Source organism: Ranitomeya imitator, chromosome 8 (genome assembly GCF_032444005.1).
Source record: "Ranitomeya imitator isolate aRanImi1 chromosome 8, aRanImi1.pri, whole genome shotgun sequence".
NCBI classification, from domain to species: Eukaryota; Metazoa; Chordata; class Amphibia; order Anura; family Dendrobatidae; genus Ranitomeya; species Ranitomeya imitator.
In genome coordinates, this window is record NC_091289.1 from 49,218,374 (window position 1) to 49,362,552 (window position 144,179).

The following is a 144,179-nucleotide window of genomic DNA, read 5'->3' on the forward strand; positions in this document are numbered from 1 at the left end:
TTACACAGGTTCCCTATAAATTACATATCACCAGGTTTCTGCCATCACATCTGAAAACAGCATAATATAGAGACGGCAATTCCAGTGATGTGTCACTTACTGGGCTGCTTGCTGTAGTTGTGATCAAATCACTAGAGAACTAGTAAACTTAGGGTCATGCAGTCCAACCACTGATTGGCAGTTTCTGCCTATGCACAGCATCATTGGTGTGGATGGGCTTATACAGGTATCAGCATTAGGCCGGTTTCACACGTCCGTGGCTCCGGTACGTGAGGTGACAGTTTCCTCATGTACCGGAGACACTGACTCATGTAGACACATTAAAATCAATGTGTCTCTGCACATGTCAGCGTGTTTTCACGGACCGTGTGTCCGTTTGAAAAACACGGAGACATGTCAGTGTTTATGGGAGCGCACATATCACATGGACCCATTAAAGTCAATGGGTCTGTGTAAAACACGTACCGCACACGGATGCAGTCCGTGTGCCGTGCAGGAGACAGCGCTACAGTAAGCGCTGTCCCCCCAGCTTGTGGTGCTGAAGCCCCATTCATTTCTTCCCTCCAGCAGCGTTCGCTGGAGCGAAGGAATGAAAAATCTTTTTTTTTTTGCGGTGTAAATAAAGTTCCCTGTAACCAACCCCCTCCCACCCCCTGTGCGCCCGCCCGCTGGAAAGAAAATACTCACCCGGCTCCCTCTCAGCGTCGCAGCTCTTCCTGTATGAGCGGTCACGTGGTGCCGCTTATTACAGTGATGAATATGCGGCTCCACCTCCCATAGGGGTGGAGCCGCAAAATTATCACTGTAATGTGCGGCACCACGTGACCGCTCATACAGGACAAGCAGCGACGCTGAGAAGATGCGCCGAGGGAGCTGGGTAAGTATTTTAATGCCAGCGGGCGGGCGCACGGGGGTTGGGAGGGGGGAGATTACCGGGAACTTTATTTTAAAACAAAAAAACAAAACAAAAAAAACAATGATTTTTCATTCCTTCTCTCCAGCGAACGTTGCTGGGAAGAAGGAATGAATTCTGGATTCAGCACCCAAAGCAGGGGACAGCGCTTAACTGTAGCGCTGTCTCCTGCCCGGTGCGTGTGGTACCCAGTCAGCACACGGCTGCCGCATGTGTGCCACACTGATGTGCCACGTGAGCACACAGACATGGATAATTCCGGTACCGATTTTTCCAGTACCAGAATTATCTGGACGTGTGGGACAGGCCTTAGAGAACTGCTAGAGCTACAGCAGAGAAAACACTGATTTTTTTTAATCAAAACTGCAGCATGCAGCCCAGTAAGTGACACATCGCTGGAATCAGGGTTTCTGCCCCTATATCATGCTGCTCCCAGATGGGAGTAACAAAAACCAGCTCACAGATTTCACCGTATTATAATCAAAATGTCTGATAATGCTTTGTGCAGCCCTCTTAAAAACCTTCCTGTATAGCCGATGTGTCTGACGTGACCTCGCAATCAATGCTCCATAACAGTGAAAGATTTCTCAGATCCCCAACATCAAGGGATTCATACACTGATTATTATAAGCCAAAGCTACAGTGGAACAAGCCAAAAATATAATATTTCGGGTGGGGGCTTCCAGGAAAAGATCAGACATAAGGTGTTTCACCATCTGTGCTGTTGTGAACGTCGTGCTCGACTATAGGAGTCTAGCAGCTACTCTCTACCTATGGAAAACACATGCACTCTCCGTCAAATCGTGCGTGCATGTGTAAGGCAGACCGGAGAGATAACATGGCCAAACAAGTGACAACTAGTCAATAGGGAACTTGTCGGGTACCCGAGGCCTCAGAGACCGGCCCCAATACCATGAATCCAGCTTCCAGCAGTGTCTCTGGCACCCGAGACAATAGTTATTACTGGGAAAATAAACTTTTAATTCACGTGCAAACGAATCTGGCGAGTCGTAAGAGAACAATTAACCTTTACACGCTGCTCCTGGCCAGGAAGGAAAGACACTGCACACATGCAGGAGGCATCAGGGGCCTTATACGACACCTTTTAAAAGGGACTGGTCATGAATACAAATGTGATTTTATATCAATATATATTTAGATTTTTATATATTTTTTCAATTCCGATATATATTAGAAAAAAAAAATAAAAGTTTGGAAAAGTTATAAAAATAATATTACCTTTTAATGCTACATTTTCATATTTTCCACACTAGAGGGAGCAGCTGTACACATTTGCCCCCCAAAATTAAAAAAAACCCAGTAGTAATACTAACTAGCTTTATATTTGCTGCTGAGGTGGGCAGTAACCTCTCCCCTTCTGGGTGGTTAGTAAAGGGGGGAGGGTAACGCTTGGAATCACAGTGTAGAACCATTTTTTTTTGGGGGGGTGACGGCACTGTGATAAGTGTGTGTATGGGGCACCCTTACCCCCTTTTGACTCATTTTCTCCCTTCAGTAGAACAATAAGCCGCCAATCATAACCAAGCTTTGCTTTTGATGAACCAGAAGGCACAGTGTAAACCCGCTTTCTGCTCTGTGGCAGCCCGGTATTATAAAATGTTGTCGTGAGGACACGATGGGGCAGATCTACTAAGCTACATGTGCCAGCATTCTGGTTTAATTGGCACCACATTAAAAAGTTGCAAATGTTGAACCAGGCGCTATGTGTATTAAATATACTTATCGAGAGGTTGTGGTTATGAAAAAGTGTCATAGGAAAAGGGTGTAGTCTAAATTTATATTCTCTTAAAGGGAATCTGTCAGCAGGTTTTTGTTAGGTAATCTGAGTGCAGCATAATGTAGGGGCCGAGACTCTGATTCCAGCAGTGTGTCACTGACTGGGTTGGGTGTTGCCGTTTCAATACAAAATCAGCAGTAGATCATTACCCTGACACGTGCAGGGTAGTCCACCTCCATCCCCACCACAGATTGTATAGTGACAGAAAGCTGCCATTCAGGGGTTTGGGCGAGGATATACACAGCTCAGCATTCAGAGATCTGCAGCAGAGAAAACGGATTCTATAATAACGGCTGCACTCAGTAAACTAAGTGGCACATCGCTGAAATCAGGGTCTGTCCCTACATCACTGCTGTCAGATTACATAGCTAAACCTGCTGACAAATTCACTTAAAAAAAAAAAAATTGTGCCACAACCTCGTGTAGACTTAGTGAACCAAAGTCAGTAAACTAATAAGATAAATGGAGTAAACTTTGGTGCAACTTTAGTTCTTGTCTAACAGAGCGAGACAGAGGCATTTCTCGTGGCTGTTTGACAGCAGCGTCACATGCAGGGATTTCCTGTTTATTAGCCAATCCCTGCTTGTGTTGCTGCTGTCAAACAGCAGCGAGAAATGCAGCCGCGGGGACTGGAACATAGTGTTAGAGCACGCCGAAGATGCTCGGATAACACCTCAGCCGAGCACATTCGCTCATCACTAATTCTGACAAGTCTGGTGCAATTTATAGACGGTCTCATCTAAGTTTGCACCCTCTAAATGTTTGACAACTTTTGTAAATCAGCCCCAGAGTGATCTGCTCACAGCCCATGTGAAACCTGAAGCTTTAAATGCTCACACACAACACAGGGATAAAATAAGTAACGGCTACATTCACCCTCTCAAATTGTTCCAATGCATCTAAACATCATAATTACTGTCGTCTATTTCCAGCTTTCCTGCAGACTTCTCTCCAGGGTACACGTCAATGCTGTGGACTCTGATCCTGCAGTTGTCCTATTGCCATTTATACACTGCTCAAAAAAATAAAGGGAACACCTTAAACAACAGAATATAACTCCAAGTTAATCAATCTTCTGTAAAATCCACTTAGTAAGCAACACTGTTGGACAATCAATTTCACATGCTGTTGTGCAAATGGAATAGACAAGAGATGGAAATTATTGGCAATTATCAAGACACACTCAATAAAGGAATGGTTCTGCAGGTGGGGACCACAGACCACATCTCAGTGCCAATGCTTTCTGGCTGATGTTTTGGTCACTTCTGAATGTTGGTTGTGGTAGCATGAGACGGACTCTACAACCCACACAAGTGGCTCAGGTAGTGCAGCTCATCCAGGATGGCACATCAATGCGAGCTGTGGCAAGGTTTGCTGTGTTTGTCAGCGTAGTGTCCAGAGGCTGGAGGCGCTACTAGGAGACGTGGAGGGGGCTGTAGGAGGGCAACAACCCAGCAGCGGGACCACTACCTCAGCATTTGTACAAGGAGGAACAGAAGGAGCACTGCCAGAGCCCTGCAAAATGACCTCCAGCAGGCCACAAATGTGCATGTGTCTGCACAAACGGTTAGAAACTGACTCCATGAGGATGGTCTGAGTGCCCGGCGTTCACAGATGGGGTTGTGCTCACAGCCCAACACTGTGCAGGACGCTTGGCATTTGCCACAGAAACCAGGATTGGCAAATTCGCCACTGGCGCCCTGTGCTCTTCACAGATGAAAGCAGGTTCACACTGAACAAGTGACAGAGTCTGGAGACGCCGTGGAGAGTGATCTGCTGCCTGCAACATCCTTCAGCATGACCGGTTTGGCAGTGGGCCAGTAATGGTGTGGGGTGGCACAGCCCTCCATGTGCTCGCCAGAGGTAGCCTGACTGCCATTAGGTACCGAGATGAGATTCTCAGACCCCTTGTGAGACCATATGCTGGTGCGGTTGACCCTGGGTTCCTCCTAATGCAGGACAATGCCAGACCTCATGTGGCTGGAGTGTCAGCAGTTCCTGCAAGATGAAGGCACTGAAGCTATGGACTGGCCCGCCCGTTCCCCAGACCTGAATCCGATAGAACACATCTGGGACATCATGTCTCGCACCAACGTCACGTTGCACCACAGACTGTCCAGGAGTAGTGATGAGCGAATATACTCATTACTCGAGATTTCTCGAGCATGCTCGGGGATCCTCTGAGTATTTTTTAGTGCTCGGAGATTTAAGTTTTCCTTGCCGCAGCTGAATGATTTACATCTGTTAGCCAACATAAGTACATGTGGGGATTCCCTAGCAACCAGGTAACGAGTATATTCGCGCATCACTATCCAGGAGTTGTCGGAAGCTTTAGTCCAGGTCTGGGAGGAGATCCTTCAGGAGACTATCCGTTGCCTCATCAGGAGCATGCCCAGGCATTGTAGTGAGGTCATACAGGCACGTGGAGGCCACACACACTACTGAGCATCATTTCCTTGTCTTGATGCATTTCCACTGAAGTTGGATCAGCCTGTAACTTCATTTTCCACATTAATTTTGAGCATCATTCCAACTCCAGACCTCCGTGGGATATTAGTTGTGATTTACGTTGATAATTTTTAGGTTTTATTGTTCTCAACACATTCCACAATGTAATTAATAAAGATTTACAACTGGAATATTTCATTCAGTGATATCTAGGATGTGGGATGATAGTGTTCCCTTTATTTTTTGGAGCAGTGTATATCCCTCCTATTTCATCTTTGCTTGCTAAACATTTTTATTAAGAATCATAAAGGACAGCGAGGAGGAAGCATGACTGCAGGATCTGACTACACAGGGTGTATGAAGTCTGTTACCATGGAGACAGGAAGTCCTGCATAGGGGAAGTCAATATTTAAAAATTTATTTTTTTGTTTGCACTAAAGCAATAGAACAAATTTCTGCAAGTGTGTGTATATAGCCAATAAAAATATATAGATTTTTTACATTTTAAAACATACCATATGTTTAAGTATAGATCGTCTGTTAGCTCTTTAATAATGTATGTACAATGCAATATTTTATATTAAATTCTCTTTACTGAATATATGGATTTAGGACAAACTCTTTGGGGCAGATTCAAAGATTTTACATCAGATTCTCACTCGTTTGGATCAGTGCCGCAAAAACAGGCGACGCAGGGGAAGATCCAGGGCATGGCCAGGCCTGCCTGTTAGTCCAGTGCAAAAAGTGCCTGCTTTTTGTGTGGCAGAAATGTTATTCCAGTCCCTGACTGAAGTAGCACTTCTGGCCCGGCGCATGTCACGCAAAAGATGCGCCAAATTCATCACATGGCGTGCATGTCTCAATTAATTTGATGCCTTGTAGTCCAAAAAGACCGGCACAGCACGAGCAGCATGTGCAACGCCAATCCTGATGAAATCGGCCCCACTGCGATTATGTTCCACTTTGAGCTAAAAAAAAAAAGCATATGGAAAAAAAATAGAAATCCCTGCCTTCACCCCCCCTTTATGCAAAGACGGTGGTAAATCATCTTAGAGATCAGTACTGTACATATTGCACATTGCTTGCAAGCCCCAGTGCCCTGATCCAGCAGCTGTAGAGTTAAGCCATCTTATTTTACAAGCAAAATCATAAAAATACAAAATAGATAAAAGACAAACTCACAGAAGGAGGAGAACCAAGATAACAAAAAAAAACAAAAAAACATTTGCACACGAATCATCTGCATCAGTGCAGGAGCGTATGGACGGAGACTGGCGGCGACCATTTCTGGGGTGAAATAACCATGTACCTTGAGCAGAACCCGGCACCAATGCCCTCTATAGGCAGGGACCCTGGGCTTAATGTGGAATGATCTGTATTTTCCAGTGATGCAATACAAAAAAAATGCATTTTAAAAGTTGAACATTTTCTTGGATAGAAACAAATAAGAAAAACAACCAATAAAAATCACTTTCCCAAAGCCGGATCCATGCTCCTTATTAAAATACTTCTCAATATCTAGGGCTTTACAGTGCAGTTATAACATAGAAGGACGTCATGTTTCCCGGCAGAGGGGATCTCCCAACGTGAATTAGAAAAGGAATACTTTTATAACCAAACCACGTGATAATACTAAGCAACCCTGCTCCTATGAAAGGCTTATGATACATTGTGATACTTGCCAGTCCAAATAAAAATAACGACTGGTTAGAATAATTATGTTCTACTCCGAGATATCAAATTAACATTTTAACAATATTTATGGAAGAAACCACTAAGTTGTGTACATCCAAACTGCCCACAGCATGAGGTCCATGTTCCCTACGTTTTTTTTTTTGCACACTATTACCTTGTTTATTCCATTGAATGCAGCAAAATCAATGTTCCCGTAAACGCCACTAAATGCTTTCCACAGCCTTCATATCTCATTAAAAGAGTTTGCCCTCTGGTGGCTAAATTCCAGTACTGCACAAGTGATAGAACAAAAGCATCTGCCCTCTGGTGGCTGAATCGCAGTACTGCAATAGTGATAGAACATGCAGAGATTGCTTGTGCTTTCAGTGTTTAACCTGAATGTGGTAAGGAGGCATAGCTGCCATGATTACAAAAAAAAAAGGAGGAAAATGCATTGAAATGGCAAAAAAAAAAACAGAGAAAAATCTGAAATCATCAGTACGTTCCCAACATAAAAACGGAGTGTTTAAACCCAAATATATCGATTACAGTATTTGATACTTTTTGAAACCATTTATACCACCCAAACACTAAAGAACGTGTCTGCAGTTCCACTGGTAAAAAGAGACACCATGATTATAGCTGCTAAATGTCCGTCTTAACCCCATCAGCGGCACTGGAAGATACTGCATTAAGAAATGGTGGCTACGGGGTCCCCCCTCCGGCTAAAGATGATTCGGCACAGTCTGCAGAGCGGCTTCACTGGAGCGATCGACGTCAACGTTCTGGAAGAGAGAAGAAACGGTAATGACATAAGTACATAGTTCACAGGAAGAGGAATCAGCTTGTGCGCCCGTGGCCAGCATCTGGTGGACAATACTATACTGTTCTGTGCATACAAGCAGTGTTTCTCGCAGGGCTATCCCACCCCCCGGCCGTGCTACCCCTCTATACCATACATCCATACATAGAGAGCACATGTACCGCAGACGGTCAGCGAGATTTCACATGGATTTGCAGTAATTAGAAGTTAATTGGCTGCAGATTTGATTTGGAGATTAATTAGGACACCCCACCATCTACAGTCGCACGGCCGTGGGGGTCTTCACGTTACATAATTTGACTTCAAATTAAAATACAAATGAGCGAAATTAACCATGGATTTGGGATTAATTCAGGCAGCAGTAATAAAAACGAGTAAAGGCACCATTACTGGGTCCACGGTGGTCGGGCACAGTTATCAGGGCAGCCTCAGATGGCCGGGATATATCTACGTTCTAAGGAGCAGAATATCAGAAAGTCATGAGGCAGAGTTCGAAACAAATGGTTTTAAAGATTATATATTCTGGAAACAAAATGGGAAAGTAGGTAGAAATTACAAATATATTTAGTTCTGGAGTCCTGATTAATTACTACTGTCACAACAAAATAAAAAACAAAAACAGGAAAATCTTAAAAAAAAAGTTCAGCAGCCACGATCATCAGGGTATTACCCAGCTACTTGGGCTTTGCCAATATGTACTTTGTGCTCAGTGCGGCACATACAACGCCAGCACTCAGTGGAGCACATACACACACACACACAATGCCAGTGCTCAGTGGAACACACACACACACACACACACACACAATGCCAGTGCTCAGTGGAACACACACACACACACACACACACACACAATACCAGTGCTCAGTGGAACACACACACACACACACACACACACACACAGCCAGCACTCAGTGGGGCACACACAATGCCAGCGCACACATACACACTACCAGCGCTCAGTGGAGCACACACAATGCCAGCGCTCAGTGGAACACACACACAATGCCAGCACTCAGTGCGGCACTCACACAATGCCAGCGCTCAGTGCGGCACTCACACAATGCCAGCGCTCAGTGCAGCACTCACACAATGCCAGCGCTCAGTGGAACACACACACAATGCCAGCACTCAGTGCGGCACTCACACAATGCCAGCGCTCAGTGCGGCACTCACACAATGCCAGCGCTCAGTGCAGCACTCACACAATGCCAGCGCTCAGTGGAACACACACACAATGCCAGCACTCAGTGCGGCACTCACACAATGCCAGCGCTCAGTGCGGCACTCACACAATGCCAGCGCTCAGTGCAGCACTCACACAATGCCAGCGCTCAGTGGAGCACACACAATGCCAGCGCTCAGTGGAACACACACACACACACACACACACACACACACAATACCAGCGCTCAGTGGAACACACACACACACACACACACACACACAATGCCAGCGCTCAGTGCAGCACTCACACAATGCCAGCGCTCAGTGCAGCTCTCACACAATGCCAGCGCTCAGTGTGGCACCTGTTGGCAGAGATGTAATGTAGGAGGTGGAGTGATCGCACAGGGAGACTGTTAGATTAAAAACGAAATAATGCCTGAAACAATATCCTGCCATCTAGCTAGATATTTTTTTTGACAGTTTCATTACGAGGCAGACATTCAGAGAGTGGCTTACCTCGGGTTTATCCCTGTGAGTGTTTACTGCTTCCACATTTAGACTGATCGTTTCCACTTTACAACCTATAGAGGACACCAAAAAAAAATAAAAAATCAGCAAATGTAAATAGGTCACATATAGCTGTATGATACACTTAACCCCTTAGTGACAGAGCCAATTTGGTACATGACCGGGCCAATTTTTGCAATTCTGACCACTGTCACTTTATGAGGTTATAACTCTGGAACGCTTCAACGGATCCCGCTGATTCTGAGACTGTTTTTTCGTGACATATTGTACTTCATGTTAGTGGTAACATTTCTTCGATATTACTTGCGATTATTTATGAAAAAAACGGAAATATGGCGAAAATTTTTAAAATTTTGCAATTTTCAAACTTTGTATTTTTATGCCCTTAAATCAGAGAGATATGTCACGAAAAATAGTTAATAAGTAACATTTCCCACATGTCTACTTTACATCAGCACAATTTTGGAAACAAAATTTTTTTTTGTTAGGGAGTTATAAGGGTTAAAAGTTGACCAGCAATTTCTCATTTTTACAACACCATTTTTTTTTTAGGGACCACATCACATTTGAAGTCATTTTGAGCGGTCTATATGATAGAAAATAACGAAGTGTGACACCATTCTAAAAACTACACCCCTCAAGGTGCTCAAAACCACATTCAAGAAGTTTATTAACCCTTTACGTGCTTCACAGGAACTGAAACAATGTGGAAGGAAAAAATGAACATTTAACTTTTTTTTGCAAACATCTTAATTCAGAACCATTTTTTTTTATTTTCACATGTGTAAAAACAGAAATGTAACCATAAATTTTGTTATGCAATTTCTCCTGAATACGCCAATACCCCATATGTGGGGGTAAACCACTGTTTGGGCGCACCGCAGAACTTAGAAGTGAAGGAGCGCCGTTTGACTTTTTCAATGCAGAATTGGCTGGAATTGAGATCGGACGCCATGTCACGTTTAGAGAGCCCCTGATGTGCCTAAACAGTGGAAACCCCCCACAAGTGACACCATTTTGGAAACTAGACCCCTTAAGGAACTTATCTAGATGTGTGGTGAGCACTTTGAACCCCCAAGTGCTTCACAGAAGTTTATAACGTAGAGCCGTGAAAATAAAAAATCGCTTTTGTTTACACAAAAATGACCTTTTCGCCCACAAATTCTTATTTTCACAAGGGTAACAGGAGAAATTAGACCACAAAAGTTGTTGTGCGATTTCTCCTGAGTATGTCGATACCCAATATGTGGGGGTAAACCACTGTTTGGGCGCACCGCAGAGCTTGGAAGAGAAAGAGTGCCGTTTTACTTTTTCAATGTAGAATTGGCTGGAATTGAGATCGGACGCCATGTCGCGTTTGGAGAGCCCCTGATGTGCCTAAACAGTAGAAACCCCCAAGTGACACCATTTTGGAAACTAGACCCCCCATGGAACTTATCTAGATGTGTGGTGAGAACCTTGAATGCCCAAGTGCTTCACAGAAGTTTATAATGCAGAGCCGTGAAAATAAAAAATATTTTTTTTTCCACAGAAAAGATTTTTTAGCCCCCAAGTTTTTATTTTCACAAGGGTAACAGGAGAAATTGGACTGCAATAGTTATTGTCCAATTTATCCCGAGTACGCTGATGCGCCATATGTGGGGGTAAACCACTGTTTGGGCGCACGGCAGAGCTCGGAAGGGAAGGAGCGCCTTTTTGGAATGCAGACTTTGATAGAATGGTCTGTGGGCATTATGTTGCGATTGCAGAGCCCCTGATGTACCTAAACTGTAGTAACCCCCCACAAGTGACCCCATTTTGGAAACTAGACCCCCCAAGGAACTTATCTAGATGTGTGGTGAGAACTTTGAATGCCCAAGTGCTTCACAGAAGTTTAGAATGCAGAGTCGTGAAAATAAAAAAAAATTTTTTTTTCTACAAAAAAAAGATATTGTAGCCCCCAAGTTTTTATTTTCACAAGGGTAACAAGAGAAATTGGACCCCAGAAGTTGTTGTCCAATTTATCCCGAGTACGCTGATGCCCCATATGTGGGGGTAACCCACTGTTTGGGCGCACGGCAGAGCTCAGAAGAGAGGGACCATTTGACTTTTTGAGCGCAAAATTGGCTGTCGTGTTTGGAGACCCCCTGATGTACCTAAACAGTGGAAACCCCCCAATTCTAGCTCCAACCCTAACCCCAACACACCCCTAACCCTAATCCCAACCTGATCCATAATCCTAATCACTAACCCTAACCATAATCACAACCCTTACCCCAAAACAACCCTAATGTCAACCCTAACCATAACCCTAATCAAAACCCTAAATCCAACACACCCCTAATCCTAATCTCAACCCTAACCTCAAACCTAACCCTAATCCCAATACACCCCTAATCACAACCCTAACCTTTACCCTAATCCCAAACCTAACCCTAATCCCAAGCGTAACCCTAATGCCAACCCTAACCCTAATACCAACCCTAATCCAAACCCTAACCCTAATCCCAGCTCTAACCCTAACTTTAGCCCCAACCCTAGCCCTAACTTTAGCCCCAACCCTAACCCTAAGGCTACTTTCACACTTGCGTCGTTTGGCATTCCGTCGCAATCCGTCGTTTTGGACAAGAAACGGATCCTGCAAATGTGCCCGCAGGATGCGTTTTTTGCCCATAGACTTGTATTGCCGACGGATCGTGACGGATGGCCACACGTCGCGTCCGTCGTGCACTGGATCAGTTGTGTTTTGGCGGACCGTCGGCACAAAAAAACGTTCAATGAAACGTTTTTTTGTACGTCGCATCCGCCATTTCTGACCGCGCATGCGTGGCCGTAACTCCGCCCCCTCCTCCCAAGGACATAGATTGGGCAGCGGATGCTTTGAAAAACTACAGCTGCTGCCCACGTTGTGCACAATTTTCACAATGTGCGTCGGTATGTCGGGCCGACGCATTGCGACGGCTCCGTACCGACGTAAGTGTGAAAGAAGCCTAACCCTAAATTTAGCCCCAACCCCAACCCTAAATTTAGCCCCAACCCTAACCCTAAATTTAGCCCCAACCCTAGCCCTAACCCTAGCCCTTCCCCTAACCCTACCCCTAATTTTAGCCCCAACTGCTGTTCTCCTGCCGGCCGGCAGATGGAGACAGATGGCGGGCGCACTGGGCATGCGCCCGCCATTTTCTTCTGCCGGCGGCCAGAAGGAGCAGCAAGAGGATCCAGGGACCTAGGTGAGTATGCTAGGGTCCCCGAATCCCCCTATTTCTCTGTCCTCTGATGTGCGATCACATCAGAGGACAGAGAATTACACTTTACTTTTTTTTTTTTGCGGTCGCCGGTAAACAGTTAATTACCGGCGATCGCAAAACAGGGGTCGGTAATACCGACCCCGATCATGCTCTTTGGGGTCTCGGCTACCTCCGGCAGCCGAGACCCCAAAGATTCTCCCGGTGCCGGCCGGCCATTTTGAAGATGGCGGCGCCCACTGGGAGACACGAGGAGCATCGGGGGAGCTAGGTGAGTATTGGGGGGCCACCTGGGACCCCTTTTCTCTGTCCTCCGATGTGCGATCACATCGGAGGACAGAGAAATTAAAAAGAGATCGCGTTTTTTTTTGGGTTTTTTTGCGATCGCCGGTAAACGGTTAATTACCGGCGATCGCAAATGCGGGGAGGGTTAAAACCCCCCCCCCCCCGAATCATGTTCTCTGGGGTCTCGGCTACCCCCGGCAGCCGAGACCCCGGAGAAAATCGGCCTCTGGGGGGCGCTATGTACTTTTTCCACAGCGCCGTTAATTAACGGCGCTGTGGTTTAAGTACCCTTAGCGGCCGCCGTTAAAAGGCGTATCGGCGGTCGCTAAGGGGTCGCTAAGGGGTTAAAGTGGGACGTCATTTACTGAAAACCCATCTTCCCTGCCTGCAATTTGTAAAAAATGTTAAAAAACAATAAAAAAAACCACTCTACTCACCCTTCCCAGGTCCAATGCCAGGTCTCCATGCTGCTCCTGATTGCCGCACTGAGGCAGTTTAGAGCAGTGGCGGAGACTCAGAGCTAGACCAGGGATGGTACACAAAGCTTAAGGCTATGTGCACACCTTGCGGATTTCCTGCGGATCCGCAGCGTTTTTTTTCCACGCAGAAATGCTGCAGATTCGCAAGTTATTTACAGTACAATGTAAATCAAAGGGAAAAAAAAAACGCTGTGCTGATGGGGCAGAAAATTCCGCACGGAAAACGCTGCAGATTAAAAGGAGCATGTCATTTATTTGTGCGGATCTGCAGCGTTTTTGTACCCATTCCATTATAGAAATCTGCAGGGGTAAAAACGCATGAAATCCGCACAAAATCTGCATAAAAAAAACCAAATCAAATCCGCACCTGCGTTTTCTGCCAAGAGAGGCAGAATCTGCACAAAAAAATTCCAGAGGCAAATCCGCAATGTGTGCACATAGCCTTATTTTTTATTGGGAGATTATTTATTTATTTTTTAAACTAAAACTTATCTGCACCTGGGGGTTTCTGGAACTGAAAACCCCTTTAAAGTTCTAGCATTGTGTACCATGCTGCATGAAATACAGAGCGCTGTAACAAGACACCAGAAATGTTGCCAGAAGTGCGGTGAATAAAGGGATGTGCAGATTGTTCTTCTGTAGGAGAACTATGTCAGACATCATCTTCATGCAAAACCGCCTGCACCTCCTCTTCAGAAGGATCACAGACGTTGCACCTCACAACCCAAAAATATTGGGGTGGAGGACCGTTTAACCCCTTGAAAAAAAAAAAGGGCATTTATTAAGCAGATTTCACACTCACGCTCAGTCCCAGTATGAACCACAATGCCTAAGGCCCCTTTCACACATCAGTTTTTTGCTATCAGTCACAATCCGTCGAATTTTGAAAAAAACGGATCCGGCGACTGATGCCACCGAATCAGTTTTTTTCTCATAGGCTTGTATTTGCAACGGATGGCCTCACATTTCGTCCGTCGTTCGCCGGATTCGTAGAAAATGGTTTGTCCGGCAGCTGGAAACAAGGGACAAAGTAACGTTTTTTGTGTACGCCGAAAAAACGAACAGCGGCGGATCTGTTGCTTGCTAGAATGGAAGCCTATGGCGCCGTATCCGTCAAATGACGGAATCCGGCGACTGATTCAGTTTTTTTTTTGTAACTGGGCATGCTCCGATCAAATTAGCCAGATCCGCTGGTCGGAAACGTCGCATCAGTTTTTCACAATCTGCCAACGGATTGTGACTGAAGGCAAAAAAACGATGTGTGAGAGGGGCCTAAACCAGTCGTTGGGGTCTCCAGACCGGAACTGAACGGCCTGACTGCCGATCTGGACATCGTGGTCCGTAAGCAGATCGTGAATGTCTGACTTGTGAAACCTGCCAAAGAGATGAACATAAGAGGGACGAATACAAAAGCAAGAAACTGGAAGACCAGGGTGTCTTCAGGACGACATCCATGCACCTTATTGGATGAACAGCCTTTGACAGTCCCTGCTAGGACCAAACACTGCTGAGGACCTCCGCTCCCATGATTTCTCCATAGTCCCTCCATTCAGCGTATTAGGAGAAAATCAGTGAGCAGGATGATCAAAAATACAAAGCAATAAGTATATAATACTTATAAAATGATAAATTGGCCAATGCACGAGAGCCCACCAGCCACAGCAAGGCGTAGCTTTCTTTGATGGAACCCTAAAGCTAATATTTATCAAACTTGCCTCTCCCGAGCTATAATTAATGCTGGATCCTACTTGGCCTTTATAGCCAAGGCTAACAAGGCCCAGCAATAATTAACAATAGCCTTAGGCTGATGGGAGGAGGAGCGCTCAGTGAGAAAAGGAGACCGTCACCGCCTCCAATAGTAAACTACAAAAAAAACTTCACCCTTGCTTAATTCTGTTCGGAGGTACTAGTCATTTTTTTGGTTTTCATGGTAGACATAAATTGGCCAATTTATGCGCTCGGTACCTTCATTTTTCTAAGTATATTGTATAATTGCAGTTCAGATTCCATATATTCAGTGTTTGCAGACATCTTGGCGCTTACACAGGCTGCTGCATTCTCTGGTTAGTATATTATGCAGTCACACTTGCTTTATTCTGTTCGGAGGTACTAGTCATTTTTTTGGTTTTCATGGCAGACATAAATTGGCCAATTTATGCGCTCGGTACCTTCATTTTTCTAAGTATATTGTATAATACCAGTTCTGCAGTTCAGATTCCATATAGTCAGTGTTTGCAGACATCTTGGCGCTTACACAGGCTGCTGCATTCTCTGGTTGGTATATTATGCAGTCACACTTGCTTTATTCTGTTCGGAGGTGCTGGCCTTTTTTTTTTTTTCTTTTCCCCTGGATGATCAAAAAGTCTAGAAAGACTTAAGAAACTGATGTCTTACCGTAAGCTATGGGCGTCAGCTTCAGGACGGAGTGAAGGGGGCACTTGAGGTAAGGCAGCCGATCTGGAAAAGTAATTTAACAACCAGTAGTGTTATAGAAGGAAAAATCCCTAGAAAGAAAGTATGGAATCTTGACAAATTGAATCAGATATTTTTCCCTATAAGCTAGCAAGAATGCAGACGTTTCTACAAAAGTGACGAAAGTGCAAGGCGACAACTCCAATGAGACATTAGGAGCCAACTAGTGATGGGGGGTAAATACTTATGCACTACACTGGTTATAATAAAAAATATGAAAGAAATGTGAGAATACGATCCAATATCTTGCAAAAACTTTCCATTAATCAATGGTACTAGGGCTGCAATCCCATGTCTACTTTACTAGTTATCGTAAGCCAAACCTCAAACTCCTCAATTTCCATGACTCCGACTCCACGACTGACTGATGTACAGGTTCTCCGCCATGACCAGCTGAGTGTATTCAGAATAAATGTGCCGCTCGGCGTCCGGTCCTCACCTGCAGTCTTGTCCAAGAAGTAGGCCAGCAGGCAGCGCATGACGGCTTGGTGGCAGATCACCAGCACGTTCTCCTGCCGCTCCAGCTCCATGATGACCGGTTCCAGCCGTTGCACCAAGTCCTCGTAGGACTGAAAAGCAGATATCACTCCGTTACACAATATAATGTGGGCAGATGGCATCGACGGGAGAGTAACTGGACGCAGACCAAATTATAACACTTTAAAAGGGAATCCGTTTTTCCCAGCCAATCTAAGAGCTGCATGATGTAGGGGCAGAGGTGCAGGAATGTGCAGCTCACTGGGCTGCTGGCTGGAGTCTTGATAAAAATCAGTGTTATCAGCAGGAGATTATCACTACAGGACTAGTAAACCTGCCGCCATGTAATCCTCCATATTCATAATCTCTGTATATCCCCGCCCCGAAAACTGACGATTTTCCATGCGCTCATATAAGCCTGGCCTTACCCCTAACAGGCCATGTAGATTTTCCACAGCTCAATTTGCTAATTTTTCAACTATACTCTGAGCTGCTACCAGCCGCCCATTACAAGGTGCACCCACTGGTCTCCCAGCAGGCACCGGCCATCGTACAGCCATTAATCAGGTCAGAAAGGCAGCTAATGCCTGGTGAGAAAACAACCAGCAGCTGTCACTGCGTCCTGATTACCCTAAACAGGTTTTACATCCAAAAGACAAGAAAAAAAAGGCTTCCTCTGCAATTCTGAACTATGAAGGGCATAAATAGAAGTAATAAAGACTCTACCGCCCATGTCATGGCTTATAAAGTCTGGGGTTACCATTTGTATGGTTTAAACCCATCTCCAAGATCCTATCCCAATATATAGTAGGTGTTATAGTAATAATAATATTAGCAAATCCATCCAATTAGAAGTGTAGTATAGTTTTTCTGATTGACTGTCGCTTTCCTCATGAGCAGGCCAATAGGTATCCATGGCTACGACCACAGATATAGTGATAGCTAGTTGCTAGAGGTCATAACCATGGACACCCAAGGTCCTGCAATGCCTGTACACGAGGAAAGAGACCTAGCAAATCAGAAAAACTATACTACACTTCTAATTGGAGGAATTTGCTAATATTATTATTATTACTACACCTACTACATATGGGGATAGAACATTTAAAGTTCTCTGGGACGGCTCCAATAAGATATAGCTGTGCATTTCCAAACCACCGAGCCTTCATCATTACTATACCTTTCCTACATTCTTTCTTAGGACGCTAATGGCATATCCACGGGGGTCTGACATGATTGTGGGGTGGAGGGGGGCTAACCAACCGTGTCTGGCTGTATACTCTAGTAGAAGTGACTGGAGACAGCTGCACAAATGACAGACCACCTCAGCATTTAATCTCTGCCCGGATCTCGTAACCACCTCACCAGGTGGGCTGGGGACCCCCCATTTTCTACAATGGTTTGGGTCACATAGTTTTTAAGATATGTCCTTCATAGAAATATCACTCTAAGGGGTGCAGAGGCGGCACACGTGCAGGGGGCGGCACACGTGCAGGGGGCGGCACACGTGCAGGGGGCGGCACACGTGCTAATGGCTTTCTCCAAGGTGCAACCAGGTCAAAACTCAAGTATTCTGCAAGAGGATATTGTTGGGATTTGGGGATATTTACCAGATGAGCACTGATGTTTTGGAAGGCATACCTTATAAACGCAAATATACAAATGCAGAGAGTCCCCTAGAATATGGTATCCCGGTAACTGGAGACCACCACATTCGCATTATGATCTAGTTCCAGATATTTAACCCCTTCAGAGCTACTAACCTCTCCTTTTGGATAACGGTATCTGTATTTATCTTGGTCTCGCAGGGCAAACTCCAGAGGATACGATTCCTGAATTTCTTCGTAACGCATCTCTTCACACACGCCCTAGGAGAAATACAACAGGCCAGTTAGATCCACAAGTCAATGGCACGTGAAGCCCATAACTTCTGATGTACGTTTATGTCATAGGTGGCTAAGGAAAGTGTAGAGTCGGCTCAGGAGTTGAGCCTGCACCTTAAGAGGCAGATGGCGGCCGTGTTACATAGCCGGCATCTGCCTGTAACTATATTAATTGGGGCTAGCTCGGACTGCTGTAGTCTGAGCTATTTAAATGCAGTTGTCAGTCTCTGACCGCATTATTTTAAGGACGTCAGTAATGGAAAACACATGGGCTCCCATTGACTCCTATGATGTGATCAAGGAGCAAAAGATAGGTTAGCATGGTCTCTAGGTCTGCTCAAGGCAGAAACTGCCATCTTGGTCCTCCTGTGAAGCTCAGCTATAGGATGGACGTCTTTGCAATTTCACTCCATATACTGCAATACGGTCATACTGCAGTATACAGAACTAGCAAACAATTACAGGTTCAAGAACCCTAGGAGGGCTAAAGGAAGATTAAAAAAAAAAAGAAAATGTTTAAAATTACCCCCCATGAAATAAACATATTTTGACAGTTTGAAAGTCAACTAACAAAATATACATTTAAAAGGGCAAGTTAAACTCCTGCAAAAAAAAAATAGCCAGAATTTGTCACCACACTTATTATTATTATTATTATTAGTACTATTCAGAATATGGCAACAAACAAAAATTATTATTTGTGTTTACAAATTTACTTCTTCAAAAATCACTAAACTAAGATTTAAAATAAATAAATTGGAAACGTTTGCTATGGCCTTAATTGAATTTTACTGGACAATTATTTATAAAACCGTAAAAGGCCATAAAAACAAAACCCAAAAAAACAAATGTCATAATTGCATTTTACTTTCCCCCCTAAGCCCTTGCAATTCCCCCATCCCCCTTATTTCTCAGTATTTTGTATGGTAAAATGAATAGCATCATTTAAAACTACAACTTGACCGGCAAAAAAAAAAAAAAAAAAAAAAAAAAATGATGGCAACAGAAATAAAAATTTTTTTTTTAGAACATGAGAATGGGGGTTGGGGGAGGATCACAATCAAAAAAGATTCCTGGGCCTTTAAGGGGTTAAATGCGGCATTTCAACAATATCGGGATGATTATCATACACCGCTGTATTCCTGGTATTGTACGCTCTTTCCTTTGCCAAAAACAGAATCAGCTTCCTGCTAAAGAAGAAAGGTTAACCGTTTCATTGGGGCAATATCCCTCCTTCCCTCTACGGACTGCTGTGAACCGAGGGGCATGGACAGTGTGGAGTTATGACCCAGGATATTTTCGGGATCAATGAAGGATCTCGGTGTTGGACCTCACTCAACAATCGTGTTTATTTATTGATGAAGGCCAAGGCCCTTTGAGACGAATGGAGGTCTTTTCATTTTGGAGAAGATCCTGGTTTGGCTTTACATCGTGCATCATGAGACAAGGTTATTTAAAGGGCCAATATGGACTTCTAGGATTGTTTTCCCCAATAGGTGGTGCGAGGTACCCAGTTATCTTCCTCTTTGAAGAGGCTAGTTACTTGGACTCACAAGGGTATTGTATTGGTACTATGGACATCAAGTAGTATACGGAAAGTTTGTGGATACAGCTCACCCCACACAATATATGTGATGTCCAATATGGTTCCCAGGCAATCCAGTCCACTGTGCACAAATAAGGAGTGTGAGGTATCAAGTAACTTTGTTCAAAGTGTTGATAAAAGGGTTTTCGATTCAGGTCAGAGAATTAAAAACAAATAAAAATCTCTTTGAACTTCATTAAATGGTGAACATAGAAAAATATCCAACGCGTTTCGCATCTGGCTGGCTTTTGATCGATGAGACTCAGCTAAACTCAAAACGCAATAGATCGTAACATGTGAATATTAAACTGTTGCACTTCAAGTCTGACTTATCTACTATATAATCCTTTAATTCCGTCTGTCTGTCACAGAAATACCGCGTCGCTGATTGGTCGCGCCAGCCGTCCGCGACCAATCAGCGATATTGGTGTGGAATTTAACCCCCGCTCACAGCGCGACGTAGTTCAGTCACATTTACTGAACAAGATCTGTCAGTCACAGTGCCACGTAGTTCAGTCACGTTTACTGAACAAGTTCTGTCAGTCACAGTGCCACGTAGTTCAGTCACGTTTACTGAACAAGTTCTGTCAGTCACAGTGCCACGTAGTTCAGTCACGTTTACTGAACAAGTTCTGTCAGTCACAGTGCCACGTAGTTCAGTCACGTTTACTGAACAAGTTCTGTCAGTCACAGTGCCACGTAGTTCAGTCACGTTTACTGAACAAGTTCTGTCAGTCACAGTGCCACGTAGTTCAGTCACGTTTACTGAACAAGTTCTGTCAGTCACAGTGCCACGTAGTTCAGTCACGTTTACTGAACAAGTTCTGTCAGTCACAGTGCCACGTAGTTCAGTCACGTTTACTGAACAAGTTCTGTCAGTCACAGTGCCACGTAGTTCAGTCACGTTTACTGAACAAGTTCTGTCAGTCACAGTGCCACGTAGTTCAGTCACGTTTACTGAACAAGTTCTGTCAGTCACAGTGCCACGTAGTTCAGTCACGTTTACTGAACAAGTTCTGTCAGTCACAGTGCCACGTAGTTCAGTCACGTTTACTGAACAAGTTCTGTCAGTCACAGTGCCACGTAGTTCAGTCACGTTTACTGAACAAGTTCTGTCAGTCACAGTGCCACGTAGTTCAGTGACGTTTACTGAACAAGTTCTGTCAGTCACAGTGCCACGTAGTTCAGTCACGTTTACTGAACAAGTTCTGTCAGTCACAGTGCCACGTAGTTCAGTCACGTTTACTTCATAAATAAACTACATACATATTCTAGAATACCCGATGCGATAGAATCGGGCCACCATCCAGTTGATTAATAGTTAGCCAGACTTGAAGCGCGACAGTTTTCTATGCCCTTGTTACAATTTTAATGAAGCTCACAATAAAGATTTGCTGTGCAGGATTGAAAAACCATCATCACCATGGCCATCAAGGCAATGTCTGTACAAAGTTTTCCGACATGGATTTTGTAGCGAATCCACATCAAAACACCGGCCTGAAATCGGTATCCTGAGTGCCATAGCCAGACGTTGCCCTCACGTGTGCCTTGTGAGTGATGCCCAGTGGTGGGACACTTACAGCATCGATCTCATTCAGGGTCTTCCACTGCTCGTACGGGACGTCCAGGGCTTCCGCCGTCTGAATCGTCCTCTTCATCTGACTCGTCCACACTTTCAGATCATGGATGTTTTGTTCATGGATGTACTCTGCCAAGCACTTGGCAAACTAGGATTAAATAGTAAAAATGTAAAATCAGAGGAGCGTCTTTATGTAAAGTTGTACGCCACATTACAGACAGAGTTCGGGGCAGAACGTTTTCAGATTGGCGGTCAGTAAGGGCGAGTTACCACCTAGAGGCCATTGCCCAGACACAGGATTTTAAGGGCTGAGCAGTTTTGCAAGTGATGTGTGAATAAAACCAAAATATGATCGGATGAGAAAAAAATGCTTTGTTGTGACCTGACAACTGAAACCGAACAGGTAAAGCATTAGCACCTGCTGCCCCACCCTTCCTTTATCGGCCAGATTTTCCCGTGACCCATTAGTCATCCAAAAGAATTCTACATCATGCGCCAGCAACCCGAATGGAGACAAAACAGCGGCACAGAAAAGGAGACCCTCCGCACGGAGAAGACCACCCTACATATGGCAGAGTATTACATTAATCAGTAAGAAAATGTATGAAGTCAGAGGGGAGTATAGCCACCAGTGGGGGGCAGCCACCTCAGCCTCACTTACAGTGCGGCCCACCCGGACTATGTGATCCCCACTATGCAGGAACCGTCACACCACAAAACGGCAGGCAGACATTGCATTTTAGGCAGCAGCATTGGCACCATAAATTTTAGTAAGGGGGATTTGTGCACTGTTACTACTTTTTTTTTGGAGGGGTGCAAGTGGAACTCTGTGCATTTTTAGTATTTTCAGAGCCCTCTGAGGGCAGGATTGATTTTTGAGAGTACGAGAATCATTGATCATTAAATTGGCACTTAAGAGGGCACTCGGAGTATTGGTAGTTTTTTGGCACTTATTTACTAGAGGGGGCTTCTCAATTTCAGAAACTCCCTTTCCCATTGTTGCGGTTTCCTTATCCTCTTTCAGTCGGGTGCAGAGTCTCACGAATCCCGGTACCGGTTATTGTCTCCAGCGCTGTTTTGACAGTCAGTGCACCGGCTCAGCTTAAGTTGACAGCATAAGCCGCAGAAGACGCAATGTCAGTGCCGCAGACACCGGGAGCATCAGCAGAGACTCAGTGCTGGACCCTGGGGCAATCATTACTTTTTATAGGGGCAGCAGGATGGGAGAGAGAGTTTGGAATAGGTAAGGAGGGGTATAGAAATGTAATAACTCAAACACGTTGCAAACTCTGGAGATAGGTCCTGGCTGGAGAAGTTGTCATGTCGGTCTGGGCCAGATGGAAAAAGACGGTGAATGTGAATGACTCCATCAAAAAGAATATCAGCTGTAAGTTACTACATACAACTATTGTAATCTTATACAATCAAACCGGACAGGTATCCATCACTACATGGTGGTAATGTCGGGCTTGGTCATTACATAGTATTATTTCTATTAAGACAACTAAACACACTAAAATTTTGGGGGCCCACTGATAAGTTTTGCCCACAGCCCTGACTAGTCCGGCTCCGTACTTGGCTATGTTAAGCTGTAAGGCTGCGACCACCTGGAATTTCCAGATTGCTGCCATGATCTCTCCTGTTGGTACTTCTACTAGATTCCGTGGAACAGTTAGGAATCTGCTGTTTTCAAGAAGCCAGATCTAACATTTTTTATTAGGCTCCAATAGCCAAACTGCAAATTTGTAGGATTGTGTTAATACAAAAAAAAAAAAAAAAAGGGTCTGCCTACATAAAGAGGGCAGCGCAGAGCCTCACTAAAATGGGAATATGTCTACATCATCTACTTTGGGGCAAGTTCCACCTTGAGCAATGCCGCAATGAAGAAATGTTCCCAAGCACAGTGTTACAACCGGGTGAGGATGTTACGGCAGATTAGTCGTCCGGTTGCACAGCCGCGCTTATGTAATGCATGCAGTTTCATCATTGCTCAATTAGCAATTCTATCCCTTGTCTACCAGCATTTATAACACAATCACTTCCTTCTCTATAGTACGTGCCATACTTATGTGCCTGTCTTCCTGGAACATATGTCAGTAATGTTCCTCTTTTATCATGGTTCTGAGAAGCATCAAATCTCTATACAAAATTATTCATCCAGAGAGTTCATATTATGGGGTAGGTCCCAATGGGGACACTATTTAAATGCATGTATTTAGGGGCGAAAAGAAAAAGAAAATAACTACACGGACCATTCAGTTTTTACAGTCTTTGTTTCCCAGCACATTCAACTTCTAAAATAGTCTGATCATATATTAGCTGGGAGGTGTTGTCAGACCCCCGGCAATAAGGAGGTTGTACACTAGCCTATGGACAGGGAAGAACTTCCAAACTGGGTACAATCCCTTTATGATCAAGCACAATATCAGCACACACTGAAAAGGAGAAAGTAACTGTTAAAAGGCTATGCCCAGCTTTATAAAAAGCAAAAAAAATAAAAAAAAAAATTGTACAGTAGGTGCATTATCACTAGGAATGGCGGTGATCTACAGTAATTAAATTAAGACATACGGCTGGAGCCAAAAAACGGTTTGTGATTTTTGAAAACTCCTCGATAAAAACATTTATTTTAATTACCGTATCATCACCATTCCTAGCGGCAGCACACCTACTATATAATTTTCCAATCTCTACAGTTGAATTGGATTAGACCTCGGATGGGTTTGGTGCTGCGCCTCACTTCTCACCGCTGCGTGCAAAACTGCACATCAAAGGGTTACTGGCCACATCAGCACAACATAATCTTCATAACAAGGGTATCATCAGTACAAGCACTTTTGCAATTTACGGCTTCTTAAAATTTTTAGCCATTTGAGATAGTAACACGTTTCATTTGTTAACGCCTGGTTACCTAGGAGACCGACCGCCGCTGCTAGCCAGCATAGAAAAAGGGCTGCAATGAAGCTGTCCAGGATCATTGGGGCTTCGCATTAGATTCCAATCCGAGGCAGCTTCAGCACAGTGCTTACAAGCTAGGTGGTCGGTCTCCAAGGCAACGAGCTGTAAACAAAACAAAAATAAAGGGACAATATCCCCCAAAAAATAGCTGAAAATTTTAACAAACAGTAAATTGCAAGCGTGCTTGTTTTTACAATATCCACCTATGAATATGGGAATAATCATTTAAATTAAAAACAGCTTCTTAAAAGAGGGCCTTGATCGGTTTTTTTTATTCATTCATCATCCTAGAATTTAGAAGAGCTTTCAACACAAACCCCATAAGCACGTGGCTCAGTTGGATACTTAAGGTGTTTTCTATCCCCATGAATGACAATGATCACCTAAGCACAGGAGAGGTTATAAGGGTCTGATTGCTGGGGGTCCCACTGCTGGAACCAGCAAAATTGCTTAAAACAAACAACCCAAAAAGTCCACTTAACTAAATAGCAAAGCCACTAGAGACTCAAGGTCTACAAAAAATTCAATTTCCAACAGCAGAAAAAAGGCAGCAACACTTACCTGCCCAGATCTTGGAACAAATGCACTACAGGGTGCAGCCAGCCCATAAAGCTAGATGTTAGCAACACAGGTGCAAAATACCGAATCAACAGCCACTCTCCACATACCCACTCCTGGAGGGGGTGACTGCCCAGTATACAATTGCACAATAAAGGTCCACATAGGGCGTTGTTCACACAATGGTACTGCATAGTGTCTGGTTCACAGCCTATTAGTCACGCCCCTACTTTTCGATTAGGCGGGCTGGCCAGTACACCCTCAATGCATCCCAGTGCGAACACCCCTCATGCGAGACCAAACGTGTTTGGGCTCGGCTGCACCCCAAAAATTATAGTGCAAAAAATATTCAAAAATAGTGAGGTATTGGTTGATATTTTGGCCAAAATACGCAAGCTCGTAACCCGCGCCAAGGGTCCCCACGCTTACGAGTCCTACACTAAACTAAATAGCAAAGCCACTAGAGACTCAAGGTCTACGGTCTGTGTGAACAACGCCCTATGTGGACCTTTATTGTGCAATTGTATACTGGGCAGTCACCCCCTCCAAGAGTGGGTATGTGGAGAGTGGCTGTTGATTCGGTATTTTGCACCTGTGTTGCCAACATCTTGCTTTATGGGCTGGCTGCACCCTGTAGTGCATTTGTTCTAAGATCTGGGCAGGTAAGTGCTGCCTTTTTTCTGCTGTTGGAAACCAAAAAGTCCACTTAGCATATCTTATTATTGTAACCCAGCACCGTCCCACAAGTTCTAACCATGAGACCCCCTTTAAGCACAATTCGTGTTTTTGATCTGCCCAAATAATGGGACATTACTGACATTTAACGCCATCCCCTATCCTGTAATAAACGCTGGGAATAACTATTTGCCGATACTCCATGGTGTAACTTGTTAGAAGCCCCCTGCAACTATCCTCCCTCCCCCCGTCACAAGGGCTATACTCTTTAGCCCTATAGTTTGGCAGAGCATCTGTCATTTTAGTTCATTATTGTTTGTTAATTTCCACCATAACTGCAGAAACTCTTACATTGTCCAGCCTTGTATATTGTGTTTAGATACACACATCAGAAATCCACTACTTTTAGGTACAGGTGGATTTTCTAGCTTGCCTTGGCTATACGCGACCTTTGCAGTCGGTGCACATTGCTCCATTACACAGGGTTAATCCAACAACCTTGGCCGACAGCCATTGACTTCCACCTTGCAAAACAAACTGTACTATCTCCCTAAGGAGGAGAAATCTCAATGTGGCCGGTCCTGCAGACATTCATAACCATCATATTTACCTGTACCAGGCGCCCTTTGCTCAGGACCATAAAACTGGACCCTCCGAGGACCGTATAACAGCTGGCTGAGATAATGTACTGTATACTGCAATTAACAGCAGATCAGCCAAGATACAGAACTGTCAGTGACCAGCACACATCTCTGATGCATTTACTCTTCAGCAATCATCTTTATTTTTTATCTTCTCAAAATCAAACATACTAAAAAACTTTCCTAATTCTAATGCGACCAGCGCAAAACTGTCAGATCGCTAGGATTATGGGACTGTGCCGCTAGTAAACCGCAGGCCCACTTTCTCTTGTCAGCCCTTTTTGCCCTGGTCCTAAAAAGATTTAGATGGGTGTAAAATAAACTGAGTAATTCCTTACCGGATCAATGCAACTGCCACCATTATTTAGGTTTCCTAAAGACATCTCTCCATTGTCCTACACCCTGACACCATTAAAGGGGCTTTCCATAAAAGCACTGTACCCAGGCTGCAGCTTTCTTAATTTATTTATTAACAACTGTGGTTTACTCCCCCTCTCCAGGTCCAGCATTGAGTCTCCGCTGCTTACACTGTACGTTATGGTCTGCAGTGCTGACATCTCATCGCTGCAGCCAAAAATTGAGCTCAACAATTGTGCTCAACTTCATGGCATGAGCGCTACTGGCTGTAATGCTGTGGACAGGTCGTCAACAAGAGAGACCGGCAGGGGACATCGGAAGCTGGGGCAATGAAGCACCAGGAATTGGTATGGGGAGTATTACAGGACACCATTTCACGTCACCTCCTTCCCTCGGCGAGACAGGCCAGAGTCCCCTCCAATACGTCCGTTGACATTCAGTTCGCTCTCCCCGTGCCGGCACATATAGATGGATCGTGGGGTCACATGAATATTCATGAGGTAGTAGACAATCCGGCTCTGGATATGATCCAAGACACGATTAACTAAATATCTGCGGCCAACGTCCATAATTTTAATGTAGGACAGCTCCCTGCAAAAAAAAAAAAAAAAAAAAAAAATTAACTCGTTATTTCATAAAAGGTCACAATTTACAATGCTGTGCAGAGATTTCCCATTTATGACAGCGTGTGATCAGTCAGTGCCCTGTAGATACAGACTATAGGAGCCTATGTACTGCCGGCAGGGCCTGCAGAGAATCAGAAAGGGGATACATGCTGTATATTAGGGGATGTCTCCCATTTGTGCATAGTACATTAATATTTTGGATTGCTCTCCTATACATCTCTGGTGAAAGCAGTGGGAAGTGTAATTCCGTATTTACACCCCAATACATTGGGCTCCATCTACAGAAGGGCATGCTCTATAACATTGCCTTTTTAATGAATCTATCCCAACAATTTGCGTTTCATAACCCTAAGTATCTATGTAATGAAGGTGCATTATTATACTTAGCGATAGCAGTCTTCATTTGTGTCCAGGGTCATTCAGGTCCTGTTCTGAGTTAAGTGACTTAAAGGGAACCTGTCACCCCCCCCCCCCCCCCAGGCGGTTTTAACTAAAAGAGCCACCTTTGCAGCACTAAAGCTTTAGTCACACTAAACGACTTACCAACGATCACCACCAGCGATACGACCTGGCCGTGATCGTTGGCAAGTCGTTGTGTGGTCGCTGGGGAGCTGTCACACAGACAGCTCTCTCCAGCGACCAACGATCCGGGGAACGACTTCGGCATCGTTGAAACGGTCTTCAACGATGCCGAAGTCCCCCTGCAGCACCCGGGTAAACATCGGGTTACTAAGTGCAGGGCCGCGCTTAGTAACCCGATATTTACCCTGGTTACCATTGTAAAAGTAAAAAAAAAAACAAAACACTACATACTCACATTCTGATGTCTGTCACGTCCCCAGCCGGCGTCCACGGGGTTAAAACTGCTTTCAGCAAGAGCGCTGCTAATGCACGCGCTGCTGCCGAGAGTTTCCCTGCACTGACTGTCAGCGCCGGCAGTAACAGCGGTGACGTCACCGCTGTGCTCTGCTTTACGGCCGGCGCTGACACATTAGCAGCGCTCCTGCCGAAAGCAATTTTAACCCTGTGGACGCCGGGGGACGTGACAGACATCAGAATGTGAGTATGTACGCTCTGCTTTACGGCCGGCGCTTACACAGTGCAGGGAAGGTGACTGCGAGGGACACGACAGACACCGGAATGTAAGTATGCAGTGTTTGTTTTTTTTTTTAACTTTTACAATGGTAACCAGGGTAAATATCGGGTTACTAAGCGCGGCCCTGCGCTTAGTAACCCGATGTTTACCCTGGTTACCAGTGAACACATCGCTGGATCGGCGTCACACACGCCGATCCAGCGATGACAGCGGGTGATCAGCGACCAAAAAATGGTCCTGATCATTCCCCAACGATCAACGATCTCCCAGCAGGGGCCTGATCGTTGGTCGCTGTCACACATAACGAGATAGTTAGTGGGATCGTTGCTACGTCACCAAAAGCGTGACGTTGCAACGATATCGTTAACGATATCGTTATGTGTGACTCCAGCTTAATGCTGCATTATGTCAAGGTGGCTCTTTTAGTTAGGGTCCCTGCCAACGCTGAACTATTCGTTTTTAGAATTTGCCTTTCCTACCTGTAGTTTGTCAGGGGGCATGTCTTTTCCCCCCTACGCAGGGCTGCGCTTAGTAACCCGATATTTACCCTGGTTACCATTGTAAAAGTTAAAAAAAAAAACAGTACATACTCACATTCTGATGTCTGTCACAACCCCCGGTGTCCACAGGGTTAAAACTGCTTTCGGCAAGAGCGCTGCACTTAGTAACCCGATGTTTACCCTGGTTACCCGGGGACTTCAGCATCGTAGAAGACAGTTTCAACGATGCCGAAGTTGTTTCCCTGATCGTTGGTCGCTGGAGAGAGCTGTCTGTGTGACAGCTCCCCAGCGACCACACAACGACTTACCAACGATCACGGCCAGGTCGTATCGCTGGTCGTGATCGTTGGTAAGTCGTTTAGTGTGAAGGTACCTTAAGACATTGGCAGAGCTTTGAGTTTGTAGGACACGGTTTACTTTGACCAACCAAGGTGTGAAATTGAACAATGCCTGACCAACTCGAGGGCTGACCGATATTTACTTTACATATATGCCTAATTTAACTAAACTGTACTAATCCTAACTCCCATATTCTCAGGTGAGGGAGACCAAAACATTATGGTTTAAACTGGGGGGGGGGGAGGGAAGAGAATCTAAAAAAATAAATGTGTTTCGCATCCTGCTCTCAGTTCTTTTGGCGGCACTAAGCACAGCGATACCTGATACCTGCGTTTTTTGCTGCGTTTTTGCACTTACTCATTGCTTTCGATGCAAAAACGCTGAAAGAGACATGCTGCAATTTTCCAATTCAGCCAGGAAAAAAAAAACGGTGTGCATGAGATTGCTGAAATCTCAGCTTTTGCTGGTACTGTAGAACGCAGCTTTTAATTAGTGAAAACAAAAAGTGTGACCATAAACAGTTTGTTGTGGAAAAGTAATAGGTTTACGTAGAATTGACATACTTGTCATAGTTCTCATCCAGCGGCTGATAGGAATTCTTGTAGCACTCTATCCTCTTCATGAAATCATCCGTGGCCTCCTCGTTGGTGCAGTTCAAATAGTCCGGGCTGCCCAACTTCACTTGCTAAATTGCAAAGGAAATACAGACAGTGACTCAAAAGGTTTATCAAGTAACAGCACAGCAGAAAATGATCATAAACCATAAAAAAGCAAAAAAAAAAAAAACCCAATTCAAGGTGTATGTGGCCTTTAAAATTTCAATGCCCAATCCTTTGGTTCCCCTGAGAGAGAAGCCGCCCTAGAGATGTCTCGCAGCCACTTCCTCTACTTGTCCATGCAAGACAAATGCATGCTCAGGCAAACCAAGCATGCATGGGTATATGTGGGAGGTCGAGAGAGGGAGATCAAGAGATCGAGAGGGAGATCGAGAGTGAGAGATCTTCCGGACATGCTCAGAGTGAAAAAACGTGATACGTCGCTGGATTCCAGTGTGTGACGGTCAGCGAGAGATCCTGCGTCCATAGGCTTCCATTATAGCCGACGACGGACAGATCACGATCCGTCGCTAAGCGATTTTCCAACGTGCAGAAAAAACGTTTTCTGCCCGACAGACCGATATTTTCCGATGGATCCAGTGCACGGCGGATGAAACGGATGGCCATCCGTCGCTAATACAAGTCTATGGGAAAAAACAGGATCCTGCAGAAAAATTTGCAGGATCCTGTTTTTTCAAAACTTGACCGATTTCGACGGGACAGAAAAGACGGAAGTGTGAAAGAGGCCTAAGCTGCCATATGATTATTATGACGCTCGCACATTTGCATGCTCAATAGTGGTCAGCAGCTATCTTGGCACAGGGATCTTTAATGTTCTAGTGATTTGTGTTTATACTTTTTATCAAAAGCGACATATTGATTGAAATAATATATTGTACACAGGAGGGTACTATGTATATATAATCGACTGCCACCTACGCAGGGTAATGCACCTCCATCTTTTATAGTACATTGTCTGACAATTTTGATATATCCCTTCTCCCCCTCACCAGTTAATTCATATTTTAATATTAAAATGTATATTTTGTATATTAATTCTGACTAGTGTATCATCCTTTCTTTTGCTTATTCTTATATTCACATGATGCAGCTTTTTTGTACTGCTGATTTTTAACAAACCATATTGATAAGATAATTGAAGCTTTGAGAGTTTATCGTGATTGTTTTGTGCAATTACTGAATATGTTAAACATATTTTAATATGATCGAGTAGTGCATGATGGATGAATTGGAAGGTCCGGCTTACCACAATGTTTTCAGCTATAACTTCTGGATCCACGCACACAGATTCCACAAAGAAAGTCTTCGGGTGCACATGAAATGAGAAATAAATTATAAGACGTGGGTATTTTCCTGCAGATTTCTAATGCGAACACCTGTCTGTACTACTGGATTAAAAGTACATAATATATATCTATACAAATGGAACTTATAGGGGTCCAGGGCTGGCATTGGTTCTCATTCAGCACCGCCATCTGGCTAATACAATCTCCATGGACAAGCCACGTCCATTCTAATAGCTGTGATAATCGGGACTACAAAAGGAATTGTTTCGCTGCTGCAAACGGAAAACGGATACATTTTTCAATGGTTTGATGAAAGAGTTGATTAGGAGTAAAGCGAAGTGCAGGGAAAGACAAAGCAAACCAGTTAGATAAAGTTTCTGTAGGCACCGAGCAGGGACAATAAGCACACGTAGTAATCGAGCCATCTGGTCATGGGGTTAACGTGTAGGTTTAGCTTTATATGAAGATATAGATGTGAGGTCATTACTAAGACATCGCCTTACACTTTACCCCCATAGACATTAGACGGCTGTTGGCTACATGACACTTCAGCTGATTGTTCGGTTGGTAGCCATCTTGGCCATCTCTCCCATACACAGAAGCGCTTGTTCGGCCACGTGCTCTAATTAGAGAGCTGCCAATCCGAAACCATAGATGTGCCATCCACATTCTCTCGCAACAATCAGTTGGAAGGCATACAATAGAGTGTTGGTCAAACCCTTCGATATCAAGGATGCGGCCAACATTAGTCTAAGGTGCATTGGGTGGGGGGCTTTACTGTACGGCTTGGGGTTGTCCCACAAACAGACGTTTATTCACCCATCAATGATAAATGTCCCACAGTTGGGAGACTAAACGGAGGGTCTGGAGTCCCTTGTTCCTCCTCTTTGCACTTCCTTGCTGCTCTAATGTATGTCTATATGGCCACACATAAAAACAGCTGTAGACCTATTCTTCTGGCAGACAGCCATCTCTTCTGATTACCCGCATTCACAGTAGCATGTTTTCCATGGGAAAAAAAAAAAAAGAATATCAGAAACCTCTGGCAGCTACGTAAAGTCCCTCGAAACAAAAAGATCAGCCTTTGAAATGCCAACAGTCAGATCCTTGATGGCCAAGACATCTGTTGGGCAAGACCATCGAAAGTAGAAAGTGAATCGAAGCACTCTAAGGACTTCCAGGAACCAGGTCGTCCCAATGTCTAAGGACGCCACTAAGGATACTTTCACACTAGCGTTGTTTGCTGTACATCGCAATGCGTCGTTTTGGAGAAAAAAATGCGTCCTGCAAACGTGATTGCAGGATGCGTTTTTTCTCCATAGACCTGCATTAGCGACGCATTGCGACGCATGGCCACATGACGAATGCGTCGTGTTTTCGCGGACCGTCGGCACAAAAAAACGTTGCATGTAACTTTTTTTTTTGTGCGTCGTGTCCGCCATTTCCGACCGCGCATGCGCGGCCAGAACTCCGCTCCCTCCTCCCCGGACCTTACAATGGGGCAGCGGATGCGCTGTAAAACTGCATCCGCTGCCCCCGTTTATTTTTTTCGCAGTTTGCGTCGGGCCGACGCACGGCGACGGCCCCGTACCGACGCTAGTGTGTGAAAGTAGCCTTAGATAAATTAATCATCAGTAGAACAGTAGTCTTTATGAAGCACGCTTGGTTAAGACTGGTATTGTCGAAACAGTGGACTGTTTTTGGCAGAATAAAAAAAAAATTTTTTTGCTTCACTCAAGTTTGGATGCTGTCCTATTCTACTGATGATCTGTTGGGCAAGAGTCAAAAAGGATGGTCAGCTGATCCCATCGATAATCGACAGGTACAAGGATTTTCTCTAATGTGTATTGGGACTAAGTCAGGTAGATTCGGAATGCAGATCTGAAAAAACATAGGTTTACTGCAATTCACAGAAAATGGCAGGATCAAATCTTATCAGCTGTTACATTGTACAGGAAATTCCGATTCTGCTGTTGTGCCCAAGACGTTCATGTTGTATGACACTTAACAAAAGCGCTTACTTTGAAGCCGTGCTGATCAGCAAATTTAAGGATCGTTTCCCGTCGCTCCCGAGTTGTGTTTGTCGCATCAAAAACCTGCAGGGGGTGGGAAAACAAAATTACAAGCTTTAAGCGTAAGTTTATAGTTTGTTATAAGTAATTAACCATTTCCATGCGTCGCTGTCAGTATCAATGATTAACAGTGGAATGCCAACAGGATCATTGTCATTTAAAAGGGTTTTCCACTATTCGGACAACCCCTTCATATGAAGGCTGGAACCCTCTTCACTCACATCACTTAACTGCCTTCTTCTCATCTTTACATTAAATATCATTTAAAGTTATAAACCTAAAGAAAAAAGAAAACTCGTAAAGGTTAGTTACTGCCATGGCGTGCATAGATACTTACGGCTACATGTCCACCTTCGTCTGCCAGATATTTCTTCACATCGTTTAAAGCCAGTAAGGCACATTGTCTGTAGAGAAGTAGAGGAAAGTAATAATAATGAAATGTGCATATACACACGAAGACCTGCATATAAAATAGTGAGTGTATTGTCAACAGACGGGGCAGACTTGGTAAGTAGAGGGTCCCAGAGTGAGGACAGAGGCGGCTTTGTCTGTAATCTGGGTCACAGCACAGGGGGGGCTCGAGGCTTCGGGAGAAGACATTTCTGGCATCTTCTGGCTTAAGGTCCAGCAACTTCGTACAAAGCAAAGTCGTGCATCAATAACATGAATGCGGCACCAGTGAGTAGTATAGCAAACACTTAGCGTCCCCCCCTAGTGGAGTTACAGTGTACAGCCTCTGTGTCCCCTAATGACACGAACGAGAAATCATCTCATTAGTCTCTCCAAGTCCGAACGTACTGGATTATAGGATCTAATCTGTAGCTGATGACCATGACAGCAAAAGATCCAGAAACCGGACTGTGTGAGCCGTGCTCCTGCCACTGATCAGTCGGATAGAATATGGAAATCACTCATGGGGCACCAAGTAACCCGCACTAAACAGTAATCTATATCATGGAGCATTAACGGGTTAAATACGCTGCACTGAGCATTAGCACAACGCCATGAGCATTCAGCTAATTGCACCTAAAGTGGTGGAAATTTTGATGAATCACACAGGGGAGATTAGCCGTGCCTCACCGCAGCTACAATTTCGGAGAAGCTGGCTGGGACTGGTGTGAATACAGCAAAAGTCGCTAAGTTTTTGTGCAAAAATGTTGAGAAGTTTGAAGGCGATTTCTGCCAGAATTCTCACAAACAACTTCATAAAATTAATTTTAATCCTAAATGTCACAATCTACTTATATTCTAATATACTTTCATTGAGCATTCCCCATCCCTCCCTCACACCACCACCTAACTGCTTTACTTTTTACAATACGTCCTATTTGATGGGACTTTGAGAATCCCAGTGCATGCTGGGATACTGAAACGTGTTGTCATCAGTGAAGTCCATTGCAAGGACTGGGCTAGTCCCTGTTCTACTGAGCATGCGTCAGTTGTCAATTCTAACGTATGCTCACTATGCACTGTGCAATATTCTTACTAGTACATAGTGACAGTGCGCTCCCTCACCGGTTCTGAAGAGAAGTGATGTCACTCACGGGGAGAGGGATTGGTCTCTGCTCGCTCTCTCTTCACAATGTGCATTGACAGTGCGCTGCTTTGCTGGCGAGTCACTTCTGATAAGACCCGGTGAGGGGGTGCACTGTCACTGTGCATATTGCAGAGACAAGGTCCTACATCGGAATCGACAACCAATGCATGCTCGGAAGAGCAGGGTCTAGCCCAGCTCCTGAAACGAGGGTCACTGATGACACTTCATTACAGGGTGGGGACAGAAGCTGCAACAGTGACTGCAGCCTCTACCCCCTGATGACGACTCATTTGAGTAATGCAGAATGCATTTCGGATTCTGAAATGAAGCATCAAACAGGACATGTATATATTTTACTATTTGAGTACAGAAGGAATGACAGGGACTTTTTCATTAAGGTATACTGCATCATTAAACAGACATTCAAACCACCCCTTTTATGTTTTTACTATATGAACAATTAAGCTTTTACTATATGATTATGTTGTTTAAAAAAAAAAAATGCACTCACTTCCGCATTTTCTGGCCTTCTTCATTATCTGGAAGGAAAAACTCAAATGACCTGAAAGACTTGACAAGATCCCTGCGGTACTGCCCGACATTAAACTCTGCAACAGAAAAGGGTGGAAAAAAAACAAAAGCAGCAATTACCAAACAAACACTCATTTAATACATGAAAAATAATGGGCCCTATATATAAACCCATATGCAAAAAACCCAATGAACGGCCCTTGGTCAGGGGTCAGAGGCCACGCCAGCAAGGTCCTAGTATTAAGTAGACGAGCCGTGGGTCACATGCAGTCATAGCAGGAAGGTCGACTATGAAAATGGCCGCTATTGACCCACTTATGAAAGCCCTATGGGGGTCCGGCACTGGACAGCTGCTCTCCTATATGGTGGATATCGCTGGCTGGATGCGGTCTGACTTTGCCCCAGGTCAGTGCAGGGCTGGACTCACTTATTGCAAGTCAGCATAGATGCAAACTCAACGAGGAGCAAAAAAACAAACTGCAAAGTAATGAAAGAAGGAGAACAGTAGTCAGGACCCTCGAGAAACAAAAACGGAGCTGTCGATAGCAATCAATCTTGGCCCAGAAGCCCCAGGGCACACAGCCTCCTGCACGCTCATAACATTCCTCAGGACAGCAGGCTCTTCAAAAACCAATTTAGTGAAGCAAAGAAAATAGCAAGTTGCTGACAAATGGGAAGTCAGGCTCTCCAAACTGCCTTCGTATTATATTAACTGGTTTATTGGCCTTAACATGAAAGCTCTTCCTGTGCACCACGTTATTTAGGGGCTTTACGAACGTTCGTTAGGCTAATTCAATCTCTCCCGACATGATGAACATGCACCCTCAGGCGAGCGTGCACGTGTTCTGTACGAGGAATAGTAATGGAGCAGGCGTTTGTTCACAAAATGACCCAATCTCTTTCAGGCATCAAACTGGGAAGAATTGGGAGCCCCTCGTTAAACGGTAGATGGTCAGCCACCATTACTGTGTACGGGGACTTCATTCACGCTCACATTAGACACTTACCTTTGGTTGGAACTCCGATCCAGTTGAGATAGCGAGTCAATTTCTTGGAGATATAAGTCTTGCCTCGGGCAGGGAGACCCACCATAACAATAAGAGTAGGGCAATTGGTCATGCATACTGAAAAAAATAAAAAATAAAAATCAATCAGATGTAAAAATGATATTTTAGTCAAAAAAACAAGTTGTATTGGAAGGAGCCATTGAAAGCCACATATGTTAGGCTATGGGCGCGCACAGTTTTTTGGAGCATAAACGCAAAGTTTTCGAGGAGTTGAAATTTGGAGGGCTTCCACTTAGTTTCTACTCCAAAATCTCCTAGAAAAAAAAAGTGTACACAAAGCCTTACATGACAATGGGATATTCCAAACAGCCATGTTTCCTCCATAAACATCTGCCAAGTGAGTAAGCATGGTGGGCATCAGGCCAGAAGGAGCTGCCCCCTATTCACAAGAGTCAGATGTCACTAAGCGAGACCGCCTTCATTCAATCTTGCCAGTATAGATGCAATTGGGTGTCATCTTGAGTGGTTTTTCCACTAAGGAAAACTGCATTGAACACCATATGATGAGGGCAATGGTGGTAACTGACAGGTAAGGGCCTTGGTGCTGCAATTCATGGTCGGCCCAATGAGAATTCAACCAACATCTAATGGGTGCATGGCCCAGCATTCATGTGTATTCCATATGGGGGAGACACTACCGCTGTCAGACTCCTCTATCTCCTGAGGACAAGAGGATCGGTCATTGGAATATCACCCACCAGAGTCAGGAGGCCCCATACACAGCAGATGGTCCTCAAGTCAGGACAAGGTTCATCTCATGCGTACGTTGGTCTTCAGAGCGGTGACCAGCAATTCTGCCAAGAGAACAAGTGTCTGCTCCTTGCCAGCAGTTTGTGGTCCTAGGAGCACCCCAAAATCTCTAGAAGGGGGCTGGTGATTAAAAAACACTCAATGTTGTCCTGTAGACCTTTTAGGGTCTCCATCAAAACCCACTGATACTGATGAAATAGGCCGACAGTCTAATGTGCATGGGGCCCCCTTGATAGATGATGTCAAGGGGGAGAAGGATCCTGGAATATCCTCTGTCAGGATATTACAGCAGCGCTCCTGTGTATGGAGGTGCCAGGAGAAATACCGCAGCTGGTGACCAAACCATCATCCAGCCGACAGCTATCCATCGGGCATGGGGGGGATTTAGACTAGAGACTAAAGCAGCAATTTAGGAGATGACAGACCACCTACGATCACGTAACAGCCCATGCATCTGCCTCAGGTCTGCAGGAACAGTAAGACAAGTTTACATGGCCTGAGGAAGTGTCACTGAACACAACTGTAAGGCCGGGGGTCCCACTAGTATTACATCGGATGCAAGATGCTAATGACACTCTGCTGCGAGGGTGATCAGCATCTCCTCTGCTGCCGGCGGGAATAGCACTGCATTCGGGTGACATCCGAGTGCAGTGACATGTTTCACACGCACCCATAGACTTGTATGGGTTCCGCATTCAGCAGGCAGTTGCCGCGTGCTGTGTTTTTTTCCTGTGTAATCAGAGCAGGAAAAAAAAATTGTCTATATGTATTTAAAAAAAAAAAAAAAAAAAAACACCCGAGAACAGAAACATAGGATTAAATTTGTACGAATGCAATCTCATTCGGCTGATTTAATCGCAAGTGGGAGCGAGGCCAAATAGCAAAAAAGTGTGAGAATTATTTACAGTAGAGCAAAAGTTTGGACACACTTCTCAATTAAATATTTTTCTGTATTTTCATGACTATGAAAATTGTACATTCACACTGAAGGCATCAAAACTATGAAGTAACACATGTGGAATTATATGCTTAACAAAAAAGTGTGAAACAACTGAAATTATGTCTTATATTCTAGGTTCTTCAAAGTAGCCACCTTTTGCTTTGATGACTGCTTTGCACACTCTTCAGTTCTCATGCTTCGCACTGACAAGGGCCAACAGCCCGAAACACCGTGTCTGCGAATTGAGATACTGATTTGGCTTTTATCCTAAGTCATATTGCATGACTTGTTAAGGGGTTGATTGTGACTTGTAGGATTGCTACTTCCAACAGGGCGCTATAGAGTTTAAGTCCTCTTTTACTCAGAAGAGACAATTTGCATATTGCACACTCTTGGCATTCTCTTGATGAGCTTCAAGAGGTAGTCACCAGGAATGGTTTTCACTTCACAGGTGTGTCCTGTCAGGTTTAATAAGTGGGATTTCTTGCCTTATAAATGGGGTTGGGACCATCAGTTGTGTTGAGCAGAAGTCTGGTGGATACACAGCTGATAGTCCTACTGAATAGACTGTTAGAATTTGTATTATGGCAAGAAAAAAGCTGCTAAGTAAAGAAAAATGAGTGGCCATCATTACTTTAAGAAATGAAGGTCAGTCAGTCTGAAAAATTGGGAAAACTTTGAAACAGTGTCCCCAAGTGCAGTGGCAAAAACCATCAAGCACTACAAAGAAACTGGCTCACATGAGGACCGCCCCAGGAAAGAAAGACCAAGAGTCACCTCTGCTTCTGAGGATAAGTTTATCCGAGTCACCAGCCTCAGAAATCGCAGGTTATCAGCAGCTCAGATTAGAGACCAGGTCAATGCCACACAGAGCTCTAGCAGCAGACACATCTCTACAACAACTGTTAAGAGGAGACTTTGTGCAGCAGGCCTTCATGGTAAAATAGCTGCTAGGAAACCACTGCTAAGGACAGGCAACAAGCAGAAGAGACTTGTTTGGGCTAAAGAACACAAGGAATGGACATTAGACCAGTGGAAAACTGTGCTTTGGTTTGATGAGTCCAAATTTGAGATCTTTGGTTCCAACCACCGTGTCTTTGTGCGACGCAGAAAAGGTGAATGAATGGACTCTACATGCCTGGTTCCCACCATGAAGCATGGAGGAGGACGTGTGATGGTGTGGGGGTGCTTTGCTGGTGACACTGTTGGGGATTTATTTAAAATTGAAGGCATACTGAACCAGCATGGCTACCACAGCATCTTGCAGCGGCATGCTATTCCATCCGGTTTGCGTTTAGTTGGACCATCATTTATTTTTCAACAGGACAATGACCCCAAACACACCTCCAGGCTGTTTAAGGGCTATTTGACCAAGAAGGAGAGTGATAGGGAGCTACCCCAGATGACCTGGCCTCCACAGTCACCAGACCTGAACCCAATCGAGATGGTTTGGGGTGAGCTGGACCGCAGAGTGAAGGCAAAAGGGCCAACAAGTGCTAAGCATCTCTGGGAACTCCTTCAAGATTGTTGGAAGACCATTCCCAGTAACTACCTCTTGAAGCTCATCAAGAGAATGCCAAGAGTGTGCAAAGCAGTCATCAAAGCAAAAGGTGGCTACTTTGAAGAACCTAGAATATAAGACATAATTTCAGTTGTTTCACACTTTTTTGTTAAGTATATAATTCCACGTGTGTTAATTCATAGTTTTGATGCCTTCAGTGTGAATGTACAATTTTCATAGTCATGAAAATACAGAAAAATCTTTAAAAGAGAAGGTGTGTCCAAACTTTTGATCTGTACTGTATAGCAAAAAAAAAAAAAAAAAAAAGCCATCAGATCTCTGCCTCCTTATTGCAACATTATGTCACAATGTATCTCGCAAGCAAACCGCCATCACAGGTAGCGGGGGCATCCTGGCGGACGGGGTTCATTCTGAGGGGGAGGGCCAGATGTAGCGCTCGGTGATACCTGTGTTACTGGACACGATGCCAATACCCCCATTATCTCCCCGGACCCCGGTATAACCCCGCTGATCAGTAATGCCGCCCTATGACCGCACAGGGGCAGCTTCTGGGGGCCACACTCAGCCCCTCGGGGCAGCGATGACGGATGAAGTTCTGCTGCTCGGCTACAAAGTTGCGGACGCATTTTAGTGGAGGGCCTGGGATGTGACTGCGGAGCCGGAGCTGCTGCGTCACCAGAGATGCCGGCACAGGTGATGGGGAGACAGGGGGTTAATAGCGGTCCGCAGGTGACACGTGGGCAGCAGCAGGGTCTGTGCCGGGCGCTGTGCCCCTCTGCAGCGCCATCACATGGAGCCCGCACTGCAGCGCTGCCCGGGACTGCGCCGCTTACCTCTCCTCTGCGCGGTGTGCTGCACGGGACGGCCATTGTTATACGGCACCCAGATCTTCTTCAGAGGGTTCTGTGTGAGCTCCCGGGGACAGTCCGCCATGTCTGCCGGTACCGGCACCGCGCAGGAGTCAGCAGCGCCGAGCCGGACATACAGATCCTGATCAGTGAGCTGACCGGCGCCCCGCCCACAGCTACCGCAGAGTCTCATGGACGGGCGCACCTCCCACTACTGTCTGCCGTAACTCTCCTAGAAGACGCGCACAATCCTCATCCCTTCTCATTGTCATATCAGAGCAGCTAAGAGCAGCTACATGCTGTCCATCATGAAAAAAAAAAAAAAGCTACAGTAAATTATTAGATAAAAAAAACTCGCATATAAATTTTATGTCATATGGTATAGAGGATTACTGTAAAGAAATGCCATGCAGACCCCCATTTATAGTATGAGCAGAGTGCACCCAACCAATGTAAGCCCCAATGGGTGCACAAGCACTGCCCAATACAGGTCCTTCTCAAAAAATTAGCATATAGTGTTAAATTTCATTATTTACCATAATGTAATGATTACAATTAAACTTTCATATATTATAGATTCATTATCCACCAACTGAAATTTGTCAGGTCTTTTATTGTTTTAATACTGATGATTTTGGCATACAACTCCTGATAACCCAAAAAACCTGTCTCAATAAATTAGCATATCAAGAAAAGGTTCTCTAAACGACCTATTACCCTAATCTTCTGAATCAACTAATTAACTCTAAACACATGCAAAAGATACCTGAGGCTTTTATAAACTCCCTGCCTGGTTCATTACTCAAAACCCCCATCATGGGTAAGACTAGCGACCTGACAGATGTCAAGAAGGCCATCATTGACACCCTCAAGCAAGAGGGTAAGACCCAGAAAGAAATTTCTCAACAAATAGGCTGTTCCCAGAGTGCTGTATCAAGGCACCTCAATGGTAAGTCTGTTGGAAGGAAACAATGTGGCAGAAAACGCTGTACAACGAGAAGAGGAGACCGGACCCTGAGGAAGATTGTGGAGAAGGACCGATTCCAGACCTTGGGGAACCTGAGGAAGCAGTGGACTGAGTCTGGTGTGGAAACATCCAGAGCCACCGTGCACAGGCGTGTGCAGGAAATGGGCTACAGGTGCCGCATTCCCCAGGTAAAGCCACTTTTGAGCTACAGAGAAGCAGCACTGGACTGTTGCTAAGTGGTCCCAAGTACTTTTTTCTGATGAAAGCAAATTTTGCATGTCATTCGGAAATCAAGGTGCCAGAGTCTGGAGGAAGACTGGGGAGAAGGAAATGCCAAAATGCCTGAAGTCCAGTGTCAAGTACCCACAGTCAGTGATGGTGTGGGGTGCCATGTCAGCTGCTGGTGTTGGTCCACTGTGTTTCATCAAGGGCAGGGTCAATGCAGCTAGCTATCAGGAGATTTTGGAGCACTTCATGCTTCCATCGGCTGAAATGCTTTATGGAGATGAAGATTTCATTTTTCAGCACGACCTGGCACCTGCTCACAGTGCCAAAACCACTGGTAAATGGTTTACTGACCATGGTATTACTGTGCTCAATTGGCCTGCCAACTCTCCTGACCTGAACCCCATAGAGAATCTGTGGGATATTGTGAAGAGAAAGTTGAGAGACGCAAGACCCAACACTCTGGATGAGCTTAAGGCCGCTATTGAAGCATCCTGGGCCTCCATAACATCTCAGCAGTGTCACAGGCTGATTGCCTCCATGCCACGCCGCATTGAAGCAGTCATTTCTGCCAAAGGATTCCCGACCAAGTATTGAGTGCATAACTGAACATTATTATTTGTTGTTTTTTTTGTTTGTTATTAAAAAACACTTTTATTTGATTGGATGGGTGAAATATGCTAATTTATTGAGACAGGTTTTTTGGGTTATCAGGAGTTGTATGCCAAAATCATCAGTATTAAAACAATAAAAGACCTGACAAATTTCAGTTGGTGGATAATGAATCTATAATATATGAAAGTTTAATTGTAATCATTACATTATGGTAAATAATGAAATTTAACACTATATGCTAATTTTTTGAGAAGGACCTGTATAAGCCCCTCTGGGTGCACAAGCACTGCCCATTATAAGCCCCTCTGGGTGCACAAGCACTGCCCATTATAAGCCCCTCTGGGTGCACAAGCACTGCCCAATATAAGCCCCTCTGGGTGCACAAGCACTGCCCAATATAAACCCCTCTGGGTGCACAAGCACTGCCCATTATAAACCCCTCTGGGTGCACAAGCACTGCCCAATATAAGCTTCTCTGGGTGCACAAGCACTGCCCAATATAAGCCCCTCTGAGTGCACAAGCACTGCCCAATATAAGCCCCAATGGGTACACAAGCACTGCTCAATATAAGCCCCTCTGGGTGCACAAGCACTGCCCAATATAAGCCCCTCTGAGTGCACAAGCACTGCCCAATATAAGCCCCAATGGGTACACAAGCACTGCTCAATATAATCCGCTCTTGGTGCACAAACACTGCCCAATATAAGCCCCTCTGGGTGCACAAACACTGCCCAATATAAGCTTCTCTGGGTGCACAAGCACTGCCCAATATAAGCCCCAATGGGTACACAAGCACTGCCCAATATAAGCCCCTCTGGGTGCACAAGCACTGCCCAATATAAGCCCCTCTGGGTGCACAAACACTGCCCAATATAAGCCCCTCTGGGTGCACAAGCACTGCCCAATATAATCCGTTCTTGGTGCACAAACACTGCCCAATATAAGCCCCCTTGGGTGCACAAGCACTGCCCAATATAAGCCCCTCTGGGTGCACAAGCACTGCCCAATATAATCCCCTCTTGGTGCACAAACACTGCCCAATATAAGCCCCTCTGGGTGCACAAGCACTGCCCAATATAATCCCCTCTTGGTACACAAACACTGCCCAATATAATCCCCTCTGGGTGCACAAGCACTGCCCAATATAAGCCCCTCTGGGTGCACAAGCACTGCCCAATATAAGCCCCTCTGGGTGCACAAGCACTGCCCAATATAAGCCCCAATGGGTACACAAGCACTGCACAGGAGACCTCTGGACAATCAGGACAGTAGGCCATGATGCTTCTAGTGCAGCAACAATAGCGCCATCTGCAGTGAGACCCTCACATCCACCAGCTCTGTGGGACCACAAAATTAAATTATGAATTAAAAAAAAAAATCTGCAATATTGTCTTTTCATATTACGTTCTTTATTTTTTTGGAAAGTAATCTTGCAATTTTCACATTGGCCACTAGGGATTTTTTGGACCTATACTTCCTGTCCTTTCAAGAAAGGTTTTCAGCACACTCTTATCATCAGAGGCATGATTACAATGACAGGTGACATCTCTATATCCAGCTGATAACACAGGATCCACCAACAGGCGATGTTACAGCCCACCTCCTCCCATCACAGGCTCATTAGATGCTTCAATACAAAACATAGGCTCCAAGTCAGTCTAGTGCTGCTAATGTACATGTGTTATTTCCTAAAACAACTGAAAGTATTTGGTGAAGACATTTCTGTGTTTGCAGTAAAAACACAGCATTAAATTTGCTCGTTTTTATGCATTTTTTCCCCCACTAGAAAAGGTGAAACATGCTGCAGAAACACTGCAGGAATTAACATGCTGCAGAACTGAAATCTGCAGGTAAAAAAATAAGCAACGTTTGCATGAGACTTCCAGAATCCTATTTACTTTGCGGGTACAAGGAAATCCTTTAATTTTTGTGGCAAAACTGCACGAAAAAAAAAAATTGGACAAAAACGCAGAAAATACTGAGTTTGTGCATATACCCTAGGCTATATTCACACGCTGTGTTTTTGCTGCATTTTTTTTTAATTAAAAATTAAAAGCTGTGTTTTACAGTACCAGCAAAGTCTATGAGATTTCAGAAGTCTCATGCACATACATTGTTGTTTTCTTCTTGTCTGAATTGGAAAACTGCAGCATGTCACTACTCGCAGTGTTTTTGCAGCATTTTTTCACCCCATAGAAAGCAATATGTGCAAAAAAGCTGCAAAAATGCAGATATCAGGTTTTGCTAAGTTTTAGACTCTAAAAAAGCCCCAGTGGGCAGCATGAGAAAGAAGTGAAAGATCTTGAAAACAACAGTTCAACTCAAGCCAGTCTTACTGAATTGGGGCATTAATGCCCAGCACTATGATCCAGGTTTGGACATTTTGTGCCGACAGACATTATTTAAGATACTTGGGGTGCAGTCAGGCAGCCGTATAAATCAGACCGAGATTGGATCGCAATGCTCGGACTGGCCGGCAGCTCTCATGCCCCGAGCGTGACAGATTCATGTATTTCTATGCAGCTGTCATGCTCAGGTGAGGAGAGCCGCCGGCCAGTCCAACCATTGCGATCCAATCTCCATCTGATTTATATGGCTGCCAGACTGTGCCCTGAGGCCATATTCACACATTCAGTAAGGCCGGGATCACACATGCGAGAAATACGTCCGAGTGTCGCATGGTAATACCTAGCATTGCCGCTGTCTCTCTGGAGCGGAGAGTGAGGCTGCATAGCAATACATGCAACCTCACGCTCCGCTCCAGAGACAGCGGCAATGCCGGGTATTACCATGCGACACTCGGACGTATTTCTCGCAAGTGTGATCCCGGCCTAATTGGAGAGGTTTTTACCTCAGTATGTGTTAAGGTACCGTCACACTAAGCGACGCTGCAGCGATACCGACAACGATCCGGATCGCTGCAGCGTCGCTGTTTGGTCGCTGGAGAGCTGTCACACAGACCGCTCTCCAGCGACCAACGATGCCGGTAACCAGGGTAAACATCGGGTTACTAAGCACAGGGCCGCGCTTAGTAACCCGATGTTTACCCTGGTTACCAGCGAAGACATCGCTGAATCGGTGTCACACACGCCGATTCAGCGATGTCAGCGGGAAGTCCAGCGACGAAATAAAGTCCTGGCCTTTCTTCCCCGACCAGCGACATCACAGCAGGGGCCTGATCGCTGCTGCCTGTCACACTGGACGATATCGCTAGCGAGGACGCTGCAACGTCACGGATCGCTAGCGATATCGTCTAGTGTGACGGTACCTTAAGCTAAAACCAGTAGTGGGTGATAAATACAGAAGTGGTGACGTGTTTCTACTATACTTTTCCTTGGACTGTTCCACTCCTGGTTTTTGCTTCCAAATTCTGAGGTAAAAAATTCACCAAATACTCAACGTGTCCACGTGGCCTTAGTTTCTGCAAGCAACATGGTGACCAGAAGCGGAAAAAAAAAAATCAGCTCGTAAACTATAAAAGAAATTGGCTTGTAAACTATGAGGAAAAGTACATTTACGTGATCGAAACCACATCAGGAAAGAAAAGGTTTTTTTTTTTTTTACATTATAAAGCAAATTCCAAGATGGATGCTACACCAAAATCTATGCCCATATGGAATCCATTTGTTTGCTTTTTTCACACCAATTGAAATCTGAAAAAATGATGAGCCTAGCGCAAAGGGCAGGTTCACACAAGCGCATACAAAATCGTTCAGAACTTCATCCAGAAAAGTGGGCGATTTGTTTCTCACCTGTCATCCGTATACTATCTGTTTTTTTACAGCAGTTTTTCATCATTTAAAGTTTCCCATGTTACAGAACTGCAGTGTATCCGTAAAAGTGGGATGTTATACTGTGGCTCCGTGGCATCCAGCTTTTTTGGCGCATCCATAGACTTAAATGAGTGAGATTCATCCGGTTTACAGAAGAAACTAAAGCATGCTGACATTTTTTTCACACACAAAATAATTGCCCCATTGAATCACATTGTCAGAATGCTGTCCGTTTTTTCCAAAGACCAAATATACGGTCGTGTGAACGAGCCCTAAGGGTATGTGCAAACGTTGCGGATTTTGCTGCGGATCCGCAGCAGTTTTGACGCTGCAGATTCGCAGCTGTTTTCCTTGAGTTTACAGTACCATGTAAACCTATGGAAAACAACATCCGCAGTGCACATGCTGCGGGAAAAAACGCGCAGAAACGCTGTGTTGTTTATTCTGCAGCATGTCAATTCTTTGTATGGATTCCGCAGCGGTTTACACCTGCTCCATAATAGGAATCCTGCGGATTTACCAAAATCAGTCCGGAAAAATCCGCAGGACATTCCGCAACGTGTGCACGTAGCCTTAGGCTGCCGTCACACTAGCAGTATGTGGTCAGTATTTTACATCAGTATTTGTAAGCCAAAACCAGGAGTGGGTGATAAATACAGAAGTGGTGTATATGTTTCTATTATACTTTTCCTCTATTTGTTCCACTCCTGGTTTTGGCTTACAAATACTGATGCAAAATACTGACCAAATACTGCTAGTGTGACGGCAGCCTGAGGCCTGTCCCACACGTCCAGATAATTCCGATACCGGAAAAATCGTTACCGGAGTTATCCGTGTCCGTGTGTTCACGTGGCACATCAGTGTGGCACATGTGCGGCAGCCGTGTGCCGACTGGATACCACACGCACCATGCAGGAGACAGCGCTAGAGTTAAGCGCTGTCCCCTGCTTTGGGTGCTGAATCCAGAATTCATTCCTTCTTCCCAGCAGAGTTCGCTGGAGAGAAGGAATGAAAAATCTTTTTATTTTTTTAATTTTTTTTGTTTTTTTGTTGTTAAAATAAAGTTCCCGGTAATTTATCCCCCTCCCACCCCCTGTGCGCCCGCCCGCTGGCATTAAAATACTTACCCAGCTCCCTCGAAGCTTCCTCTCAGCGTCGCAGCACTTCCTGTATGAGCGGTCACGTGGTGCCGCACATTACAGTGATGAATATGCGGCTCCACCCCTATGGGAGGTGGAGCCGCATATTCATCACTGTAATTAGCGGCACCACGTGACCACTCATACAGGAAGAGCTGCGACGCTGAGAGGATGGAAGCATCGTGGGAGCTGGGTAAGTATTTTAATGCCAGCGGGCGGGTGCACAGGGGGAGGGAGGGGGGAGATTACCGGGAACTTTATTTTAACAAAAAAAAAAAGATTTTTCATTCCTTCTCTCCAGCGAACGCTGCTGGAGAGAAGAAATGAATGGGGCTTCAGCACCACAAGCTGAAGGGACAGCGCTTACTGTAGCGCTGTTTCCTGCACGGCACACGGACAGCATCCGTGTGCGGTACGTGTTTTACACGGACCCATTGACTTTAATGGGTCCGTGCGATCCCACAAACACTGACAAGTCTCCGTGTTTTTCAAACGGACACACGGTCCATGAAAACACGCTGACATGTGCAGAGACACATTGATTTTAAAGTGTCTACGTGAGTCAGTGTCTCCGCTACGTGAGAAAACAGTCACCTCATGTACCGGGGCCACTGGCGTGTGAAACCGGCCTTAATGTGATTTTTTGCAACACAGACTTTTAGCCTGTTTGGGAATAATGTTCATTAAAATAGCAACATTGATTAACATTGCTCCTTCTGTGTGGGAGCCATTTTGCAAACGGGTACAATTAATGTGCACATGTAAGCTTAGCCTTACGGGGGGGAAGTCACGCACTCCATCATTTCCAGGCACATTATTTTTTTGCATCGAGGATTATGGTACAGAGACCCTGTCAGAGGCTCATATTCTTAGTGTGAGGGCAGCCACATGGGGCCGTGGTACATCCTTGCAATATATCAAACATGATTTTTTTTTTTTCAAATATAAAAAAAAGACAAACAGTCTTTATCTATCGGATGACTCAATTATGACTTATGACCCATATTACAACTGTCAGGAATGTAAATTGCTTCAACCTTTGTCAACCGTTTAGCAACATGGCTGATACTGCTGGACTCATATCCATCTACATATACTGCTGCCAGACCAAGCCAAAGGTCCAGGGTTACACGTGGCCACAGCGGCTGTGGCACTGTCACTACAAACCATTTTCTTAATTCATTAATATTTCTTAGCACTAAAGTGGGAACTTTACCCAGTTCAAGACTGGGCCCACTTTCTCAAGCCTCCCCCCATTTCTGACCAGCCACTTTTTTTTTCCATGCGTGTGGTTTAAAGAGCTATAAACGGTTTGTTTTTCCTGTCTTTTTCTGTGATGCACAGGGCTTCAAATTTATGTCACCGTTATATTCTTCACTCCTATCTTTGCTGATATCTGACAATATCCATGAGAAAATAAAGGAAATAGGTGTCCCCCCCTCCCCCATTTTTTCAGGCAAGAAGGGACCATTAAAATACATTTAAAAATATTTTTCCCATCCTGTAACAATTTTATTTATATATCAAACAGGTTTTTACAGGGGCGGGGTTAATAACAGCAATTTGGATTAAGAACAGCCTTTTTATTTATTGATACATTTCATGATAATGTGTGCAAAAACTGTAAAGCACTGCGGAGTATGTTGGCGCTATATAGGTATGTGCACACGTAGAATGGTCCACTGCGGATTTTTCCGCAGCGGATTTGATAAATCTGCAGGGCAAAAACACTGCGTTTTTCCTGCGGATTTATTGCGGTTTTTATGCGGATTCCACTGCGGTTTTACACCTGCGGTTTTCTATTATGGAGCAGGTGTAAAACCGCTGCGGATTCCGCACAAAGAATTGACATGCTGCGGAATGTAAACCGCTGCGTTTCTGCGCATTTTTTTTCCGCAGCATGGGTACAGCGTTTTCGGTTTCCCATAGGTTTACATTGTAATGTAAACTCATGGGAAACTGCTGCGGACCCGCAGCTGCGGATACGCTGCGTATCCGCAGCAAAATCCGCATCGTGTGCACATAGCCTATAAGGATTATTATTATTATTATTATTATGTATTAATTTTACATTTATTTTACACACTGTGCTTCCATGAGGTTATACAAGTCATTTGGAGGGGGCATTTCAATAGTTTTATTTTCATCTTAAGTTACCTTGAAACTGAGGATTGTAAATTATGCTTAAAAGATACAACTCCGCCCTTCACCTCCCCAAACAAACCTACCGTACTTCAACACCCTCATCAGTTCACTGTCCAATAATTCTAAAAGACTCTGACATTTTTCATTCCCTCCCCAATCAAACAGTACAGGCCTCCACCATCAACCTCAACGCTGGTGATTTGGCCATTTCAAAGAAGAAGAAAAAATTGACCATATGTGACAGGAAATTTACTCCCAATCCCCTAATGTTATGCATCCTCATCCCTCCCACATTTCGTCTATCTCACTCTCTGTCTTAACCAGTCACGGAAGACGTGATCCGGCTCCTTGCATCTTCTCACCCTACTAATTTCACCAGTGACCCTATTCCCTCACATCTCTTCCAGCCCCTTTCCCCAGCGAAAACCACTCTCCTAACTAAAATATTTAATCTCTCCCTCTTATCTGGTATCTTTCCTTCCTCATTTAAACACGCCAGCATACATCCATTACTTAAAAAAAACAAACAACCCTCTACCAGAACTGCGCTGCTAACTATAGACCCGTCTTTAATCTCCCCTTCATCTCTAAACTCCTGGAACGCTTGAGCCACTCCCATTTATTCCACTATCTCTCATATCACTCTCCTCTACAATCCAGGTTCCGCTCTTTAACCTGTACTGAAACTGCCCTCACTAATGATCTACTAACAACTAAATGTAATGGTCACTACTCCCTGCTGATTCTCCCGGCTCTCTCTGCAGCATTGGACACTGGATATCAGCTCCTCCTCACTATGCTCCGCTCCATCGGTCTCAAGGATACCGTTCTCTCCTGGTTCTCCTCCGCTCTCTCTGACCGCTCCTTCACTGTATCTTTTGCTGGCTCCTCTTCCCCTTACTGTAGGGGTTCCTCAAGGATTAGGCCTAGGCCCCCTCCTCTTCTCCTTATATACTGCCCCTATTGGACAAATAATCAGTGGATTTGGTTTCCAGTACCATCTTTATGCGGATGACATCCAAATATACACATCCTCTGACATTAACCCTGCATTACTACAAAACACCAGTGATTGTCTTTCCGCTGTCTCTAACATTAAGTCCTCCCTCTATCTAAAACCGAACCCCTTGTGTTTCCTCCCTCCACTAACCTACCTATGCCCGATATTGCCATTTCCTAGAACATCACTGCAGATTAGGCCAGTCTCACACGTCCAGATAATTCCGGTACTGGAAAAATCGGTACCGGAATTATCCGTGTCCGTGTGCTTACCGTGAACATCAGTGTGGCACACGTGCAGCAGCCGTGTGCCAACTGGGTACCACACGGACCGTGCAGGAGACAACGCTACAAGTAAGCGCTGTCCCCTGCATCTGGTGCTGGAGCCGCCATTCATATCTTCTTTCCAGCAGCGTTCGCTGGAGAGAAGATATGAAAAATCCTTTTTTTTTTTTTTTCGTGTTTAAAATAAAGATCCCTGTACCCACCCCCGTCCCACCCCCTGTGCACCCGGCCGCTGTTACTAAAATACTCACCCGGCTCCCTCGAGGCGTCCTCTCCGCGCCGCACCTTCTCCTGTATGAGCGGTCACGTGGTGCCTCCCATTACAGTCATGAATATGCGGCTCCACCCCTATGGGAGGTGGAGCCGCATATTCATGACTGTAATCGGCGACACCACGTGACAGCTCATACAGGAGAAGCTGGCGCAGAGAGGACGCTGCGAGGGAGCCGGGTGAGTATTTTATTAACAGCGGGGGGGGGGGGGGGGGGGGCGGGGGCGCACAAGGGGGTGGGAGGGGACAGGGATCTTTATTTTAAACACAAAAAAAAAAAAAAGGATTTTTCATATCTTCTCTCCAGCGAACGCTGCTGGAAAGAAGATATGAATGGCGGCTTCAGCACCACATGGTGGGGACAGCGCTTACTGTAGCGCTGTCTCCTGCACGGCACACGGACTGCACACGGACAGCGTCCGTTGACTTTAATGGGTCCGTGTAATCCGTGCGCTCCCACGAACACTTACATGTCTCCGTGTTTTGCACACGGACACACGGTCCGTGAAAACACGCTGACATGTGCAGAGACACATTGATTTCAATGTGTCTACGTGACTCAGTGTCTCCGGTACATGAGGAAACTGTCACCTCACGTACCGGAGCCACCGACGTGTGAAACCGGCCTTAGAAGTAGGACCATCAGGATTTTTGAAAGTCTATGTATGGTCCAGAAGTGATTAAGGCTACATTCACACACTATGGTCGTGTTGTGGCTTTTAACCACAGCAAACTCTATGACACTGTGTTCTTTTTATGGCTTCCCTGCAAAATCATGTTGCAGGGAATTAGCGGTTTCTCCTACAAGAACGCCCGGCCAGATGTTTTTTCAGGTAAAACAGCTATTTCCAGTATTTCCATGGGCTGGCATGGTTAAAAACCGTAGTATGACCACAACCTAAACAGGCCATCCATCCCTATGGAAGTGTTTGGTAAACCTTGCTGAGTGCCAAATTCTAAAGGGCTTGTTATTATTATTATTTATTGTTATAGCGCCATTTATTCCATGGTGCTTTACATGTGAGGAGGGGTATACATAATGAAAACAAGTACAATAATCTTAAACAATACAAGTCATAACTGGTACAGGAGGAGAGAGGACCCTGCCCGCGAGGGCTCACAATCTACAAGGGATGGGTGCGGATACAGTAGGTGAGGATAGAGCTGGTCATGCAGCGGTTTGGTCGATCGGTGGTTACTGCAGGTTGTAGGTTGTTCACACGCTGTGTTTTTTCAAGGCTGTAAAATTCTGCACTTTGCAGTACGAGCAAAGTGAATGAGATTTCTGAAATCTCCTGCACATGATACTTATTTATTCCTTGCGGATTTGAACCATAAAAAGGTTTTTTGCAGCATATAAATTCTTTCAGTGTTTTTCACCCATTCAAAAAAAAAAAAATTAAAAAAAGAGAAAGTAAAAATGCGGAAAAAAATGTACATAAAACCGCGTTAAAAAAAAGTATGCATTTTACGCAGCATTTCCCGACAATAGTTTGGTTTTTGGTGGCGAAAAAATGTGATTTGTATACTTTTGGCCACTTCCAGACTAGACGTGTCTAGCCTCACTCAATACACTTGCATTGAGGGAGGCCGCGCACATCTAGTTGGCACATAACCACAATGTCTGCAGACTTATAGCCAACCATAGACTATAGATAGTCAATGGTTCAGCCGATTGTTCGGCCATGTATCGCTCTTGGCTTTCACATACTGAAGAGCGCTCGCTCAGCCTGTGTTCTCCGTGAGAAAGTTGCTGCCAGACTACTTTGGCAGCCGCTTATTTCCAGGAAGAATAAAAGGATCAACAGTCAGAAATCAAGCATGTCGGATCCAGTGTCTGTCATCAAAGCCTACCGATGTCAGATTGGGTTTGGTAGACGTTAGCGGGGCTGTAGTTGGTGCTCCCCAACAATACGGAGTGACCAGATTTGACCATATCAGGGCCATTTTAAGGGTATGTGCACACAATGTCTTTTTTATGCAGATTCTTCCTGGAATCAGAATCAAAAAGTGGTAAAAACACCACAAAAAAACATGAACATAATAAACAGCAATGCCAAAACAACTTGCTATGCACATGTTCCATCTTTTTTTAGCTTCTCTTAACTGCTTAATGCATTGAATGCTATGAATAGCTTTTCACTATTCATAGTTCCAATCAAATAAATAACACACAGTGTACCCATAGTTGGTTAAAAAATCCGTCACATCATATTTCAATGTAGAAAAAATACATAAATTAATAAAACTAGGAAATAGTCAACCACCAGGGTGCCCTGTGCCCGATTGCAGTGAAAACCACTGCACAAGAGATGCCAAAGACAATGCAATGCCACACGGACCAAAAGAAGGAAAATTATACAAGGCGTAGGAATATTAAAATATGGCTTTATTGAAAGAAATGCCAGTGATTGCATAATCAAAAAGGAATATTTAAAAACAAACAATTCCGCACAACAACAGGATTTCAGGGCTGTATATATTTTCCAGCAATGTGACCGCCACAATACCAGGATTTTAATAAAAAGCTATACAAAAAGCAATATAAAGTGCAAAAGATAAAGAGGAACCAAATGGTACAAAATTATCTATGTATATAAAATATATATATTAATGTGCAAATCTACCCATATGGCGATATAAAGTGAATTAGTGTTTAAAAGGCTGATTAAAATAGCACACATAAAGTGCACATGGAAATATAAATAGAGAATATTGCACAAGTATAACCAAAAAAATAACCCAATATATAAAAAGGGGGGTGTAAACCCTATAAGATAAACCGCAAATACGTATATAAAGTGCAAATGGTGAGGAAACTTGCCACAGGGTAAAAAAAGTGGTAATGTGCCAAAAACCTGGCCAAAAACATCTAAAAATAAGGTGCACACTTGCAGACCGCTACCACAAGGTTTAGAAGTGATGGCGTCTGCCCAGATTTGTATAGATAGATGTGCAATTGTACAGCAGGAATTATAAGATTTTGCATATACCTGGAGGGGGCTCGATCCTGTGCCAGCGCGTACCCGACGCGCGTTTCGGAAATATCCTTCGACCCCCTGGTGGCCTCGACCAATCAGAGACGCGGGATCTATGTTCTTTATGACATCATCGTCGCTGTGCCCGTTGCTGATTGGTCGAGGCCTGGCGGCCTCGACCATTCAGAGACGCGGGATTTCTACGTCGATGCTGTGCCGGCATCTGTCTTTCTGTCTGTCTGTCGGCCTCGACCAATCAGAGAGCTGGGATTTCCAGGACAGACAGACAGACAGAAAGACAGACAGACAGACGGAAAAACCCTTAGACAATTATATATATATGGATATATATATTTTATATATATATATAGATAATTTTGTACCATTTGGTTCCTCTTTTTCTTTTGCACTTTATATTGCTTTTTGTATAGCTTTTTATTAAAATCCTGGTATTGTGGCGGTCACATTGCTGAAAAATATATACAGCCCTGAAATCCTGTTGTTGTGCGGAATTGTTTATGTTTTTAAATATTCCTTTTTGATTATGTAATCACTGGCATTTCTTTCAATAAAGCCATATTTTAATATTCCTACGCCTTGTATAATTTTCCTTCTTTTGGTCCGTGTGGCATTGCATTGTCTTTGGTATAGTTCCAATCATAAATCATAAATTAAAAAAAAAAATTACTGAATTCCTTTTTTAGGCCTCGATGATGATTTTTTTTTCTTTTTTTTTCACTTATCATTTTTTATGCTTTTATAGAAGCCTATGGGAAACAAACAAACACGAAACAACTTCATACTTAGAGAAAGTTGCATCTGTAAAAAAAGACATGAAAAATGCCATAAAAACGAGCGCTGTTTGTAGAGTTTCAATTTCCCCTGCTGACTTCAAGCTAATCTGTCCGCAGAGTAATATCATTCCCTCCATGAAAGTTTTCTGCTATAAACAAAGTTGCAAAACTTGTCGAATGGAGTACAAAAAAAGTTTAATAACTACTCAAACACCATAGGACAAGTTCACAATCACTTGCAGCACTGAACTTGTATTTTGTTGGCTGCAGACGGCTCAAAGTTGGTTAAATTAAGGAGGAGTGTGCCACTTCATGAATATAGCACGTTACTTCAATGGGCTTTATGTTTATGTTTAAGGCTGGTGCATGAAACAGTCCCCAAAATTGCCTCCTAAATTATCCCCCCCCCCCCCCCCCCCATATAGAAGAATCTGAACCCTTGTGTTGCATTAGGAAGCCAGTGCTAGGCTAGTAACCCGCTGCGAGTGACCACCATTATGGCAATAGACCTTGAGAATGCGCTGATGTTTTGTCCTGAAGATCAAAGACCAAACACTCCATCAGATTATTATTTCATCCCCCTTACCCCAAGATCATCTGCACCAGTTTGGATGTTTTTTTTAAATTCTTTCATAAAAAAAAAAAAAATTATAGAATCCCTTAAAATAATCCCAATTTATGGTGGAAAATATTACAATGAAACATTTACATGACCATGGTGCGGAGTATGTAATGTAATTTTAGCATCTGTAAAATAACTTTTGGGTAAAAATCACTTAGAGGTTTGTGATATACTATTATATACAAGTGGTGTTCTGGCACCACCAAGTGGTCATTTTAAGGTAGTGCAAGAAAGTAGCTGGAGCAGGTTCCAACCAGTCTTACACCACTGAAGGTCACCATCACTGCCTTCCCTCTATTCCGTATTTATGGATGCATTTCATACATCAAAAACAAAAATCTCTGCTCTTCTCCACTGCTTGTACATATAAAAAGGGAGCCATCACCTCCAATAACATAGTTACCGCCATAGAAAGGAATGCCCCCCCAAAAAATGGCACGATGAAATGCGTCATCTGCTGCGTCCGTGCATGTCCATAAGATTAAGAATTAGGTGATGTTCTCAAGCGCAAAATCGCTGCTGTGTTTTTTTGGATGCTTTTTTTCAGGCTCCCTATAAAAGCCTATAAGGAAAAACGCACCAAAAATGCGATTTAAAAGGCACAAGTGCAGAAGTTTTCATGAATTCACATCCTCTAGGCTTGAGCTCTTAAACACAGTGACCCTGATTCATCGTTTCCATTGCACTTGATCTTCTTGACCCATATTTGTTTCACCCCAGTTCATTATTTTATTTGCACCATTTTTCAAGTCTATTTTATATGTGTTTGCCTGTTCGTTTTTTCGGGCCCGGGTGTCAGCTGACTATCAGAGTTAACATCCGGCACTATGTGCCAGGAACGGTCATGGACCACTCCTGGCACATTGACCCCCGGCACACTACGATCAAACATGATCACAGCATTCCGGCGGCATAGGGAAGCATCGCGCAGGGAGGGGGCTCCCTGCGTGCTTCCCTGAGATGCTCGGAGCAACACGATGTGATCGCGTTGTTCAGAGGGTCTCCTCCGTCCACCTCCCTGCAGGCCCCGCATCCAAGATGGCCTCGGGGCTCCTTCCGGGTCCTGCAGGGAGGTGGCTTGCAAACGCCTGCTCTGAGCAGGTGCCGGGAAGCCTCCCTGCAGAGCCTGTTTGATCGCTGATCTGACACAGTGCACTGCAAAGTGTCAGATCAGCGATCTGACACTATATAATCATGTTCCCCCTGGGGCAAAGTAAACAAGTAAAAAAAAAAATTACATGTGTATAAAAAAAAATCCTAAATAAGGAAAAAATAAATATTGTTCCAATAAATATATTTCTTCATCTAAATAATAATAAAAAAACAATAAAAGTACACATATTTAGAATCGCCGCGTCCGTAACAGCCCGACCTATAAAACTGGCCCACTAGTTAACCCCTTCAGTGAACACCGTAAAAAAAAAACGCGGCAAAAAACAACGCTTTATTATCATACCGCCAAACAAAATGTGGAATAACACGCGATCAAAAAGAGGGCTATAAAAAAAACATGGTACCGCTGAAAACTTGTCTTGTCGCGCAAAAAACGAGCCGCCATACAGCGTCATCAGCTAAAAAATAAAAAAGTTACAGTCCTCAGAATAAAGCGATGCAAAAATAATTATTTTTATATAAAATAGTTTCTATCATATAAAAGCGCCAAAACATTAAAAAAATATATAAATGTCGTATTGCTGTAATCGTACTGACCCGAAAAATAAAACTGCTTTATCCATTTTACCAAACGTGGGACGATATAAACGCACCCACAAAAGAAATTCATGAATTTCTGTTTTTTGGTAATTCTGACGGCTTCCAATCATACAAATCCGCTAAAAAAAACAGCTATAAAAGTAAATCATACCCCCCTTCATCACCCCTTTAGTTAGGGAAAAAAAAAAAAAAAATGTATTTATTTCCATTTTCCCATTAGGGCTAGGGTTAGGGCTAAAGTTAGAGATGGGGCTAAAGTGAGGGATAGGATTTGGATTACATTTAAGGTTGGGTTTAGGGTTAGGGGTGCGTCAGGGTTAGGGGTGTGGTTAGGGTTATGGTTGGGATTAGGGATGTGTGGAGTTAGGAGTGTGGTTAGGGTTGGGATTAGGGGTGTTGGGGTTATGGTTGGGATTAGGGTTAGGGGTGTGTTTGGGTTAGGGTTTCAGTTAGAATTGGGGGGTTTCCACTGTTTAGGCACATCAGGGGCTCTCCAAACGCGATATGGTGTCAGATCTCAATTCCAGCCAATTTTGCATTGAAAGATCAAACAGTGCTCCTTCCATTCTGAGCTCTGCCATGCGGCCAAACAGTGGTTTACCCCCACATATGGGGTATCAGCGTACTCAGGACAAATTGCACAACAACTTTTGGTGTCCAATTTCTTCTGTTACCCTTGGGAAAATAAAATATTGGGGGCGAAATATCATTTTTATGAAAAAATATGATTCTTTATTTTTACGGCTCTACAGTATAAACTTCTGTGAAGCACTTGGTGGGTCAAAGTGCTCACCACACATCTAGATAAGTTCCTTAGGGGGTCTACTTTCCAAAATGGTGTCACTTGTGGGGGGTTTCAATGTTTAGGCACATCAGGGGCTCTCCAAACGCGACATGGCGTCCTATATCACTTGCAGTCAATTTTGCATTGAAAAGTCAAATGGCGCTCCTTCCCTTCCGAGCTCTGCCATGCGCCCAAACAGTGGTTTACCCCCACATGTCCCCTTACCAGCATGTCACCCTACCAGCATGTCCCCCTACCAGCACGTCACACTACCAGCACGTCACACTACCAACATGTCCCCCTACCAGCATGTCCCCTTGCCAGCATATCCCCCTGCCAGCATGTCCCCTTTGTTGGCCCATGAGTACACTGCTGGGCTGTGGTTGTCAATTAGCAGGGCCAAATTTTTCCCCTAGTTTGCCTTATAGAGATATTGCTTCCTTTAGGTGTACTAAACATTTTATAGAAAGGACGGCGCCATTCAGACGTTTGTTTTTTTCTTGTACTGCGCTGGATACATTTTCAGCAATGTTTCGTTAAAAAAAAGAAAAAAAAAATTCAAGCTACTCCTACACATAAAATTCGGTCAATAGGTTTTTGCCACCTAAGGCCTCATTCATACTTTACAAGCATTTGCATATTTCCCATAAGGGATGGGGGCAGTGTTCTGGATCACTGCGTTGAGAAACACGTGATGGTGTCTCCGCGGTGTTGGATGTTTTGGTCTCTTAGAAGCCAATGTTGTCCATTGTCAGAAGACTGTAATATAAATACGTCCCTTTAACCTTTGGTTTTCCTTCATCGAACATTAATGTAGGGGTCCATTTTGCACCCTAATAATTCTAATGATGCTGGAATATGTAAATATCGCAATATGTAGTACCCTTTGTGTTAACTGTTTCCATACAGAATCAGACAATATAGTATGCATGTTTGTGAACACGCCTGAGATAGGAAAATCACATGTCAGTTTCACTTGCATAGGCCACGTTCACACCATTAGTATTTGGTCAGTATTTTATCTTATGGTTTGTAAGTCAGAAAAACAGGAGTGGAACAATCAGAAGAAAAGTATAATACAACCCCTGGCAAAAATTATGGAATCACCGGCCTTGGAGGATGTTCATTCAGTTGTTTAATTTTGTAGAAAAAAAAGCAGAACACAGACATGGCACAAATCTAAAGTCATTTCAAATGGCAACTTTCTGGCTTTACAAAGCACTAAAAGAAATCAAGAACAAAAAATGTAGTAGTCAGTAATGGTTACTTTTTTTAACCAAGCATAGGGAAAAAAGATTATGGAATCACTCACTTCTGAGGAAAAAAATTATGGAATCATGAAAAACAATTAACCAAGCATAGGGAAAAAAAATTATGGAATCATGAAAAACAAACAAACAAAAAAACACTCCAAATCATCACTAGTATTTTGTTGCACCACCTCTGGCTTTTATACCAGCTTGCAGTCTCTGAGGCATGGACTTAATGAGTGTCACACAAGACTCTTCATCAATCTGGCTCCAACTTTCTCTGATTGCTGTCCCCAGATCAGCTTTGCAGGTTGGAGCCTTGTCATGGACCATTTTCTTCAACTTCCACCAAAGATTTTCGATTGGATTGAGATCCGGACTAGTTGCAGGCCATGACATTGACCTTGTGCATCTTTTTTTCAAGGACTGTTCACAGTTTTTGCTCTATGGCAGGATGCATTATCATCTTGAAAAATGATTTCATCATCCACAAACATCCTTTAAATTGATGGGATGAGAAAAGTGTCCAAAATATCAACATAAACTTGTGCATTTGTTGAAGATGTAATGACAGCCATCTCCCCAGTGCCTTTACCTGATGTGCAGCCCCATATCATCAATGACTGTGGAAATTTGCATGTTCTCTTCAGGCAGTCATCTTTATAAATCTCATTGGAACGGCACCAAACAAAAGTTCCAGCATCATCACCTTGCCCAATGCAGATTCGTGATTCATCACTGAATATGACTTTCATCCAGTCATCCAGTCCACAATTGCTTTTCCTTAGCCCATTGTAACCTTGTTTTTTCTGTTTAGGTGTTAATGATGGCTTTTGTTTAGCTTTTCTGTATGTAAATCCCATTTCCTTTAGGCTGTTTCTTACAGTTCGGTCACAGACATTAATTCCAGTTTCCAACCATTCGTTCCTCATTTGTTTTGTTGTGCATTTTCGGTTTTGGAAACATATTGCTTTAAGTTTCTGGTCTTGATGCTTTGATGTCTTCCTTGGTCTACCAGTATGTTTGCCTTTAACAACCTTCCCATGTTGTTTGTATTTGGTCCAGATTTTAGACACAGCTGACTGTGAACAACCAACATCTTTTGCAACATTGCATGTGATTTAGGCCAGGTTCACATTGCGTTCATGTGGTCCGTTAAACGGACGTTACACCGCGGCATAACACGGTGTAACGTAGTCCGTTAACGTCGCCATTGAAAGCAATGTCGGACGCATCGCTAGTGCACGCCCACAATGGGTGTGTGCTAGGGATGTGCAGTCATTGAGTGATGGACCCCGAGACGCGGGCTGCAGCGTTTCTGGGTCCGTCACTGCTAGCGCAGATAGAGCTAGCAGATGCTCTATCTGCACTAGCGCAATGCAAACGGCGGCACTTGCGTTACAGCAGCCCGTTATCGTATGTGCTGAACGGGCTGCTGCTAACGCAGTGTGAACTTAGCCTAAAGGTACCGTCACACTAAGCGACGCTGCAGCGATACCGACAACGATCCGGATCGCTGCAGCGTCGCTGTTTGGTCGCTGGAGAGCTGTCACACAGACAGCTCTCCAGCGACCAACGATGCCGGTAACCGGGGTAAACATCGGGTTACTAAGCGCAGGGCCGCGCTTAGTAACCCGATGTTTACCCTGGTTACCATCGTTAAAGTAAAAAAAACAACCACTACATACTTACCTACCGCTGTCTGACCCCGGCGCTGTGCTTCTCTGCTCTGGCTGTGAGCGCCGGGCAGCCGGAAAGCAGAGCGGTGAGGTCACCGCTGTGCTTTCCGGCCGCTGTGCTTACAGCCAGTACAGGAGGAGTGCAGAGAAGCAGAGCGCCGGGGACAGACAGCGGAAGGTAAGTATGTAGTGTTTGTTTTTTTTACTTTAACGATGGTAACCAGGGTAAACATCGGGTTACTAAGCGCGGCCCTGCGCTTAGTAACCCGATGTTTACCCTGGTTACCAGCGAAGACATCGCTGAATCGGCGTCACACACGCCGATTCAGCGATGTCAGCGGGAGATCCAGCGACGAAACAAAGTTCTGGACTTTCTTCCCCGACCAGCGATATCACAGCAGGGGCCTGATCGCTGCTGCCTGTCACACTGGACGATATCGCTAGCGAGGACGCTGCAACGTCACGGATCGCTAGCGATATCGTCTAGTGTGACGGTACCTTTACCCTCTTTTAAGAGTTTGATAATCCTCTCCTTTGTTTCAATTGACATCTCTCGTGTTGGAGCCATGATTCATGTCAGTCCACTTGGTGCAACAGCTCTCCAAGGTGTGATCACTCCTTTTCAGATGCAGACTATTGAGCAGATCTAATTTGATGCAGGTGTTATTTTGGGGTATGAAAATTTACAGGGTGATTCCATAATTTTTTCCTCAGAAATGAGCGATTCCATAATTTTTCCCCTATGCTTGGTTAAAAAAGTAACCATTACTGACTACCACATTTTTTGTTCTTGTTTTTTTTTAGTGTTTCTTAAAGCCAGAAAGTTACCATTTGAAATTACTTTAGTTTTGTGCCATGTCTGTGATCTGCTTTTTTTCTACAAAATTAAACAACTGAATGAACATCCTCCAAGGCCGATGATTCCATAATTTTTGCCAGGGGTTGTAGAAACTCGTCACCAGTTCTGTATTTATCACCCACTTCTGGTTTTGGCTTACACATACTGAGGTAAAATACTAAATGTGTGAACGTGACCATAATCTCGCTATAGAGATGAGCAGGGCTGGACTGGCCATCTGGCAAATGCCAGAAGGGCCTGTCTGGTCATGGGCCGCCTTGTCTGCTACATTGTTAACAGAATCGGTGTTCTCAAGACCCCATACTGTTAAGAATTGTGATGGAGCATAAAGTTGCTGACTCCGTCACTTATCCCAGCAGGCTACAGGTATCATTAGAAATATTGGTCTTGTAGAAATTCTTCCTTTCCTCCATCCAGGGTATATTAGTAATATATCCCATTTGGTTCATGGGGACGGGGACAACATGGGCCTGTGTGATTTCAAATGCCAGGCCTGAATTTCAGCCCCAGTTCATACCTGGAGATGAGAGTTCAGTTTGGAAGGTTGTGAATTGTCTTTTTCTCTATATTGAACTAGTAAAATATAAAGGCCTCATTCAGACAACCATTTTTCATGTACTTATTCTACTGGTGTTTTTTACACATAGATCAATAAGCCAGTACCGTATAATCTATGGAGCTGTTCAGATGTCAGTGTTTATTTGCGGCCCACAGTCACACATTCAGTATTTGTTCAGTTTTTTACCTCAGTATTTGGAAGCAAAAACCAGGAGTGGAACAGTCAGAGGAAAAGTATAATAGAAACACGTCACCACTTCTGTATTTATCACCCACTCCTGGTTTAGGCTTACACATACTGAGGTAAAAAACTCACCAAATACTGAACGTGTGAACGTGTCCTAGAGTATTTAGTAACTTTTTTTTACCTCAGTATGTGTAAGCCAAAACCCTGAGTGGGTGATAAATACAGAAGTGGTGACGTGTTTCTATACTTCTCCTCGGATTGTTCCTCTCCTGGTGTTATCTGGGCATGCTTGTGTGCTATCCGAGTGACTTTGGTGTGCTCGTATACTATGATCAGGTCCCCGCGGCTGCATGTCTCATGGCGGTTCGAGAGCTGCAACACATGCAGGAGATTGATTGCCTAACAAACAGGCCACCCATGTGTTTGCAGCTGTCGAACAGCCGTGAAACATGCAGGCGCGGGGACTCGAACATATTTTTCGAGCACGCCGAAGACACTCGGTCAGCACCCAGGCATGCTCGAATAACACCTTATCCCAGCACGTTTGTTCATCACTAGTGGTGAGGAGAGTAGGTACACAGGATCAGGCCCCTTGTAGCATCCACATTAGCACAAGCAGCCTTTGACACAAAATCCAGTGATCTACATTACGGATGACTGTGGCTTGAAGGTCACAAGGACAAGCAACGTGATTACCAGCGTGAGCTGTCATCTTCCAAAAGTGCTAGAACGAGCTAGCGCAGCGCTCTCGTCATCTTCCCAGGGCTGTTATTACATGGAATTAGAGGAAAGGTCACAAAAGATTGGCGGAAATCCAGACTATTATACACTGAAATATTCCACACTGCTGGGGATAATCTATGTATATAATTAACCCATTCATTACCAGATCAAGCACTGGCATTTTCAGGCCCATGAGCTTTGGACCATTCCAGCAGAACATCAAAATAAATCACTTTGTGCAGAGACTTTTTTTTATTTTGTAAGATTTCAATATTTATCACTATCAACGTACGTATATCGGCTACTGCAAAATGTAGCATCATCGAAGGTAGCAATAGAAATATTTGTGAGTTTATGTCGCAGATTGCAATGTAAAACCATAGGAAAACATTAAATGGAATGACGCTATGAGGCCGGCTAATCAGAAGAAGAGCCACAGATTCCAGGTAGCAGGAGGTTCACATGGCTCCCATCCGCCTGTTACAATTCAATAGGAGCGCCCCCAAGGGCTAGGGGTACTCGGTACCGGGTCCTTCGGTTCTCAAGGGGGATGTCACGGTGACTGACCCGGTCCGTGGCCCTCGAGATGTCTGTTGTAAAAGGGAAAGGTCTTTAAAGGGATATGTTCGTGATGTCATCTGTGGTATTCGGTCAGGGTGACCGACGCGGCTTTAAGGGGTCCGCTGGGGTGATGTTATGGCAGCTAGATGGTATACCTTCCCACAGGTGATGTATGTCCCCAGGGCTTCCCAGTGTGTAGATGGTGGATGGTGTGAGGCGCAGTGAAGAACGAGGACACAAGGTTGCAGTCTCTACCTTTTTACTGAAGGTTTCACCATCCACAGTCCTGAGCACCAGATCACAGGGCAGGCAGAGTCCGGCCGGTTTGGAGGCAAATCCAGAGTCCCCTTATCCAGATAGAAATCAGTAGCCTTCCTCTAGCGCCTTGGTGTTGTAGTACCTTACTGCTAAGCCTCTCATAAGGTCCTCACAGATGTTATCTCTCTTTCTGTCCCCCAGATGGATAGGACAAACCCGTATGACCGGTGGCTTGAAGCTTTTTATAGGGACTCTATCATGCCCCGGCCTCTCGTGGGTGCCACCTTGCTATGTGGGTATGGGGTGGGTCAGTAACTTGCAATTAGCTGTCCTGTCGGTCTCTGGAGCAAGGCATAAAGGACTGTTGCTCCCTCGGTGTTCCGGCTACTGGGATCCTGCGCCTCAGAAGGAGGCAGCCTGTGTAGGGCAGAACTCCTTCTGGTATCCACTCCTTTGGTATGACTTCTTCACCCTCTCTACAATACAGTTCTCTTTCGTGTCCTTTCTTAGGAACTGCCGCACGTGGGGCAGGCGCAGCTCCATGACCTTCTCTCTGGGCCTCGGACAGGCTCCCACCCATGTCAGGGACCAACTACCTGGGCAAAGCTCAGCCATCAACTGCCTAACTTCGTCTCCAGGCCACCAGTTTTACCTAAGTGTGAAAGGGCCCTAATAAATAGGAGCATAGCTCAAGCTGGTGGACTGGAGTATGAAATGTGTTGTATGTTTGTGATACCTGGTAAAAAGCTCTCCTTTATTGCCTCCAAACGTAACATCACTCCCCCCTAGAGGAGAATTATATTACTGCAATGACCAGGACCCTGGGGCGCTGCACAATGATCTATATGTTAGACCGGATCCTGCAAATTGATTTACACCAACTCTAATAGATTTGTGGCACAGAAAAATGTGGCTTTTGAACTACGACATGAGACAGCTTTGCCTCTGCAGCATCAGAAGCACAGTGACAATGACGTTGGCCTAGATTGGGAGCAAACAGAAGCTTCCGCAATCCCTGCCGACCTAAGGCTATATTCACATATCCGTGTGTTACCATCCAAGAAAAATGTTACTTCTTTTTTTTCAGGTGTCATCCTAGCTGCATCTATTTTTTTCTCAGGTATAAACTGTCTGAACCTTTTTTATCCATTGACTCTTAGCAAAAATCAGAGAAAAATGGATGAAATAACGTAAGAAAGTCATCTGCTTTATACCAATCCCCATAGACATTAATGGCCGAGTCCGATCCCCAAAACAGATGAGAATGCAACCTGCTCTTAGTCTCACGGACCGGACACATAGATCTATTTTTAATACAGGTGTGTGTAAGGATCTATAAAACTATGGATCGGAGTACAATCCACAAAAAGAAAATACAGCTATCACGTGTCATATGGATGTGTGAGTGCAGTTTTAAGGGAATGCTTACAAGTTGAGTAAGGGCACATTCAGATGACTGCATAAATCAGACTGAGATTGGACAGCAACGCACAGAGCGGCCGTCGGGTCTCCCGCCACGAGAGTGAAAGCTTCATAGAAATATATCAAACTGTCACGCTCAGGTTGGGAGACCCACTGTGCGTTGTGGTACGATTTATACACTCGTCTGAATGCACTCTTAGAGCTTGTAAGCGCTCTGCATGCTCAGCCACCTCTGCTATGGCCGCTCCTCTTGGCAAGGAACAGTGAGCAATAAAAAGGAGATAAAAATAAAAAGTAAAATTACAAAGTTGCTTTTTACAAGCACAATCCAGCCATATCCATTGATGAAGGTGGGAATAACCATCTAATTTTTCCAAACCAAACAGCTTCTCCAGTTCAGCGGTACTTAGGGGACATTACCTTCCAAGGGTTTCCCTAATATATTGTAAATGTCTAGAGCTCAGTGAATACGAGTGATCAGGAGACCAGGCATGGGCGCTGCAGGGAACATACATTCAAGGAGCCATCAGTCCCTGTAGGACTGTAGCTGATGTTTAGAGGATTCTGATAATAACAAGAAATTAGGTATTGATTGCACAGCAACCATTTACAGCAGCCTGCGTCTTGGTGTAGGTTTCTGAGCAGTGGTTATCTTGACCTACGGATAAGGCCGGCTTCACACGTCAGTGGCTCCGGTACGTGTGATGACAGTTTCCTCACGTACCGGAGACACTGACTCACGTAGACACATTAAAATAAATGTGTCTCTGCACATGTCAGCGTGTTTTCACGGACCGTGTGTCAGTTTGCAAAACACGGAGACATGTCAGTGTTCGTGGGAGCGCACAGATCACACGGACCCATTAAAGTCAATGGGTCCGTGTAAACACGTACCGCACACGGATGTTGTCTGTGTGCCATCCGTGTGCGTTTTTCCTGTCATAAGGTTAAAATTGTAAAAATTGTTGCAATACACGGACACACGTACAGCACACAGACCCTAAAAACGTACTCACGGACATCACACGGATCCCACACGGATGGCCTACGTGAGCACACGGACAACTCCGGTACCGGAATTATCTGGACATGTGAGACTGGCCTAAGAGATTGTGCACACAACCAATTTTTTAAGACGAGCACTATCCGTGGTTTCAGTGGAGAAAACTCATATCTAGCTTCTTCTTTCTTTGGGTTTTTCTTCCGGTGGTCCTCGAGTGGAGACATGTATGATTTTGATTCGAGTGTCGGATAATAAAAAAAACATGTAAAAAAATAAAAATAAAAAACCAACAATGCAAGTCAAGTCAATGGGTCTGATGTTATTCGAGTGCGGTCCGATTTTCACGAACTGACGGGATAGAAAAAACTTTTTTTCTCTCTCCACATCCAAGAAAAAGTCATGCCACTCCGATCAAACTCTAATAAGAGTTTGATCAGAATAATCAGGTCATATGACCCTTCCGCAGGCGCAGACAGTCATATTATCAGTCTGAGTGCGATCCAACCTGAACCAATGTTAGTCTATGGGGCCGAATGTCAGAGTTTGATCCAATATTTGGATCGCGCTTGGCCATGAAAGTCAATGAGAGCGTGGAAATCATTGGACTGCACTCAGATGACATGACAATGAAGAAGATGGAAAAATGTTGTTCTCCATATTCTCACAGTGAGCTCCGATTATCTCATCCGAAAAAAAATCGAATGGCACTATGCGGACACTTGGATCAAACTCTGATGAGCGTTAGATCAGAATGTCATTTGCATAATTTGCATAGTAGGCCTGATTATCTCAGATGAGAGAATCTACGGCCATCTGAATGAGCCCTAAAATGGAGTTCTAGCAGCAGGCTTTACAGAAGTATCTGGACTAATATAATCCTGATGAAGACAGTATTTGCAGGTTTCTCTCCTGTTTATTGCGATCTGCTCACATTAATGTTTGGAAGCCAAAATCGATAGAAAAAGTATTTACCTTCCCTAAAGTGATGCTAGTCTCAAAGTGTTTCCATAGAGATTGCACGTAGGTCATCTGGAACTCTGCTTCTGTAAGTGACTCATCCCCAAATCTGCAGGCTTCTTCCTTGCAACACATTTTTCTCTTCCTTCTCCGCCTCTGTTTGCATCAACAGGAATATTAGGGTAGCTCTGTGCTGCAGCTTGTGTCCTTGCTTCACATTGCTAGCTATTTTACCCTTGTTATGAGGCTTTTTTCATGTGTGTTTTTGCTTCACATTACTTTTTCCTTTTTCTCTGTGGGTCTTTGTAAAACCATTTACAAGTTTACCAATAGGCACAAGCAAAGAGTTTCTGAGTTTAAAACCAACCCTGAAAAATAGATCAAGAACAATCCTGATTTTGTGTGTCAATGACATTTCACCAACCCCATAAAAAAAAAAAATCCCAAAATATCCTGCGTACCCCACTGATATAAACCAGTAGGAAAAATAACATTTCAGTTAGTAAAGACAAATATCAGCGGATTATGATCTGTATTCTGCTGATAGACCTCTCCACTTTTTCAGAGTAGCTGTCCTGTTCTGGGATACCTGTACACACGGAAAACGTTGGATCTTTTGCCAAAAATTCACTTACTACATGAAAGTAGACACAGCAGATCAACAGGAGATCCACTCTAAAAAAAAAAAAAAGAAGATTCTACAATACCAATCCAAGGGTATGTTCACACCTAGCATTTTTGCAGCATTTTTTTCCTGCATGAAATAAGCAGAATATTGCAAGCGGATGGGATCAAGCTCAACCACTGTTAGGTGCTCAGGGGTAAAAACAATAAGACAATACAACAGATCAAACCCCGGCACACTCCAAAAAAGTGAAGAGAGAACTTGTTGCTTTCAAAATTTTAATTACTGCAGTTTATCTTGTACAAAAAAAGTAGTTTCCAAACAACGTTTTGGCTCAGGCACAAGCCTTCATCAAGAAGACAATTAGTAATTATACCATTTGTTGATCCTGAATTTTCGTATTATGTCCACCTTAATATGATGTACAATAACAAATTGTATCGTGGTACCGTGTTAGCCAGAAAAATCAATGTGAATATTTTTCTGCCCAGTGATGACAGAAGTATTCTAGGAGTGATACCGTTATTGGCTAACCAGAAAATAATATGTTTGCAAGCTTTCAGAGCACAGTGGCTCCTTCTTCAGGCAAGATTCTTCTATTTGTAATCCTGCCTGAAGGAGCCACTGTGCTCTGAAAGCTTGCAAACATATTATTTTCTGGTTAGCCAATAACGGTATCTCTCCTAGAATACTTCTGTCATCATTAGGCAAAAAAATATTCATGTCCACCTTAATACACATGCATTCCTAGGAAATTGATAAAAAGACCATTTCTGACAGTATCTATAGGATAATCTGAAAATTCAGGATCAACAAACGGTATAACTACTAATTGTCTTCCTGATGAAGGCTCGTGCCTGAGCCGAAACGTTGATTGGAAACTACTTTTTTTGTACAAGATAAACTACTGGTAATTAAAATTTTGAAAGCAACAAATTCTCTCTTCACTTTTTTGGTGTGTGCCGGGGTTTGATCTTTTGTATAAGCAGAATATTGGCAGGTAAAACTCTACATGTAATACCTTCTGAGATTCTAGGATTTTTTTTTCAAGGTGTATTTTTAAGTGCCATTGTCTCTCTCTTCTTACGCTGGCAGAAGCAACAAAAAAGCGCAACAAAAAAGGATGGAAAACTTTCAACTGAGCTTCTGCTGCATTTTTATCTCCATAGGTAAAAAACAAACAAAACAATGTATGTATGTATGTATGTATGTATGTATGTATGTATGTATGTATGTATGTATATATATATATATACAGTGGGGCAAAAAAGTATTTAGTCAGTCAGCAATAGTGCAAGTTCCACCACTTAAAAAGATGAGAGGCGTCTGTAATTTACATCATAGGTAGACCTCAACTATGGGAGACAAACTGAGAAAAAAAAATCCAGAAAATCACATTGTCTGTTTTTTTAACAATTTATTTGCATATTATGGTGGAAAATAAGTATTTGGTCAGAAACAAACAATCAAGATTTCTGGCTCTCACAGACCTGTAACTTCTTCTTTAAGAGTCTCCTCTTTCCTCCACTCATTACCTGTAGTAATGGCACCTGTTTAAACTTGTTATCAGTATAAAAAGACACCTGTGCACACCCTCAAACAGTCTGACTCCAAACTCCACTATGGTGAAGACCAAAGAGCTGTCAAAGGACACCAGAAACAAAATTGTAGCCCTGCACCAAGCTGGGAAGACTGAATCTGCAATAGCCAACCAGCTTGGAGTGAAGAAATCAACAGTGGGAGCAATAATTAGAAAATGGAAGACATACAAGACCACTGATAATCTCCCTCGATCTGGGGCTCCACGCAAAATCCCACCCCATGGGGTCAGAATGATCACAAGAACGGTGAGCAAAAATCCCAGAACCACGCGGGGGGACCTAGTGAATGAACTGCAGAGAGCTGGGACCAATGTAACAAGGCCTACCATAAGTAACACACTACGCCACCATGGACTCAGATCCTGCAGTGCCAGACGTGTCCCACTGCTTAAGCCAGTACATGTCCGGGCCCGTCTGAAGTTTGCTAGAGAGCATTTGGATGATCCAGAGGAGTTTTGGGAGAATGTCCTATGGTCTGATGAAACCAAACTGGAACTGTTTGGTAGAAACACAACTTGTCGTGTTTGGAGGAAAAAGAATACTGAGTTGCATCCACCAAACACCATACCTACTGTAAAGCATGGTGGTGGAAACATCATGCTTTGGGGCTGTTTCTCTGCAAAGGGGCCAGGACGACTGATCCGGGTACATGAAAGAATGAATGGGGCCATGTATCATGAGATTTTGAGTGCAAACCTCCTTCCATCAGCAAGGGCATTGAAGATGAAACGTGGCTGGGTCTTTCAACATGACAATGATCCAAAGCACACCGCCAGGGCAACGAAGGAGTGGCTTCGTAAGAAGCATTTCAAGGTCCTGGAGTGGCCTAGCCAGTCTCCAGATCTCAACCCTATAGAAAACCTTTGGAGGGAGTTGAAAGTCCGTGTTGCCAAGCGAAAAGCCAAAAACATCACTGCTCTAGAGGAGATCTGCATGGAGGAATGGGCCAACATACCAACAACAGTGTGTGGCAACCTTGTGAAGACTTACAGAAAACGTTTGACCTCTGTCATTGCCAACAAAGGATATATTACAAAGTATTGAGATGAAATTTTGTTTCTAACCAAATACTTATTTTCCACCATAATATGCAAATAAATTGTTAAAAAAACAGACAATGTGATTTTCTGGATTTTTTTTTCTCAGTTTGTCTCCCATAGTTGAGGTCTACCTGTGATGTAAATTACAGACGCCTCTCATCTTTTTAAGTGGTGGAACTTGCACTATTGCTGACTGACTAAATACTTTTTTGCCCCACTGTATATATATATATATCAGCTGGACAAACACAGAAGAACAGCTGCTCTTTTTGTTGTTTTTAACACCTGATTTTTAAGTGTCCTTCTGACAGCTTTTACGATGTAATGAATGAAGATATGATGTGGCCAATATAGTACAGTACAGCTCGGTTTTTAATCATTAGGGACACTGCCATTTCAGCCACCAGACCATTATCAGATGCAGAATCCTAAAGTATGGGCACTTTAGTGATAAAACAACTTCCTGGAGAAGACAGAGTAGGAGACAATACTTGTAGATAAGATGGGTCGTGCAGGCAGCATTCTGAGTGCCAAGCGATGATATAAAGCCAATCAGGATTTGTTAAGACCCTTTGACATGAGCTGAAGCAAACCGTATAGGAATGATCAATAAGATGGTTTCTTGTCTTGCAGATTACATATTACAACGATTTTTAAAGGTCACCCAAACGATCCAATCTGCCATCGAACAAGCATTTTGCTCGTTAATTGGCTGGTACGTTTCCATGATTGGGAACGGAATACATGATCGGGACAATCTTTATTTAAATGTGGCCAATATTGGTCAGAATCAATTGGCCTCTACTTACTATATATGGATAATGAAGCTGGTATCTGACTAGGGGCTCGATCACACGAGCATATAACTCGGACGGGTGTTATCTGATGTGTTATCGGATAGCACTCGGACTAACTTTATACTATGGGGCAGTGCAGATCTGGCTCTGCAAATCGGATCACGAGCACTCATTCCAGTGTACGGATGCTTGTAAAACATCGGACTGCATTCAGTTGTCATCCAAGTGCAGTCCGATTTACGCAAACACAGACAATGGAGAAATTACCATAAGTTCTTCATCTTCTCCACGCCTGTGATACGATCCTCATCAGCGAGGATCAGATCATAGTAAGCCGACACTGATCAGTTTGAGCAGATTGTGGTTACCATAGTCGATCCGATTCTCTTGGAAGAGAGAATCATCAATCGTGTGTGAGAACCCTAAATATTAAGGTATGGAGGAAACCACCGTATTGAGGAACAATTGGCTACGTTCCTATGATGAGTTTTTTTATATTGCAGATTTTCTGCACCATTTCCGCACCCATTAAGTAAAATAGGTTACTTGCATTCTTTTCGAAAATATGCAGCGTAAAACTTACCATAACACATGCTTGTGTGAACACAGTATTATGTCAAGTCTTCTTGGAAGTCCAAAAGTGACACGCTTTGGGACACAGTACTCCCCACAAGTTACCAGATTTATACTAGTAAAGAAATATGGGGACTGGTGTCAGATTTTCCCTTTCTCATGTATAATAGGGACAGTGTATATCGGATACAGCAATCAGCACAGTCTACCATTCAGGGTATGTGCCCACGTTGAGGATTGGTGTGCTGATTTTTCCGCACTGTTTTTGCTAAATCCGCATGTAAGCCGCACTGCGTATTTCCTGCAGATTTACCACGAATTAACCGGGTTTTTTTGCGTTTTTTGTGTGGATTCCACCTGCGGATTCCTATTGTGGAGCAGGTGTAAACCGCTGCGGAATCCGCACAAAGAATTGACATGCTGCGGAATAAACAACCTCAGTGTTTCCACGCGTTTTTTTTCCGCAGCATGTGCACTGCGGGTTTTGTTTGCCATATGATTACATGGTACTGTTAACTCATGGAAAACAGCTGTGAATCCGCAGCAGCCAATCCACTGCGGATCCGCAGCAAAATCAGCAACGTGTGCACGTGGCCTAAAAGCTTTTCAAAAATGGAGTAAGGACTCCAGCACTAGAGGACTCCAAATAACCACTGATCCATTAAATGTAAAGCTTCCCTGGCTGCAGTACCCACCATAATGACAGCATTACAGCTTACCACAATGTTTTGAGTCATTGCTCTACTTACAGAAGTGGATATTCAGCAATAAAATATGCACCTCTTAATAATTAGTTCTTTATTCAGTCCTATTACCAAACATGTATACAATCAAGCATGCAGTCTGCTTTTACAAGCTTTTGTGATAGAATGACCCCCTTAAAGAGCTCACTAATATCAGCATGGTCCTGGAATAGGGCGCCACCAATGTAACGAATCATTTCTTCTTTCATAAATGTTGCAGATCAGCTGCTGTCAGTGGTATGATTGAAAATTGGAACTGTTTTTGAACAACAGAAAATCACCCATGATGTGGAGACCATATAAAATGATAGACTGGGCTCACTGAGCGCTGAGGAGTAGAGGGCAGAAAAGTCACTAATACTCTGCTGACGTCATAACTGCAGATTCCAGACTTTGGGCATCAACTCAAAAACAGCGCTGGGAGCTTACGGCATGGGGGTCTATAGCAGAAAAGCTGCATACAAGCTTTAGATCACCAAGATTCAGATGACGTGAAGCAAAACACAAACCACTGGACTCTGGCTTGTTTGTCAGCTGCCAAGAGAACATCACCAGCCTGACTGCATTTTGTCAACTTTAAAGTTTGGTGAGGGATAATGCTATGGGGTTCAGCCTCGGCCCATTAGTTCCAAGGAAGAAAATTTGTATTGCTTTAGCAAACAAGACATTTGGATCCAATGACTCCAACCTAGGTTTCGCCCTTGGCTTTCTCACGGTCTAGTACGAAACGGACGTCGGAGTCTTTGGGTCTTGTATCACATGCTATCTTTCTCTTTTATGGTATGTTGCTTTTGTAGTATGTATATGCAGTGTATCTATTTACCTATGGAAATATTTATTAATTTATTGGTCTATGTGATCGATATATGCTGCATTTCATTTTATATGTAACCCCATCCCACATATATGTCTTATGTATACGTTTATTGTCAACGTTCTTATTTTTTTCTGTCTATTGCTCCCCACCATTTTAATATATTTTAACTGTATTAAAAGCTATACATTTTAATATTTTATCTGTGGTCATTCACTCTTTTGTGTCATCAAGGTTATATTAAATCTGAGAACTTCATATAAAGGAACTTGTTCAGGATGCGTCAGCCATGTTCAAAGTGGATCCTTCACTGAGACGTCTCCCTTATCAAACAAACATAGCAACATTTCCAAAGACATGATGGAATATATTGTATATTAAGATAATAAATGTAGGAAGCATGCTCGGATCTGTTATTCCATCTTTCTGAGAGCATTCTACAGATTATAGTGAAAAACATGCCATGGATAGGTTCTCCTGCAGTACAACAATTGCCATTGATGCCTTGATTGCTGCAGTCTGATTGATACTGTAGTTTATTTGATTAACAACGCGACCATGTATCGTAAAGGTATTTTACAGAAACACCATATGCAGGCACAGCTCCATAAAGGGTCCGTGCTTGCGATTTAGTGGTGGGCATAAGTGATCTAGTTACAATCGGACAGACACATTGTGGCAGCCTGTATTCTGTCACCTGTCAGGCTGTCGGAAAGCATAAAGAAATTGTATTTGAGGTTTTATTTAATTGTCAGGGGAAAAGGCCAGCGACTTATTTCTGTGCTATATGTCTCCTGTTACATGCCAGATGGACACCCTACTACAGCATATGAGGCAATGCCATGTTACCCACTGTCCCAGACAGCTATTTATAGGCCTATCACACAGGCGGCTCCGAAGAGATTACAGCGGCGAGGACATAAGAACAACAGAGGACTAGTGAAGAAGAGATGTAAAAGAAAAACAAAAATCATCCATTTACAGGCCTACAAAGAAAGAATAACCACACTCTAGTAGTGAAGAATCTCCAAAATGGCAGCCAACACTAGTAAATAACTGTTGCTGTGGTAACCATGCATGAAGGCCTGCACTCCGCTTCAGCTGCGGTATAGGTTTCCTATTGATGACAGAAATCAATGTAATGACTGATTTATTTTATAACACGGCTATAAATACACAGAAAGCCTCAATGATTTGTACACAGACCCGATTCCAGAAATTTCACCCATCATACGAGGGTATGATTTTCACTCGTAATTTCACTCATAAGGAAAGAAACAGAAACTGGTTTATATATAAACATCCAATGTGGCTTCATTCCCAGAAATCTAAGTTACAAAAGCTCTGTGCGCTCGGTTAGAGCCTTGTTGGAGGTGTACAGTACCTCAGGAAGATTTCCTATCATGACCCCTCAGGCGTAGGCTACTGTATATGCATGTGTTTTACACACAACCTTTGCGCTGTATACAAAGCACACATTGAAGTGTATAGGGCTCTACTGCACCCACATACATCCCCAAGTTTCAGAAAACTGCGTATTGCTACATCAGACGCCATATTACTCATATTACACATATTATTAGGAGTTATTCTCCTTTAGCAGCACTGGATTTAGAGGACAGTATCTCTGTGATACGGTGTGGCGTGGACGTACACTTGGAAACTAAATTATTCATCACCCATTGCGAATTAGGTTTATTAGCAAAAAGTGGTCTCCAAAGTGCTCAAAGCCACGTAATAAGCCACAGAATTGTTGAGACTTTGTTATGAAAAGCAATTAAACAAAACTGGAACTTTTCAGACCTATGGATCAGCAGTATGACAGGGGAGAGATGAAACATGCTGAAAGTATCAATTTGCCTAAAGTGAGACATAGCGCTATCTCGGCAAAGCCTACAGTGAAGCATGACGGTGGCTCGCTGATTTTTACAGTGAAGCATGGCGGTAGTTCTATGATGCCTACAGTCAAGCATGGCAACGGCTCGGTGATGCCTACAGTCAAGCATGGCAGTTGCTTTGATGATGACGACTAGTGAAGTATGGCGATGGCCTTGATCATGCCTACTTTGAAGCATGGTAATAAGGGAAATTTTGCAATTTTCAAACTTTTAATTTTTGTACACTTAAATCAGATAGTGGTGTCACACAAATAGTTAATAAATAACATTTCCCACAGGCCTACATTACATCAGCACAACTTTGGAAACATCTTTTTTTGTTTGTAAGGAGGTTATAATGGTTAAAATTGACCAGCAATTCCTCATTTTTCCAACAGAAAATACCCAAAAGTGACACCATTCTAAAAACTGCTCTCCTCAAAGTGCGCAATACCACATTCAAGAAGTTTATGAACCCTTCAGGTGAAATCACGAGAACTAAAGCAATGTGGAAGGGAAAAATGAACATTTTACTTTTTTCACAAAAAAAAAAAAATTTACTTTGGAACCTATGGTTTTTACTTTCACAAGGGTATCAAGAAAAAATGGACCACAAAATGTGTTGTGCCACAGTTTGGGTGCATGGCAGGGCTCGGAAGGGAGGGAGCACCGTTTGACTTTTTGAAGGCAAAATTGGCTGGGATCAATGGTGGCGCCATGTCGCGTTTGGAGACCCCCTGATGTACCTAAACAGTGGAACTCCCCCAAATTCTAACTCCAATCCCAACACACCCCTAACCCTAATCCCAACCATAGCTGTAACCCTAACACCCCCCCAAACCCCAACCATAACCCTAACACACCCCTAACCCAAATCCCAAACATAACCCTACCTTTAGCCCAACCCTAACTTTAGCCTAATTCACTTTAGCCCAACGCTAAGGCTGAGGTCATACTTGCGAGTGAAATGCGAGAAACTCACACGAGTCTCTTGCATCAATACCCGGCAAAGCCGCTGGCACTCAGGACCGGAACGTGCATAGAAATACATGCAGCTGAACGCTCCGGTCTCGAGTGCCGGTGGCAGTGCCGGGTATTGGTGCGAGAGAGTTGTGCGAGATCTCGCATTGCACTCGCAAGTGTGACCCGGACCTAACCCTAATGTAAAAATGGAAATAAATACTTTTTTTGTTTTATTATTTTTACCTAACTAAGGGGCTTTTGATTTACTATTTTTTTTTTTTTATTTTGATCACTGATCGGGTCTATCACAGTGATCAAAATGAACCAATAGGAAAAATTTCCTATTGTTGCCAGGTGCCAATATGTGCCCGCCATTTTCTTCTGGAAGAAGACGCCAGCAGCTCGATGGACTTCACAGGGGGATGCAGGGACTCTGGAGGTATCGGGGGGTGTCGGGGGACCCTATTTCTCTCTTCTCTGATGTGCGATCAGATCAGAGGAGGGAGAAATTAAATGGAAAATTTGACTTTTTTTTTTTTTTTGCTGTTGCTGTTATACAGTTAATAACGGCGATCGCAACACTGGGGTCAGTAAAAACTGACCTAAATCATGTTCTTTGGGGTCTCAGCTACCCCCGGTAGCTGAGATCCCGGAGAAATTCTGACTGAGGGCGCTATGCACATATTTCTCAGCGCCGTTAAAAAGCGGCGCTGAGGCATAAGTACCCTTAACTGCAGCTGTTAAAAAGCATATTGGTGATCGTTAAGGGGTTAATTGCACCTGTTTGAACTCGTTATCTGTATATAAGATACCTGTCCACACACTCAGTCAATCACACTGCAACCTCTCCACCATGGCCAAGAGCTGCCCAAGGACACCAGGGACGAAATTGTAGACCTGCCCAGGCTGTGATGGTCTACAGGACAATAGGCAAGCAGCTTGGTAAGAAGGCAACAACTGTTGGCACAATTATTAGAAAACAGAAGAAACACAAGATGACTGTCAATCTTCCTCGGTCTTGGGCTCCATGCAAGATCTCGCCTCATGGGGTAAGAATGATTCTGATAAGGTCAGGAATCAGCCCAGAATTACTCGGGAGGGCCTGTTCAATGACCTGAAGAGAGCTGGCACCACAGTCTCAAACACTACTGTTAATTAGTGATGATGATGAGCGAGTGTACTCGTTGCTCAGGTTTTCCAGAGCACGCTCGTGTGACCTCCGAGTATTTATGACTGTTTGGAGATTTAGTTTTCACCGTGGCAGCTGAATGATTTACAGCTACTAGCTTGCTTGATTATGCGGCGCCCCAAGGTCCTGTTCGTCTCAGTAGTATTGCTTTCCTCTCAGGGGGAATGATACTACGTTTGGAGGCAATGGAGGAGAACTCTTTGTCAGGTAACACAATGCATGCAACATGTTCACACTCCAGACCAGAAGGGGAAGCTCTAAGCCTGATTAAGGTGAACTCCCCTATAAGAACATCCTGATCTGGAGGAAAAGGGTTCAGTTCCTGTCAAGAAGACAGAGGGAGAGGAAGCAGAGAAGTCCTGTGGCCTGAAGTGCTGCAGCTCCTAGGAAACAGACGGATAGAAAGCAGAACATATTGCAGCAAGCGTGAAGGAAAGCAAAGCAAAGGAGAGGATATCAGAGGGAGATCAGCCAGGAGCAGGCTGCTTCCTTCTGAGGCGCAGAAATCCGGTGGCCGGAATACCGAGGGAGTAAAGATCTCTACGCTTTACTTCAGAGATCGGCATGACAGCTATTTCCATTGTACCTGTCCAACCTATATCCAGGAGGCACGGTGGCAACTCCCAGAGGCTGGGGCATGCTAGAGTCCCTATAAATTGCCTCAAGCCACCAGTCATACTGGTTTGTCCTATCCTATCTGGGGGACAGAGAGAGAGACATAACATCTACAACAGTTGTGAGGACTTTATGGAAAGCTTAGCAGTAGGGGACTACAACACTGCAGCGCAAAGGAAGGCTACTGATTTCCATCTGGATAAGGGGACTCTGGATTTGCCTCCAAACTGGCCGGACTCTGCCTGCCCTGTGGTCTGGTACCCTGGACTGTGGATGTTGAAGCCTTCAGTAAAAGGTAAAGAGACTGCAACCTTGTGTCCTCGTTCTTCACTGCACCTCTCACCATCCACCATCTACACACTGGGAAGCCCTGGGGACATACTTCACCTGTGGGAAGGTATACCATCTAGCTGCCATAACATCACCCCAGCGGACCACTTAAAGCAGTGTCGGTCACCCTGCCCGAATACCACAGGTGGCCTCACGAACATTATCGCTTTAAAGACCTTTCCCTTTAATACGGACGTCTCAGGGCCACGGACCGGGTCAGCCATGATATCCCCCTGTGAACCAAAGGACCCGGTTCCGAGTACCCCACTGCCCTGATGGGGCGATCCAATTACATGTGGGGATTCCCTAGCAACCAGGCAACCCCCACATGTACTCAGGCTGGCTAGTAGCTGTAAATCATTCAGCTGCCACGATGAAAACTAAATCTCCAAGCAGTCATAAATACTCGAAGGTCACCCGAGCGTGCTCGGGAAAACCCGAGCAATGAGTACACTCGCTCATCACTACTGTTAATAACACACTACGCCGTCATGGAATAAAATCCTGCAGGGCACGCAAGGTCTCCCTGCTCATGCCAGTACATGTTCAGGCCCATTTGATATTCACCAATGACCATCTGGATGATCCACAGTAAGCATGGGAGAAATTCATGTGGTCAGATTAAATGAAAATAGAACTTTTTGGTATCAACTCCACTTACCGAGTTTGGAGGAAGAAGAAGGATGAGTGCAACCCCCAAAACACCATCCCAACCGTGATGCATGGTGGGGGAATAATCATAATTTGGGGTTGCTTTTCTGAAAAGGGGACAGGATGACTGCACCGTATTGAAGGGAGGATGGATGGGGTCATGTATGGTGAGATTTTGGCCAACAACCTCCTTCCCTCAGTAAGAGCATTGAAAATGGGTCGTGGCTGAGTCTTCCAGAATGACAATGACTTGAAACACAAGGCAACTAAGGAGTGGCTCCGTGTGAAGCATTTCAAGGTCCTGGAGTGGCATACCCAGTCTCCAGATCTGAACCCAATAGAAAATCTTTTGAGGGAGCTGAAACTCAATGTTGCCCAGTGACAGCTCCGAAACCTGAAAGATCTGGAGAAGATCTGTATGGAGGAGGGGGCCAAAATCCCTGCTGCAGTGTCTGCGAACTTGGTCAAGAACTACAGGAAATGTCTGACCTCTGTAATTGCAAACAAATGTTTCTGTACCAAATGTTAAGTTCTGTGTTTCTATGGTATCAAATGCTTATTTCATGCAATAAAATGCAAATTAATTATGTAAAGATCATATAATGGGATTTTCTATTTGTTATTTTTACATTCTGTCTCTCAGTTGAAATGTACCTACGATAAAAATTACAGACATCTCCATTCTTTGTAGGTGGGAAAACTTGCACAATCAGCAGTGTATCAAATACTTATTTTCCTCACTGAAGGTGGATTAATGTTACCTAGATAATATTTTTTCTACAAAACTTTATGGAGTCTTGAATGGTTAACACTCCCATACACTGCTGCTGCTATGGATACGGATGACAGCGTAATTACAGGTTGTTGTTTTTTCTTCAACAAACTTTATAGAGTCTCTGGCGATGAACACTCAGCCGTACCTGCGGTATCAGTAAACAAAGGCACAGTATATAGGGCAGGGCTGCCGACCGTGTTTACCACACACTGGATGTGATACAAAATCACCAGATACAACAGCAAAACCGTGCACTAAATAATGGCACAACCACATCCGGCTCACTGATGATGTAATGTTATAAATAACTGACACTATTCTCTGGGACACTTACTCACTGCTCCAGCAGGTATCACATGTACAAGAAAAAGGTTTAGTTTTGTCTCGGCAAGCAAGGAAAACATGTCAGTGTGACAAAGGTAATGGTGACACAGAAGCCCCATTCTGTCACACGCCCTGTGTACGCGACATGGTGACAGGTGTCCTACAGTGACCGGACCAGGAGTCAAAATGACAGCAAAGTAGTCGCCCCAGACATTCCTGCATTTGGTTTCGGCACATGAGACATTTAGTAACACAAACGGTTTTTACAAGGCCCAATGTGGGTGTACGCCATTACTGTATGGTGAGGTACGACAAGGGTGACAGCTGGATCTGCTGTACACACGGAGATAGTTACACTGGGCGTCAAAGGTTAGGCTACATCCACCCCGACAATAACAACCGGCACGTCATAGACACAAATATATGTACATATACAGGGTGGTAAACATTCATATGCACATACTGGGGCACACACATTGATATATACAAAGGTACACACACATGGGTACATACAAGGGGAAACACACACACGGATATATACAGAGGTACATACAGGAGTACACATAGTACAGACAGGGTCACACACGGGTATATACAGGGTACACGTACACACACATGGGTATATACAGGGTACACGTACATACACGGGTATATACAGGGTACACGTACACACATGGGTATATACAGGGCACGCATGAGTATATACAGGGGTATACATACACAGGCACATACAGGGCACATGAACACACACACGTGGGTATATACAGGGTACACAGGAACACACACATACGGGCACACACATGGGTCTATACAGGGGCACACGTATACAGACATGGGCACATACACGGCTATATACAGGGAACATGGGTATACACACACAGGGTACACACACGGGCACACTCATGGGTATAGACAGGGACACGTACAGGGTACACACATACACATGGGCACACACATGGGTATATACAGGGACACACACAGGGTATACACACACACATGGGTATATACAGGGACACACACGGGTATATACAGGGACACACACAGGGTATACACACACATCGGTATATACAGGGACACGCACAGGGTATACACACACATGGGTATATACAGGGACACGCACAGGGTACACACACGGGTATATACAGGGACACGCACAGGGTATACACACACATGGGTATATACAGGGACACACACAGGGTATACACACACATGGGTATATACAGGGACACGCACAGGGTACACACACACACACGGGCATATACAGGGACACACACAGGGTATACACACACATGGGTATATAAAGGGACACGCACAGGGTACACACACACGGGTATATACAGGGACACACACAGGGTATACACACACACGGGTATATAGAGGGACACGCACGGGTATATAGAGGGACACGCACAGGGTACACACACGGGTATATACAGGGACACACACAGGGTATACACACACATGGGTATATACAGGGACACACACAGGGTATACACACACATGGGTATATACAGGGACACGCACAGGGTACACACACAGGGTATACACACACATGGGTATATAAAGGGACACGCACAGGGTACACACACACGGGTATATACAGGGACACACACAGGGTATACACACACACGGGTATATAGAGGGACACGCACAGGGTACACACACGGGTATATAGAGGGACACGCACAGGGTACACACACGGGTATATAGAGGGACACGCACAGGGTACACACACGGGTATATACAGGGACACACACAGGGTATACACACACATGGGTATATACAGGGACACGCACAGGGGACACACACACGGGTATATAGAGGGACACACACACAGGGTATACACACACACACGGCCCGGGTATATACAGGGACACAACACACACACACACACACACACACACACACACACACACGTGTTTCCATGCATAACAGCACGTACACATTCTCGAACCCCAGCATTAACCCTGTGCAGTCCGTCTCCTACCTCTCCGCCCCCTCCCGCTGGTGCCGCTGGTGCCGCTGCTGCCCCTCATTGCACCGGTGCTGAGCGCTGTTCCCTCCGGTGTCAGCGGAGCGGAGCTGTGGGGAAGCCGGGCCCCGCACCCGCCAGCTGCATGCTGCTCTCCTCCGCCTCCTGTCAGTGCAGCTGCCCGCAGCCTGCCATGTGTGGGTGCCACCTCCTCATTACTGCCCGCCCGGACATGGGCACCCGAGGAATGTATGTGTATGGACCCTCCCAGGGGCCTGGCCCTGACACACTGCACGGCCATAGGACGGGATGACAGCGGGGAGGAGGCAGTGTACACACTGGAGGCTCGTCCGCCAGCTCCCATCTGTAACCCTCACACTGCCGGTCCCTCCTGCTCCTGCCTGGCATCATGATGACGGTGTACCCGGCTATTAATGTGCTGCCCGGGGCAGGAGCTGAGGACGTGACACAGGAGAGGCTGATGATTGAGGTTCCTGTCCATTTTATAATGGAGGGAAACTATAGTCACCCTCTCCCAGACTGAAATGGCTGATAACGGAGCAATAAATTACATTCAACATAGTAGAAATAACCTTTCCCAGCATTAGGGGTTCTCCGATGAACACAGGTTATCAGTGGGACGGGTGATAACTTTCTAGTTGACGGGTATCCAACCACTAGGACCCTCACTGGTTGGGAGGACAGCGAATATTTATTACTGAGAGGTCACTCATTTCCATGGAGCAGTGGATCTGATGACTGACAGCTGCTCCATTGATTGTCCATGAGGCTGCCAGAAAAAGCCGAGTGCAGCTGAGCACAGGGCTCCGCAGGGGAATGGTGGTGGGCACTGGTTGGGTATGAGCACAGCGCTCCGCAGGGGAATGGTGGTGGGCACAGGTTGGGCATGAGCACAGCGCTCCGCAGGGGAATGGCGGTGGGGCACTGGTTGGGCTTGAACACAGCGCTCCGCAGGGGAATGGTGGTGGGCACTGGTTGGGCTTGAACACAGCGCTCCGCAGGGGAATGGTGGTGGGCACAGGTTGGGCATGAGCACAGCGCTCCGCAGGGGAATGGCGGTGGGGCACTGGTTGGGCATGAGCACAGCGCTCCGCAGGGGAATGGCGGTGGGGCACTGGTTGGGCATGAGCACAGCGCTCCGCAGGGGAATGGCGGTGGGCACAGGTTGGGCATGAGCACAGCGTTCCGCAGGGGAATGGCGGTGGGGCACTGGTTGGGCATGAGCACAGCGCTCCGCAGGGGAATAGCGGTGGGGCACTGGTTGGGCATGAGCACAGCGCTCCGCAGGGGAATGGCGGTGGGCACAGGTTGGGCATGAGCACAGCGCTCCGCAGGGGAATGGCGGTGGGGCACTGGTTGGGCATGAGCACAGCGCTCCACAGGGGAATGGTGGTGGGCACTGGTTGGGCATGAGCACAGCGCTCTGCAGGGGAATGGCGGTGGGGCACTGGTTGGGCATGAGCACAGCGCTCTGCAGGGGAATGGCGGTGGGGCACTGGTTGGGCATGAGCACAGCGCTCCGCAGGGGAATGGCGGTGGGGCACTGGTTGAGCATGAGCACAGCGCTCCACAGGGGAATGGTGGTGGGGCACTGGTTGGGCATGAGCACAGCGCTCCGCAGGGGAATGGTGGTGGGCACAGGTTGGGTATGAGCACAGTGCTCCGCAGGGGAATGGCGGTGGGGCACAGGTTGGGCATGAGCACAGCGCTCTGCAGGGGAATGGTGGTGGGCACTGGTTGGGCTTGAACACAGCGCTCCGCAGGGGAATGGCGGTGGGGCACTGGTTGGGCATGAGTACAGCGTTCTGCAGGGGAATGGCGGTGGGGCACTGGTTGGGCATGAGTACAGCGCTCTGCAGGGGAATGGCGGTGGGGCACTGGTTGGGCATGAGCACAGTGCTCCGCAGGGGAATGGTGGTGGGCACTGGTTGGGTATGAGCACAGAGCTCCGCAGGGGAATGGTGGTGGGCACTGGTTGGGCATGAGCACAGCGTTCCGCAGGGGAATGGCGGTGGGGCACTGGTTGGGCATGAGCACAGCGCTCCGCAGGGGAATGGCGGTGGGGCACTGGTTGGGCATGAGCACAGCGCTCCGCAGGGGAATGGCGGTGGGCACAGGTTGTGCATGAGCACAGCGCTCCGCAGGGGAATGGCGGTGGGGCACTGGTTGGGCATGAGCACAGCGCTCCGCAGGGGAATGGCGGTGGGGCACTGGTTGGGCATGAGCACAGCGCTCCGCAGGGGAATGGCGGTGGGCATAGGTTGGGCATGAGCACAGCGTTCCGCAGGGGAATGGCGGTGGGGCACTGGTTGGGCATGAGCACAGCGCTCCGCAGGGGAATAGCGGTGGGGCACTGGTTGGGCATGAGCACAGCGCTCCGCAGGGGAATGGCGGTGGGCACAGGTTGGGCATGAGCACAGCGCTCCGCAGGGGAATGGCGGTGGGGCACTGGTTGGGCATGAGCACAGCGCTCCACAGGGGAATGGTGGTGGGCACTGGTTGGGCATGAGCACAGCGCTCTGCAGGGGAATGGCGGTGGGGCACTGGTTGGGCATGAGCACAGCGCTCTGCAGGGGAATGGCGGTGGGGCACTGGTTGGGCATGGGCACAGCGCTCTGCAGGGGAATGGCGGTGGGGCACTGGTTGAGCATGAGCACAGCGCTCCACAGGGGAATGGTGGTGGGGCACTGGTTGGGCATGAGCACAGCGCTCCGCAGGGGAATGGTGGTGGGCACAGGTTGGGTATGAGCACAGTGCTCCGCAGGGGAATGGCGGTGGGGCACAGGTTGGGCATGAGCACAGCGCTCTGCAGGGGAATGGTGGTGGGCACTGGTTGGGCTTGAACACAGCGCTCCGCAGGGGAATGGCGGTGGGGCACTGGTTGGGCATGAGTACAGCGTTCTGCAGGGGAATGGCGGTGGGGCACTGGTTGGGCATGAGTACAGCGCTCTGCAGGGGAATGGCGGTGGGGCACTGGTTGGGCATGAGCACAGCGCTCCGCAGGGGAATGGTAGTGGGCACTGGTTGGGCATGAGCACAGCGCTCTGCAGGGGAATGGCGGTGGGGCACTGGTTGGGCATGGGCACAGCGCTCTGCAGGGGAATGGCGGTGGGGCACTGGTTGAGCATGAGCACAGCGCTCCGCAGGGGAATGGTGGTGGGGCACTGGTTGGGCATGAGCACAGCGCTCCGCAGGGGAATGGTGGTGGGCACTGGTTGGGCATGAACACAGTGCTTCACAGGGGAATGGTGGTGGGCACTGGTTGGGCATGAGCACAGCGCTCCGCAGGGGAATGGTGGTGGGCACTGGTTGGGCATGAACACAGTGCTTCACAGGGGAATGGTGGTGGGCACTGGTTGGGCATGAACACAGTGCTTCACAGGAGAATGGTGGTGGGCACCGGTTGGGCATGAGCACAGCGCTCCGAAGGGGAATGGCAGTGGGCACGAGCATAGCGCTCCGCAGGGGAATGGCGGTGGGGCACTGGTTGGGCATGAGCACAGCGCTACGCAGGGGAATGGCGGGGGGGCACTAGTTGGGCATGAGCACAGCGCTCCGAAGTGGAATGGCGGTGGGCACTGGTTGGGCATGAGCACAGCGCTCCACAGGGGAATGGCGGTGGGGCATTGGTTGGGCATGAACACAGCACTCTGCAGGGGAATGGCAGTGGGGCACTGGTTGGGCATGAGCACAGCGCTCCGCAGGGGAATGGCGGTGGGGCACTGGTTGGGCATGAGCACAGTGCTCCGCAGGGGAATGGTGGTGGGGCACTGGTTGGGCATGAGCACAGCGCTCCGCAGGGGAATGGCGGTGGGGCACTGGTTGGGCATGAGCACAGCGCTGCACAGGGGAATGGCGGTGGGGCACTGGTTGGGCATGAGCACAGCGCTGCACAGGGGAATGGCGGTGGGGCACTGGCTGGGTATGTCACTGCTTCTGCTGAATCATCTAATGTGTATGGGGGTCCCGGACTGTCCCCCGATAATTGGAATTAAATCCAAGCATCTAATTTCTGGCGAGCATTGAACAGTCATTGTAATGTCAGACATTTATGGCATATCATCAGTGCCCGGTATCATGGCTGCTGTGAGCACAGAGATGGTCGCAAATGTGCAGTGCTCTCCATTGACTTCTATGGAAGTTCCGAAAATCGAAGTACACACTGGATATACCATTGATATCTGAGATGAGACATAAGACTTCGATAACCATCCCTTATTCTGCTTGATCCCGCCATGCACGTGCACACTCAATTTGGCTCCGCGTGCAAGTGCTTTCAATAATCTGCTAGTAAATTGAATCCAATTCAAGGGGGTTGAATTGAAATCCCCCTAGATTTGCTTTAAAGGGATGTACCAGCGTCATAATTTAATAAAATTAAAAAATGCTTAAAAAACTAGCAAATTTGCTACTGTATTTCCCTCTTATTATAAATTCTCTCCTCAAGAGCAGAGGCATTTTTAATTGTGTAGTTTAATGCTTGTTGCTTAGGTTACCGGCCATCACTACAGTCTATCAGGAGTGGACGATCTAGGCAGGGAGTGCAGTGCTTACGAGCTCTTTGCCATAGAGTTTGCAATCTTTGTTCTGGATGGGTCGCTGGGTCCGGCCATCGTCATTGCCCCGCATTCTAGTTCAGTGCTGCAGAGGTGACGCTTACATAATCAGAGAGCGAACAGTTTGGGTCGGTGTCTCAACCATGCCGCTGGTCTACACTGTCAATCATCAAGAGCAGACCGCCCCCCCCCCTTGCAAGCAGGAGGCAGGGGAGCAGTACACTCCTGAACAGCAGCATGCTAGTACACCTATTAATTAACAAAAAAACAATAACACTGGCGCTCACCCAAAGACTGGCAATCCTCCGCCGCTGGAATCAATCAGGGTGGTGCCCCCCTGTATAAATATAAACCAATAACAAACAGTAGATACCGCGCTTGAGGAAACTGCAAACAATTGCCACCTGCGTGCAATATCTGGTAAAGAGGGATTCACCCGGATCCTAACCATGTAGCCGATGACAAAAGAATCCCGGTTAATCAGGAGGGGGCGGGGCGTACAGATGGCAGGACACTATATAAGGTATGGTGAGCCAGGGGAACGGTAACCCTGAGGAAGAAGAGGTTTACTCTTCGAAACGCGTTGGTTGTTTCCAGTCCCCCTTTTTGAGCGATCTTGTGCTCCATACTACAGGTGACGTCACTAGGTAGGAGGAGCCTATCGGCCATCTTTTTTGTTACACGCGGTATTCAGGGAACGCTACCGGCCGGGGCTTCCCTATACCGCACCCCGCCATCAGATACACACTGCACCATAGCCCCAGGGGCACTGACCGGGCGGGTGAAGATCTCCACAGCACGGGTCCACACTCAGCAGTATTTCACTATGACAAGGTAAGTGGAGAGACACGGGTATCTGAACGCTATTCTAATTAGTGTGTGGCAGTGGAGGAATCGTCTACTTATTTATGCGGTACCGTTCCCGGGATTCTTTTGTCATCGGCTATATGGTTAGGATCCGGGTGAATCCCTCATTACCAGATATTGCACGCAGGTGGCATTTGTTTGCAGTACACCTATTGTTCTGTCTTCCTCCACGTAGGTTGCTGTGTGGATTCCAACATACGGCTAAACCTTCATCCACATCCCAGTAAACAGACTGTGTTGATGCTTAAGTCTTATTTATTAGGGTGATGATAACCAAAACTATAACGTTGAACAACAATGGTGGACAGTATTCATAGTAGATGATCGAATAGTGAATGATGTTGATGTACAAAGTGGATGTTCAGTGAATAATCATAGTGGATGACTGATCATAGTGGATGACTAGTGAAAAACTGTAAAGAATAACAGCATTTCAGTATATGCACATACAGGGTGCAATCACATAAATAACTGGGACATAACAGCAAGAATTGTACAGAGTGCATTACACAGTAATTCTAACAGCACTGCCCTATTCTATACAAGAATGCATCTATCTAAATGCAGAGTACACATTAACCTAACTGCAAGCTGCAAAGCACATCTGCCTAACTATATCTGACTATAGGAGCTGCATAAGGCTTAAATACTAACACAAACATAAGATGCATTAAACCTTTATAAACGTACCGAGATCCGTTAGGACAGGGGTAAGAAAGTAAGCGAGACAGGAGCACGTGTGCCTCTCTGCAGATCTGAGGAAAAATGGCTACTGAAGCTTGTCTTCACAAGAAGAATGTGGGCGGAACTAACCCATAAGACATTGCTCTTAGGAGGGAAAGGTTGGTAAACAACATGAAAAGTAGGCAACTGATGACCTCCAGTGGCCACAACTTGAATAACATGATAATTAACTCTCTGCACATTAAGATGGGCAGAACACTCTCTGCTTGGCGTCAACAGATGCCACAATTAGGTTCTTTTGGGGAAAATAATAATACAAGCTCGGTAACGGGTCTGAGGAACAGTTTGTTTTCTCCAAGCTTGCACACTCTGACCTCTACTTTCCGCACTTTCCCATCTTTACTGGGCAGGGTCTTAATGACTAGGCCGAGTGGCCACTCGTTCCGATGTGACTGACTGTCTTTGACGAGTACAACATCGTCAGATTGAATGTTTGGGCGGTCTTTGTGCCACTTTGTCCTGCTTTGCAGAGTGGAAAGATACTGTTTCCTCCATCTATTCCAGAAGACGTTGGACACGCTTTGTACCTGCCTCCATTGTCGTCTGTAGAGGTCTTTGTCATTGAATTCTCCGAGTGGAGCTTTCGGGACACAGGTTTTCTGTGTGAGTAACATTGCAGGAGTAAGGATGGATGGATCTCCAGAATCACTAGAAAGTGCTGTCAGTGGCCTGGCATTCATGATGGCTGAGACCTCTGCCAAGAACGTGGATAAACTCTCTTGTGTAAGTCTGGTGTTAGCTTGCAAGAAGATAGAGTCTAATATTCTGCGTGCTATCCCTATCATCCTTTCCCACGCACCTCCCATGTGCGAAAAGTGTGGTGGATTGAAGGTCCAGGTACATCCTTGCTCACCTAGATACCTTTCCACATTATCGATGTCCAGATTGGAAGGGATTTGGAGTTCTCTTGCCGCTCTGACGAAATTCGTACCTCGGTCAGAACGAATATGCTTCACAGGTCCTCTGATTGCGATGAAGCGTCGAAGTGCGTTTATAAAACTTGATGTGTCCATCGATTCGATTACTTCGATATGAACGGCTCTGACGGACAGACACGTGAATAGAACCGCCCAACACTTTGCTTCCGTAAGTATTTTTCTAGTCCGTCGTGTAGCCACAGACCAAGGACCGAATACATCTAGCCCAACGTTGGTGAAGGGAGGTTCAGAACTGAGTCTGTCGGGTGGAAGATTGGCCATCTTCGGATTTTGGAATGTGCCCCGGAGTTTGCGACACGTAACACAGTCGAAGATGAGTTTGCTCACTCTTCTCTTAGCTCCAACTATCCATAGTCCAGCTGCCCTTAGGTTTCCTTCAGTGAACAAACGGCCTTGGTGTCTCACCAAGACATGATGGTGTTGAATCAGCAGGGTTGTTACATGATGACGTCCAGGAATTATCACCGGGTGCTTCTCTGAAACTTCTACCTCAGCTTCTTGAAGACGACCACCGACTCTCAGCAGCCCTTCTTGATCGACAATCGGATCGAGCTTCCTCAGCCCACTGACCTCAGGAATGGGTTGTCCCTTGTTGAGGTTGTCTATTTCTCTGCCATAGGTTTCTCTTTGTACAGCACAAAGTATTATAACCTTGGCTCTTTCCAGGTCGGGAGCAGTAAACGCAAGCCTGCAGTGATGCCAACCTTTACAACGTCTCTGGCTATCAGGTAGTGCTGACTTGTAGGACTGGGTTACATGAAATAGACAAGCTATAGCTCGAACAAGTGACTTCCATGTGGAGAACCTGCTGAACCGGTGAGATTCGAGGTGGCAGCTTGAAATCTCTGTATGTAGAGCAGACACTTGAGGTCGGATCTCTTTGTCTGTGTCTGGACCCACTAGTTCGAAAGTTTCAGGCCTGCTGATGTGGGACATCGAATGGTACAAAGAGGTAGGACCTGTGAACCATGAAGTGTCCTTCAGATGACTGGGTGCAACGGATCTAGTCGCGTGGTCCGCAGGATTGTGATGAGTAGGTACGTAGTGCCACTGATTAGGGTCGGTGGATCTTCTTACCCGAAGTACCCGGTTGCTGACGTAGACGTAGAAGCGTCGTGTCTCGTTACAGATGTACCCCAGTATCACCTTGCTATCGGTGTAGAACTCTGCATCCCCGATCTTCAGGCCCATCGCATCCGAGACCAGCTCGGCCAACTCAACTGCGAGGACAGCAGCACAGAGTTCCAGTCTGGGTATCGTGTGTTCACGAAGTGGCGCCAATTTCGTCCGGCTCATAACGAACCCGATATGGCATTGTCCGCTTACGTCTGTGGATTTGAGGTACGCTACTGCTGCAATCGCTTTGACTGATGCATCACAGAAAATACAAAGTGTTTGCGTTTTGACCTCTGTGGATGGCACAGGAGCATACGGTCGTTTCACACGAAGGTTGGTCAGGGCTTCAAGAGACTTCCTCCACTCTGCCCACAGGTCAGCCTTTCCCGCTGGAAGTGGATCATCCCAATCAGTAGTGTCTTGGGTGAAGTCCCTGAGCATCAGCTTTCCTTGTATGGTTACTGGAGCTACGAAACCCAAGGGGTCGTATAAACTATTCACGAAGGAAAGAACTCCTCTGCGCGTGAAGGGTTTCTCATCCTTGCTGATCTGAAAGGTGAAGGTATCTGTCTTCAGGTCCCACAGCAATCCAAGGCTCCGCTGCATAGGAAGGGGGTCGATGCTGAGGTCTAAATCCTTTAGATCGCTGGAATAGTCTTCAGAGGGAAAGGCTTCCATCAACTCTCGGCTGTTGGAAGAAATCTTGTGTAACCTTAGGTTAGACTGAGCGAGCATGTCACGAGTCCTCTTTAGTAGACTGATTGCGGCCTCACTTGTCGGTGTGGACTTCAAACAGTCATCCACGTAAAAATCCTTTTCCACAAAGGACCTGACGTCCGAGCCATACTCTTCTTCACCCTTTTTGGCAGAATGTCGGAGGCCGTAGATTGCGACCGCTGGGGAAGGACTGTTCCCAAAGATGTGTACCCGCATCCGGTACTCTGTGATGTCTTCGTCCGGGTCGTTGTCACGGTACCAGAAGAACCTCAGGTAGTTTCTGTGCTCCTCTTTGACGAGAAAACTGGAACATCTGTTGTATGTTGGCCATAAATGCCACTGAATCTCTACGGAAACAGAGTAATACTTCCATAAGTCTGTTGTTGAGGTCTGGGTCCGACAGTAAGACATCATTCAATGACACGTCTTCGCATTTGGCACTTGAGTCAAATACCACTCTAATTTGACCTGGCTTCTTAGGATGGTACACTCCGAAGATGGGCAGGTACCAACACTCCTCTCCGTGTCGAAGTGTAGGTGCAATCTCTGCGTGGTTGTTCTGGAATATCTTTCCCATGAAGGTAAAGAAATGTTCCTTCGTCTCAGGTGACTTCTGAAGCTTGTGTCTTAGGGAGATGAATCTGCTGTAGACCAATTCCTTGTTGTTGGGTAGGCGTCTCCTCTGAGGTCGAAATGGTAGAGGTGCGACCCAACTATTCGCCGTATCCTTGACTATTTGTTCGTCCATGATGTCCAGGAATATCTTGTCTTCTATAGACATCGCTACCTTGTTGTCTTCCTTCGTCCTGTGGAAGACTGTACATCCTATGTGGTCTTGTTCACCTTCACAGGCGTGGTCTTCATTGATAGGAACTGAGAAAGGGCAAGGTAGGGGAGTGCTGCTCGGTAGTTCCTTTACCAGCAGACTATTGTGACACGGCTGGAAGAGATATGGACGTCCATTTTCTAGTGTGCTGGTAAGCATACTGTTGACTGAGACCGGCTTGTGTGCTCCTCCTAGACAGACATCTCCTACAATGACCCATCCAAGGTCTTGCCTCTGCGCGTATGGAGCATTCAGTGAGCCGTTGATATATTCTCTAGTCTTGTGGACTCGTAGTATATCTCTTCCCAGAAGTAAAGCTATTGGCGCTTCTGGTTCCAACTTAGGTATCAAGTGGGCTATACGCTTCAGGTGGGGGTGATACGTTGCCACCTCTGATGAAGGTATCTCAGACCTGTTGTCAGGAATCTGGTTGCACTCCAGGATGGTCGGTAGTGACAGACAGGTCTGGCCATCCATGGACTCCACTTTGTATCCGGTTGCTTTCCTCCCCGCCATCTCGACGGTACCTGAACATGTCCTAAGGGAGTAGGGAGAACTGGGGCCTACAATGCTGAAGTTGTCAAAGAAGATGGACCTGGCTAAAGACCTATTACTTTGGTCATCTAGGATTGCATATATCTTGAGTGCTTTGTCTCTGTGGCCTGTTGGATAGACTCGGACAAGGCAGATTTTTGAGCAGGATCTTCCTCCCTTGAGTCCCTTACAGATCTCCGTACATTGAGAGGTGACCGCAGGGGTGTCTTCGTCGGTGTTCTTCTGTTTCTCATCGTGCTCCTCTGCTTGTGACAACACTCCTGGAGGTGGTCCAGGATGCAAGGCTGTATTGTGATCCGTGCTGCTGCATTCTGCACATTTCACGCTAGCTCCACAGTTCCTGGCGAAGTGAGAGGTCGTAGCACAGCATTTGAAGCAGATGTTGTTTTCCTTGAGGAAACCTTTGCGATCCTCTAAAGTCTTCTCCCTGAAGGCTCTGCACTTTAGTAGAGGATGTGGTTTCCTGTGTAGAGGACACTGCTTACTGACATCCTGAGGTTTGCTCTCTTCCGTAGGGGGCTTAGTTGTCTTGTGTGGAGGACCTGTGGAATCAATATCAGTTTTATGGACTGCCACGGGTGTCTTACTGGGTTTGACACCAGGGGTAGTGGAACATGACAGAGTGAAATCAAAACTAGGGTCATTTCTGATCTTGGCTTGCTGGGTGACAAACTCAACAAATACAGCAAAAGGAGGGAATGGTAGGTTATGAATTTGTTTATACCGTGAACCATGTATAATCCACCTTTCTTGAAGATTGTAAGGAAGTTTTTGTACTATTGGATTGACACCCCTAGCAGTGTCTAAGAATGCCAATCCAGCCAAGTGACCTTCCTTCTGGGCGACCTGTAACTCTATCAATAAATCATTCAATTCTCTAAGTCTTTGATAACCCTTGGGCCCTATCTTAGGGAAATCATCAATTCTTTTGAATAAAGCATTCTCTATTACTTCTACGGACCCATAGCATTCGTCAAGTCTTTCCCACACTTTACGTAAACCTATGTGTGGGTATTCTATGTTAATGTCTCTTAGTCTTTTAGCATGCTCGACCGATTCAGTTCCAAGCCACTTTACCAGGAGATCTAACTCTTCACTACTAGAAAGGTCCAGTCCCTGAATGGCGTTCTGGAACGAAGCTCGCCACGACCTGTAGTTTTCGGCTTTCTCAGTGAACTTTACAAGTCCTTTTGTTACCAGTTCTCGGCGGGCAAAGAACTTTGCCAAGTCTATGGTGGCTTGATCAGTGTTGGTACGAGCCGGTATGTTATAGCCATGTCTAGTGTGTGGTGCGTCACCATACCTGTGAGACGCTCTTGGCTTCGGACAGTCTGCATAGTACCTTTCTGGTGAAGAAGATGTCTCTTTAAGGTGAGGTGGGAGCTGTACCTTCTTCTCAGTGGAACGGTAGCTGTGGTCGACTCCTTTGTGTTGGACGTCTTCTTGTTTGTAGTAGTGAAGTTCGGGGTTGGATCGATGATAATCGGTGTAGGCTGATCGTTGTAGTCTGTCGAGGGTGTTGTCCATGCTGGAGTGTCGATGAACGTACTCTGCGACGCGCTGAGCTGGATCTTGCTGCTCTAGATCTGTTCCAAGAACGTTGCTGCGTCTCTCATAATCAGGACCCTTATGGCTTCCAAGTACTCTGCCTTAGCTATTGCAGCTGCTGCCTCTTTGTCTACCATAAGTCTTTCTAGAGACACTTGCAGGCGCGCACCTTCTGCTTCTTGCTCTGCCCGCAAACGTGCGGTTTCGGCTTGCAGGCGTGCAGTTTGTTCTGCCTGCAAACGTACCTTTTCTGCCTCATGCTCTGCTTGTCTCAGCTTTAGATGCATTTCTTTCTCGGCAAAGGAGGACCTCGCTTTGGCTGCTTCAGCTTCAGCACGAGCGACAGCAGCCAGCTCTGCTAATGATGACCTGTTAGAGCTTGCTCGTGACCTCGTCTTGAGTGAGGATGTGCTGTTTCGAGACATTGTGCGCTTAGCTGCGTACTGCTGAGTGTTTTGGTGGGAAACTGAGTCTAGGTGCGGTGAGCTTCCGCGTGGCGGGAATGATGTAGCTCCTCTTGGCGGGCTGCAGTATAGTCCCGCGGCTGTATGGCGGCTGCTGTGATACCCGAATGCGGAGCAGTGTGGGTGTTAGCGGTTCCATACAGTCTGAACAACTACAGCCTGCGACCGGCTATCAGTTTCACTGAAGGCAGCTAATCTGTTCTTACTTTACAATCACCGCCTGCGACTGGCGGTCTCGTTTTTCACTGTTCTGTCTTCCTCCACGTAGGATGCTGTGTGGATTCCAACATACGGCTAAACCTTCATCCACATCCCAGTTAACAGAGGGTGTTGATGCTTAAGTCTTATTTATTAGGGTGATGATAACCAAAACTATAACGTTGAACAACAATGGTGGACAGTATTCATAGTAGATGATCGAATAGTGAATGATGTTGATGTACAAAGTGGATGTTCAGTGAATAATCATAGTGGATGACTGATCATAGTGGATGACTAGTGAAAAACTGTAAAGAATAACAGCATTTCAGTATATGCACATACAGGGTGCAATCACATAAATAACTGGGACATAACAGCAAGAATTGTACAGAGTGCATTACACAGTAATTCTAACAGCACTGCCCTATTCTATATAAGAATGCATCTATCTAAATGCAGAGTACACATTAACCTAACTGCAAGCTGCAAAGCACATCTGCCTAACTATATCTGACTATAGGAGCTGCATAAGGCTTAAATACTAACACAAACATAAGATGCATTAAACCTTTATAAACGTACCGAGATCCGTTAGGACAGGGGTAAGAAAGTAAGCGAGACAGGAGCACGTGTGCCTCTCTGCAGATCTGAGGAAAAATGGCTACTGAAGCTTGTCTTCACAAGAAGAATGTGGGCGGAACTAACCCATAAGACATTGCTGTTAGGAGGGAAAGGTTGGTAAACACCATGAAAAGTAGGCAACTGATGACCTCCAGTGGCCACAATTTGAATAACATGATAATTAACTCTCTGCACATTAAGATGGGCAGAACACTCCCCGCTTGGCGTCAACAGATGCCACAATTAGGTTCTTTTGGGGAAAATAATAATACAAGCTCGGTAACGGGTCTGAGGAACAGTTTGTTTTCTCCAAGCTTGCACACTCTGACCTCTACTTTCCGCACTTTCCCATCTTTACTGGGCAGGGTCTTAATGACTAGGCCGAGTGGCCACTCGTTCCGATATGACTGACTGTCTTTGACGAGTACAACATCGTCAGATTGAATGTTTGGGCGGTCTTTGTGCCACTTTGTCCTGCTTTGCAGAGTGGAAAGATACTGTTTCCTCCATCTATTCCAGAAGACGTTGGACACGCTTTGTACCTGCCTCCATTGTCGTCTGTAGAGGTCTTTGTCATTGAATTCTCCGAGTGGAGCTTTCGGGACACAGGTTTTCTGTGTGAGTAACATTGCAGGAGTAAGGATGGATGGATCTCCAGAATCACTAGAAAGTGCTGTCAGTGGCCTGGCATTCATGATGGCTGAGACCTCTGCCAAGAACGTGGATAAACTCTCTTGTGTAAGTCTGGTGTTAGCTTGCAAGAAGATAGAGTCTAATATTCTGCGTGCTATCCCTATCATCCTTTCCCACGCACCTCCCATGTGCGAAAAGTGTGGTGGATTGAAGGTCCAGGTACATCCTTGCTCACCTAGATACCTTTCCACATTATCGATGTCCAGATTGGAAGAGATTTGGAGTTCTCTTGCCGCTCTGACGAAATTCGTACCTCGGTCAGAACGAATATGCTTCACAGGTCCTCTGATTGCGATGAAGCGTCGAAGTGCGTTTATAAAACTTGATGTGTCCATCGATTCGATTACTTCGATATGAACGGCTCTGACGGACAGACACGTGAATAGAACCGCCCAACACTTTGCTTCCGTAAGTATTTTTCTAGTCCGTCGTGTAGCCACAGACCAAGGACCGAATACATCTAGCCCAACGTTGGTGAAGGGAGGTTCAGAACTGAGTCTGTCGGGTGGAAGATTGGCCATCTTCGGATTTTGGAATGTGCCCCGGAGTTTGCGACACGTAACACAGTCGAAGATGAGTTTGCTCACTCTTCTCTTAGCTCCAACTATCCATAGTCCAGCTGCCCTTAGGTTTCCTTCAGTGAACAAACGGCCTTGGTGTCTCACCAAGACATGATGGTGTTGAATCAGCAGGGTTGTTACATGATGACGTCCAGGAATTATCACCGGGTGCTTCTCTGAAACTTCTACCTCAGCTTCTTGAAGACGACCACCGACTCTCAGCAGCCCTTCTTGATCGACAATCGGATCGAGCTTCCTCAGCCCACTGACCTCAGGAATGGGTTGTCCCTTGTTGAGGTTGTCTATTTCTCTGCCATAGGTTTCTCTTTGTACAGCACAAAGTATTATAACCTTGGCTCTTTCCAGGTCGGGAGCAGTAAACGCAAGCCTGCAGTGATGCCAACCTTTACAACGTCTCTGGCTATCAGGTAGTGCTGACTTGTAGGACTGGGTTACATGAAATAGACAAGCTATAGCTCGAACAAGTGACTTCCATGTGGAGAACCTGCTGAACCGGTGAGATTCGAGGTGGCAGCTTGAAATCTCTGTATGTAGAGCAGACACTTGAGGTCGGATCTCTTTGTCTGTGTCTGGACCCACTAGTTCGAAAGTTTCAGGCCTGCTGATGTGGGACATCGAATGGTACAAAGAGGTAGGACCTGTGAACCATGAAGTGTCCTTCAGATGACTGGGTGCAACGGATCTAGTCGCGTGGTCCGCAGGATTGTGATGAGTAGGTACGTAGTGCCACTGATTAGGGTCGGTGGATCTTCTTACCCGAAGTACCCGGTTGCTGACGTTGACGTAGAAGCGTCGTGTCTCGTTACAGATGTACCCCAGTATCACCTTGCTATCGGTGTAGAACTCTGCATCCCCGATCTTCAGGCCCATCGCATCCGAGACCAGCTCGGCCAACTCAACTGCGAGGACAGCAGCACAGAGTTCCAGTCTGGGTATCGTGTGTTCACGAAGTGGCGCCAATTTCGTCCGGCTCATAACGAACCCGATATGGCATTGTCCGCTTACGTCTGTGGATTTGAGGTACGCTACTGCTGCAATCGCTTTGACTGATGCATCACAGAAAATACAAAGTGTTTGCGTTTTGACCTCTGTGGATGGCACAGGAGCATACGGTCGTTTCACACGAAGGTTGGTCAGGGCTTCAAGAGACTTCCTCCACTCTGCCCACAGGTCAGCCTTTCCCGCTGGAAGTGGATCATCCCAATCAGTAGTGTCTTGGGTGAAGTCCCTGAGCATCAGCTTTCCTTGTATGGTTACTGGAGCTACGAAACCCAAGGGGTCGTATAAACTATTCACGAAGGAAAGAACTCCTCTGCGCGTGAAGGGTTTCTCATCCTTGCTGATCTGAAAGGTGAAGGTATCTGTCTTCAGGTCCCACAGCAATCCAAGGCTCCGCTGCATAGGAAGGGGGTCGATGCTGAGGTCTAAATCCTTTAGATCGCTGGAATAGTCTTCAGAGGGAAAGGCTTCCATCAACTCTCGGCTGTTGGAAGAAATCTTGTGTAACCTTAGGTTAGACTGAGCGAGCATGTCACGAGTCCTCTTTAGTAGACTGATTGCGGCCTCACTTGTCGGTGTGGACTTCAAACAGTCATCCACGTAAAAATCCTTTTCCACAAAGGACCTGACGTCCGAGCCATACTCTTCTTCACCCTTTTTGGCAGAATGTCGGAGGCCGTAGATTGCGACCGCTGGGGAAGGACTGTTCCCAAAGATGTGTACCCGCATCCGGTACTCTGCGATGTCTTCGTCCGGGTCGTTGTCACGGTACCAGAAGAACCTCAGGTAGTTTCTGTGCTCCTCTTTGACGAGAAAACTGGAACATCTGTTGTATGTTGGCCATAAATGCCACTGAATCTCTACGGAAACAGAGTAATACTTCCATAAGTCTGTTGTTGAGGTCTGGGTCCGACAGTAAGACATCATTCAATGACACGTCTTCGCATTTGGCACTTGAGTCAAATACCACTCTAATTTGACCTGGCTTCTTAGGATGGTACACTCCGAAGATGGGCAGGTACCAACACTCCTCTCCGTGTCGAAGTGTAGGTGCAATCCCTGCGTGGTTGTTCTGGAATATCTTTCCCATGAAGGTAAAGAAATGTTCCTTCGTCTCAGGTGACTTCTGAAGCTTGTGTCTTAGGGAGATGAATCTGCTGTAGACCAATTCCTTGTTGTTGGGTAGGCGTCTCCTCTGAGGTCGAAATGGTAGAGGTGCGACCCAACTATTCGCCGTATCCTTGACTATTTGTTCGTCCATGATGTCCAGGAATATCTTGTCTTCTATAGACATCGCTACCTTGTTGTCTTCCTTCGTCCTGTGGAAGACTGTACATCCTATGTGGTCTTGTTCACCTTCACAGGCGTGGTCTTCATTGATAGGAACTGAGAAAGGGCAAGGTAGGGGAGTGCTGCTCGGTAGTTCCTTTACCAGCAGACTATTGTGACACGGCTGGAAGAGAGATGGACGTCCATTTTCTAGTGTGCTGGTAAGCATACTGTTGACTGAGACCGGCTTGTGTGCTCCTCCTAGACAGACATCTCCTACAATGACCCATCCAAGGTCTTGCCTCTGCGCGTATGGAGCATTCAGTGAGCCGTTGATATATTCTCTAGTCTTGTGGACTCGTAGTATATCTCTTCCCAGAAGTAAAGCTATTGGCGCTTCTGGTTCCAACTTAGGTATCAAGTGGGCTATACGCTTCAGGTGGGGGTGATACGTTGCCACCTCTGATGAAGGTATCTCAGACCTGTTGTCAGGAATCTGGTTGCACTCCAGGATGGTCGGTAGTGACAGACAGGTCTGGCCATCCATGGACTCCACTTTGTATCCGGTTGCTTTCCTCCCCGCCATCTCGACGGTACCTGAACATGTCCTAAGGGAGTAGGGAGAACTGGGGCCTACAATGCTGAAGTTGTCAAAGAAGATGGACCTGGCTAAAGACCTATTACTTTGGTCATCTAGGATTGCATATATCTTGAGTGCTTTGTCTCTGTGGCCTGTTGGATAGACTCGGACAAGGCAGATTTTTGAGCAGGATCTTCCTCCCTTGAGTCCCTTACAGATCTCCGTACATTGAGAGGTGACCGCAGGGGTGTCTTCGTCGGTGTTCTTCTGTTTCTCATCGTGCTCCTCTGCTTGTGACAACACTCCTGGAGGTGGTCCAGGATGCAAGGCTGTATTGTGATCCGTGCTGCTGCATTCTGCACATTTCACGCTAGCTCCACAGTTCCTGGCGAAGTGAGAGGTCGTAGCACAGCATTTGAAGCAGATGTTGTTTTCCTTGAGGAAACCTTTGCGATCCTCTAAAGTCTTCTCCCTGAAGGCTCTGCACTTTAGTAGAGGATGTGGTTTCCTGTGTAGAGGACACTGCTTACTGACATCCTGAGGTTTGCTCTCTTCCGTAGGGGGCTTAGTTGTCTTGTGTGGAGGACCTGTGGAATCAATATCAGTTTTATGGACTGCCACGGGTGTCTTACTGGGTTTGACACCAGGGGTAGTGGAACATGACAGAGTGAAATCAAAACTAGGGTCATTTCTGATCTTGGCTTGCTGGGTGACAAACTCAACAAATACAGCAAAAGGAGGGAATGGTAGGTTATGAATTTGTTTATACCGTGAACCATGTATAATCCACCTTTCTTGAAGATTGTAAGGAAGTTTTTGTACTATTGGATTGACACCCCTAGCAGTGTCTAAGAATGCCAATCCAGCCAAGTGACCTTCCTTCTGGGCGACCTGTAACTCTCTCAATAAATCAATCAATTCTCTAAGTCTTTGATAACCCTTGGGCCCTATCTTAGGGAAATCATCAATTCTTTTGAATAAAGCATTCTCTATTACTTCTACGGACCCATAGCATTCGTCAAGTCTTTCCCACACTTTACGTAAACCTATGTGTGGGTATTCTATGTTAATGTCTCTTAGTCTTTTAGCATGCTCGACCGATTCAGTTCCAAGCCACTTTACCAGGAGATCTAACTCCTCACTACTAGAAAGGTCCAGTCCCTGAATGGCGTTCTGGAACGAAGCTCGCCACGACCTGTAGTTTTCGGCTTTCTCAGTGAACTTTACAAGTCCTTTTGTTACCAGTTCTCGGCGGGCAAAGAACTTTGCCAAGTCTATGGTGGCTTGATCAGTGTTGGTACGAGCCGGTATGTTATAGCCATGTCTAGTGTGTGGTGCGTCACCATACCTGTGAGACGCTCTTGGCTTCGGACAGTCTGCATAGTACCTTTCTGGTGAAGAAGATGTCTCTTTAAGGTGAGGTGGGAGCTGTACCTTCTTCTCAGTGGAACGGTAGCTGTGGTCGACTCCTTTGTGTTGGACGTCTTCTTGTTTGTAGTAGTGAAGTTCGGGGTTGGATCGATGATAATCGGCGTAGGCTGATCGTTGTAGTCTGTCGAGGGTGTTGTCCATGCTGGAGTGTCGATGAACGTACTCTGCGACGCGCTGAGCTGGATCTTGCTGCTCTAGATCTGTTCCAAGAACGTTGCTGCGTCTCTCATAATCAGGACCCTTATGGCTTCCAAGTACTCTGCCTTAGCTATTGCAGCTGCTGCCTCTTTGTCTACCATAAGTCTTTCTAGAGACACTTGCAGGCGCGCACCTTCTGCTTCTTGCTCTGCCCGCAAACGTGCGGTTTCGGCTTGCAGGCGTGCAGTTTGTTCTGCCTGCAAACGTACCTTTTCTGCCTCATGCTCTGCTTGTCTCAGCTTTAGATGCATTTCTTTCTCGGCAAAGGAGGACCTCGCTTTGGCTGCTTCAGCTTCAGCACGAGCGACAGCAGCCAGCTCTGCTAATGATGACCTGTTAGAGCTTGCTCATGACCTCGTCTTGAGTGAGGATGTGCTGTTTCGAGACATTGTGCGCTTAGCTGCGTACTGCTGAGTGTTTTGGCGGGAAACTGAGTCTAGGTGCGGTGAGCTTCCGCGTGGCGGGAATGATGTAGCTCCTCTTGGCGGGCTGCAGTATAGTCCCGCGGCTGTATGGCGGCTGCTGTGATACCCGAATGCGGAGCAGTGTGGGTGTTAGCGGTTCCATACAGTCTGAACAACTACAGCCTGCGACCGGCTATCAGTTTCACTGAAGGCAGCTAATCTGTTCTTACTTTACAATCACCGCCTGCGACTGGCGGTCTCGTTTTTCACTGTTCTGTCTTCCTCCACGTAGGATGCTGTGTGGATTCCAACATACGGCTAAACCTTCATCCACATCCCAGTTAACAGAGGGTGTTGATGCTTAAGTCTTATTTATTAGGGTGATGATAACCAAAACTATAACGTTGAACAACAATGGTGGACAGTATTCATAGTAGATGATCGAATAGTGAATGATGTTGATGTACAAAGTGGATGTTCAGTGAATAATCATAGTGGATGACTGATCATAGTGGATGACTAGTGAAAAACTGTAAAGAATAACAGCATTTCAGTATATGCACATACAGGGTGCAATCACATAAATAACTGGGACATAACAGCAAGAATTGTACAGAGTGCATTACACAGTAATTCTAACAGCACTGCCCTATTCTATATAAGAATGCATCTATCTAAATGCAGAGTACACATTAACCTAACTGCAAGCTGCAAAGCACATCTGCCTAACTATATCTGACTATAGGAGCTGCATAAGGCTTAAATACTAACACAAACATAAGATGCATTAAACCTTTATAAACGTACCGAGATCCGTTAGGACAGGGGTAAGAAAGTAAGCGAGACAGGAGCACGTGTGCCTCTCTGCAGATCTGAGGAAAAATGGCTACTGAAGCTTGTCTTCACAAGAAGAATGTGGGCGGAACTAACCCATAAGACATTGCTGTTAGGAGGGAAAGGTTGGTAAACACCATGAAAAGTAGGCAACTGATGACCTCCAGTGGCCACAATTTGAATAATAACATGATAATTAACTCTCTGCACATTAAGATGGGCAGAACACTCCCCGCTTGGCGTCAACAGATGCCACAATTAGGTTCTTTTGGGGAAAATAATAATACAAGCTCGGTAACGGGTCTGAGGAACAGTTTGTTTTCTCCAAGCTTGCACACTCTGACCTCTACTTTCCGCACTTTCCCATCTTTACTGGGCAGGGTCTTAATGACTTGGCCGAGTGGCCACTCGTTCCGATATGACTGACTGTCTTTGACGAGTACAACATCGTCAGATTGAATGTTTGGGCGGTCTTTGTGCCACTTTGTCCTGCTTTGCAGAGTGGAAAGATACTGTTTCCTCCATCTATTCCAGAAGACGTTGGACACGCTTTGTACCTGCCTCCATTGTCGTCTGTAGAGGTCTTTGTCATTGAATTCTCCGAGTGGAGCTTTCGGGACACAGGTTTTCTGTGTGAGTAACATTGCAGGAGTAAGGATGGATGGATCTCCAGAATCACTAGAAAGTGCTGTCAGTGGCCTGGCATTCATGATGGCTGAGACCTCTGCCAAGAACGTGGATAAACTCTCTTGTGTAAGTCTGGTGTTAGCTTGCAAGAAGATAGAGTCTAATATTCTGCGTGCTATCCCTATCATCCTTTCCCACGCACCTCCCATGTGCGAAAAGTGTGGTGGATTGAAGGTCCAGGTACATCCTTGCTCACCTAGATACCTTTCCACATTATCGATGTCCAGATTGGAAGGGATTTGGAGTTCTCTTGCCGCTCTGACGAAATTCGTACCTCGGTCAGAACGAATATGCTTCACAGGTCCTCTGATTGCGATGAAGCGTCGAAGTGCGTTTATAAAACTTGATGTGTCCATCGATTCGATTACTTCGATATGAACGGCTCTGACGGACAGACACGTGAATAGAACCGCCCAACACTTTGCTTCCGTAAGTATTTTTCTAGTCCGTCGTGTAGCCACAGACCAAGGACCGAATACATCTAGCCCAACGTTGGTGAAGGGAGGTTCAGAACTGAGTCTGTCGGGTGGAAGATTGGCCATCTTCGGATTTTGGAATGTGCCCCGGAGTTTGCGACACGTAACACAGTCGAAGATGAGTTTGCTCACTCTTCTCTTAGCTCCAACTATCCATAGTCCAGCTGCCCTTAGGTTTCCTTCAGTGAACAAACGGCCTTGGTGTCTCACCAAGACATGATGGTGTTGAATCAGCAGGGTTGTTACGTGATGACGTCCAGGAATTATCACCGGGTGATTCTCTGAAACTTCTACCTCAGCTTCTTGAAATCGACCACCGACTCTCAGCAGCCCTTCTTGATCGACAATCGGATCGAGCTTCCTCAGCCCACTGACCTCAGGAATGGGTTGTCCCTTGTTGAGGTTGTCTATTTCTCTGCCATAGGTTTCTCTTTGTACGGCACAAAGTATTATAACCTTGGCTCTTTCCAGGTCGGGAGCAGTAAACGCAAGCCTGCAGTGATGCCAACCTTTACAACGTCTCTGGCTATCAGGTAGTGCTGACTTGTAGGACTGGGTTACATGAAATAGACAAGCTATAGCTCGAACAAGTGACTTCCATGTGGAGAACCTGCTGAACCGGTGAGATTCGAGGTGGCAGCTTGAAATCTCTGTATGTAGAGCAGACACTTGAGGTCGGATCTCTTTGTCTGTGTCTGGACCCACTAGTTCGAAAGTTTCAGGCCTGCTGATGTGGGACATCGAACGGTACAAAGAGGTAGGACCTGTGAACCATGAAGTGTCCTTCAGATGACTGGGTGCAACGGATCTAGTCGCGTGGTCCGCAGGATTGTGATGAGTAGGTACGTAGTGCCACTGATTAGGGTCGGTGGATCTTCTTACCCGAAGTACCCGGTTGCTGACGTAGACGTAGAAGCGTCGTGTCTCGTTACAGATGTACCCCAGTATCACCTTGCTATCGGTGTAGAACTCTGCATCCCTGATCTTCAGGCCCATCGCATCCGAGACCAGCTCGGCCAACTCAACTGCGAGGACAGCAGCACAGAGTTCCAGTCTGGGTATCGTGTGTTCACGAAGTGGCGCCAATTTCGTCCGGCTCATAACGAACCCGATATGGCATTGTCCGCTTACGTCTGTGGATTTGAGGTACGCTACTGCTGCAATCGCTTTGACTGATGCATCACAGAAAATACAAAGTGTTTGCGTTTTGACCTCTGTGGATGGCACAGGAGCATACGGTCGTTTCACACGAAGGTTGGTCAGGGCTTCAAGAGACTTCCTCCACTCTGCCCACAGGTCAGCCTTTCCCGCTGGAAGTGGATCATCCCAATCAGTAGTGTCTTGGGTGAAGTCCCTGAGCATCAGCTTTCCTTGTATGGTTACTGGAGCTACGAAACCCAAGGGGTCGTATAAACTATTCACGAAGGAAAGAACTCCTCTGCGCGTGAAGGGTTTCTCATCCTTGCTGATCTGAAAGGTGAAGGTATCTGTCTTCAGGTCCCACAGCAATCCAAGGCTCCGCTGCATAGGAAGGGGGTCGATGCTGAGGTCTAAATCCTTTAGATCGCTGGAATAGTCTTCAGAGGGAAAGGCTTCCATCAACTCTCGGCTGTTGGAAGAAATCTTGTGTAACCTTAGGTTAGACTGAGCGAGCATGTCACGAGTCCTCTTTAGTAGACTGATTGCGGCCTCACTTGTCGGTGTGGACTTCAAACAGTCATCCACGTAAAAATCCTTTTCCACAAAGGACCTGACGTCCGAGCCATACTCTTCTTCACCCTTTTTGGCAGAATGTCGGAGGCCGTAGATTGCGACCGCTGGGGAAGGACTGTTCCCAAAGATGTGTACCCGCATCCGGTACTCTGCGATGTCTTCGTCCGGGTCGTTGTCACGGTACCAGAAGAACCTCAGGTAGTTTCTGTGTTCCTCTTTGACGAGAAAACTGGAACATCTGTTGTATGTCGGCCATAAATGCCACTGAATCTCTACGGAAACAGAGTAATACTTCCATAAGTCTGTTGTTGAGGTCTGGGCCCGACAGTAAGACATCATTCAATGACACGTCTTCACATTTGGCACTTGAGTCAAATACCACTCTAATTTGACCTGGCTTCTTAGGATGGTACACTCCGAAGATGGGCAGGTACCAACACTCCTCTCCGTGTCGAAGTGTAGGTGCAATCTCTGCGTGGTTGTTCTGGAATATCTTTCCCATGAAGGTAAATGTTATTCTGGATTATCCACAATGAGAATAACTGTTTAACTCCATATCAGCATGGGTTTATGAGAAATTGCTCCTGTCAAACCAATCTAATCAGTTTTTATGAAGAGGTAAGCTATAGGCTGGACCACGGTGAGTCATTGGACGTGGTATATCTCGATTTTTCCAAAGCGTTTGATACCGTGCCGCACAAGAGGTTGGTACACAAAATGAGAATGCTTGGTCTGGGGGAAATTGTGTGTAAATGGGTTAGTAACTGGCTTAGTGATAGAAAGCAGAGGGTGGTTATAAATGGTATAGTCTCTAACTGGGTCGCTGTGACCAGTGGGGTACCGCAGGGGTCAGTATTGGGACCTGTTCTCTTCAACATATTCATTAATGATCTGGTAGAAGGTTTACACAGTAAAATATCGATATTTGCAGATGATACAAAACTATGTAAAGCAGTTAATTCAAGAGAAGATAGTATTCTGCTACAGATGGATCTGGATAAGTTGGAAACTTGGGCTGAAAGGTGGCAGATGAGGTTTAACAATGATAAATGTAAGGTTATACACATGGGAAGAAGGAATCAATGTCACCATTACACACTGAATGGGAAACCACTGGGTAAATCTGACAGGGAGAAGGACTTGGGGATCCTAGTTAATGATAAACTTACCTGGAGCAGCCAGTGCCAGGCAGCAGCTGCCAAGGCAAACAGGATCATGGGGTGCATTAAAAGAGGTCTGGATACACATGATGAGAGCATTATACTGCCTCTGTACAAATCCCTAGTTAGACCGCACATGGAGTACTGTGTCCAGTTTTGGGCACCGGTGCTCAGGAAGGATATAATGGAACTAGAGAGAGTACAAAGGAGGGCAACAAAATTAATAAAGGGGATGGGAGAACTACAATACCCAGATAGATTAGCGAAATTAGGATTATTTAGTCTAGAAAAAAGACGACTGAGGGGCGATCTAATAACCATGTATAAGTATATAAGGGGACAATACAAATATCTCGCTGAGGATCTGTTTATACCAAGGAAGGTGACGGGCACAAGGGGGCATTCTTTGCGTCTGGAGGAGAGAAGGTTTTTCCACCAACATAGAAGAGGATTCTTTACTGTTAGGGCAGTGAGAATCTGAAATTGCTTGCCTGAGGAGGTGGTGATGGCGAACTCAGTCGAGGGGTTCAAGAGAGGCCTGGATGTCTTCCTGGAGCAGAACAATATTGTATCATACAATTAGGTTCTGTAGAAGGACGTAGATCTGGGGATTTATTATGATGGAATATAGGCTGAACTGGATGGACAAATGTCTTTTTTCGGCCTTACTAACTATGTTACTATGTTACTATGTAAAGAAATGTTCCTTCGTCTCAGGTGACTTCTGAAGCTTGTGTCTTAGGGAGATGAATCTGCTGTAGACCAATTCCTTGTTGTTGGGTAGGCGTCTCCTCTGAGGTCGAAATGGTAGAGGTGCGACCCAACTATTCGCCGTATCCTTGACTATTTGTTCGTCCATGATGTCCAGGAATATCTTGTCTTCTATAGACATCGCTACCTTGTTGTCTTCCTTCGTCCTGTGGAAGACTGTACATCCTATGTGGTCTTGTTCACCTTCACAGGCGTGGTCTTCATTGATAGGAACTGAGAAAGGGCAAGGTAGGGGAGTGCTGCTCGGTAGTTCCTTTACCAGCAGACTATTGTGACACGGCTGGAAGAGAGATGGACGTCCATTTTCTAGTGTGCTGGTAAGCATACTGTTGACTGAGACCGGCTTGTGTGCTCCTCCTAGACAGACATCTCCTACAATGACCCATCCAAGGTCTTGCCTCTGCGCGTATGGAGCATTCAGTGAGCCGTTGATATATTCTCTAGTCTTGTGGACTCGTAGTATATCTCTTCCCAGAAGTAAAGCTATTGGCGCTTCTGGTTCCAACTTAGGTATCAGGTGGGCTATACGCTTCAGGTGGGGGTGATACGTTGCCACCTCTGATGAAGGTATCTCAGACCTGTTGTCAGGAATCTGGTTGCACTCCAGGATGATCGGTAGTGACAGACAGGTCTGGCCATCCATGGACTCCACTTTGTATCCGGTTGCTTTCCTCCCCGCCATCTCGACGGTACCTGAACATGTCCTAAGGGAGTAGGGAGAACTGGGGCCTACAATGCTGAAGTTGTCAAAGAAGATGGACCTGGCTAAAGACCTATTACTTTGGTCATCTAGGATTGCATATATCTTGAGTGCTTTGTCTCTGTGGCCTGTTGGATAGACTCGGACAAGGCAGATTTTTGAGCAGGATCTTCCTCCCTTGAGTCCTTTACAGATCTCCGCACATTGAGAGGTGACCGCAGGGGTGTCTTCGTCGGTGTTCTTCTGTTTCTCATCGTGCTCCTCTGCTTGTGACAACACTCCTGGAGGTGGTCCAGGATGCAAGGCTGTATTGTGATCCGTGCTGCTGCATTCTGCACATTTCACGCTAGCTCCACAGTTCCTGGCGAAGTGAGAGGTCGTAGCACAGCATTTGAAGCAGATGTTGTTTTCCTTGAGGAAACCTTTGCGATCCTCTAAAGTCTTCTCCCTGAAGGCTCTGCACTTTAGTAGAGGATGTGGTTTCCTGTGTAGAGGACACTGCTTACTGACATCCTGAGGATTGCTCTCTTCCGTAGGGGGCTTAGTTGTCTTGTGTGGAGGACCTGTGGAATCAATATCAGTTTTATGGACTGCCACGGGTGTCTTACTGGGTTTGACACCAGGGGTAGTGGAACATGACAGAGTGAAATCAAAACTAGGGTCATTTCTGATCTTGGCTTGCTGGGTGACAAACTCAACAAATACAGCAAAAGGAGGGAATGGTAGGTTATGAATTTGTTTATACCGTGAACCATGTATAATCCACCTTTCTTGAAGATTGTAAGGAAGTTTTTGTACTATTGGATTGACACCCCTAGCAGTGTCTAAGAATGCCAATCCAGCCAAGTGACCTTCCTTCTGGGCGACCTGTAACTCTATCAATAAATCATTAAATTCTCTAAGTCTTTGATAACCCTTGGGCCCTATCTTAGGGAAATCATCAATTCTTTTGAATAAAGCATTCTCTATTACTTCTACGGACCCATAGCATTCGTCAAGTCTTTCCCACACTTTACGTAAACCTATGTGTGGGTATTCTATGTTAATGTCTCTTAGTCTTTTAGCATGCTCGACCGATTCAGTTCCAAGCCACTTTACCAGGAGATCTAACTCCTCACTACTAGAAAGGTCCAGTCCCTGAATGGCGTTCTGGAATGAAGCTCGCCACGACCTGTAGTTTTCGGCTTTGTCAGTGAACTTTACAAGTCCTTTTGTTACCAGTTCTCGGCGGGCAAAGAACTTTGCCAAGTCTATGGTGGCTTGATCAGTGTTGGTACGAGCCGGTATGTTATAGCCATGTCTAGTGTGTGGTGCGTCACCATACCTGTGAGACACTCTTGGCTTCGGACAGTCTGCATAGTACCTTTCTGGTGAAGAAGATGTCTCTTTAAGGTGAGGTGGGAGCTGTACCTTCTTCTCAGTGGAACGGTAGCTGTGGTCGACTCCTTTGTGTTGGACGTCTTCTTGTTTGTAGTAGTGAAGTTCGGGGTTGGATCGATGATAATCGGCGTAGGCTGATCGTTGTAGTCTGTCGAGGGTGTTGTCCATGCTGGAGTGTCGATGAACGTACTCTGCGACGCGCTGAGCTGGATCTTGCTGCTCTAGATCTGTTCCAAGAACGTTGCTGCGTCTCTCATAATCAGGATCCTTCATGGCTTCCAAGTACTCTGCCTTAGCTATTGCAGCTGCTGCCTCTTTGTCTACCATAAGTCTTTCTAGAGACACTTGCAGGCGCGCACCTTCTGCTTCTTGCTCTGCCCGCAAACGTGCGGTTTTGGCTTGCAGGCGTGCAGTTTGATCTGCCTGCAAACGTACCTTTTCTGCCTCATGCTCTGCTTGTCTCAGCTTTAGATGCATTTCTTTCTCGGCAAAGGAGGACCTCGCTTTGGCTGCTTCAGCTTCAGCACGAGCGACAGCAGCCAGCTCTGCTAATGATGACCTGTTAGAGCTTGCTCGTGACCTCGTCTTGAGTGAGGATGTGCTGTTTCGAGACATTGTGCGCTTAGCTGCGTACTGCTGAGTGTTTTGGCGGGAAACTGAGTCTAGGTGCGGTGAGCTTCCGCGTGGCGGGAATGATGTAGCTCCTCTTGGCGGGCTGCAGTATAGTCCCGCGGCTGTATGGCGGCTGCTGTGATACCCGAATGCGGAGCAGTGTGGGTGTTAGCGGTTCCGTACAGTCTGAACAACTACAGCCTGCGACCGGCTATCAGTTTCACTGAAGGCAGCTAATCTGTTCTTACTTTACAATCACCGCCTGCGACTGGCGGTCTCGTTTTTCACTGTTCTGTCTTCCTCCACGTAGGATGCTGTGTGGATTCCAACATACGGCTAAACCTTCATCCACATCCCAGTAAACAGACTGTGTTGATGCTTAAGTCTTATTTATTAGGGTGATGATAACCAAAACTATAACGTTGAACAACAATGGTGGACAGTATTCATAGTAGATGATCGAATAGTGAATGATGTTGATGTACAAAGTGGATGTTCAGTGAATAATCATAGTGGATGACTGATCATAGTGGATGACTAGTGAAAAACTGTAAAGAATAACAGCATTTCAGTATATGCACATACAGGGTGCAATCACATAAATAACTGGGACATAACAGCAAGAATTATACAGAGTGCATTACACAGTAATTCTAACAGCACTGCCCTATTCTATATAAGAATGCATCTATCTAAATGCAGAGTACACATTAACCTAACTGCAAGCTGCAAAGCACATCTGCCTAACTATATCTGACTATAGGAGCTGCATAAGGCTTAAATACTAACACAAACATAAGATGCATTAAACCTTTATAAACGTACCGAGATCCGTTAGGACAGGGGTAAGAAAGTAAGCGAGACAGGAGCACGTGTGCCTCTCTGCAGATCTGAGGAAAAATGGCTACTGAAGCTTGTCTTCACAAGAAGAATGTGGGCGGAACTAACCCATAAGACATTGCTGTTAGGAGGGAAAGGTTGGTAAACAACATGAAAAGTAGGCAACTGATGACCTCCAGTGGCCACAACTTGAATAACATGATAATTAACTCTCTGCACATTAAGATGGGCAGAACACCTATTAATTAGTTATAATGGGTGGGGAAGCTGGATAATGAGTGTTAGGGTTCAATCACAAGATATTCTCAACTGAGAGTATCAGGACAATTATTCTAATGACGCTCTGATCAGAGTGTCAGCATAGTGTGATCAGAATCTTTTAGGTGATAGAACTGTAGCACAAGTGACAAGATGTATAACAAACTTTCTCCATCTTCTTCATTGTGTGTCCACCAAATTCTGACTGCACTCAGATGTCATCCGATGTTTTCCAAACGCCCATAGACTTGAGTGGGTGAGTGGCATCCGATTTCAAAGTGAAATCATAGCATGCTGTGATTTTGTCACTGACAGAATTGATGAGTAAAAATATTGGGCTCAATAAAATAACATTGGTCCGATGTATACGTTCATGTGAGCGAGCCGTTAGGGTGCGTCTTAAGGTTAACGAGCCACTACTTGTTTGTATAATAGGCAGCACGCATTTTCTATGCAAACATAACAATTAGTAATAGATCATTCTGTGGGCATAGACTGGCATTGTTCTCGGCAGCACAAGCTCTGTTTACACAGGACAATGTGCTGTCGACAAAGATGATTTTTAAGCAAGAAAAACACTCATTTGTCGGGTGATCAACAAACTGTTTGCACTGCCTGATAATCGACCAGCATTAAAGCAACTTTAGGTTGGCAGACAGCGCCACCATAGGAGAAAGTAACCATTGCACGTTGCTTTTATGAATCAGTGTAATGCAGTTTAGGACCGATCCTCTGGAGCGAGTTTCACTCTGTGTAACCGCTCTCCACATTGGTTAATAGACGAGAATGGTAAATAATGGACTCTCCATAATAGGGTTTATGATAATGGGCAATCTAAAGCCATCAAGTCTAAAGCCCACCATACACATTACATGGCTGTGTGCCAAACAATGCTTCAGCCAATCATTCGCCTGCAGCCATCTCAGCCGCCTCTCCCATACATAGCCAAGTGCCCCTGTGTTCTCTATGAGAAAGCGGCAGACGGACATGTTGGGTGATGGCTTATCCCCGGGAGAACGATGTGATCGACAGCCTGAAATTGGGCATGCCCAGTTGACATTTCCGCTGATAATCAGTTGTCCAGGGCCCCTGTACACATTAGAATGTCGGCCGAACCCATCAGTATCGGTGTCTATTATGTATGGGGGGCTTTTGAGCAACCATGTTGATTGAAGCCTCCTCACTTTTCTCCTGTCTGTTATCACAATCTCTCTTGCTGTTAAAGAGGGAATAATCCAGGGGCGGATATACCATTGGTGCAAGGGATGAGTGGGCCACTACCACCTCCAAATCAGCAAGCAGCTTCTCTTACAGACAGAACTGTTGTGTCACAAGTGTGTCACGTCTTCCTGGGAGATCTGGGGTTAGAAGATCACTACGTATTGTGAATCGCCGATGTTCCATTTAGCCTGTGTGCTTGTGTCCCAGATTAAATGTATGTGGTTTCCTTTGGTGCTGAAGAGGTTAATGACCATTTCTATACTGGTCAGAAACCTGCAGCTCCATTTTCGGCTACTTCTGATCTGGTCATTACCTCTCCCTATAAAACCTTGCCTTGCCAGTGACAGATTTTCTTCCCAGCTCTTTGAAGACGCTGTGCTGAACAGGAGACCATTGTTGCTACTGGAGATTATTGCGTGCTGTTTTGGGGTGTGTGCTCTCCTCATTGTCCTATTCCCATTTGGTTGGTACATTCCTATCCTTCCCTCTTTAGCTCTTTACCTTTGGTGAGTGTTTGTATGTTTGTTGCTTTCTATTATCCCTGTTTTGTCTTTGTGTCTTGTTTCTCTTATATTAATGTCCCAGGCCTCATGATGTAGGGGAGGGGAGAAATCAGGGTTTAACAGGAGCATAGTAAGGTTGGAGACTCAGGCCTCTCTACCTTCAAGAGTACCCTCGGAACAGGGATAATTAGGGTCCCAGTTCCAGGGACAGTTTGAGGCCCTTTACTGAAAACCGTGAGAGCGTGACATATTGTACTACCAAGGGGCCATATGCAGTTCTTGCACAGGGGCGCTTTTCTATCTGTATTGGTTTGCAATAATAAATACATTTTAGGGAATTACTCTAAATGCAATTCCCAAATATTCATAGAAACATGAGGAATTGCAGTGTTAGCTAGTAGAGCAAATGTGACATGTTTCTACGGCAGATGCAAGTCGTTGATAAAGGAAGATGGATGTCAGCTGCTTTTAGTATCCATTTGTATAATTACACTACTTTATATTCATAATTGCATCCTATAAAACTTACATGTCTGTAATCTGAATACACCAATGTCAGCCATGTCTAGTTTATTAGAAAGAAAAAAAATAAAGCAAAAGCAACTGCACAAACCCATTAAGGAGTGATGGATGAGGGTTAATTAAATCCTGATAAAATTAATTAAATGAAAAAGAAAATTCTGGATAATCCCTCAATCATTGAATTACCAGTGTCAAGTTTGTTCTCGTGGAGGAAAGAGACAGAGTAGTGTCCGCTGGCTGTACAACTGCTAATATTGCTGCTGTTAGGGTACGTTGCCACGATGAGCTTTTGGAGAGGTCTTGATTTTACAGATTTTCTTCATCCATTAAGTAAAATAGGTTACTATAATTTTTTCAAAAATATGCAGCGCAAAAAAAAAATCATCAAAAAATCATCATGAGAACTAGCAACTTCCAAAAAAGTAGTGGTCAAGGGGATGTGAGGGGGTATGGAATGAAGAACATAAGCCATCAGCCCTTCCCCCATAAACCAACTACTTAATTCCAAAGGTACACTCTAGAAAAGCATTTTGGAAAGTCCTGAGTCAAAAAGGGAAAGAAAACAGATGAAAAAACAGCAAAACCAGCAGACTGGACAATCCCTGTAAGATATCCAACACTAGTGGTCAGATAACTGGGACATTAGTCAGTGTCCGCAACTACACTATGTTTAGATACAGTACATATATGTGCTTGAGTGTTTGGGAGCAGACGGGTTTCTTCTGCCCTCTATTTATCACATTGACTTTTCATTATTCTGCATGTCATCAATAAGGGCAAATAGTTCAGAGTAAGGTCCAAATTGTGGGGGTTCAGATTATCATTTGTGGTTTGTTTTATTAGGGTAAATTACAATGGAAAAATCTTGACCTACCAGAGTATCCTCTGAAAATCAGGCCGGTCTGACCCTGTGAGAGAAGAAACTGCACAAATTCAGCTTTGTACATTTCCATAGAATAGGTGTAGAATTAAACGATTATTTCCATCTTCATGGATGGGAGTTAGGTCTAATTCAGACATCAAATTTTCTATCTGTAGTTTTCAAGGGTAGAACGCATGCCCATCAGAGTCTGCAGGGCTATTCATGTGTCTGTGTATTTTCGCTGGCAAAATTACGAAGATGACCAATTTTGACCCAAGTCGTGGATCAGTCTCACCAATGCAAGTTATTGGCTCTGTGAAAAATATCGAACACACTCGGATGTCATACGAGTCAGATTTTCATGGACTGTTTCATAGAAGAAGGTTGGGAAACCTCCATCATTTTTTTTCCATCCGAGAGAAAATGATAAAACTGACCAAACTCTGAGGGTGAAAACTGACCAAACTCTGAGGGTAAAATCTGACCAAACTCTGAGGGTAAGAACTGACCAAACTCTGAGGGTAAGAACTGACCAAACTCTGAGGGTAAGAACTGACCAAATTCTGATGATAAAAAGTGACCAAACTCTGATAGTAAAAACTGACCAAACTCTGATAGTAAAAACTGACCAAACTCTGATAGTAAAAACTGACCAAACTCTGAGGGTACAAACTGACCAAACTCTGAAGGTAAAAACTGACCAAACTCTGAGGGTAAGAACTGACCAAACTCTGAGGGTAAGAACTGACCAAACTCTGAGGGTAAAAACTGACCAAACTCTGAGGGTAAGAACTGACCAAACTCTGAGGGTAAAAACTGACCAAACTCTGATGATAAAAAGTGACCAAACTCTGAGGGTAAAAACTGACCAAACTCTAAAACTCTACTAAAACAAAACCACTGATGAAACCCAGACCATTTTTTAATGTACTAGAATAATCACTGATGTTTAAACGATAGCTCATAAGGCGTAACCGCATTATAAAGGTAGTCCTCAATCAGACCCAAATAGCGGAGGACAATATGACTTATCGTCAATGTTGAAAACAACACACCACAAAAAGAACGATGCTAAAGTCAAGATTATATGCAAAAAATATAAATCCACTTTATTAATAAAATATGACAGACACTCGTGAACAGAAATGAAGTATATGAACCATATCCTAAAAAATGCTATGCAAAGAAAACGCAGGGGAGCACAGACCCCGGACACACCCACTCCATACCAAATTGGTATGTGGCCACCATTATATCAAAAGCAATTGCCGCTGGAAAAAGAGCTAAGGGGCCAGAACTGCGGGGATCTCCCCATATATCATAGTTACCATAATTACCAGCAGTTCCCACATCTCATAAATGCCTAATAGTAGTAATTACTTACAACTGATGCGGTCAGGGTGTCCAGGGGATGTGCGCCCGCCCCAACGCGCGTTTCGGTGAAGCACCTTCGTCAGGGGTTATTTTATTAATAAAGTGGATTTATATTTTTTGCATATAATCTTGACTTTAGCATTGTTCTTTTTGTGGTGTGATGTTTAAACGAGCCCTTATTTATTATTTTAAATTAATTGTTTATTAAGTACCCATTCCATTATAGAAATCCGCAGGGGTAAAAAACGCAGAAAATCCGCAAAAAATACGCAGTAAATCCGCACAAAAAAACGCATCAAATCCGCACCTGCGTTTTCTGCCAAGAGATGCAGAATCCGCACCAAAAATTCCTAAACCTAATCCGCAACGTGTGCACATAGCCTAAGGGGTAACAGTGCATTCCAGTGATCCCAGCCAGGGTCAAAACAGTGCTTACAATCTTTTATAAAGAGCTTGCAAGCACAACATTTTCGGCCACTGCTGTTATACAGCAGTGGTGGTCAGTCTCCTAAGCAAGGAGCTGTACATTATAAAAAAAAGTATTAATATCTCAAGAACAGCTAAACATTTTTATAATCAGTAAACTGCAAAAGTCCATGTTTTTACAAGAACTATTCACCAATACCCTTCTATGAAGAAGGGAAGAACTCTTTGAGGAAATATTTTTTACAAGACACATCAAGACATGAATAGAAGTAATTACTAATGTTGAGCAATACCTTGCGATATTTGCAAGTATCGGTATCGGATGGTATCGGCCGATACCGGCAAAATATCGGATCTCGCCGATACCGAGTTCCGATACCAATACAAGTCAATGGGACACAAATATCGGAAGGTATCCTCGATGGTTCCCAGGGTCTGGAGGAGAGGAAACTCTCCTTCAGGCCCTGGGATCCATATTAATGTAAAAAATAAAGAATAAAAATAAAAAATATGGCTATACTCACCCCTCCGACGAACCCTGGCTGTCACCGCTGCGAGCGTCCGCCTCCGTCCTTAAGAATGCTGTGAGTGAAGGACCTTCGATGACATCGCGATCAGGTGACCGGTCACCTGACCGCTCACGTGACCGCTCACCTGACCGCGACGTCATCGAAGGTCCTTCACTTACAGCATTCTCAGGAATGGAGGCGGACGCTCGCAGCGGTGACAGCCAGGGTTCTTCGGAGGGGTGAGTATAGCCATATCTTTTATTTTTATTCTTTATTTTTTACATTAATATGGATCCCAGGGCCTGAAGGAGAGTTTCCTCTCCTCCAGACCCAGGGAACCACACGCACCGCACACTCCGATACCGATTTCCAATATCACCAAAATATTGGAACTCGGTATCGGAATTCCGATACAGCAAATATCGGCCGATACCCGATACTTGCAGTATCGGAATGCTCAACACTAGTAATTACACAATCTATGCTTTTTTGCAATCACACTAGATGCTGTCACTGTCAGCACTTACCAGTCTGTCCATGTCTATCCCAAAGCACAGAACGAAAGCTCTCACTTCATATTAATGCCCCTGCTGGCCTAGAGGCTTAGGCTATGGTCACACTAGCAGTATTTGGTCAGTATTTTACCTCAGTATTTGTAAGCCAAAATCAGGAGTGGAACAATCAGAGGAAAAGTATAATAGAAACATATGCACCACTTCTGTATTTATCACCCACTCGTGGTTGTGGCTTACAAATACTGAGGTGAAATACTGACCAAATACTGAACGTGTGAATGTGGCCAAATGGGAAAATCTGTATACACTGAATACAGATTTTAGCCATAAATTGAGAATATTGAGACTGAATGATCAATTCAGGAGAAAAAAATTGGATTTATCCTATAAGACATATTTACAAAATTTCAGATTTTCAAATTTTCTATTGATTTTTGAAACAAAAAAATAACACAACATTTTCTCTTTGAGGTATGCAATCCTTTCATGTGTTAATCAGACCAGGTACTAAAGTCACAGGGGAGTGACTGGGACCGACATACTCAAAGCCCTGTTCACGGTTATAAAATCATCTCCCAGTTCATCAAGGAGATGTTCTGGAGTCAGAAGTTCCTTATTGATAGAGTCATAGGCTTCTTCATATAACAGGAGCATCAGACGAGTGGCATACACCTCTGTGTGCGCCTGGCCAAAATCCTACTAAGATTTGTGGAGTAGCGAACGCCGCCGCTCTTCATTAATTTGACAAGTGGCGATCGTTACACCACGCCCCGGTTCCGCTTGTTGAGTTGGAGCTGGGAGAAACCCGCATAAAAATGCAACATTTTTGTGTAACTCCAAGTTGCACCTAAATTTTGCAACTTTTCGAAGCTTTTACACCAGAATTCTGGCATGAACGCTTTATTGAATAGGGCCCTAAGTCTACAATGCATTGTTAAATCAGTCACACGATAGATAACCCCACTGTGACATATACCCCACTGACTTATATAATAATTAATAATAATAATCTTTATTTTTATAGCGCCAACATATTCCGCAGCACTTTACAGTTTAACAGTTTCAAACGCAAGTCATAAGTAACAACGTTAACAATACAATAATTAAAGCACAATAAGACAACACTGCTCGTGAGAGCTCACAATCTACAATGAGGTGGGGGAGATACAAAGTACAGGTGTGTATTTACAATGATGTATTTACAATGATGTTCCAGCCATCTTCAGGGAGTGGGGGATAGATGGGGATAGTGACTTGGGCTACACATGCGCCCTAACACATAAAATGACTTTTATTAGGGAATGTGATAGGCCGCTCTGAACAAATTTGTTTTGAGGGCGCGCCTAAAACTATGCAAATTGTGAATGGTCCTAATTTCTTAGGGTAGAGCATTCCAGAGGATTGGTGCAGCGCGGGAGAAGTCTTGGAGTCGGGACTGGGAGGTACAGATTAGTGCAGAGCTTAGTCGAGAGTCATTTGCAGAGCACAGCGGTCAACTAGACTGATAGACAGAAATAAGGGAGGAGATGTAAGGGGGTGCCGCACTGTGGAGAGCTTTGTGGGTGAGAACAAGTACTTTGAATTGGATCCTATAATGAATGGGCAGCCAGTGTAACGACTCGTGAAGAGCGACTGCATCTGAATACCGATTAGCCAGGTAGATGACGCTGCCTGCTGCATTAAGGAAACACTGATGAGGGGAAAATCGAGTAACGTGGAGGCCAATTAATAGAGCGTTACAGTAGTCCACGCGGGAGTGGGTCAGGGCGACAGTGAGGGTTTTTGTTGTTTCCATGGTGAGAAAAGGGCAGATTCTAGAGATGTTCTTTAGGTGTAAGCGACACGAGCGGGCAAGAGATTGTATATGGGAGGTGAAGGAGAGATTGGTGTCAAACGTAACACCCAGACAGCGCGCCTGCTGCCAGGGTGTTATTATGGTGCCACCGAAGGAGAGGGAAATGTCAGGTTTAGGGAGGTTAGTAGATGGTGGGAGCAGAAGAAGTTCAGTTTTGGAGAGGTTGAGTTTCAGATAGAGAGCAGACATGATGTTGGAGACTGCGGACAGACAGTCAGTGGCGTTCTGTAGTACAGCGGGAGTAAGGTCAGGGGATGATGTGCATAGTTGTGTGTCATCAGCATAAAGATGGTACTGAAAGCCAAATCTGCTGATGGTCTGTCCAATTGGGGCCGTGTAGAGAGATAAGAGAAGGGGCCAAGGACTGAGCCCTGAGGTACCCCGACAGTGAGAGGAAGAGGAGATGAAGTGGAGCCAGAGAACAGAACACTGAAGGAGCGGTCAGAAAGATAGGAAGAGAACAAGGAGAGCCAGGATATATTGGAGTATATGAGTTTTGCCATAATTTCCATTCTTTTACTTTACCGCTCTCCCACTCCATGAAGCTTGGGACAAAAATATAAGGTATACAAGACACAAAGACAAAACAGGGATAACAGAAAGCAAGAAACATACAGACACTCACCAAAGGTAAAGAGGGAAGGATAGGAATGTACCAACCAAATGGGAATAGGACAACGAGGAAAGCATACACCCAAAAATAGCATGCAATAATCTCCAGTAGCAACAACAAACTCCTGTTGAGCACAGCGTCTGGAGCATAACAATATTGTTTCTTACAGTTATGCAGACTTGGGTTGCTCAGGGTGATCCTGGGAATGCCAATTACTAAGTCGGACTGGTATCAGGGGGTCTAGTGTTCCTTGAGGAGGCCACCAACTTTGTACTGGGGGTCCCAATAGGGGACGTTGGCCCAAAAGGGAATGGGTCATTTAAGGTCCAAAAGGGTAAGGGAGGTAGTGCCGAAGATCCCAGCTGACGATATTATACGCTGTAGATGTCACAGCCCAGGCTAAATAGCCGCCCATTGTCCTCTGACCTCCGAACAGATGGACTGTAGCCTGGGATGCCACTGTTCATACTATGTGTATCCGGACTGCAGTGTGAACGGTTCACCCACCAAGGGGCCACAAGCTTGTCCCATAAAGGTGAATGTTCTAAAATTGACTGGACTGCTAGACTCAAGCAGTTGGGTGACCCTCGTGAGGGCCACACTTCATCTCCAGCTGATTCCTGGGAAAAAGGTTGGCGTCTGCTGCGTCCACAAGGATGCTAAAGATTAACCAGTGATATTGAAATGACTCAAGGTACTGAGTCCCATGAGGTCATATTGCACCCCATTATCATAGGCCGGGACTTTTGTTTGTTTTGGGACTTGTAAGGGAAGGAGATAGAGATCAGTTACTTGGACAAGAGAAGGGTCGCCCCTAAAGAAGTGTCACCACCCCCAGAGTATGATCTGTTTCCCTTCTGTGTCCTTGTGTGGGATAAGGAGGTAGTGTCCCCTGATGCCAGTATTCCTAAGTTAGGGATGAACGGTGAAAATTTTACAACTGCTCAAATGAAGGACCTTACATTAAAAGGGGCATTTGATAATGTTACTGTTCTAAATGAGGTCACTCAACAGCTAGGGGCCGAAACCAGGCTTCCATACTTTACAGTAAATGAGGAATTGCTATACCAAGTTACTAAACTGAGGGGAGGTAATAGAGCAACTTTTAGTACCAGGACCCTAGGCATAGGGTGTTAGACTTGGCCTATTCTCATTTCTTGTGTGGGGATCTGGGCATAGAAAAACAAAAGAGCAGGTCCTCCAGAGGTTCTACTGGCCTGGATGTCACTGAGAAATTGTTAACTATTTCCGGTCCTGTTCCACCTGTCAGCTAACTGCGCCAGTTTCTCACTTCCGTAGTCCCCTTGTGTCATTACCCATTATAGATGTCCCATTTGACCACATTGCTATGGATCTTGTCCGGCCATTAGTTTAGCCTGCCAGAGGTCACCAATATATCCTTGTAACGGGGTCTACCAAGCTGGGGTAACAAAGCTGGGGTACCTCTTTCAGTACCACCCCGTGTTTCAGGAGGTCTACTCTGCTTTGGCTGGAGTCTGAATGAAGGACGCTGGCTGGAATTCCTTGGTTACCTGGGAGCATATAAAATATCACTGCTTCTCCACGTATTTCCAGTCTGACAACACTTTATTCACAGGACACAGAATATATCACACTGATACAGAGGGCAGGCCAGACATACATTACAATAGCTGCAGGGGGCCGGAGCCTGCCGATATTTACTGTGAGAATTACAAAGGTGGGGGGAGGACAGAACGGGGATATCTTGTCCCCTCTGCCCAGGGGCGCAGCCTGTGGGCTGATGGTGATGCATCTCACATGGAACCTATTATACATGCATATAACTGCACAACACGGCTCCCCTTTTCAGCGACGCGATCGGCATACACAGTCTGATCCTTAACGGATCGGTTTGGGAATGACCGAAGTTTATGGGGTTGGTACAAGTTCCGTTTGTCGACTTAGTCCATCGGCGTTACAGTTTTGTTTGCCGGGTCTGTAGTGTACGGTGAAGTCCAGAGGTTGTAGGGCTAAACTCCACCGCAGTAATCTGGCGTTGTCTCCGGAGACCCTATTAAGCCAAACTAGGGGATTATGGTCCGTTAGGAGAGAAAACTGTCGTCCATACAAATATGGTTGCAACTTTTTGAGTGCCCATACTACCGCCAGGCACTCCTTCTCGATGGCTGCATAGCTTACTTCACAGGGCAGTAGTTTCAGACTCAGGTAAGCTACAGGTTGTTCTTGGCCGTCTGGCCCGACTTGGCTCAGTACTGCCCCCAATCCAAACATAGAAGCGTCTGTGTGAACAAGGAAACGTTTAGCTGGGTGCCGCCAATACAGGGGTATTGGTGAGGGCGTTCTTTAGTTGGCGGAAGGCTTCCTCACACTCTGGGGTCCAGGTTACCTGGCGGGGTTGGTTCTTACGGGTCAGATTAGTGAGGGGCTTGGGTATACTGCTGTAATTGGAAACAAATTTCCTGTAATACCCCGCTGTCCCTAGAAACGCCATGACCTGGGTTTTAGTGCGTGGGGTGGGCCATTTGGCTATGGCCTCAATCTTGGCTGGTTCTGGTCTCTGTTTCCCACTTCCCACCCAATGCCCTAAATACTGAAACTCTGCTTTGCCCACATGACACTTGTTTGGGTTCAGGGTGATTCCGGCCTTGTGGATCCTGTCCAATACTGTCTCTATGTGACTTAGATGCTCTTCCCAGGTCGCGCTGTAGATGGCGATGTCGTCCAGGTAGGCACAAGCATAGTCCTGGAGACCATCCAGAAGCTGGTCAGCCAGCCTCTGGAAGGTCGCCGGGGCATTCTTCATCCCGAATGGCATAACTCGAAACTGGAATAAGCCAAACGGGGTGACAAATGCCGACTTGGGAATAGCGTCAGGACTAAGGGGAATCTGCCAGTAGCCTTTGCATAGATCGATGGTGGTCAAATACTTTGCCCCCGCCAGCCGGTCTAACAACTCATCCACACGCGGCATGGGATACGCATCCGTCACTGTTTTCTCATTGAGCTTACGATAGTCTACACAAAACTGTGTAGTCCCATCCTTCTTGGGCACTAACACTACGGGGGATGCCCAGGGACTATCGGACTCTTCAATGACCCCTAAACGCAACATCTCTTGTATCTCTTGTCGCATCCCTTCTCGTACAGACTCAGGGAGGGGGGTTGTCGCAGGAGGGTCTGATCCTGGATCCTGGATCTCATCCTTGTGTTGTACCAGGAGAGTGTACCCTTGTTTCCCCGAAAACATCCTCTGTCGCTGCCTCAACAACTCCTCCGCCTGTTGTCTCTCCCGGGGGCCTAGATCTTCACCCAAGTGTACCTGGTCCCATGTTTTAGACCAGGGGTGTCAAACTGCATTCCTCGACCGGATCATACTGGGGCTGTGATTATCGGCGCCATATTCGATTCGGGCCCTATATAAAATGGTCACAGTAATTATAAGATAGACACCCCCTGACGAAGGAACAGTGTGTCCGAAACGCGCGTCGGGGTGCCCCAGATTGCCCTGGCTACCCATAGTGGTTTATATACGAATCAATCAAAGTAAGTGTCTCCCTATTTTACCTACCTTCCTTGCATTTGCACTAGTTTGCAGCACTTTAGTTTCCTATGCAAAATATTGCATCTATATTTGCCATTTTATATGCACATCGCGGCACTTTATATGCACATTGCGGCACTTTTTTTCATATTAAAATTCTTTTGCACATATATTTTTGTACAATTTTTTTATATAATATTTTTTTCAGCTTTTTTAGTGGGTTTAAATAGTGACCTTGTGGGGATCCAAACTATACTAGCCAGTCTGATAGGGGCATGTAGTAACAATTTGGTTACATATATATGGGATTTTTTGATTGTATTATGTATTTTTATGTGTGGTATTCAATAAAATAATATTTTATTCGATTATATTCTTGTCTTGATTGATTTTTGGATCTCTTTACCATATGGAGAGCATGACCTTTTACTCCGGGAAAGAGAGAGCGCTCCTGTCAGAGGACAAATACAGGAAGATTGCCCAGAAAGACTGTATCTTGAATGTGAGTACATGAAAGCGGACTCTGCTGTGATTGGAGAGGGGTGCTTTGAGACCCATGCAGAGACATTGGCCCGTGCAGAGACTGTGACCCCCTGGTACCCACGGTATCAGTGCAGAGACTGTGACCCCTGATACCCACGGTATCAGTGCAGAGCCCTTGATTCCTGGTAAGAGACTTAATAATAGACTGACCATCGTTTTCCCGGGATAGGCTGTGCTGTAAAAGCTAAAGACTCAGAGCCTGTGCATACCACATTAACCGCAGGCAGCAGATTCCTAGAGACTACTCAGCCCACGGACAACAGAGGGACGACAAGTGCCGCTGTTTCTCGGTGCCTACATTGGAGAAGACGACCCTTCAAGCAAGTCCTCATCAGACTGATAAGTGTTCTTTTCTCAAGAAATCCTGCTTACTTCTGTTACACTGTTTGACTCCCATATTTTGCACTGTTTTATTGTTAGTTATATTCTACTGCTTCCTCCCTGTGAGGAGAACCTGATTCCTGTTAATAAACCCCTCAACTGTTGGTCTGTCTGTTCCGTGGTGACACACTCAGTACTTGCATACTATTACACATATTTCTTATTACTTTATAGTACTAGGATATGTGATAATACTAAGATTTGTTGGTGTCAATACCCTAGGTGCAGCAAGTGGTTCTACTTTGAAGAAAATAAAGTAATCTCCTTTATTCTGAGAATTAGTAGAGATCCGATTCCTTACAATCAGATCTCTGCCAGTCAACAAATACTAGCATCAACTCACTTGTCTGTCAGAGTCTGCTAATCCTGACTCTCCATGTCCACCAAATATTACATAGGGAATATTTGGGACAAACCAAAATGTCGTCCACTATTTTGAAAGTAATAATATTACATATGTTCCATCCAATAGAAGCAAATATTCATGTCATACTTGCTCAATTTGTCGTGACTTGCTTAAGACTAACTGGTCCAACAGAGACTCTAAGAGTCTCCTGTGAAGAGAAAAAAAGACAGCATGACGGGACAAGTATAACACCATGGCTACATTGTGAAATCCGCAGTGTTGGCAGAGCGGAGGGAAGCTATGTTTGCTGGTTTTATTTACACTTATACCAAAAAGACGTTAATGAGGACCTTCCACAAGTTTGAGTGCCTTAAACTGGCCACATCATGGAACAGTGGTTGCAGAGCTGAGTAAAACATTTTCTTCTAACTACTCATCTCCATTGCAGAGAAATTAGCATGTAAAGCTTAGATTCTAATTTTTTCTTCATCGAAAGGGGAGTTAGCAGACATTCATCTTTGGCGGCAGCTACTTTTTGCGGGGGAAAAAAAAATAACTTGAGACATAATGACACAGAGCCCTGCTCTCCTCACTGATCATATGGCTGGGAGCTACTGTGTAGAGTAGAGCTAGGTGTCATTACAAACACCACTTATAGCTTTTATTTCATGGCAGTAAGTGTGGGGGCAGGGGGACTACAACAGAACTGACACTGCCCTGAGATGAAAGCTGGAGGTATTTATAATGACACACAGCTCTGCTTTACTCCACTTTCCGCCACATTGTCTGCCCTGAGATGAAAGCTACAACACCACTTGCAGCTTTTATTTCATGGCAGTAAGTGTGGTGGGAGGGAGACTAGAGCAGAGCTGACAATGCCCTGAGATGAAAGTTGGAGGTATTTATAATGACACATACCTCTGCTCTAGTCCCCTTCCCACCACACTGTCTGCCCTGATATGAAAGCTACAAGTGGTGTTTGTAATGACACATAGCTCTGCTCTACTCCCCTTCCCACCACACTGTCTACCCTGAGCTGAAAGTTACAAGTGATATTTGTAATGACACATAACTCTGCTCTACTCCCCTTCCTGCCACACTGTCTGCCCTGATATGAAAGCTACAAGTGGTGTTTGTAATGACACATAGCTCTGCTCTACTCCCCTTCCCACCACACTGTCTACCCTGAGATGAAAGTTACAAGTGATGTATTAGCTGTCAGTTCCCTTTAAAAGAATTTTCCAGGCTTCAACTAAATTCTTGTAGTCACTCTATGTGACTTGAGATTGCTGAATCCTGACATTGTGCAATGTGCTGCTCTGTTGCCTGCTCGACCACTCCTCATGTGACACCATGATATCAGCTAATCTGGACCAATTCTGACTGATGGCAACTTGTTCTCACCTAATCAGTGCTTGGAGTTTATCACAATTTCTATATTTTTCTTTATCCTCCTGCTTTTTGAGGATTGACAACAGGTTGTCAATAGGATTGAGATCTAGGAAATATTCTGGCCATGTACCAACCTTTTGATGTTTTGTTCACCAAGCCACTTAGTTATCATTTGTGCCTTGTGAAGGTCTCCATCTTGTCCATGATAGCATTGTTCATCACCAAATTGTTCCTGGATCGTGGGGAGAAGTTTCTCTTGGACGAGGATTAGAAACCATTTTTTCTTTCAAGGCAGTGATCTTAGGTGAAAATGTGTGTGAGCCCCTTTCATGGATGAAAAGCCCCCATACAAGACTCATGGTAGCGCTCACCTTTTCTTCTCCAGATAATAATTCTTCAGATGTCCCAAACAGTTTGATGGGGACTTCAGAACTATTCTTCAATATGTATAGAAACATCTGGCTAAACGATCTAAAAATACGCAGCAAAATTTGTGAAAACCAAAATTTGTTTCAGTCTCAAAAAATATATGGCCATGACTGTCGAGTGATTGCAGAGATTTAGCTGGAGCTTGGAAAATTCCTTTAAAACAGTTGTTCAAGACTTAGATATTCATGAGTTATCCTTTAGATAGGTCAGGAATACCAGATAAATGGGGGTCCAACCCCCATCTATCCCACCAATAAATTGTTTGCAGCTCAGGTTCTATTCTTTTAAATGGGAGCTGAGCTGCAGCCCCCGATAATGGCCATTTACACAGCCCCTATGTTAAGGGATGTAATAACACACATGTTTGTTTTTTTTAAATCTCAAGCTGCAGCCCCTGATAATGGCCATTTACACAGTGTATAGTCTTATTCTCAGCTGAAACCTGACTCGCCAACAGATTTTTGGTGGAGGTATTTGATGTGAAACCCCATCTAATCAAATAAAGTCCACAAAACAATGGGTAGGACTTTGTCTCTAGATAAAGTCTTCAAATTTCATTCATAGAGGTTATAAAATTAAGATATCCACATGCTGATCATTGGAGACCACTCTGACGTGTTTCTGGCCCTAGCAGCCCACTTAGCCATAGTGTATGGATTAGTCACCAATATCTAAGTAGGGGACAGTCCCTTCAGAATACGGCTACAATGTCCCATTGTGTTTTATTTTGACTCATTTCAAATCTGATGCAATATTTATTACAATTATGCTTTTGTTGTGGTCTTTTCAGGTAGCACAGTCAACAATGCGGACAGTGTTGCATTCAAACCTGCAAAACAACAATTAGTCGGGTGTTCAAAACAGCTGTCGTTATTTTATTTAGGATGATCTTTCATTGTTAAATGGCTCCTAGAAAGATAAACCAATCACAGGATGCAGGAGTGTACATAGCATAAATGGGAGCTGAGCTGCAGCCCCTGATAATGGCCATTTACACAGCCCCTATGTTAAGGGATGTAATAACACATGAGTTTTTTTTTAATCTCAATTTAAAAAGTGAGCAATAATATTAATATTTGCTAAAGTGATCCTGTATTGTTTATTTCAAATATAATCAGATTCCTAAATTAGAGACTCCTATCTTTTATGCTAACTATCCTAATCAATTATTAGTACTAGTCTATCCTGACTGGCCACAAGTACAGTCCATGGCTCAACAATTGATCATTAGTTAAGTATCATTATTACTATACACAAGAATCACTGAAGTGACTAAAAATCAGTCACAACCCTCCCAACAAGTTTCGCCTTGACAGACTTCCTCAGGAGGCTATAATCATTATAGCCCAAGGCCCCCTGAGGAAACCTGTCAAGGTGAAACTTGTTGGGGTGGCTGTGACTGATTTTTAGTCACTTCAGTGATTCTTGTGTATAATAATAATGATACTTAACTAATGCTCCATTGTTGATCCATGGACTTGCAGCACCCCAGGGTCCTGGTCGTTGCAGTAATGTCATTCTTCCACCAGGGGGAGTGGTGTTATGTCTGAAGGCAATAAAGGAGATTACTTTACCAGGTATCACAAACCACACAACACACTTCACATTCCAGGCCGCCAGGGGAGCCATGCTTCTATCTATTAGGGCACTCCTCACAACTAGGTAAAACTGGTAGTCTGGACAGGAAGTGAGAGAGACGCTGGCTGGAGAGAGAGGGAGCCAGATGCAGACTGAGGTCTGCGGAGGACGAGGGTCCACGGAGCTGCGCCTTCCCCACGTGCGGCAGCATCCTAAAAAAGAGATATCAGAAGGGAATTGTCTTGTAGTGAGTGAGAAATGAAGTCATAGCAAAGGAGAGGAAAGCCGAAGGAGTTCTGCCCTGTAAAAGGCTGCCTCCTTTCTGAGGCACAGAAGCCGGTAGCCAGAACACCGAGGGAGTAAGGATCTCTATGCTTTACTTCAGAGACTGGCAGGACAGTTGATTCCATGTTGGCTGCCCGACCTTATACCCAAGAGGCACGGTGGCAACTTGTGGGGGCCGGGGCGTGATAGAGTCCCTGTAAAAAGCCTCAGGCCATCAGTCATACGGGTTTTGTCCTATCCTATCCATCAGGGGGACAGAGAAAAAGAGACGAGACATTACATCTGCAATAGTTGTGAGGACCTCACCGAGAAGCTCAGCAGGGAGGGACTACAATACACAGGCACTAAAGGAAGGCTATTGAATTCCACCTGGATAAGGGGAACTCTGGATTTGCCTTTGGACCGGCCAGACTCTGCCTGCCCTTTGATCTGGTGCCCTGGACTGTGGATGCTGAAGCCTTCAGTAAAGGTAAAGAGACTGCAACCTTGTGTCCTCGTTATTCACTGCACCTTACATCATCTGTTGTGAATTCTGTGGCAGAGCTCCCTCCTGTGGTCACAAGTGGTACTTCGGCTGATTCTCTCTGGGAGCTTCCGTTTGTGGAGGAAACTGGTACTGCTGCTTCTGAGTTTCCTCCCTCAGGTGATCTGGTGAGGTCGTTAGGTGCTTCTCTACTTAACCCCACCTAATGCTTTGATTCATGCTTCCTGTCAATGTTCCAGTGTTGGACTTGTGTTTCTCTGGATCATTCCTGTGGCCTGCTGCTCTGCATAGCTAAGTTCTTCTTTGCTATTTGTTGCTATTTTTTCTGTCCAGCTTGTCTATTTGTTTTGCTGGAAGCTCTGGGACGCAAAGGGTGTACCTCCGTGCCGTTAGTTCGGTACGGAGGGTCTTTTTGCCCCTTTGCGTGGTTTTCTTTAGGGTTTTGTGTAGACCGCAAAGTTATCTTTCCTATCCTAGTTCTGTCTAGAATATCGGGCCTCACTTTGCTGAATCTATTTCATCCCTATGTTTGTCTTTTCATCTTACTCACAGTCATTATATGTGGGGGGCTGCCTTTTCCTTTGGGGTATTTCTCTGAGGCAAGGTAGGCTTATTTTTTCTATCTTCAGGCTAGCTAGTTTCTCAGGCTGTGCCGAGTTGCATAGGTAGCGTTAGGCGCAATCCACGGCTGCCTCTAGTTGTGTTTGGAGAGGATCAGGGATTGCGGTCTGCAGAGTTCCCACGTCTCAGAGCTCGTTCTATTATTTTGGGTTATTGTCAGATCACTGTATGTGCTCTGACCTCCATGTCCATTGTGATACTGAATTGCCTTTCAGAACAGTACAGGAAGCCAAAAGTACTAATGATTCTCAATAGAGGGAATAAAGAAGTTCTGTGTTGTGAATTCTGTGGCTGAGTTCACTTCTGTGGTCACAAGTGGTATTGCAGTCTCTGGGCTTCCTCCCTCAGGTGTTTTGGTGAGCTCGTTGGCTGCCTTGCTATTTAGCTCCACCTGAGTCTGTCTTCCTTGCTCCTTGTCAATGTTCCAGTGTTGGATCTGAGCTACTGCATCTTTCCTTGGGCCTGCTGCTCTGCTAGATAAGTGCTTCTAGTTTGTTTTCTGTTTTTTTCTGTCCAGCTTGCTATTAACTTTTGCTGGAAGCTCTGAGAAGCAAAGGGGTGCACCGCCGTGCTGTTAGTTCGGCACGGTGGGTCTTTTGCCCCTTTGCGTGGTTTTCGTTTTAGGGTTTTTTGTAGACTGCATAGTTCTCTTTGCTATCCTCGCTCTGTCTAGAATATCGGGCCTCACTTTGCTGAATCTATTTCATTCCTACGTTTGTCTTTTCATCTTGCTAACAGTCATTATATGTGGGGGGCTGCCTATTCCTTTGGGGTATTTCTCTGAGGTAAGTCAGGCTTGTATTTCTATCTTCAGGCTAGTCAGCTCCTCAGGCAGTGCCGAGTTGCATAGGTAGTGATAGGCGCAATCCACTGCTGCTTATAGTTGTGTGAGGATAGATCAGGTACTGCAGTCTACAGAGATTCCACGTCTCAGAGCTCGTCCTATTGTTTTTGGTTATTGCCAGATCTCTGTATGTGCGCTGATTACTGCACGCTGTGTTGCCTGATTGCCAGCCATAACAGTACAAGGAGCCTCACCAATGATTCCTAATAGAGGGAAAAAAGAAATCCTGACAGCATTTTTTTTTTCTTAGCTCTGTCTTCAGTCTTTTTTTCCCCTAGACATTAGAGTGCTTCAGGACACAGCTGTGGACATGGATATTCAGGCTCTGTGCTCCTCAATGGATAATCTCGTTGTAAATGTACAAAAGATTCAAGATACTATTGATCAGAAATCGATGCTAGAACCAAGAATTCCGATTCCTGATTTGTTTTTTGGTGACAGAACTAAGTTCCTGAGCTTCAGAAATAATTGTAAGCTATTTTTGGCCTTGAAACCTCATTCTTCTGGTAATCCTATTCAACAGGTTTTGATTATTATTTCTTTTTTGCGCGGCGACCCACAGGACTGGGCGTTTTCTCTTGCACCAGGAGATTCTGCATTGAGTAATGTTGATGCATTTTTCCAGGCGCTGGGATTGCTTTACGATGAGCCTAATTCAGTGGATCAGGCTGAGAAAAATCTGCTGGCTTTATGCCAGGGTCAGGATGATGTAGAAGTATATTGTCAGAAATTTAGGAAGTGGTCAGTACTCACTCTGTGGAATGAATCTGCACTAGCGGCTTTGTTCAGAAAGGGTCTCTCTGAAGCTCTTAAGGATGTAATGGTGGGATTTCCTATGCCTGCTGGTTTGAATGAGTCTATGTCCTTGGCCATTCAGATCGGTCGTCGCTTGCTCGAGCGTAAATCTGTGCACCATTTGGCGGTATTGTCTGAGAGTAAACCTAAGCCTATGCAGTGCGACAGGACTATGACTAAAGTAGAACGGCAAGAACACAGACGTCTGAACAGACTGTGTTTCTATTGTGGTGATTCTACTCATGCTATTTCTAATTGTCCTAAACGCACTAGGCGGTTCGATAGCTCTGCCGTTATTGGTACTGTACAGTCCAAATTCCTTTTGTCCATTACCTTAATGTGCTCTTTGTCATCGTATTCTGTCATGGCGTTTGTGGATTCAGGCGCTGCCATGAATCTGATGGATTTGGATTATGCTAAACGTTGTGGATTTTTCTTGGAGCCTTTGCGGTGTCCTATTCCGTTGAGAGGAATTGATGCTACACCTTTGGCCAAGAATAAGCCTCAGTACTGGGCCCAGCTGACCATGTGCATGGCTCCTGCACATCAGGAAGTTATTCGCTTTCTGGTACTGCATAATTTGCATGATGTGGTCGTGTTGGGGTTGCCATGGCTACAAACCCATAATCCAGTATTGGATTGGAACTCTATGTCGGTAACCAGCTGGGGTTGTCAGGGAGTACATGGTGATGTTCCATTTTTGTCTATTTCGTCATCCATTCCTTCTGACATCCCAGAGTTCTTGTCGGACTTTCAGGATGTATTTGAAGAGTCCAAGTCTGATGCCCTACCTCCGCATAGGGATTGTGATTGTGCTATCAATTTGATTCCTGGTGGTAAATTCCCAAAAGGTCGACTGTTTAATTTATCCGTGCCTGAGCACACTGCTATGCGCAGTTATGTGAAGGAATCCCTGGAGAAGGGGCATATTCGCCCGTCATCGTCGCCATTAGGAGCAGGGTTCTTTTTTGTAGCCAAGAAGGATGGTTCGCTGAGACCTTGTATAGATTATCGCCTTCTTAATAAGATCACTGTTAAATTTCAGTACCCCTTGCCTTTGTTATCTGATTTGTTTGCTCGGATTAAGGGGGCTAGTTGGTTCACCAAGATTGATCTTCGTGGTGCGTATAATCTGGTGCGAATCAGGCGAGGCGATGAATGGAAAACTGCATTTAATACGCCCGAGGGTCATTTTGAGTATCTAGTGATGCCGTTCGGACTTGCCAATGCTCCATCAGTGTTTCAGTCCTTTATGCATGACATCTTCCGAGAGTACCTGGATAAATTCCTGATTGTGTACTTGGATGACATTTTGATCTTCTCGGATGATTGGGAGTCTCATGTGAGACAGGTCAGAACGGTTTTTCAGGTCCTGCGTGCTAATTCTTTGTTTGTGAAGGGATCAAAGTGTCTCTTTGGTGTGCAGAAGGTTTCATTTTTGGGGTTCATCTTTTCCCCTTCTACTATCGAGATGGATCCTGTTAAGGTCCAAGCCATCCATGATTGGACTCAGCCGACATCTCTGAAAAGTCTGCAAAAGTTCCTGGGCTTTGCTAATTTTTATCGTCGCTTCATCTGCAATTTTTCTAGTATTGCCAAACCATTGACCGATTTGACCAAGAAGGGTGCTGATTTGGTCAATTGGTCTTCTGCTGCTGTGGAAGCTTTTCAAGAGTTGAAGCGTCGTTTTTCTTCTGCCCCTGTGTTGTGTCAACCTGATGTTTCTCTTCCGTTCCAGGTCGAGGTTGATGCTTCTGAGATTGGAGCAGGGGCTGTTTTGTCGCAGAGAGGTTCTGATTGTTCAGTGATGAAACCATGCGCTTTTTTTTCCAGGAAGTTTTCGCCTGCTGAGCGGAATTATGATGTGGGCAACCGAGAGTTGCTGTCCATGAAGTGGGCATTCGAGGAGTGGCGTCATTGGCTTGAAGGAGCTAAGCATCGCGTGGTGGTATTGACTGATCATAAGAACCTGACTTATCTCGAGTCTGCTAAGCGTTTGAATCCTAGACAGGCTCGTTGGTCGCTGTTTTTCGCCCGTTTTGACTTTGTGATTTCGTACCTTCTGGGCTCTAAAAATGTGAAGGCGGATGCTCTGTCTAGGAGTTTTGTGCCCGACTCTCCGGGTTTATCTGAGCCGGTGGGTATCCTCAAGGGAGGAGTAATTGTGTCTGCCATCTCCCCTGATTTGCGGCGGGTGCTGCAAAAATTTCAGGCTAATAAACCTGATCGTTGTCCAGCGGAGAAACTGTTTGTCCCGGATAGGTGGACAAATAAAGTGATCTCTGAGGTTCATTGTTCGGTGTTGGCTGGTCATCCTGGAATCTTTGGTACCAGAGAGTTAGTGGCTAGATCCTTTTGGTGGCCATCTCTGTCGCGGGATGTGCGTTCTTTTGTGCAGTCCTGTGGGATTTGTGCTCGGGCTAAGCCCTGCTGTTCTCGTGCCAGTGGGTTGCTTTTGCCCTTGCCGGTCCCGAAGAGACCTTGGACACATATCTCTATGGATTTTATTTCAGATCTTCCCGTCTCTCAAAAGATGTCAGTCATTTGGGTGGTCTGTGATCGCTTTTCTAAGATGGTCCATCTGGTACCCTTGTCCAAGTTGCCTTCTTCCTCTGATTTGGTGCCATTGTTCTTCCAGCATGTGGTTCGTTTGCATGGCATTCCAGAGAATATCGTTTCTGACAGAGGTTCCCAGTTTGTTTCGAGGTTTTGGCGAGCCTTTTGTGGTAGGATGGGCATTGACTTGTCTTTTTCCTCGGCTTTTTATCCTCAGACTAATGGCCAGACCGAACGAACCAATCAGACCTTGGAAACTTATCTGAGATGCTTTGTTTCTGCCGATCAGGATGACTGGGTGTCCGTTTTGCCTTTGGCTGAGTTCGCCCTTAATAATCGGGCCAGCTCGGCTACCTTGGTTTCGCCATTTTTCTGCAATTCTGGGTTCCATCCTCGTTTCTCTTCAGGACAGGTTGAGTCTTCGGACTGTCCTGGTGTGGATACTGTGGTGGACAGGTTGCAGCAGATTTGGACTCATGTAGTGGACAATTTGACCTTGTCCCAGGAGAAGGCTAAACGTTTCGCTAACCGCAGACGCCGTGTGGGTCCCCGACTTCGTGTTGGGGATCTGGTTTGGTTATCTTCTCGTCATATTCCTATGAAGGTTTCCTCTCCGAAGTTTAAACCTCGTTTCATTGGTCCTTACAGGATTTCTGAGGTTATTAATCCTGTGTCTTTTCGTCTGGCCCTCCCAGATTCTTTTTTCATACATAACGTCTTCCATAGGTCATTGTTGCGGAGATACGTGGCACCTATGGTTCCATCTGTTGACCCTCCTGCCCCGGTTTTGGTGGAGGGGGAATTGGAGTATATTGTGGAGAAGATTTTGGATTCTCGTGTTTCAAGACGGAAACTCCAGTATCTGGTTAAATGGAAGGGTTATGCTCAGGAGGATAATTCCTGGGTTTTTGCCTCTGATGTCCATGCTCCCGATCTTGTTCGTGCCTTTCATGTGGCTCATCCTGGTCGGCCTGGGGGCTCTGGTGAGGGTTCGGTGAGCCCTTCTCAAGGGGGGGTACTGTTGTGAATTCTGTGGCAGAGCTCCCTCCTGTGGTCACAAGTGGTACTTCGGCTGATTCTCTCTGGGAGCTTCCGTTTGTGGAGGAAACTGGTACTGCTGCTTCTGAGTTTCCTCCCTCAGGTGATCTAGTGAGGTCGTTAGGTGCTTCTCTACTTATCCCCACCTAATGCTTTGATTCATGCTTCCTGTCAATGTTCCAGTGTTGGACTTGTGTTTCTCTGGATCATTCCTGTGGCCTGCTGCTCTGCATAGCTAAGTGCTTCTTTGCTATTTGTTGCTATTTTTTCTGTCCAGCTTGTCTATTTGTTTTGCTGGAAGCTCTGGGACGCAAAGGGTGTACCTCCGTGCCGTTAGTTCGGTACGGAGGGTCTTTTTGCCCCTTTGCGTGGTTTTCTTTAGGGTTTTGTGTAGACCGCAAAGTTATCTTTCCTATCCTCGTTCTGTCTAGAATATCGGGCCTCACTTTGCTGAATCTATTTCATCCCTACGTTTGTCTTTTCATCTTACTCACAGTCATTATATGTGGGGGGCTGCCTTTTCCTTTGGGGTATTTCTCTGAGGCAAGGTAGGCTTATTTTTTCTATCTTCAGGCTAGCTAGTTTCTCAGGCTGTGCCGAGTTGCATAGGTAGCATTAGGCGCAATCCACGGCTGCCTCTAGTTGTGTTTGGAGAGGATCAGGGATTGCGGTCTGCAGAGTTCCCACGTCTCAGAGCTCGTTCTATTATTTTGGGTTATTGTCAGATCACTGTATGTGCTCTGACCTCCATGTCCATTGTGATACTGAATTGCCTTTCAGAACAATCATCCACCATCCACCATCTACACTCCATTTACACTCTGGGAAGCCCTGGGGATACACTTCACCTGTGGGAAGGTACACCATCTAGCTGCCATAACTGTTGTGAATTCTGTTGTCAAGCTCCCTCCTGTGGTCATGAATGGTACTTCGGCTGGTTCTGTCCATGGGCTTCCTCTGGTGGTTGTGAGTGAGGCTGCGGCTTCTGAGTTTCCTTCCACAGGTGACGAGGTTAATTCGTTAGCTGGCTGCTCTATTTAACTCAACTTAGATCATTGCTCCATGCCACCTGTCAATGTTCTAGTATCGGTCTAGTTCGCTCCTGGATCGTTCTGGTGACCTGTCTGCTCCAGCAGAAGCTAAGTTCCTGCTTGTTTTTTCTCTTGTTTACTATTTTTCTGTCCAGCTTGCTATTTTGTTTTTTGTCTTGCTTGCTGGAAGCTCTGGGATGCAGAGGGGCGCCTCCGCACCGTGAGTCGGTGCGGAGGGTCTTTTTGCGCTCTCTGCGTGTTTTTTTTGTAGTTTTTGTGCTGACCGCAAAGTTACCTTTCCTATCCTCTGTCTGTTCAGTAAGTCGGGCCTCTTTTTGCTAAATCTATTTCATCTCTGTGTTTGTGATTTTCATCTTAACTCACAGTCATTATATGTGGGGGGCTGCCTTTTCCTTTGGGGAATTTCTCTGAGGCAAGGTAGGCTTTATTTTTCTATCTTTAGGGCTAGCTAGTTCTTAGGCTGTATCGAGTTGCATAGGGAGCGTTAGGAGCAATCCACGGCTATTTCTAGTGTGTGTGATAGGATTAGGGATTGCGGTCAGCAGAGTTCCCACATCCCAGAGCTTGTCCTGTATTATTGTAACTATCAGGTCCTTCCGTGTGCTCTTAAACACCAGGTCCATTATTGTCCTAACCACCAGGTCATAACACATAACATCACCCCAGCGGACCCCTAAGCAGCGACGGTCACCCTGACCGAATACCACAGGTGGCGTCACTATTCTCATTGAAACTCTTCATTTCATTGCACATCCCTCGAAGGGCCACGGGCCGGGTCGGGCCACCGTGACATCCCCATCGAGAACCGAAGGACCCGGTACCGAGTACCCCATTGCCCTAACGTGGGGGCACTCCAAATCGCAGCCATGGACAGTCAGGATAGACTAGTACTAATAATTGATTAGGATAGTTAGCATAAAAGATAGGAGTTTTTAGTTTGGGAATCTGATTACATATTAAATAAATAAAACATAAATAATACAGGATCACTTGAGCAAATTTTAACGTTATTGACCACTTTTTAAATTGGAATTTAATAAAAGTCTTTTATTATATCCCTTAACAGGGATAGGGCTTATTTACCCCTCTTGGGTAATTGCTTGTTTCGAATTTTCTTCTCTAAAGGGTTGTTTACACTTTATTGTTGCTTCACAAAATCAGACAATCTCTTAAAAAATGATAAAAACTTGTAGAGTTACAAAGTGCACTTCATAAAAAAAATACTATTACTTGCTATATAATAAATCCCATATCTTTCACCACTGCTCATCCGTGTGTCTATCAGGTTCCATGTCAATGTGTGGTCGAGCCTAAGACACATAGTGGACTGTAATAGGAAACTTGTCTACAAGTACACGCTGAATGTTCTTCCATCTCTCAGCGCGGATTCATCCCACTTAAAGGAATTTGCATATTGGCTTTTAATGGTACGTAAAGTAGTTTTTCTTGGTGTCCTAAAATGCACTGTCCATGGCTGAGTGGCAATGTCTGACTCTATAGACAAGCACGGGATCGTGCTTAGTCACTCTGCTGCATAAAGTGTCTCCAATCGTTATTATACAAATATATGCAAGTGCGCCATCAGCAGATAAACAAGAGCCTTGCTACCAACCGGGAGCCACTTATGAGGTTACATCCTTATCAATTCCCTGATATGATGGCTACTATTAGAACAAGCTACATTTGCAGACTGTAGGAGCAAATGCACAAAATATCTTCCAATTGTGTTGTCCACACAACTTTTTACCAGGTACAAAAGAGGTCAATTTGTGCTCTTTTTTAATTTTCCCTGCTCTCTTGTGTATTCCGCTTTTCTATTTCTCTAAATTCACCATATGGCTCCATAGATATGGGACTTCTTATTTAATTTAACTTTTTAGGGTCGATACCAAGGAGCGAGGTGGTCATAGAGTACTCACCCAAAGCAGTCTAAATACAGCCCCCAAAAACCCTGTAAGCACCACCTCCTTGTAAAGACTAGAAAAATTAGCACTAAATAAAAAAAGTCCTTATCTGCGGAACGGTAAGGCTGATTTTTAAAAAAGAAAGAATTGGAAAAATTGGCCTCTTTTTACCTGGTGGTGGCGGGTCCTTTTCAATAACCATATTTGCCATGATCAGGAATCAGAGCATTTTACTTTAGCCCAAAACTTTGAGAAATTTTCTAACATCATCTATTATAGAGCTATGTCAGTTCTTGTTAAGATTCCGCACACAAATGAGGTCTGAAGCATTGCATCCAGATAATGAAATCAGCCCTCTGTCATCACTATCTGTAGAGGAGAGCATTAGCCGTGCGCAAACAACGGATGATAATGGGCAGAGAGGGTGGTCTACGTGAATGCAGTGAAATGTTATTAATGTCAGGTTAAATTCAGAGATTTAACCCCTTAGCGACCGCCGATACGCCTTTTAACGGCGGCCGCTAAGGGTACTTAAACCACAGCGCCGTTAATTAACGGCGCTGTGGAAAAAGTCCATAGCGCCCCCCAGAGGCCGATTTTCTCCGGGGTCTCGGCTGCCGAGGGTAGCCGAGACCCCAGAGAACATGATTCGGGGGGGGTTTAACCCACCCCGCATTTGCGATCGCCGGTAATTAACCGTTTACCGGCGATCGCAAAAAAAAAAAAGCGATCTCTTTTTAATTTCTCTGTCCTCCGATGTGATCGCACATCGGAGGACAGAGAAAAGGGGTCCCAGGTGGCCCCCCAATACTCACCTAGCTCCCCCGATGCTCCTCGTGTCTCCCGGTGGGCGCCGCCATCTTCAAAATGGCGGGCGCATGCGCAGTGCGCCCGCCGGCCGGCACCGGGAGAATCTTTGGGGTCGCGGCTGCCGGGGGTAGGGTTAGGGGTAGGGTTAGGGGTAGGGTTAGGGTTGACATTAGGGTTGTTTTGGGGTAAGGGTTGTGATTATGGTTAGGGTTAGTGATTAGGATTATGGATGAGGTTGGGATTAGGGTTAGGGGTGTGTTGGGGTTAGGGTTGGAGCTAGAATTGGGGGGTTTCCACTGTTTAGGTACATCAGGGGGTCTCCAAACACGACAGCCAATTTTGCGCTCAAAAAGTCAAATGGTGCTCCCTCCCTTCTGAGCTCTGCCGTGCACCCAAACAGTGGGTTACCCCCACATATGGGGCATCAGCGTACTCGGGATAAATTGGACAACAACTTCTGGGGTCCAATTTCTCTTGTTACCCTTGTGAAAATAAAAACTTGGGGGCTACAAAATCTTTTTTGTGAAAAAAAAAAATATTTTTTATTTTCACGACTGCATTCTAAACTTCTGTGAAGCACTTGGGCATTCAAAGTTCTCACCACACATCTAGATAAGTTCCTTGGGGGGTCTAGTTTCCAAAATGGGGTCACTTGTGGGGGGTTACTACAGTTTAGGTACATCAGGGGCTCTGCAATCGCAACATAATGCCCACAGACCATTCTATCAAAGTCTGCATTCCAAAAAGGCGCTCCTTCCCTTCCGAGCTCTGCCGTGCGCCCAAACAGTGGTTTACCCCCACATATGGCGCATCAGCGTACTCGGGATAAATTGTACAACAACTATTGCAGTCCAATTTCTCCTGTTACCCTTGTGAAAATAAAAACTTGGGGGCTACAATATCTTTTTTGTGGAAAAAAAAATATTTTTTATTTTCACGACTCTGCATTCTAAACTTCTGTGAAGCACTTGGGCATTCAAAGTTCTCACCACACATCTAGATAAGTTCCTTGGGGGGTCTAGTTTCCAAAATGGGGTCACTTGTGGAGGGTTTCTACTGGTTAGGTACATCAGGGGCTCTGCAAACGCAACATAATACCCGCAGACCATTCTATCAAAGTCTGCATTCCAAAACGGCGCTCCTTCCTTCCGAGCTCTGCCGTGCGCCCAAACAGTGGTTTACCCCCACATATGGGGTACCAGCATACTCAGGACAAATTGGACAACAACTTTTGGGGTCCAATTTCTCTTGTTACCCTTGTGAAAATAAAAATTTGGTGGCTAAAAAATCTTTTTTGTGGAAAAAAAAATATTTTTTATTTTCACGGCTCTGCATTATAAACTTCTGTGAAGCACTTGGGCATTCAAGGTTCTCACCACACATCTAGATAAGTTCCATGGGGGGTCTAGTTTCCAAAATGGGGTCACTTGTGGGGGATTTCTACTGTTTAGGCACATCAGGGGCTCTCCAAACGCGACATGGCGTCCGATCTCAATTCCAGCCAATTCTACATTGAAAAAGTAAAACCGCACTCTTTCTCTTCCAAGCTCTGCGGTGCGCCCAAACAGTGGTTTACCCCCACATATTGGGTATCGACGTACTCAGGAGAAATTGCACAACAACTTTAGTGGTCTAATTTCTCCTGTTACCCTTGTGAAAATAAAAATTTGTGGGCAAAAAGATCATTTTTGTAGAAAAAATGCAAATTTTTTTTTTCACGGCTCTACGTTATAAACTTCTGTGAAGCACATGGGGGTTCAAAGTGCTCGCCACACATCTAGATAAGTTCCTTAAGGGGTCTAGTTTCCAAAATGGTGTCACTTGTGGGGGGTTTCCACTGTTTAGGCACATCAGGGGCTCTCCAAACGCGACATGGCGTCTGATCTCAATTCCAGCCAATTCAACATTGAAAAAGTAAAACGGCGCTCCTTCACTTCCAAGCTCTGCGGTGCGCCCAAACAGTGGTTTACCCTCACATATGGGGTATCGACTTATTCAGGAGAAATCGCACAACAACTTTTGTGGTCTAATTTCTCCTGTTACCCTTGTGAAAATAAGAATTTGTGGGCGAAAAGATCATTTTTGTGTAAACAAAAGCAATTTTTTATTTTCACGGCTCTACGTTATAAACTTCTGTGAAGCACTTGGGGGTTCAAAGTGCTCACCACACATCTAGATAAGTTCCTTAAGGGGTCTAGTTTCCAAAATGGTGTCACTTGTGGGGAGTTTCCACTGTTTAGGCACATCAGGGGCTCTCTAAATGTGACATGGTGTCCGATCTCAATTCCAGCCAATTCTGCATTGAAAAAGTCAAACGGCGCTCCTTCACTTCTACGTTCTGCGGTGCGCCCTAACAGTGGTTTACCCCCACATATGGGGTATTGGCGTATTCAGGAGAAATTGCATAACAAAATTTATGATTACATTTCTGTTTTTACACTTGTGAAAATAAAAAAAATGGTTCTGAGTTAAGATGTTTGCAAAAAAAAGTTAAATGTTCATTTTTTCCTTCCACATTGTTTCAGTTCCTGTGAAGCACGTAAAGGGTTAATAAACTTCTTGAATGTGGTTTTGAGAACCTTGAGGGGTGTAGTTTTTAGAATGGTGTCACACTTCATTATTTTCTATCATATAGACCCCTCAAAATGACTTCAAATGTGATGTGGTCCCTAAAAAAAAATGGTGTTGTAAAAATGAGAAATTGCTGGTCAACTTTTAACCCTTATAACTCTCTAACAAAAAAAAATTTTGTTTCCAAAATTGTGCTGATGTAAAGTAGACATGTGGGAAATGTTATTTATTAACTATTTTTCATGACATATCTCTCTGATTTAAGGGCATAAAAATACAAAGTTTGAAAATTGCAAAATTTTAAAAATTTTCGCCATATTTCCGTTTTTTTCATAAATAATCGCAAGTAATATCGAAGAAATGTTACCACTAACATGAAGTACAATATGTCACGAAAAAACAATCTCAGAATCAGCGGGATCCGTTGAAGCGTTCCAGAGTTATAACCTCATAAAGTGACAGTGGTCAGAATTGCAAAAATTGGCCTGGTCATTAAGTACCAAATTGGCTCTGTCACTAAGGGGTTAAAAAAACAAGCCTGGAAAACCTTGAAGCACAAAAGCAGATTATTTGTAATTTATTTTTATTTCTAGAAGGATTAGGAATTTTTTTTCTTATTCAAACAAATAAGAAAAAGCTAATTGCACGCCTAAAGTGGGTTCACACCACTCCACTTATGGCATCAAACTACCACCCATCGGTAAATATTTACAGATCGGTGGACGTTTAATATCCCATTTATACAGACAGACCGCTCTTAAACTGAACCTGTCATGTCCGATATTGCTATGGACCCACAGACACAGGCTTTATCTAGTTAAGAGCGTTATGAAGATACCCGGGATAAAATAAACTTTACTTCTTCGATGAGCTGCCAGCTTTCAGTCATGTAGGTGTGCCTGGAGCAACTGTAGTCATCACTCAAAACACTGAGAGCGGCAGATGTAAGCACTTTCCGGTACTGACTGACAGCTGGCTCTTTCAATTTACTTCTGAGCCAGCTACAAGAGCGTCCTGTTCTAGGCTACTCTTGTGTGAAATGTAATGACTCCCTGCTCTGCTCTCACTGCAGAGCAATTGGCAATTATAGGTTGAGCCCAACAGACATAAGTGCGATTCTGACACTTTAAGTGGCGGCCAGCATAGGGAGGGGCAGTACAACAGAGGAGGGGAACTGATAGAAGGGTTTGTAATGTGACACAGCAAAGCTCAGCTGTGCTGCCACTCCCACTACAGGGACCTTAGTTCTGTGTACTTTATTCATGCAGGAGGTTAGACCAGGAGATCAGAGCCGTCTGTCACTATACATCTTACACACTGAGAAACCAGCCTTGAGATTTTGTGTTATGTGTTATTTATCCAGTATGTTGCTGCCTGCTTATGATTGGTCACCATCATATAGGGAGAAGAAGTACATGCCCACAGTGAAAGCTGATAACACCCACTTTGACTTAAAATAAGTTAACTCATTAGATACCAAATACTCTGATTGCTAATATCTCAGCAATGGAGAGGCAAAACGAAAAAACAAACAAACTAAAAAACTTACAAAAAATAGTTTTATAGCGCTCTGCAACCACTATTGCAGCATGTGTATAGTCCAACATGAAACATTTGGTGAATAAGCTGTAATAGCCGTAATATATTGTTCAGTGTCTATAGGCTGCCATTGTTCGATGATCTTTTGTGTAGCCCTAAAGGTTATTGCACCCGGTGAACAAATATTTTGCTCTTCCATGTGGTGATCGGCCACCTGTTTACACTGCAACATCGTTATGAAATGAACGTTAGGAACGCTTGGACATGATAAATATGCAATGTAAATGGACCTTAGGGCTCTGTTCACATACAGTGACATGTAAAAGTTTGAGCACCCCTGGTCAAAATTACAGATATTGTGAACAGTTAAAGGGAACCTGTCACCCCGAAAATCGCGGGTGAGGTAAGCCCACCGGCATCAGGGGCTTATCTGCAGCATTCTGTAATGCTGTAGATAAGCCCCCGATGTTACCTGAAAAAGGAGAAAAAGACGTTATATTATACTCACCCAGGGGCGGTCCCGCTGCTGGTCAGGTCGGATGGGTGTCTCTGGTCCGCTGCGGCGCCTCCCATCTTCATTACAAGACGTCCTCTTCTGATCTTCAGCCACGGCTCCGACGCAGGCGTAATTTGCTCTGCCCTCTTGAGGGCAGAGGATAGTACTGCAGTGCGCAGGCGCCGGAAAGGTCAGAGGCCCGGCGCCTGCGCACTGCAGTACTTTGTCTGCCCTCAACAGGGCAGAGCAAAGTACGCCTGCGCCGGAGCCATGGCTGAAGATCAGAAGAGGACGTCTTGTAATGAAGATGGGAGAGCCGCAGCGGACCGGAGACACCCATCCGACCTGACCAGCAGCGGGACCGCCCCTGGGTGAGTATAATATAACGTCTTTTTCTCCTTTTTCAGGTAACATCGGGGGCTTATCTACAGCATTACAGAATGCTGCAGATAAGCCCCTGATGCCGGTGGGCTTACCTCACCCGCGATTTTCGGGGTGACAGGTTCCCTTTAAGCAAGTTGAAGATGGAATGATCTCTAAAAGGCCTAAAGTTAAAGATGACACATTTCCTTTGTATTTTAGGCAAAATATATATATTTTTTCAACTTTTACACTTTAAAAATTACAAAAAGGGAAACGGGAAAGTGCATAAGTTTTGGCACCCTGCACAGTTAGTACTTGTAGCACCCCCTTTTGAAAGTATCACAGCCTTTAAATGCTTTTTGTAGCCAGACAAGAGTCTTTCAATTCTTGTTTGGGGAATTTTCATCCATTCTTCCTTGGACAATTCTTACAGTTGTGTGAGATTCCTGGGTTGTAGTTCATGTACTACTATTTTGAAGGATAGTCATAGAGTTTCAGTTATGTTAAGATCAGGGGACAGTGAGGGCCATTGTAAAACTTTCAGCTTCCGCCTTTTGAGGTAGTCTGTGGTGGATTTTGATGTGTGTTTAGGGTCATTATCCATTTGTAGAAGCCATTATCTTTTTCAACTTCAGATTTTTTACAGATGGTGTTATGTTTGCATCACAAATTTCTTGAAATGTCATTTAATTCAGTCTTCCTTTTACCTGTAAAATGTTCCCCATGCGATTGGCTGCAACAGAACCCCAAAGCATGATTCATGGTTGGCGAGATACTCTTTTCATGAAATTCTGTGCCCTTTTTTCTTCAGTAGAATAAAAACTAGGAAGAAACAAAGCACAATAGGGTCTTATCTCATAACACAGGTGTGTCACATACTTTTGATCATATATATATATATATATATATATATAAACGCCAGTTGGGACTTCCGGCCACTGTCCCCGAATCCCATAAGGCACCGAGACAGTGTCACTTGCGCAGGCGCAGTTGCATGCGCAAGTGACATACACGTCTCCGCGCATGCACAGTAACAGCCACAACTGCGCGCTCTACCCGCGCATGCGTGGTAACGACGTGGCTGTTACTGCGCCTGCATGGGGAATAGCGGTGACAGCACACACACATTTTAATTTCACCGCACTCCCAATGCTATAGCATCGGGCCTATTTCTAGTTTCTATATAAATACCAGTAATACAGCTCTGGCATAAATCAAGAGAACCACTGCACAGTTTTATAAAAATCCGCTTCAATTCCAGTGTCAGTTGAATTCCAACCAGAGTACACCTCATTCTATTTAGCGTGCTTCTGATTAGGTGATCACCTAAATCAAATCTTATTTAATGAAGGAAAGTATAAAAAACACTGCTGTGATGTTCACAATCCTCTTGCAATAGGACAAGCTGGATGGCAAAACAAGTGCTAGGAATAGCCCAAAAGTAGTAGGAATGAAAAAATAACTTTTAACCATGCCAAAGGAGTTGAAAAGAAAAGTCTTGATTGAGGAAAAGAAGGGCTCAATTCTGGCTTTACTAGCAGAGGGACACAGTGAGCA

At 45.2% G+C, this 144,179-nt stretch overlaps 1 protein-coding gene across 4 annotated transcripts; it reads right to left on the reverse strand.

Moving 5' to 3' along the window:
• Nucleotides 1-5,552: 5,552 nt before the first annotated feature.
• Nucleotides 5,553-82,199, reverse strand: LOC138647688 (6-phosphofructo-2-kinase/fructose-2,6-bisphosphatase 4-like). 4 transcript variants are annotated; one of them, XM_069736886.1, is made up of 15 exons: nucleotides 81,928-82,134; nucleotides 36,136-36,252; nucleotides 35,109-35,205; nucleotides 33,398-33,464; nucleotides 33,010-33,084; nucleotides 30,949-31,005; nucleotides 29,649-29,770; nucleotides 26,908-27,115; nucleotides 21,337-21,483; nucleotides 18,052-18,156; nucleotides 16,251-16,380; nucleotides 15,734-15,796; nucleotides 9,340-9,404; nucleotides 8,041-8,110; nucleotides 5,553-7,618 (listed from the first exon to the last, which is right to left on the reverse strand). In XM_069736886.1, exons 1-15 carry the CDS (start codon nucleotides 81,974-81,976, stop codon nucleotides 7,611-7,613), a joined length of 1,380 nt encoding a protein of 459 aa, XP_069592987.1. In that variant the 5' UTR covers nucleotides 81,977-82,134; the 3' UTR covers nucleotides 5,553-7,610. The 4 variants fall into 4 exon arrangements, with proteins under 4 accessions (XP_069592987.1, XP_069592983.1, XP_069592986.1 ...); XM_069736882.1 differs by lacking the exon at nucleotides 81,928-82,134 and adding an exon at nucleotides 40,241-40,432; XM_069736885.1 differs by lacking the exon at nucleotides 8,041-8,110 and having other exon boundaries at nucleotides 81,928-82,199.
• Between the last annotated feature and the right edge of the window lie 61,980 nt (nucleotides 82,200-144,179).

Bases quoted from the DNA above. Each gene is read 5' to 3' on its own strand.
- LOC138647688 (XM_069736882.1), bottom strand. From the start codon at position 40,340: ATGGCGGACTGTCCCCGGGAGCTCACACAGAACCCTCTGAAGAAGATC. The intron at 33,085-33,397 runs GTAAGTATCTAT...CACCCCCTGCAG, and splicing joins ACGAAGGTGGACATGTAGCC to GTTTTTGATGCGACAAACAC. The intron at 31,006-33,009 runs GTAAGCGCTTTT...GTGCACCCGAAG, and splicing joins CTGATCAGCACGGCTTCAAA to ACTTTCTTTGTGGAATCTGT.